At 35.8% G+C, this 104,799-nt stretch overlaps 3 protein-coding genes across 5 annotated transcripts; 2 read left to right on the top strand and 1 right to left on the bottom strand.

Moving 5' to 3' along the window:
* Positions 1-31,648: 31,648 nt before the first annotated feature.
* Positions 31,649-52,358, bottom strand: LOC128245563 (cilia- and flagella-associated protein 69-like). Its single transcript, XM_052964098.1, has 23 exons — positions 52,070-52,358; positions 51,471-51,533; positions 51,128-51,193; positions 50,480-50,666; positions 49,889-49,987; positions 49,090-49,242; positions 48,145-48,322; positions 47,634-47,809; positions 46,439-46,560; positions 45,196-45,415; positions 42,221-42,385; positions 41,047-41,162; positions 40,380-40,498; positions 39,700-39,781; positions 39,216-39,408; positions 37,792-37,929; positions 37,326-37,402; positions 36,622-36,819; positions 35,959-36,045; positions 35,642-35,706; positions 34,890-34,932; positions 33,452-33,573; positions 31,649-32,176 (listed from the first exon to the last, which is right to left on the bottom strand). Exons 1-23 carry the CDS (start codon positions 52,193-52,195, stop codon positions 32,164-32,166), a joined length of 2,808 nt encoding a protein of 935 aa, XP_052820058.1. The 5' UTR covers positions 52,196-52,358; the 3' UTR covers positions 31,649-32,163.
* A 61-nt stretch (positions 52,359-52,419) lies between these two features.
* Positions 52,420-82,382, top strand: LOC128233481 (ATP-dependent RNA helicase DHX8-like). 3 transcript variants are annotated; one of them, XM_052947187.1, is made up of 27 exons: positions 52,420-52,558; positions 55,325-55,426; positions 56,962-57,047; positions 57,607-57,774; positions 58,883-58,971; positions 60,186-60,251; positions 61,149-61,295; positions 61,909-62,011; positions 63,253-63,351; positions 64,138-64,206; positions 64,923-64,964; positions 65,679-65,967; positions 66,277-66,374; positions 67,783-67,930; positions 68,657-68,829; positions 69,749-69,943; positions 70,700-70,885; positions 71,210-71,296; positions 71,717-71,818; positions 72,584-72,787; positions 73,471-73,611; positions 75,117-75,273; positions 76,411-76,547; positions 77,587-77,715; positions 78,276-78,472; positions 79,318-79,497; positions 80,479-82,382. In XM_052947187.1, exons 2-27 carry the CDS (start codon positions 55,333-55,335, stop codon positions 80,714-80,716), a joined length of 3,624 nt encoding a protein of 1,207 aa, XP_052803147.1. In that variant the 5' UTR covers positions 52,420-52,558; positions 55,325-55,332; the 3' UTR covers positions 80,717-82,382. The 3 variants fall into 3 exon arrangements, with proteins under 3 accessions (XP_052803147.1, XP_052803139.1, XP_052803131.1); XM_052947179.1 differs by lacking the exon at positions 64,923-64,964 and adding an exon at positions 64,447-64,488; XM_052947171.1 differs by lacking the exon at positions 64,923-64,964 and having other exon boundaries at positions 64,138-64,248.
* A 9,179-nt stretch (positions 82,383-91,561) lies between these two features.
* Positions 91,562-98,692, top strand: LOC128232901 (uracil-DNA glycosylase-like). Its single transcript, XM_052946702.1, has 6 exons — positions 91,562-91,793; positions 92,052-92,255; positions 93,671-93,915; positions 94,560-94,607; positions 95,290-95,468; positions 97,160-98,692. Exons 2-6 carry the CDS (start codon positions 92,069-92,071, stop codon positions 97,437-97,439), a joined length of 939 nt encoding a protein of 312 aa, XP_052802662.1. The 5' UTR covers positions 91,562-91,793; positions 92,052-92,068; the 3' UTR covers positions 97,440-98,692.
* The last annotated feature ends 6,107 nt before the right edge of the window (positions 98,693-104,799 follow it).

Below are 104,799 nucleotides of genomic sequence, written 5' to 3'. Positions count from 1 at the left end.
TGAAAGTCAATGAATAAATCAAAGACATTTACTTGACTTTTTGATAAATTTTGCATTGTGAAATATATATTTTTTTTTTTTAATAACAGCATTTTGAATATCCAGTTGAAAGCTTCAGGAGCTTAAAAAGTTTAATCGTTGGTAATTGCCAACTATAGACCAAACAGTTAAATATTATGGAATGTATTTTGCAATGAGAACTAATAGATCATTTTTAAGTAATTGCTCCTAAAATGTTGAGGCTCATGCTATATATAATTCATGGGTCAAAATTTACCTTCATCATGATTTATCAAGAAAATGTTCCGATTCAAACACAAATTTGAGTATATAGCTCTTTAAATTGGGCCTACTTCTTGTTCGGGTTATTTGACACTACCTACAAAATGGGCGCCGAACCGACCGTTTTCAAAACAATTATGTGTGTGTTTGAATATGTACTTTAAAAACCTCTATACAAATAAATACTGATAAACTGATTACATTTACGACATTACCCAATGGAGACAACAACGTTTTTACATAAAGTCTAAAAAATAAATAAAAGAACTACCTACCCTATCTTTTTTGGACAAGTGTTACCCTAACAAGCGCACAGAAATTTTGGCCTAATGAGGCCAAAGCCTTCCTAGTCTTAATAAATTGTGTAAATGTGCCGTAGGAGTGAAGTTAAGTGCTTCAATCAGCCCTTATTAGTGGCATTTTGTATTATGTCATTAATTACAACCAATGTCTTCTCAAGAAAATAAGAAAAAAGGTAAGAAAAACATTCGCATTGACCATATTAATGGATTTTTTTATTTAGGTAGGGTCAATTACCCGACATGTCGTTATTTCGATAGTCTTTGGCCAGTCTGTCGGCAATGATTTGCATTGTTGTATGGAGCAAATGTATTTACTGAAGTGCATTGTTGTATGGAGCAAATATATTTACTGAAGTGCATTGTTGTATGGAGCAAATATATTAACTGAAGTGCATTGTTGTATGGAGCAAATATATTAACTGAAGTGCATTGTTGTATGGAGCAAATATATTTACTGAAGTGCGTTGTTTTGTGGAGCAAATATATTTACTGAAGTGCATTGTTGTATGGAGCAAATATATTTACTGAAGTGCATTGTTGTATGGAGCAAACATATTTACTGAAGTGCATTGTTGTATGGAGCAAATATATTTACTGAAGTGCATTGTTGTATGGAGCAAATATATTTACTGAAGTGCATTGTTGTATGGAGCAAATATATTTACTGAAGTGCATTGTTTTTTAAATCATGTGCCACATTTATTCTTGATTAACTTATCTTTTTCCTCAGAAACAGAAACAACAACAGCAACAATATAAATAACAACAACAAAAACAACAACAAGCGGATTTCTGAGAAACGCCAACACCATTTGTACACACGTGGTAATTTAAAAGACGCTTACGCTGCAAAAAAATATAAAGAATGTTCTTGTTTTTGTTTCGTCTGCACTTTTGCTTTATGTGCGTAATTAAGACGTAGGATGAAAAAACTTATGCAAATAAAACTCCTACTCGCTCAAATTTACATTTGATTATAAGCTATTGTCTTTCACACTCCGTAAACTTAAGGTTTTGGTAGTATTCATATCAATTAAACATTAATGGTTTAAATTGATCTGAAGTGGTTGGGCCTGCCCAAGTTTCATAGAAATACTATGATAACTCAGTAATTTATTCAACATATTTTACCACTTCAAAGTTTTGCGTGGTTGATAATTTTGTATATTTTTAATCTGTAAGAATCGCGTCCTCTCATTAAAATTATTGATACAAGTTTTTTTTTTGTAAATAACTTAAATAAAAACATATTTTATAGCAAGAATTGTACTTCAAAGTTTTGCGTGGTTGATAATTTTGTATATTTTTAATCTGTAAAAAATCACGTCTTCTCATTATTATTATAAGTTATTGTTACAAGTTTTTTTTTGTAAATAACTTCAATAAAACATATTTTATAGCAAAGATTGTACTTTAGGAATTACTAAAAAATACTGATACTCAAGTGTTTTATTATTAATTAATTAGCTTGATAAAGTTTTGCACATGCACGACCTCACGTTATAAGAAAGAAATCAGAATATGAGATAACCAGATATTTCCAATCCGTTTGTATTTTGAACATATTTAAACAGTGCACTCAGTTGAGTGAGAACTTGAGAATTTTCGAGAAACAGGGACATTCTAGAAAAAACATTAAACTTATATTGATTACTATTATTGATTACATAGATTAAAAGTTGGAATGTATACACAATACATTTAAGCGCACTTTATAAAGATATAAAGTTGGCTCTGGCTCAGGGCGTTTTTGTTGGTAATAAACTGGTTTCGGTTTTATACCGGTTTCACGAACTGTGTATTTTTTTATTACAGTTTCAAAAAAACATAACCAGCTTAATCGTTTTTAACGAAAACCGACATCGGTTTTTGAAACTATCGAAACCCCTACCGGAGGCGGTTTCATCGGTTTCGTTCAATCCGAAAACTATTTTTCTTTGAAAACAACATGGCGGAAAGTGATGAACCTCGTTTGTTCAAACTCAATCTTTTTGATAACAATGCCTTACAATGGGCAAATGAGCTAAATGAAAAAGGTAATATTTATAATTAGAAATAATGGCTACATGCAGTAGCTCCGCCATGATGTTGAAAGAGTACACAAAACACATTTGTTACTTAAAGCAAAACTATCAAAACCGGTTTCGAAACTGGTTTGGTATCAACAAAAACGTCCTTAGAAACAAACACCTTACTCATCATTGTGGTATCGTTAACTCGCCAGTCATTTATTAATTGTGCGTTTTATGTCGCCAAACGTTCACAGTCCCGTGCGATCGTTAAATGACAAAATGTAAAATATTAACGATTAAAGAAGCACTCTTACTCCCAAAGAAGATTTACCACAATTAATAATATTGTTTTAATATTCCCTTCAGGATGAATAAATGTCGAAAACAATGATGTATATGGACGGTTTACAATGTATTTTTTACATTTAACTACGCTGCAAGTAGATCGTGTTATAATTTCAATTTAGCAACTTAACATACGGATTGTACTTTTATAAGTGTTAATTATTTATGCAATACTATTCTTTACTGGCAATCAATTTGAGCTTAGTAATGCTAAATACACGTTTAAACACTGCAATTGATTAATACTAGTATTTAAAAAATGACGAACTTCTTTTACTGATGTATCGGCATTCAGCCGAGGTTGTTTTTGATGGAAAATGGCCGAGGTGTTCCGAATTGGAGTTAATATCGAGTTTGTATCGAATGAGTGACATTAGGCGGACATTTAAGCACCCGCTTAAGTTGAGATCCATAAAAGGACACTCGTATTAAAAGGGGCTGTCTCACGTATGATAAAATAGAGAAAAAAAATTTGGTCGAAAACTGACATAAACTTGGCATCGATGTGTACAATGCATTGAAACTTACTAACTGAAGTACCACATAGTTTACAATTTATTTAAGTTTAGCAGTTATTTCGTATTTTACCATTAAAAAAGATTACTGGGTATGTCTACCAGGTAGAATTCATTCCTTATACGTGATTGGCTAGTCGGTGTTATCAGGTGATATTACCGAGGTAGGTCTATAGCTTAATTATGTCACCCGATTAGTATAAGCCACAAAGGCTCAGTGAGTAAGACGCTGGACTTCAATTCTGGCGACGCGGGTTCGAACCCGGTCTCGGACACATTTTTTTTTGACATTTTGGTATATTTTTTTTACAATTATGATATCAAAGCGTTACACATTCTATTAGATAATTGTCCTGAGATTCGTTACAGAACAAAACTTTTTTGGTGCAAATCTGTGACACAGTCCCTTTAAAATCAAAGCATACACATGTCTAACAAGCATGCATTTTGAGTGATAAATCTTAAACTACTTATTAAATAATGAGCTAATGAAAAATATTTATTACTGATAACAAGATTTTAACCATGTATTTAATAGCTGAAAACGCACAAATAATAAATGACGAGAGCGAGAGCTAAAATATTTACAGTGATCAACTATCGTCTCATAAGGTAAAAATTCTTTCAAATTTAACACAGTGTATTTCATAAAAAAACACTGTTTTTGATATGTATTCAGCCTACTGGGTAAATTAAAACAATTGCATTAATTGTGGTATTTCGTATTTGGGAGTAAGAGTGCAAGAGTGATTAAGCCTAGTAAATACGTTTGGGTGAAACTGTTAAAGGTCGAAACAAAATTCTCTTGGAACATTTGAAAGTATTAACTCAAAATGTTCAGAATTTGCGATGTTGTAAACATGGCTGAAGCAAGAGTTGGTCTTATTACAAAATTCTGACAGGCCAATTATGTCGTTTTGAGTCAATCAATCAATCAATCGAATCTTTATTTCCTCCTATACAGAAGATAAGCAAATATATTTACAACGTGTAAGGTGCTCTAACATTGAGCAATATAGAACAAGTTAACACAATAAACAGGAAAAACGTATCTAACATAATTATATATAATATGTATACATTTAGTTACACATATGTACATTGGATGCTTTTGTTGTTAGGTTTTTATTCTTTTTTTCATCTTATAACGGGTCCACATTGTTATTTGAGCTAGCGATTTAATTAGTGATTATAAACATAGCTGTGATGAGTATAATAACAGGTATATATAAGAAAACGATGCATGCATTGTATGCAAGTATTGCTGTGTAATCACACTAACGAAACAGAACAAGAGGCTTTTACGGAACATGTTTCTATACTGATAAGTAACATATAGTAAAAACAAATCGGTCCTTTACATACCAGTGGCGTAGCTACATATAGACCTTGTAGGCCTACAACTTTTTTGAAAAATGACAAAATTTAAATCACCCAAAAAGACTAAAAAGTCTTATAGCTACCCAAACACTTTGAACTACTCAAAAGTTTGTTTTATTATAACCAAAGCAAGTTTTTGATTATTTAAACAAGGTGCAGGGTGTATTGCGCCGTTTGTTTTTCTCTATAAAGCTACTGGAATCCTCCCTAATTCGCACAAGTTTTTTAGGCCTAGCTACGTCCCTGCATACTGCATGAACGCGCGAAAAATAATAATTAATAATGTAATATTTCCTTTTATTTACAGTACTTCATATCTGTTGTTGTAATAATCATTTTTCGCGTTTATCGGTATTTTTAATTCGTGTTTTACATATGCATGACCCAGGTCTTTCTTGCGAAACTCCGCCTACAGAGGTCACACAAGTTCGACAGGTTCATGCAAAGCAAATATGGTACAGAAAATCAAGTCCTATAAATGTTAAACCAAATGACAGGTGATATTGTGTTAGCAACATTATAAAGGTTGCAAATATATATCATGTGAAGTTGAGCCTCTTTGAGTATTTCTTTATAAATATCCTCCAATTATGAAGAACAAAACGTTTAAATTTACAAATGACAAAAATATACTAGGATATTACATAATATATATAAACTGTATACTACGTTACTTGTTTGAGCTGTTAAATATGTATACATGCAGTTTAATGTGGTTGATAATTATGCAATTCAACACATTTGATTATACAAAATACAGTTATGCATCATTAATATGTGATATTGTACAACGCATACTAGCAGGGCGTAGCTTCCTGTAGGTCGTGTTGGCCGCGGCCTACACATTTTTCAGAAAAATCGAATAAATAAAAATGTCGAATCTGCAAAAAGTAAATCTATCGTTTTCCTTTGCTCTAAAATGCATTTTCACACGGCATGAATGTTCTGTATACAATTTAGCGAAAGTTGTATACCAGTAGTCAGCGATTTGACGCCTTACATTTAACATTTCCAATCGGCTTGCTAAAAGCGGGCGCTTTATTATTTAAAATTGTAAACAGTCTGGTGCCAAGGCCTACGTATCCTGATTTTGGATGTCTAACTTTGACTTCAATAGATGAAGATACCAAACAACAACTGCTAGAAGGAACTTGGCAATCATGCCCCAAGTACCAGTTTCCATCCCGGTTAGATAATGTGTTTATGAATAGATGAAGATACCAAACAACAACTGCTAGAAGGAAATTGGCAATCATGCCTCCAGTACCAGTTTCCATCCCGGTTAGTTAATGTGTTTATGAATAGATGAATAATTGTTTGATGTACTCGTATGTCATAGAAACACTTTGAAGACTTTATGCACCAGTCAATTGTAACCTAGGCCCCCAAGGTCCGGGGGTATACCGGGGATACCAGGGGAAATGGGCCGTGTTTTTACCATCCCGGTGGCCCCGCAGTGCCGGGTAAACGGTGGTTTTGTATTCGCGCCAATTTTACCACCGGTTCGTGTCCGCAGGGCGGGGGTTTTATCCGGGCTTTGCTAGAGCGAAAGTCCCGCTATTCCCTGGATCTGGAGGGGCCGTGGTTACAATTGACTGGTGCATTAATAACTGTTCTAACATGTTAGAGTTGTTTTATCTAGATATTAAGAAATTTATTAAAACTATGTAACATTTTGTTGAAAAACGATAGATAAAGCTTCATTGTAAAAGTAAATTTCAAAGCTCAGTAAAATTTACAGGGCTAAGGGTAATATCCGTTGCAACCGTTGCGCCAAGTGTAGGCAGCAGAAATTTTGTGCTCTTGATAATTTGATTATTGTGTAAAAACGGATGACTTTAGAACCAGGATTTTTTGCATAGTGTTTGATGAATATATGCAGACAACATTTGTGTGATTTTAAATTAGATTCATTTATTCGAAAGTGGGTTTTATTCGATAAAAAAATTGAATGTACAATTAAATAGGCTGCTTTTACCTGTAAAATAGTTTATGCTATTTTAGTGAACACAATCTCACAAACATAATGTGCTTTATAAAATACAATAGAGACCAATTATTGAAGATGGAAAACATACCCAGAAGGTTTTTACGACCGGACAAAGAAACATTGAAAATTTTAAAGGATTATGATATTTTGACATACAGATCTGCAAGAGGCGGTCATTATCAGCTTACACGAAATTGGGATGACAATCAAGGGATCAATATGGAAAATTTAAGAGCATTAGCTGAAGCTATTCCAACTGTAATTACTAGTTCTGTGCGTTACGTAGTATAGCGCAGAACTTTTGTCTTAACATTTTGGCGCGCAAATATTAGTGCGCGGTTTAATCGGGTGTAAAAGTCAGGTGACCAATAGCTATTGGTTGGCGGTTTAGGCGGGATAATGTTCGTGGCGATTAGTTCTATGCTCGACAGCGATATGAACGGTCAACTTTTGCTTGAAACATGGCGACGTCCGAAATGTCAGATGTTATGGACATAAGGATTGAACAAAAAATCATGGAAGTGATGAGGACAAACAACCAGGAGTTACTCGGAAGCATCAGCGGGATGATTTCTAAGATAAGTGATAAACCCTCGTCTTTACTTGACATTCCTAAATTTAAAAGGAAAAGTAACGAGGAGCACTACAAGATTAATTCTAGGGTATTAGAGAAAATTGAAACGGCAGGGTCGCACGTCCAGGCGCAAAATTTAACCGCCGCACACGAGGCTATTGTTCAAGGTAAACATAACATCGATATTTTCTTTTTCGATAACATTTTATCTGTGTACATAACACGGATTTAGTGACCATATGCATGGTCATTTATAAGATTGGAAGCATTGCGCATCTTAGTCAATATACACATGTATAAATAATAAGTACTTCATATAAAGCGCATTATTACGCCAATTATGTTGTGTTTTTCTAGCTACTGAATTGCTGAAACACCGCCAGAAACTGGTGCTTTTGGCAGACACGTCCGAGTTTGGTTGGCGTGTTGTTTCGGAGTACGAGGCCAATCCCATTGCAGACGACAGCGATGACGAGAAGCGCATATACAAGGCCGAAGCTCGAGCCAGTAGGAAGGCCAAGTCGGACAAGAAGCGGCCGCGTAAGAACTGGCCGTATCGCCGACCGGAACAGCAGCCGGGATTACAACAAGCGTTGCACATCGCACAAACGAGCAGGCAGCGTCCCGGATTGTGTTTCATGTGTGGGAAATCTGTCCATTGGAAAATGGAGTGCCCGCAGAACACAAGCCAGCAGAATAACAAGATAAGTAGTTTTATGAATTGCTTGGTTACTGACGTAAAAGATTCAGGTACGAATCATCCGGAACCTACTCAAGCGGAAGTGGAGAGGCAAGTAAGTCCTTCTATAGACATCAACCCTTTAAAAGAAGATGGGGTGGACTCTAGCATAAATGACGTAACTCCAGTCGGTAGTTTAAAGAAACACCTAAGTAAGTGGTCGGAAACGTCCGATAATCAATACATTTTAGACGTGGTTGCCAATGGTTATAAGTTACCATTTAAGGTTATTCCAGAGAGAATCGAGCTGAGAAATAATAAGTCTGCAAGGACTAATCCCAGTTTTGTAGAGGGAGAAATTGCTTCCCTGGTTAGAACGGGTGTCGTTTCAGAGGTTAAGGAGAGACCTCATATAGTGAATCCTCTTACAGTTGCGTATAATAGAAATGGTAAGCCTAGACTCGTCTTAGACTGTAGACACATTAATAAATGTTTGCATCTGTTTCGAATGAAATACGAGGACATTAAGGTTGCAGAAACATTATTTGAAAAAGGCACATACATATTCACATTTGATTTAAAAAGCGCCATCACCATATCGATATTTTGCCAGATCATTGTATATATCTCGGATTTTGTTGGAAGGATAAATGGTATGTATATAAATCTTTGCCATTCGGTATTTCCACCGCTGGGTTTATTTTTAGTAAAACTTTAAGGGTGTTGGTCAAATATTGGAGATCTCTAGGTCACAAGATTATTATGTTCCTTGATGACGGCATAGGCGGTCACATTCACCGAACAAAAGCAATGTTAGCAAGTTCATTTATTCGCCAGTCAGTAAGGGAATTTGTTTTTTTGTTGGCAGAAGACAAAAGCAGTTGGTACCCGAAACGCATTGGTAACTGGTTAGGTCACACGCTAGACTATTAATAGAATTTTCATTTCTTGTGAACGGATAGAAAGGCTAGAAATAGCGATAGACTCTATAAAGTTTCAGCTCGCAAGCGATAAGCTGGATCTGGTCAGAGTGCGTTTTTTAGCAGGTATCGTTGGCCAAATTGTTTCATTACAAAGCGTGCTCGGTAAGATCGTTTGTAGAATGACCAGATATTTGAATCGTTGTATTGATAGTAGAGCTAGTTGGAATGCTCCAGTCAAGGTAAACGAAAACGCCATAAATGAATTGACGTTTTGGCGGAAAATGTAAGACGATTAAACATAGAAGTCAAGTCTTTGGTATATGACAAAACCACTGAGTTTAGTCTTTGGTCAGACGCAAGCAGTTTGGGCTACGGCGGATTCGTGATTAGTGAAGTAGTTTCTGGTAAGGGTTCACGTGTAGATTTCATCATGATGGTAATCGTACCTCAGGTTTACTAGTTGATGTGGTAGTGACGTCATCAGATGACGAAACGGATTGCAGCTCACGCACAGAGTGGGTTTGCGATGGTTTGCTCTCGGAAAAGAGGTATTTTCAGAATAATTGCTTAGTTTATTCGAACATAGCCCCAGGAAATGGGCAGGTGCGCTCAGAAAGCGCGAGACCGGTTGAGTCTCAGAGGTATGCTCCCGGAAGTGGGCAGGTGCGCTCAGATAGCGCGAGATCGGTTGAGTCTCAGAGATATGCTCCCGGAAGTGGGCAGGTGCGCTCAGATAGCGCGAGGCCGGTCAAGTCTCAGAGGTATGCTCCCGGAAGCGAGTTTGTTCGCTATGTTAGCGAGAGACGGTTTCCGTCTCAAAGACATGTTCCCATATTCGAGGCTCCCGAATGTGAGTCTAAATGTTTAGATTTATCGCAAATGAATACACACATTAAAGTTCCTGATGTAGCAGAAAATTCAAAAGTACACGGGACTTGGTCTGATGCAGAGAAGGTAAAAGGTTCTACCTGGCGGGAATTGGAAGCTGTACGCCGAATCATGCTTAGTAATCTGCACAATTTTGTGGGTAAAAATGTTCTGGTTTACACAGATAACAAAAATGTAAAGTACATTCTGATTTCAGGAAGCAATAAAGACGATTTACACGAAATATGTCTTGATATTCATCGTATATGCGATGTTAATCACATCATTTTGTTTGTAGAATGGATTCCGAGAAAGGATAACGCAGAAGCAGATCGTTTAAGCAGATGCTTAGATTCAGATGATTGGTCAATAAGTGATAATAATTTTAAAATTTAAGACACAAAATGGGGGCCATTTACAGTTGATAGATTTGCGTCACATTATAACAATAAATGTGATCTTTTCAATTCAAGGTGGTGGGTATCAGGTACGGAAGCCATAGATTGCTTTACGCAAAGCTGGGTAGGAGAGATGAATTGGATTGTTCCACCGCCGAATCGTATCGTTGAATGTTTAAACAAGATGGTTGCTGAAAAATGCAGAGGAACAGTGGTTGTTCTTAGGTGGATATTGGCTCCATTTTGGCCGTTACTCACTATTGGAAAACATGGTTTTAAAAGTTTTGTAAAAGATGTTTATGAATTTCCCCTTACAGGCACAGTCTTACAGGGAAAAGGGAACAACGGGATATTTATACACGATCCCTTGAGTTTCAGATTATTGGCGCTAAATTGTGATATGCTTGACGTTTAGAAGAAACGTCATGATTACGGTTTTACAGGTACAGACTGACGTACGCGTATCTAAATCATAAGCGAATACGGAACACGTACATGTTGTATCATGATATATACGTATTGCAGGTATTGGCTTGAGACAAACGCTAAAACGAAAGTTCGAGGAAGCCGGGGCGATTATTGACAATTCTGAACATGTGGTCGACAGAATGGCAAGCCACCTTTTAGCTGCTAGGGCGGACAATACCGTTTTGAAATATCACCACAAAGCAAAGGGATTTATAGACTTTTGTATAGAGAAAGGATTCGAATATAACCAGCGCATTCCATTCATATTGCAATGTATTTATCATCATTGATAGACAATAACACATCTGCCAGTGTTATTTCGGCAGTGTTTAATGCCATCAAGTGGTACCACTCTGTAAATGATTTTACAGATCCAACCGAGAATAGTGTAGTAAAATCAATGCTTGAATGTGCAAAGCGTTTAAACTCAAAACCCATTAAGAAAAAAGACGTTGTAAATTCTGAGCATTTGATAAAGCTTTGTGACATGTTTATTGAATCAACGGATGTGATAGTTCTACGGGATCTCTCAATGATTCTTCTCTCTTATGCTGGATTTTTACGTTTTGATGAGCTTAGTGCACTGACATGTAATGACGTTAAATTTGAAAGTGAACACTTAGTTATTAGCATAAAGAGCAAAACAGACATTTATCGTGGGGGAAAAGAGGTTTTAATTGCAAAGGGTTCGACATCGGCTTGTCCAGTTTTTATGTTGGAGCGTTACATGAAATGCGCCGGGTTAGTAATCGGTTCAGATATGTTCCTATTCAGGCCAGCATGCAGATCAGGCAAAATGTTTTCTGTTAAAAAAGAACAAAAATATCAGTTATACCCGCGCTAGAGAATGCATAGTTTCAAAGTTACAATTAGTCGCTCCAACATTAAACTTGGGGACTCATTCTTTAAGAGCAAGTGGAGCTACTGTAGCAGCAAATGCTGACGGAGTTTCAGACCGGTGTTTAAAGAGACACGGTCGATGGAAGACAGATACGGCCAAAGACGGCTATGTGGATGATTGCCGACTTCACTAACATTTGTAAATTCTATCGCATGTCCTGCCCCGGCAAAGGTGTTTGTTATTTGTAAAAGAAGTGTTCAGACTTACTAGTTCTGTGCGTTACGTAGTATAACTTTTGTCTTAACATTTTGGCGCGCAAATATTAGTGCGCGGTTTAATCGGGTGTAAAAGTCAGGTGACCAATGGCTATTGGTTGGCGGTTTAGGCGGGATAATGTTCGTGGCGATTAGTTTTATGCTCGACAGCGATCTGAACGGTCAACTTTTCAGGCAATCAGGTTCAAGTTTATGTTGTTTTACAATATTAGATATGATTTTGTAAGAGAAATGTACAGATATATGGCAATGTTGTCTTAAAGCATGACACAATAATACTCGCATATTGTATGTGGTATGTTAAGTATATTATTTCGCAAGTCTTAAGATATAGTGGGAACAGTTTTCCAGAGCATTTTACACTCTATTGTTGGGGCGAAGTTTATCTCTGGTTTTTAATCTGACCCATGATATCTTTTCATATAGTTTGTTGTTTAACAGAACGCTATAATTGTAAGCAAATATTTCGTAGAAAACGATTTGATCAGATGTATATTATTGTAACGATGTTGTACGTACTATACCAGTGAACTGCTCACGCTGTTTCAAGCAATAAATCGCATGTCCTGCCCCGGCAAAGGTGTTTGTTATTTGTAAAAGAAGTGTTCAGACTATCAACATACGATACGATACGATACGATAAGTTCATTGCGTAAAACATTATACAATGTTCATAGCATATAACATACAATACAATGAATGGAGAAAGTACAGAAATACAATTTTCTGGAGCAATTTAACATGAATGATATAACATCCTATAGTTGTTCGAGTGTGGTTATAAAAATTAACATGAAGATCAAAGCCTAAACAAAAATTCCACAAAGAAATGCTGGACACGAAGAGAAAAATGAATTTATCTCACATTAAATATGAATCTCAAACAATAGGCCAGAAAAACATAAAAAATTGTTGCATAAACCCAAGATCCTTGAAAAACAAAACGATATCTTTTAGTGACTTCATACTCTCGAATGATCTAGATCTCATTGCTGTGACTGAGACATCGTTAGGCACCTCCATCGATAAAGCATGTCTAAGTGAACTGTTACCGGATGGGTATAAAATCAAGCATGTGCCACGCCCAGGTAGTGGGCGAGGTGGTGGTGTGGCCCTGATCTATAAATGGGTGATTGATGTTAAAATAGTCTCTTCAACCAGTGACAATATATTTTCAACATTTGAACATATTGAGTGTAATTTAAGTATCAACAACTATACATTGCTCATGGCCGTTATGTACTGACCTCCTTCATCAAAGAAGAATGGCTTGAATGCACGAGTTTTTCTGGATACCGAATGGCCAGATTTCTTATCAAAATTTGCCACAATTGACAACAATGTCATTATCACCGGCGATCTGAATTTTCATTTGGACAATCTTTGTGATCGCGACACCATCAAATTTAACAGTGTCCTTGAATCCTGTGGCATGTATCAACATGTGAAAGGGCCAACCCACGTCAACGGTCATACCTTAGACGTGGTCATCACCAGAGACATGGAAAACATAGTATCTGCAATTGTAGTTACCGATCCTGGATTATCAGATAGCTCTGGCAAAATAGCTAAGGATTATTTCGCGGTAATGTTCAATCCGCTTGCTGCGAAGCCCCCTCCGGTAAAGAAAACTGTAACATACAAGAAACTACGGTCGATTGACGTTGACTAATTAAAAGCTGACATTCTATCATCCAATCTTTTGAAATTATCTCAGAGCACGTCAGATGCAGACACTCTTGTCTCATCATACAATAGTGAACTTTCAGCTTTAATAGACAATCACGCGCCATTGTGTTTAAAAACCATCACGTTGAGACCATCTTGTCCCTGGTTCCAATGGAGCTTCACGGTGCCAAACATGTGAAGCGTAAGCTAGAACGTAAATGGCAGATTTCAAGACTCAACGTTGACCATTTAATGTATAGAAACCAATGCGCAATCGTTAACAAAATGTTGAAAAAGTCAAGAATTGATTATTACTCAGAGAAAGTAGAATCAAGTAAACGGTGCCAATCGGTAATTTTGGTCGTTCTACCAAAATCAGCTAACGATCGCCTTAACGATCGTCTCTGAAACGCACCCCAGTTTTGTTAATATACTATTTGAAATCACGTTGTATGTATACCATATGTTACAATATTACTAAAAATAAATTTCTTGACTTTGAATATTATTACGTGATTTGAAACTCAAGATATTAATGTAAAGGACTCTGAATGAATACACATTAGTAAAAAAGTATCTTGAATGTATCCATTTAGACGATCTATTATTAGGACATAATCTGATAGCCATAGTTATTTCGACCACATGCATGACAATTAAATGTGTTTGGTGAGAAATTAAAATTGCACTGTCTCTACACAATTACAATTTTTTAATAATATTTAAATGAGCCCATTTGATATAATTGTTGTTATTGGTTTACAGAAGCACATATGAACACCAATACGAGGGAATATTTGTTCTGTACAGAAATCAGCAATTCAACACACAGGTAGGTGTAATTTGTTTTCTTTGTACCTTTTCAGCAAGGCAGACAAATAAAGCATGCTACCTGGCGTCGTCGTCTGCTGTCTAATTAATTTAGTTTTGAAAGTTTGTTCAAACAAATACGGGCACAATATCAAGGCAAATTTGAATCCTTTATGTTTATTACAGATTCAGATTAAAACAGATAAATGCCCTAACTACAGTGCTAGTCGAAATGCGCCTTGGTGCAATAGGGCGGTAGCTATTCAAGCTGGCAGAGATGTCTTTATTGTTGACCTTTCTAAAAACGATATCAATATCAAAACATGCGGTGATAGAGTGCTTTCTAACAGTGTCAGGCGAAGCAATGGAAACACCTTTAATGTAAGTTTTAACTGTCATATATTCCTTTACAGTTACCTTTTGTTTTCGTGCCGATCACTGTTGCATGTGACTTCTCAAATGACTAGTGTAAAACACTGTGAAATTGTCAAGAAACCATATCGAGAAGTATGTATTCGCAGAAGCTATGCATGAATAGTCATGTTATGTTTAGCGCGGATTCCCGTCTATCTGGACCTCTGCTCGCTAGCTTGTCTGTCTGGTATAGACCTGTATGTGGATGTTATGTCACCGCATCGAGACAATGTGCAGAACCCGCGTTCTAGTTACGCCGATTTAAGATCAAAGGTCACGGTTCAAGGGTAAATGATTGACCAATATATTTCATGTCCACTCCGTAACTTTAAAACACATTGAAGGATCTGTATGATATTTTGGTCTAATGTTAACCACATCAAAACGACGAGCAGACCTCAAATTTCAGGCGATCTGGCTGAAGTTTAGGATCGAGTTTCGAAGGTCTATAGTTCGAGCCATATATTCATTGTGCAACGTGTCACATAAACCCGTATACTATTTTCATTTAACTCGGATCAAACGATAACTACGTCGAAACAAGGTGGATAGTCCACATTCCAGTCTAAGGTCAATTTGCTGAACACCAGAATGGATTTTCATTAAAGTTAGGTACAATATTTACCAGATTTACGTGAAATACATAACCCATCCTACATGCCGGTAGCAGGTGTTGGTCCACGTTCAAGGTCAAAGGTTCGAGCTTCATATTTCATGTCGCTCACATGCCTCCTTCATTCTTTGGCGGAGTTTTATGAAACTTTAGTGAAGTGTTCACATCTTCGGCAAATCACTTATAATCTGCTTCATGTTCCCGATTATATGCACTTAATTACTTTTGTTTAGAAACATAAAAACATTAGAAAAAAATGCATCAATGTATTATCATGTTTAAATATCTTTTCAAACTCCCTTAAATGACCAGGAAAAATCAATATAAATGGCCTAGCACATCAACATGGCGTTAAAATGGTCTCTCATTGTTAATATAATTTTGTAGCTTGAATCATGAAAAAGAAGATATTTTTCGTTCAATATTTACAAGACAATCTATAAAATTAAAACAACGTGCAATGAATGCTCATGGAGAAGTGTATCTCGTGTTCTACGTGTCTGGATGAATAGGTCTCCCGTGTGTGTGTTTTCTGTGTGCCAAATCTTTAATAGTAATTACATCAAAAGTGATTAATTTTACTGTAAATGATTGAGCACTCATAAAATGAAATAGAATATTTTAACTCAACAAGTATTCATTTCATACTTTTTAAACATATGTATTGACCTCCTATAAATCGTTAATTGAACATCTGCTGTGTTTGTCCGCAAATGAGCAACTCTGCAGTGTTTTAGAAACTATGTTCTGAGCCCACAAAAGCTATGTGTGGTATTGTATGATAACTAGTAGCGTTTAAGTTTTTATTTTTCTCGATTATATAAACAGCGTTATCTTGCATTATTTTTTAGCCATAACCTAAATCAAGTACTTTTTAGATTTATTTGCCAACTGGTACGGAGGTGAAATTACGCAATACATGGGAAACATTTTTGGAAGTCGATATCCATCCCTTCCTTGATGACAAGAAGGTTTCAGATGGTTTATGTGGGAGTTTTGATGGAGATGCATCTAACGACCTTGTTATTCCAAAAGGGTGTTCTTCAGCTCACTGGAATACGTGTTGGAAGTACCTCATTTTATTTATTTTATAAACAAATTTGTTTAAAATGAACTTAGTATTATTTTTTTTGTTCGGATATTTGTTTTAAAAATTCGCGGGTTATAAAATAGCTTATTCCGATAAACTCACGTAAGCCGTTTATTTCTAGGCTAATGTTTTGGGTTACTGTTTTAAAATCATAATATCAAATGTATTATTTGTGCAGGTGTATACCCCAAACCTATATCCATGGCCTTTATAGGATGCAATTCTTGTAGAAGTGAAATACTGCATTAAGTCCACCTAGTAAAATTACCTTAAACACGTAAAACAAAATTATGATTTTGATTGAAATTAAAAACATGAGAATGTGTACAGAGCAAGAAGTGTAAGTGCAGGTATCGGTCAAATGAGATAAACAGTAGTTATTGTCCTTTTTAAGTGTTTCAATTGTGTAATGGATCTTAAACCCAGGAAAGTTCCTTTGATCATATAAAGCTAAAAGTTAAATTGTGTTTCGGATAGTTGGGTTAAATGTTATGTAGTACAAAATCAATTTAAATTTAAACCTCCGATAAATTTACATTATAATTTCACTTGCATACAAATCGGTCCAATAACAAGGTGCCGTGTAAATTTTAGTTTATTATGATAGTAGATCACGTGATGTTTATCTACAGTCAATTGGTCATGTGACCGCGAAAACGGACTTCTTTTCAATTCTGATATGTCAGAGGAAAAACAAACATTATGTTTCAGTATCATATTGATATCAATAGTCCGCCAATAACCGACCTCAACAATCACTCGCCCATAAAGTCTAATCACACTGCATAGTATTGACAGCGGTAAAACAATCGATCAGAAATTCTACATGTGATGTGAAAATCTTACCTCAACCGCAAATTCTGAAAACTGTGCAGCATTCAACGATAGTAAATTCCATTTATGTGGTGAATGACAAAATCATTCTTTCAACATAAATGAATTATTTCATTGCCGGTGCAGTTGTGAACACCCAACACTATCAACACGAATAAAATCCAACATATGGCGATTGTTTGTAAACACTCGTGAACTCTCTTGTTTGCGGATGCTTTTTTTCTGCTCGGAGTCATTGACGTTGTCCTTTTGACTACAAGACTTTCTGTAGTCTGCATATACATATTGAAACTTATTAATCTTACTAGAACTTACCTTCCATTCTTATATCAATTGTGTGTTTCATAAATACTGAATTATAAAATTATTTACTTATTCGATACACCATTTCTTGAAAAGGGTCAATACAGAAAATGGAATGCAGCACGAAAGCCCGTTTGAAAAAGATACCTTAAAACGATTAATTCCTTGGAAAAGAGAAGTTCAACTTTGTTCTTGTGACTGTTATCCAAGAAATTGTTCTTTTTCGGAAACATTTGTTTGTAAAGCTGAAACAGCAAGCAAATGCAAATATGACGGAACATCTATGGACAATGCAATGTGCCATGTGGTCAGGACGAAGCGAGATATACAAAGCGATCACCAAACAAATCCAGACAAAGGACAACCGGAATCAGAGTCATACTTGGTATGTTGTATTACATTATTATGAAAAACAAGACTGCATATACTAAGTATCACCCACATCAGGTTTGTAGCATCGCCGGATAAACGTGCTACTTTAATGTTTGTGTTCTTAAGGTTTGCATACACAGCCGTGACAATGATGCCAAAATGAACTCAAAAAACAAAATAAAGTTCGCATTATAGGGTAAATTTTGCGCTTGCTTCGCTAAAAAATCAGGTGTGTTTCCTAAAATAAATAAAAATAAGTAATGCACAAACAATAATTTATGAACAAAGGAAACATTTAGGTCTAAGAAAAGTATCAACAGAGAAATGAAGACGGAAAGATGTGTCAATAAATGTCGACATTTACGATGAGGAACGGGCGATATTTTATCTTTGATATACATAATTCATGTATCCAATGCTTTGCACTCTGAAATATTTAAAATATCCTTAATAAAGGACAATCGTGGCCGATACCGGAGGGCAGCGACCGTTTACGATGAGGCAACTGCAAAAAAAGACTGCGCAAAGATAATGAATACAACAAGCGTTCAATTATGCACCAACTTACCCGGCATTGATATAGATCCTTACATCGACAACTGCGCATTTGATACGATGGTATATTAAATTGACCTTTCTTCAAAGCTAATACAATAAAACCATGTAGCCCCTGAAGAATCATTATGTATGCTTATGTTACCATCACAAATGTTTTGCGCATTTTTTGCAGGCATCGAATTCATTACAATGGGCACAAATTCATATCGAAGCCATTAAGAAAGCCTGCATACACCTAGTAGAATTCAATCAACCGATTCCTAAAGTAGTGCTGGATAGTATTTCTCATCCTACAGTTGATAATACAACGGATCCAAATGCAAATGAAACACTTACAACTGCATCGACTTTGGCACCAACAACAACAGTACCAATTGATTTTTCTATTTTTACCTCTGATCTTCTCGTAAACATCATAAGTGTTTCGTGTCCGAATGATTGTAGTGGAAACGGGAAATGTGACAATGGTGAGACATTTATTCGTTGTAGTAACTCTATTACTTATTCTCATTTTTCATTCTAAAGTACGATAACAATTGCGTTGAAAATAATTCTTTTAAATTAAAGTATTATTCGTCCATTATAAGAAAAACGTTTTAACTGGTCGCTTATTATAATACAATATTAACACCTCAACTTACATTCCTTATATGAACTTCCTTTGGGCAAATGCGGTTATCATGCATAAACGCAACTTATTCGTATATGATCGTATCGCGAATTACCGCATAACAATATTCATGGAGATTGTGTCGGAAGGTCCCGTGATATATATCAACATTTTAGAAAGTGTTAATTTATGATATGTTTAATGTGTCGTTGCCATTAGCTTTTCAATTTTACGATAAAAGTAGTTTCAAGTTGTTCTTTTCCCGCGTTATTGTGACGTCATTTGATAAATTTTGTCCGGTTGCGGTCGGATCGTTCTGTTTACAGAATGGGTGAGAAAGGATTACCGTAAGTTTAAAAAAATGGAGTTTTCGTTAACAATTTTTTAATGTAAAAATGAACTATTGGCGTACATAAGTAATGATTTGTGGGATTAATGTCATTATCGGAGATTTAAACGCAAATGGGCTGGTCAAAGTACGCGTGGAGTCTTTCGGACTCCACACCCTTTAATCAGCCCAACTGCGTTCATACTCCGATAATGACATCAACCCCGTTATTCATTCCTTAAATAATATCTCAGCAGTGTATGCGGTAGAGCTGATATCAAAAAATATATAATGAAAAGTTTTAATAAAGTAGCGTTTACTTGATGAAACTGCAATTCAAGAAGTCATGATTGTTTTCTAACAATATTGTGTATATGTTCTGAGGACTTGTAGAATATGCTTATACGAATGAGTTTATTTGAATAGGGATAACTTTCTGTTTATGATATAAAGCGCCTCTGCATCGAATTATGTTGTCGTTCGGGGTGATAGTTTGGTCTAGAAATTAAATAATTTCACTTATGATATGAAAAACGAAACATGCACGCAACACCGTATAGGCATATGAATCGAAAGTAAAGCGAAAATCAAACAAATTAAAACATGCGTTAGGTAGAATTAAAATTACCATTATAAATTGCTGTCGTTATATGCTTTTACGTGTGTGTTTATGTATATGTAAAATACTTATTTGTTTCTAAAGGCACACGTGTCTGTGAAAGGGGCTTTTTCAACGACGATTGTGCGGTTGATATAAAAAAAGCCCCACAAATGATTGGAATTCCTGACTTTGGACGGTGTGACCTAATGGAAAGAGAATGCGCCAGAACTGCAGTAATAGCTAAAACGTTTGTGGAGACTCCAACACTGTCATGCAGACTTAAACCATTTAAGGTTGTTGTTTTATAACAATAAGCACATTAAATGAATCTAATTTAAAATAAAATTTGCCCACTCCATTGTCATTTACTTTTGCCAAGTCCTTTACAGTAAAGTCATGAAATCTTAATATTTGCGTTTCATTTTAAATCAATGAAATCAATAGAACAGCGAATATATAACTATTGACAACAATACAATTAATATTCCGATTTGTTCGATAAAGAGTTGCAGATTTCTTTAAATGCTCAATAATTTCGTCTTTCAATATACATTGTAGAGTTACTAAAATATTAACATACATGGTATTAGAATGGTATACGTTTTATTATTTTCAGATTGACTTTAGTCATGTGCAGACAATTGACCAATCCGTTCAAATTCCAGCTATTATGGACTCCTTTCTTCAAGTATTTTGCATTTTTTCTATAACAAACCGGCAGAAACGATCTACTCCAAATCCTAATGACGGTCTTCTGTCCCGAGGATTTAAGGTTTCAGTTAGCAACAATGGCAAGGATTTCAGCGATGAAGATCTCTTATCATCTTTGACTCCACGTGTGTTAACTGCACGAAGGCAGAGGGAAAAGTTACTTGTGAAACCCAGGTATACACGTTATCCTGTGTTGTGTTCATGCTTGCTACTGTTTCCACAATTATATTGCATTTCAATACTCATAGTTTTGATTTACCAACTCATTTTATGCATACGCTAATGTAGTGAAATGTGTTACAGAGTGGTTTCTGTCTCAATAACGGTCGTTGTTATAGCGAAGGTAATTCTCTTGGTTGCTACAGCTGCCAACATGAAGATAACACAAGATACACGTGGCTTGAAAACGGTGGTAAGTTTGACAAATGATACCCTTACTTTAAGTGTACTAGATGTACATGAACAGAATTTAATTTAAAAAAAGCATTGATAACTGAGCTGTTATGAATTGTACAGCACCTGATAAATATCGTCCGATCCGGCTTAAGCCCTTTGGCAAGTAATATTTCCTCGCTAAAACGCCAGTCATCAGGGATAATGTAAATTATTAATGAAAAGAACAACAACTTGTGCACACTCTGTTGCAACTTCATGAGCAATACGCGTTTGTAAATGTTTATTTACAGCAAGTGTATGGGGAATTTTTCCCGAAGTATTAGAAAAACCATTAGTAACATTAATGAAAAGCATTTACCACATTTACAAGGTTCAAGCATTGCTTTTTATAAATCAATCGTTTTTACTTTAGAATGCAACCCAATACCAGAACCTCAGGAATCAAAGCTATGGATCATTGGCGCAACGCTTGAACCTATCGGGGCCGTTTTGGTAATTGTATTCATTGTTTTCTACCTCATGTACGCTTGGACCTATCGGGGCCGTTTTGGTTATCGTACTCATTGTTTTCTACCTCATGTACGCTTGGACCTATCGGGGCCGTTTTGGTTATTGTATTCATTGTTTTATACCTCATGTACGCTTGGACCTATCGGGGCCGTTTTGGTTATCGTATTCATTGTTTTCTACCTCATGTACGCTTGGACCTATCGGGGCCGTTTTGGTTATCGTACTCATTGTTTTCTACCTCATGTACGCTTGGACCTATCGGGGCCGTTTTGGTTATTGTATTCATTGTTTTCTACCTCATGTACGCTTGGACCTATCGGGGCCGTTTTGGTTATCGTACTCATTGTTTTCTACCTCATGTACGCTTGGACCTATCGGGGCCGTTTTGATAATTGTATTCATTGTTTTATACCTCATGTACGCTTGGACCTATCGGGGCCGTTTTGGTAATTGTATTCATTGTTTTATACCTCATGTACGCTTGGACCTATCGGGGCCGTTTTGGTTATCGTATTCATTGTTTTCTACCTCATGTACGCTTGGACCTATCGGGGCCGTTTTGGTTATCGTACTCATTGTTTTCTACCTCATGTACGCTTGGACCTATCGGGGCCGTTTTGGTTATCGTACTCATTGTTTTCTACCTCATGTACGCTTGGACCTATCGGGGCCGTTTTGGTTATCGTACTCATTGTTTTCTACCTCATGTACGCTTGGACCTATCGGGGCCGTTTTGGTTATCGTACTCATTGTTTTCTACCTCATGTACGCTTGGACCTATCGGGGCCGTTTTGGTTATTGTATTCATTGTTTTCTACCTCATGTACGCTTGGACCTATCGGGGCCGTTTTGGTTATTGTATTCATTGTTTTCTACCTCATGTACGCTTGGAACTATCGGGGCCGTTTTGGTTATTGTATTCATTGTTTTCTACCTCATGTACGCATAATTTTATTATCTCAATATATTGTGAATATATGTTTTAATAGAAACATAAATATAAACACAAGTAAAGAACCACATGCATTTAAGTATCACTTTCCCTATTAAAGGCATTAGCATCACACTATTTTACTGATGTTTGTTTGCTGTCTGCATATCAAAAATCTCTCGTTTTCACAAGCTGTACTCCAGTTTACTAATAATAATCAACACTTTTGTTTCAATAGGAAAGGAAAAGGACAAAAATCGAAAATGGGGTCCGCTAGTCCAATATACGGCGAGCACTAGAACTAACCATATTTCAACGAGGACGATTTAAATTTGTGTTCTGTAACCAGAACAAAATTGTTTGCATTTGACTGTACTTAAATCCATTTTACTTGGTAAAAAAACCTATGGACATGTTGTATCGCAAATTAAATGACTTTATGACTACTGGAAACATAACTAGTAGCTTATTTGTAGTAGGAAAACTTACATGTTAACAACGCAATGCATTATGGATTAATCGCTAGGAGCCTAAAGATCGACGAGTCAGTTTCCTTATTCTAAATATTGGATAGTTTAAAGCACGAATATGTTGGTATTTTTTTTGATATGCTATTGGTCAAACCTTTGAACTGACATAAAAAATAGAGTGTATATTCAAGTTGATAATATTAGAATTACTATAATAAATACGAAACAGAACATTGTTATGTTCAAAGCGATGATTACATGCACAATTTGTTTATAAGCTTAATAAACACTTATTGCATTTTCAAAGTTTGTCAATAATTATGTCCCCATTATAGCAGCACACGTTATAGAATTAATGGGTACGAACTCTGCCGATATCTTGATGCAACTGGTCACTTTTAACTCATGTTACTTATAACATTTAAATACAGAAGTCGTGGTGGCACAAGGCGGGTACAAGCCTCAATGCAGCCAAAACGTGTGCTGCCTAAAGAAAACAAAACATTATAAGTATCTTCCATGGCCGAGAGTGTAAGATAGGTTCATTCCGACCCGAGCGTAGGGTGTTTTGCGGAAACGAGGTTGTATGGTAACAATATTCTGTAAATATGTATATTTGTAATTTTTTTAAAGTCTTCTAGAGAAAAATAAATTGACCGCAAGTCTTATGCTTAAAGCAACAAAAGTGTTTGTGTATAGTTGTGTTAAGACATAACCATAACAATATAAGTATTATTACACATGCTCTTACCTTTTAGAAAGTATTTCTGAAATGGCTGCCTATACTTTTGTAATTTGAGTGTTTTTTAAATGCCATTACTTTTGTCTTTTGAGTAGATTTTAGTGGCTATACTTGAGAAATCTGAGTAGTTTTTAAAGCCTAGCTAGTCCCAATGTCCTAAAAGTTTCTAAAGCATAAAAGACTTAAGTAGCTTATTTCAGTTAGCCAAAATGCATACTTTAATTGGATTTTGATACATAAAAAATAATTTATTGTTATTGACAATTCCTATTTAAAGTATAACGATACTCAAAAGAAGTAAATATAATGCAAATTATTGAAAAACAAAAAATAGTGAGCTCAGCTTAGTCTTGTTGTAAGGGACTTAAGAAGTTTCGAGAAATTGGGGCGATCATGTCTGTAATTCAAGAATTTTTTTAATGCCTTTATTTTTGTTGAGTAGTTTTTTAAGACCTCTAGTTTGATCCCTAATGTGTTGCATATTGTATTGTATTTTATTGTCGTTGCCATGGTAACATTTTTAATTCCATTAAAGTATTGCAATGGTAACATTGTTTATATCAATGAAATTATTATCATGATATTTCTGGAAAATTGTCACCACTTTAGATTATGTTATTTTGTCTATGATATAATATATTTAACTACAAAATATATAAAGAAATGAAAAAAACACGTTTTCTTGGATTATTATCTCTAAAATTCGCCACATATTACAAACTTTGCATTATTTGTCATAAAGACTATGCCATTATCGTGCCTTCCATCAGCAAGGTTTCCATGTCCAAAACATTTGGCCAAATCTGGACTCTATCGTGTAAGGTGAAATGATACATGTTGTTGGCAGGGTTATCTTGGACTAGAGTAGTTTACAAAAACTCTTTTTCGTTCTTTTTAATCATGTTTCGGAAATCCCAGGTTATATGATTAGTGTATGATGATCTTGGCCTTTGTATGTTCGCATCTTCGTTCTCGCCTCCATCCATCCATAATTACCCAGCACATATGTTGTGTACTCAAGATAACATGCCATTTTAATATCAGAATACACAAAAAACGCAATACACTAATACAGAATACACTAAAAAAGAGGTGTTACACAAATTCAAACTGATATGAGAAGTGACAGCAACTGTTTTTGGGACAATTTTTTAGATGACAACTCTTAAAAAAACACAGCATTGTTTATGTTAGTTTATCAAGGTCAGTTTTGAGGTCTGTCTGCACCCGCTGGCTGCATTATGGCTTGACCCTACTTTGATGCTATAACGACTTAAATGGTTTTTAAATGCCATATGTTACATGAAATAGAAGTGACAACTATTTGTAGTCAAATACAGACATTGGAAGACGAGAAGAAACAGAGTGAGATACAAGAGATCAGGGTGCATTATCCTCATTCTTTGCAAAGAGACATCTTGGTTCTTTAACATGCTCGTTGTAAAGCACCAATACACATGATAAAACTTTCCTGGGTCGAACTAAAATGCAGAGCGCTAGGCAAGGTAGCTACTGGTACCATATTTTGACCTCTTGCGGTTCTACATGGCCAGGGTTTGAACCCCTGACCTTCCACACCCAAAGCGAACACTACCAATCAGCTATCTGGGCAGTAAAAATAACAGAGCTTAAGTGGTGTTTAAGTATTATAGTTATAAATACATGTACTCGCAAACCCCATTCAACAATAACTAAAATAGCATTGTTAGTCATTTCAGTTTCTTTGGACCATAGTGCACAGTCAATCGTAACAATCGGCCGTCTCCGCCAATCCTCAATTCTGTTTCATACTGGCTGAGGTGCTTTGATTGAGTGCAAAGACAAAATGTTATCCTGGTTAGAACTACCCTGATTCTTTAATGTGCACCAATGTATAGCACCGTCACAGGGGACCACCATTTAATGTCCCTCCTGGAGGATGACAAGTATGTATTATCATTGCGCAGGGAGTTGAACCTGCGACTACTGGATTGACAGTCAAGTGTGTTACCACTAGACCAACGATCCACCACCCCACAGGTGCTCTTCACATGGCCTGGATAAAGTAATATATATTTGTTCATTTCTTTTTTATTTTTAAAATCATTCCACTATTTTTCATGAAAGAAAATTAGTATATGTTACTAAATAAAAAAGAAATAGTTTTCTTTCATGAAAAATTGTATAATATTCTTTTAAATGACAAATATTCACCATCTCGACCAAAAAATAAAAATATACATAAAAAATATAAAAAAATATATATATTTTTAAATGTATAACTGTATCCGGTCAATGTGACGGCTGTCAGATTTTTCAACCCCAAGACTTTTCAACCCCTTTGTCATTTGTGAAAACAAAGACTTTTCAACCCCTTTGTCATTTCAACCCCTTAAAACAAAGACTTTTTAACCCCCCTTAAAACAAAGACTTTTCAACTCCTTAATATCTCATTTTTCTTTGATTATTAGTACAACAATAAGCAATAGATTCTGTAAATTACTTTAAAAATCAAGAATATATTAAGAAAAAAATATAACGAACACAAAATTTACATTCTTGAAACACATGATAATAAAATCATCCATAAAATATTAACATGGAAATAAATAAAAAAATGCATGACTGTTCATTTAGCTGTTCAATCTCTTGGAAATAAACCTCCCTTACCTCCCTGAGGAAATCCTCACACAATATATCATGTGCATTTTACTGCTCCCACAATTAATTGAAACAGAATATCTTTTCTTTATGTTTGTCCAAAATACATAGAACTAAAACATTTTTTTAAAACACAAAATGAGTTGAACTTCAATTAAAATTCTTCATAATATCTATATGTAGCAGAGAAAGTTTTAGAAATACAAAAGTATACATTGAGTTTAAAGTTGTTCAAAATGCATTATACATTGAGTTTTAAATGCTATCAAATTTCGAAAAGAATAACATACTAGAATAATAATTATGTCAAGCCAGGATGAAACATTTTTAAAGAGTGAATAAACAACATTATGCCAATTATCAAAAATCTCCGGAAGAGAATAAACGCTCTATATCATTAAGTGCTAACTGCTTTTCAACTGTGTTGATAAAATGAGAAACATCACTCGGTGTAACATAAGATTTTATAAATGTTTTTTTTCTAACATCATAATTATCTAGGCAATCATAACTATTTGCCGAGGAAAGACTTAAAGTGACACTCTCATTCCAAGTCAGTACATGTATACACATGTATAACAAACATTAATTTTGAGTGATAAACCTTTAACTACTTGTGCACCAGTCAATTGTAACCACGCCCTCACCAGGTCCGAAGGTATACCGGGGATAGCATGGGATAGCCGTGGAAATGGGCCATGTTTTTACCTTCCTGGTTGCCCTGCAGTGCCGGGTGAATGCTGTGGTTTTGTCTTCGTACCAAAAATAGGGGGGAATGGTCCTTACCTAGGGTCCCTGGGGTGCAGGGGCATTTGGCGGGGATTTTACTAGCAGTTCGTTCCCACAGGGCGGAGATTTTACCCGGGCTTGGCTGAACCAAAATTCCCCGCTTTTCTCCGGACCTGGGGGTCGTGGTCGTAAATGAATGGTGCATTACTAAATAATGCATTAATTTTATGGAAAATATTTATTACTGATAACATGATTGTAACCATGTATTTAATAGCTGAACACCTTAAAACATTAAATGATTGGTGAGTGCTAAAAGATTAACTGTGATCTACTGTTTTTTCCATAAGGTAGATATACCGTGTTTTCTGCACCTTTATTTCAAATTAAACTCGGTATTCTTCATAAAAACCATTGCCGGTTTTCGACATTTATTCATCCTTTTTGGTATATTGAAACATTTGTATTATTTGTGGTAAATCTTATTTGGGAGTAAGAGTGCATTTTTTTGCGTTTTCAGCTATTAAATACACGGTTACAATCTTGTTATCAGTAATTAATATTTTTCATAAATGCATTATTTGGTAAGAAGTTTAAGGTTTGTCACTCAAATCTTATGTTTTTTATACATGTGTGTGTATGATTTTGAATAAGAGTGTCACTTTAACACATAGGTACATGTTACATGATATTACTTTTAAACAATACCATAGTTGATTAGTGAAATTTAATCCAAACTGTTTAAATGACCTACATATCCATTGTGGCATTGTTTTAAATAATACAGAAATCGAATTCAATAAAATATATAATTAGTAAGGATTTGATCTAACTGTTTTAGAGAATGGGTGTTCTGTGCTCGAGAGAGGAAAACGTTGATGCGTCAGTTTACTACTGTAGAACATGCCAAGAAGAATTTTGCCGCGAGTGTGCAAAATCTCATGAAAAAATCCAGAGGCGTCACAAAGTCGTTGGCTTCAACTCTGAGATAATGGAACAAGGAAAAGAGCATGCTTGTAACGAATGTGGAAGGTCTTATATGACCAGAAAGGGTCGGCTCGTGTTTGGGAGAAGAGATTTGCATGATGGCGAAGAGGTGGCTAGGATATGTTCTAAACACCTAGGAAAGGCAATGGAGTGGCTCTGTGCTGACCATGAGGTTGTGGCTTGTCTGGATTGCATTCATACAGACCACGGGTAGGTAAAGATGGTTTCATAACATTTTTGCTATTCGCAAGTACAGTCAAACTTCGTTGGCTCGAACTTGTTTGGCTCGATTTCCTCGTTGGCTCGAACTGAATGTTAAAGTCCCATTTCTTTATACTGACGGTAAGAATTCCCACTTGGTTCGAATTTCCTGTGGCTCGTGGTATTTTCACCAGCCCCTTAGAGTTCGAGACAACGGGGTTCGACTGTATTGCAAATATTGAGGATGCTTCGAATTCAAACAGTTAAAAAACCTGAAAGGGCCATGTTAAATTATTGGTTATTGTAATGTATAAATTTTGTTTCGATGAGGTCATCGTTAACATTCAACATGTTATATTAAGAAAGTAATGGTTGGCGCATTTAATTACTTATCTTTAAAAATAGTTCTTTATTTCATAAATTATAATTGTATTTCAGAGCTTGCAGAAACATCAAATATTTTGCGACGAACGACCCCGTCAAAATTGCAATTGCCCGAATGAAAGCAAAAACAAACAAACCTGATCGACAACACCAGGGCCCGATTTATACCATCTACAACAAAGTATTTGATGGCTACGTAAATTTCAGCATCACCGGATTCAGTCCAGTGACCTTCATGCCAGACGAAACATTTGTCCTCATAGATACATTAAAGTCCTTGGCCTTGGTAGTTGGCAAGCCGGACCAATACCGTAGAGCCAAGCATTGCCTTAGTCTACCAAACTGGCCGAGGGATATTTGCACTATTAGTAAAATCGAGGTTGCGGTTGTTGTAAGCGATTCAAAGAAGAGGAACGAAGTCCATTTTCTGTATGTCAAAGATGATGAGCTTATTCCTGGCAAGGTGGTTGAGTTGCAAGACGTGTGCCATGCTATTTGCCATAAGGATGGATTTCTTTATATTTGCTCAAAGCGTTGCATATATCGATACGCCATTAGGGGGTCGATATTTGAAACGATCCGAAACGAGGCTGTAAGGAACATTACTAGTATCGGTGTAAGCGAAGATGGTAAAATACTCTACGTGTCCGATTACAAACGCTGCAAATTAATTACGATGGATTTAGAAGGCAATATGATATCTGTTTTAGAAAATATCAGAAAACCTAGTGGGATTTTTACGACCAAGTGCGGCCAGGTTTTTGTCTGCTCCTCCGCCACAGTTTTGCAAATTGACAAAGAGGGTCGTTACATAATATCTGACTTATTTAAGACCGGCGACGACCGACTACGAAACGATGAAGCGAAGTCAATAACATGCATTGAAAAGACAACATTCTTGTACGTCATTGTTTCAGAAGGATCTGGAAGTTTGAAATGTCTCTGGTTATCTGAATGAGTACATTGTTGTGGGACGGTATTTGATAAATGAAAACAACGTTATTAAGGAATTCAACCTATAAATAGGCTAGTCTCTGACAGTTCCATCAACCTTAATGTAAACATTTGATGCCGTGTGACCTGATATTATGTTGGAATTATTTCAATGGTATTTGCTTGCTGGTTACACATATGTAAAATAAATGACCGAAAGTACATCATACAATAAGTTATTACATTTTGTAAATATGCTCATTATTTCGACTGAAATCGTACGTAAATAAAGTATTTTGCAACATTTGAAGGCTATCTTTTTATTTCCTATATAAGATTTGGTTAACGAGGATGATAATGATGATGATGATGATGATGATGATGATGATGATGTTGATGATGATGATGATGATGATGATGATGATGATGATGATGATGAAAATGATAATGATGGTGAAAAAGATGATAATGTTGATGAAGAAGATGATACTTATGATAACGAAGATGATGATGAATATGACAAAGATGATGATGATAACGAAAATGATAATTATGATAATGACGAACGTAGTGATGATGATGATGATGATGATGATGATGATGATGATGATGATGATGAAAACGAAGATGATAATGAAGATGATAATGATGATAACGAAGATGAGAATGATGAAAACGAAGATGATAATGATGATTACGAAGATGACAATGATGATAACGAAGATCATTGATGATGATGATGATAATGTTGATGATGGTGGTGGTGGTTGTGGTTGTGGTGGTAGTGGTGGTGCTGCTGCTGATGATGATGATGCACATTTCAGTAAGGACTCATAACAATATATAATTTCGTTCCGTGACAGTTTATATTTCAAATTTTATTTTAATACACGGTTGAATAAATGGCACATTCTCTAGCCATGAAATATGTGTTTCATTCAGACATGGTAAATTCAACGTAAGCGGAGATGGTAATGAATATTTCAGTTGATAAAACACTGAAAACTACAGGGTCATGCCCAGTAGCCGTAAACTTAACCAAGTTTTGTTTAAAGGCACAAGGATCAATGCCAAACAAAGAAGATACAAAACCCATCAGGACAAAAACGACAAACAAACAAGATATCGTGATTGGAAAATGTTGAGGGAAACGTAACGCAAACGTTTATGTGGATAGTTGGCATCCAGCAGCCGATTATATAAAACTTGGATGTTTATGTTAAAATGTTGTCAACAGCATCAGTGATTGTACAAAACCATTTTATTTTTTGCTTTGGTTAAAGTTAGTTGAAATGTTCATTGATAGGTCAATATTCATCCAATAATGACTGTTGGCCAATCAAATTGATTGCATGTGCGAACCAAACAAAATATAACAAATAGCCCAAGTTAATTTTGCCAGTTAGCAAAATTACTTAGTTTGATTGGTTGTAACTATTATTGGACACATACTGGCCAATCAATGAAAGTTTTTGCTATCTTTAACCAAACCAAATAGTTAACCAGTTTAATTCAATTGGCTGCATTCCCTTATTGAATTAGCATTTAAATTTGGACACAAATCATAAATTAGAATATACATTAGGCCAAGCATGTATAAGTTTAATTGTTAAAATCTGAAAATAAAAATACAATATTTAAATTGTCAATATTTATCAAAGAATCTGGAAAATATAGAATTTCTCTTACTTATGATTATAAAAATTAGTATATGCTCATCCTCACATTATGTATGTATGTGCAATTATTTGCATTTGCTTATGACAACTTTTTTATTTCCATTTGTATTCAACCTACATCGGTTCTGTATTATGACTGTTACTTGTTGAATTCATATTAAATTTTTGGTAAATGTGTTTGATATTATTTGACTATATACTGTGATGGTATACGTCTAATAACATTCTGTTCTGTTCTGTTCTGATATAAAAACTGGGAATAAATGAAATTCAAAAACACATGTTAACATATTTGATTTATTTCATATCGAAAGTACATATCGCCTAACATACATTTCAGTTTTTTTATTACATGTAATTATTGTTAATGAGTATATTTACTTTAAGAAAATGTGCCTTGCTGTTGTCTCGAAGATAGTTATCAACTTAAATGCACCTCATATTGATTTCACTGCATATTCGATTAAAAAAAGTTTTAAAGATAATTCCATTTCATTTCAAACTATTTTTAAAAAGTACACTCATTAAAAAAGTGGCGATATTAATGAAAGAAAAAACAACACAATATCCAAAGAAAAAACAGAATAATTTATCACAGAATTAAAACTATACTACACAAATTGTTTTTTCACAATTTTACGGCCGACTAACACTCAATGAATGCCAAAAAATCATAAAAGTTTATTCGAAGAGTTAATGGAACGCAAATAAATTATTTACGTCGATGCAGTGTTCAGAGATATCTAATTTTAAATCCAGCTGAAATGACGTCATATATTAGTCGACTTCCTCATCCTCTCACATCGTCATTCTGGAAAGAGAAAATGACATATTTTACTATAATGTTTACAATATAAGTAAAAAAAAAATGTTCTCATATAATATTAATATAAAAAATATATAGAGGAAGGTTTATTTCATATCCAAAAAGCCATACGGCCAATGAGGACAAACACAATATTTACAAATATTTACAATGTAATATACACATACATGCTTAGGAAAAGGCACACAATTATTATTTAAATAATGCTCTAAAGAAAACAATGTTACTCTATAAAAGTAAGTTGTCTAACATCACCAATACAATCTTATTATTATTGTACTATATGCGTCAGACATGAGATTATAACAAAATCATTTAAAAGAGATTTCATTATGGCATGAGATTTTATGATGATTGCATGCTTAGAATTATAACAATTAAATGATTTATTGAATTGTACATGAGTTTTGATCTTATTTGAAAAAACCCACTATGTTATGTTAAACAATGTAAGTTTACTAATCCATCTGTGTTCATGTCATAAGAGTTATATTGACCTCCAAAAATAGACAAGAATAAATAAAATAATCTTTGTTTGTTCAAGAAACTTTGTGTTTAAAGGCCTGAATATTTTGAATGCTAAAAGTTAACGTTGTTTCTCTTCATACCCAGACTTACATGTTCATATTACTTATAACCAGCTACTATTATTTTATATTTTTGAATAACCTTCTCATTTACATAGAGTTGACTGTTTAAAACATTGTTAAAATTAAAGCGTTGTTAACGTCATTGTTGCAAACTTTTAAATCTTAAAATACTGCTCTGAAAGTTTCACAGCTAAACTTTTGATCAGCAGAATTCCTAACAAGATTTTAGACAACTGTTTCAGCTGAACTTGTGTTGTTTTCATATATGAGCATGTCGTCAACTTTTTCTTATTTAAAAGTGAACAAGGATGTCGTTAATTACATTGTTAACTTCAACTTAGTTCTGAACAATCGACCCATTGTTTGTGTTTATATATGTGGCTACAAAGACGCTTTCCTGGTACAAGCTTTAATAAACTATCTGTTACTTTTTTTCATATCTAATAGGTTTCATTTCCTAAAGTGAAAGATTGTTATTATTATTTACCTTTATTATACTTAATGTAAATTGTATTTTCATGCAATAATTATTTGTAAACATGTTTAACTGTCAGCATGCGTGTTACCAAAATACAAGACACACTTAACAGTGTTTAGAGGCTTGAAAGCAAAGCCCGTAAGAAATAATAAAATAGGATGAAACATACAATATGTATTATTTTTCACTAACGCTTTTTGCTGAAGGACTCTCCTCTCACGAGTGTGTCCTGTTTCCGGGTTGTATGTAGCCAGTGGCCCACCAGTCAGGTTGTGTGGCGTGCTGTCCACGACCACCTTCTTACTGGCAAATGTCTGAAAAAGGTGAACGTTGTTAGAATACTTTTAAGGAGCAATGGAAGTTTTATTACTCCCCCTTCAAAGTAGCAGTGGTTTATTGCTTTGCACATGGTCTGTCCGTCGGTCAGTATACTGATCCTAGAGAAGGCCTGGATTTAAGGTCCTCAAACATTGTCTGAAAGCTGGTCATGACATGCAAATGACCCCTACTGATTTTGAGGCTAGTAGGTCAAAGGTCATGGTCATGATGACCTTAAACACAAAAGCTTATCTGATTGATAACTAGAATGTGCTTTGTCCTATGGTTCTCAAACTTGGTTGGGAGATTGGTCATGACCAGAAGATGAGTGCTTTTGATTTTGAGGTCAAAGGTCACAGTCCCAAAGACCTTGAACAAAAAAAGCTTGTCCAACTGATAACAAGAGTAAGCTTGGACATACAGTCCTCAAACTTTGTAGGGAGGTCTGTTATGACCCCTATTGATCTTGAGGTCAGTTGTCGTGGTGATCTTTTACACATAAAGGTTGTATTATTAATAACTACATAATGCTTGGTCATAAAGTCCTCATACTTGGTAGGGAGGTTGATCATGATTAATAAATTACCATATTGATTTTAAGGTCAGCAGATCAAAATTTAAGGCAACAGTGACCTTGAACACAAAATCCATGTCTGATTAATTAAAAGAGTACGCTTGAACCTTCCATCCTCAAACTTGGTAAAGAAGTTGGTCATGACATTAAATTACCCCACTGACATAAAAAGTCTCAATCAAACCACAGCTGCTGTAGTCATACTTAGGATGTGTTTTGGTCTTCCAAGAATCTATCTAACAGACTATATTAAATCTTTATTCAGTACGCATGTATTAACATTTTTATCCAATAACTGACTGTGGACTCTATACATATTATTTTCGCAAAACTTCGTATAAATCGTACAAGCAGTACACAAGAACATGCATGTGAATTAAAACGACGTATATGATTTCAAAGTATTAAGAAGTTGTCTCGTCCACAGTATAATATTTGGCCCCAACCAAAAGCATTTTTTTTATTGAAAATATAACCCTCTCCATAATAGGAATACATTTCTTCAGATGCCTAGGTCAATAGAACTCATGATATAAAAAAGAAATATTATTTTGTATATAAACATTTGATTTGGCAACTAATATGTACATGTTTCTACAAAATAAAATTATTAAGACACTCATGACATAACTGAATATTTACTCTTATATTCAAATAAATTTCAACGTAACTTGGTTAATTGTCACATTATTACTCTTAATTAGCAATCACAATTATGGTGAATTAATAAACACTTACAGTTGTCTGCAGCTGTGGTAAATCGATTGGATGGAAAAACTCTCTGGAAAAAAAAAATGAATTTTGAATAACCCTTTCAAAATATAGGCATTACCACAGAAGTTATAAAGTTTAAATAACAGATGATTGAACAAAGGTTAGAGGTACTTGAGGAACAAGATTTTCAAACTCAGTTTTTTGTTGTTTTAATAAAAACAGCTACATGTAATAATTCTAAACTAAAAATTACGATGAAAAAAATGTGGAAAATTATTAAAAAACATTATGTTCATAAATATGCACTTTGTACTGTTTATATTCTCATATAGTATATATAGACAGTACAAAGTTCATATTTATGAAAAAAATATTTTTCATTTTTTTTTGGAATTATTAGATTTTTTTAATTTAAAAAAAAAAAAAAATGAGTTTGAAAATCCAGTGCCAGTGTTGTACTAAATAAAACATGAACCTTTTAAACATTTTAGTTTTTGACCTTACCCACCCACTTTTGGATTGTGGCTGGCCCTTAAACCACATACGGACTTAGTATATACTTATCAAAGCATCTTTGATAATATTCGATTAAAAATGTTCCTTGTTAAATGTCTTGGCTTTGATCCTTGTGGCAATACAACAAGGTCCTAGTAGATGACACAGGATTACATGTATAAATAAATCGAAATGATATTCTTTCTCTATTGCATTACGAAATGGACATACTTTTACAGCTCATTAAATACATACACAGACATGACAGAAAATTCACTTACGTTTTCTTGTACTCTTTTGGAATTCTCGATGCTTCAATTGAGTACTCCTGCCTTTCTTTGGCAGCCTGTAATTAAAATAAAGAAATTAAAATAATTGTATATTATTGCAAACATCTGTATACTGGTATACAATGCATGAGTTACCACTTGTCTTGTAAGACTTAAGATTCGGGTTTCCTTTGTCCCATATATGATAAAATGTCCCATATCGGCTCACCTACTAACAGCGTTACTGATTATATTCTTACTAGATGTAAATACAAACCCCGTTACTGATTATATTCTTACTAGGTGTAAATACAAAGCTCAGTACAAACCTTCAGAAGTTGATAGTTGGACGTCCTTGAAACATACTCTGAGAAGTCGTTAAGCTGTTTCTCCTTCTGTCTGTAATTCTCACGAATCTGAGGAAAAACAAATCAGTTAAGAAAATGAACAGCTAATACATAGTATATAGTTATTAACTTATTACATTATCTTCATTTATCATGTGCATTTATTAATGCCAGTCATGTTGCCAATTGCCAAAAACAACAACGCAAAAAAGTATCAGGATAATGAAGCTTATAATCACTGCTGCTGATTTTGAGTTTATGAAGGTCTGCCAATGTAATTCTGCCCACAGAGGACATGAAAGGTCGATGGGTATATGCAAAATGAATGCAAATTTTATCGTACAGAAAATCAAGTGCGAATGTAAATACAAAACAACAAGACTGCATATGGATGTCAAACTGTCCTCTGTTTAATAATAAAGGAGCAGAACTCAGCAATTATTAAAAGCAGAGTTAAGGGCCTTACTACACATATGTGTATATATTATGTGTTGTCACTGGTTCAATGATAGTGTACTAGGATTGACACACTTATCTTCAATTAAATTCTGTGTCAATGCTGTTTTTTTTTCTTTAAACCTTTATAATTCCAGCATTTTTGAAAAAAACAACCTGAAAAAACATGAAATGAAAAAAGTCATTGACCTCTGCATAAAACTCCTGTTCATTCAAAGTATCCTGGCTATTCTGTGCCTCCAGAAGCTCTTGCTGGGTACCAGCGACGATTTCTGCACGATTTTCAATCGCCCGGGATATCGCCTCGACTGCTTCAAGATCGGGCGTGGTCGGTCTAACTTGCTCTTGTTCGAGTTCGGAGATAATCTCTGTCCAAACTTCGCCCATCTGTAACCCATTGATATTATTTTAGGACTAATTTTTAGTCACATATGATTATGTATAAAATATCTACAGTCAAAACTTGTTGGTTTGATATCAATTGGCTCGATATCCTCATTGGCTCGAACTGGATTAAAAGGACCGATTTTGTTTTACTGTATGTTCATATAAAATTCAAGTGGATGGCTAGATTTCTTGAGGGCTGGATGTCATTTTTGCGGCCCCAGGTAACAATTTCACACCTAAATTTGTTTGCTTTGCTCAATTTTGCATAAGGTGCTAACCAATTAGATTTGCTTGATTGGTATAATAAATATCATTTCTTGCAATTTATGACAATTCCTGTAAAAATGTTTCCATTGCAACCAATAGCATAAACTAATAAATTCATACCATATCATGACTCAAAATTAGGTAACAACGGGTAATGATAACTGGTAGAAATGGCAAACAATTTGTATGCATTTATCATAAGCATTAAAAAAAATATTCCAGAATGTCAGTGCCATTACCTTGAAATCGAGGTACTTTTCAATGACTGTGAGGGTGATGTGGTCTTCTACAGTAAGTCCTGGCAGGTCTGTGAATCCTGTTAAAAAGCAAATCAAACAATTGTTAAAATAATGTCAAAATATAATATAATCGTTGGTCTACACTAATGTTCTAATGCACTATTATTCTATGCAATGTCTGCAGAGAAATGATAAAACTTATATAGTAATAAAAAAAAATTTTTGTAGGAATTTAGGCATTATGCAAATGTAACAGACTGCACAAATTGCTATGTGCTTGAGTTGGGGATTAAACCCACAACCACTCGCTCTGAAAGGCGGTCACTCTACTGCATTGCTAAAAAAAGTTACTGGAAAATAGTAAGCAACTTATGAAAGCCCTTTCATGAAATTTGCAACTGAGTCCAACAAGGCAGTCGTTGCAATAACTTAAAAGATTTTATAAGAGCTACATTTTCAACATTACCTATCTTGCAGAAGGTGGAGTATATTTTTGCCCTCATGTTTTCTGAGACGTCAACTATGGCTTGGGACAGACAGCTTGCAGGCAGCGGGATCACTCCCTTGATGTCTTGTAGGGATCCCATTAGGGGTTTGTGTACATCTGAAATCAGAAATATATTGTTAAGTCAAGTTGATTCAGCAACTTATAAAATTACTTATAAAATTTGTAAAGGAATCCCGTCATTTTATTGCCTTAAAAAGATGCAATCAGGTGCTTGTGCACATGAAATACATTCTCATACACCAGAGCAATGATGCTATGCGTGCAATTTAATTTCTATCAAACCTATGATGAATGAGAATGATGAAATGGAATATATCTTTCAAGTCAAGTCAATATCTGTTTATTGTCGGATTCCATGTAACATTTAAAACATAAGCTATATATAGCTTTTAACCGATCTGTTTGAGAAATTGGCAGAAATTGTAGTATCAAAATGATTAATACCAATAATAATTTCTGATAGGAAGGAGGGGGGGGGGGGGGGATTTTCATCATTATTGTGTATTTTGTGATTTTGGACAAATGAAAGAGTAGAATTAAAATGTAGAGGACCAGAAGTTATTTCTTGTAGTTTCGGCCATTAGAGGGGTCACAAGTCTTTAGTGGAAATCTCAGTAAGGTCTTGACATATACAGTGCATGAAAATCAATAAATTAAAAGAGTATATTTTTTTTTCAAAGGCAGGTTATTGAATTATGAATTATGATAGATCAATATTTTATCAAATCCCATGGCTTTGATACCAAATCTTTTAATTATCCGGGTTTTAAGAGCTTGAGCTATCCATCTCATTTTTTCACTAAATTTAGGTTCTTTACAAGGAGAAATCTTTCCCAACCACAGAACTATCGCAAAAATTTCTTTTGATACTAAATTAACAATATCTTGCGATATCTCCATTCTCTTTCCTTCACTTACATATCTCCATTCCCTTTCATTCACATAGAGATATCTCCATTCCTTTTCCTTTACATAGAGATATCTCAATTCCCTTTCCTTCACATAGAGATATCTTCATTTACTTTCCTTCACAAAGAGATATCTCCATATCCTTTTCTTTACAAAGAGATATCTCCAATCTCTTTCCTTCACATAGAGATATCTCCATTTCCTTTTCTTCACAAAGAGATATCTCCATTCCTTTTCCTTTACATAGAGATATCTCCATTCCCTATCCTTCACATACAGATATCTCCATATCCTTTCCTTCACATAGAGATATCTCCATTCCTTTTCCTTCACATAGAGATATCTCCATTCCTTTTCCTTCACATAGAGATATCTCAATTTCCTTTCCTCACAAAGAGATATCTCCATTCCCAGCAGTTCATAAAAAAGGCATTGCCACATTACGCCAAAAAGTGATTGAATACTACACTTACCTGCAATGGCTCCATTCCCGTCCCTCTTAACGCCAAGATCTCTTTCCTCACCGCGCCAAGTCTCACAGAAAAGGTGCGCTGCAGAAGAGTTCTCTTTTCCTCGCCACGTCAGCACATGATGAATGGTCTTTGGATTCTCACATAGATCCAGGAGGCAGCCAAGAATCAGGTTGTGCATGTTCTTTGGACAAGCCTGTAGAATGAAGCATTACAGTAGGTCAATTAGAAGGAAGGTATAATTGAGTTAAACATACCTCCAGTAGGTCAATCAGAAGGAAGGTATAATTGAGTTAAACATACCTCCAGTAGGTCAATCAGAAGGAAGGTATAATTGAGTTAAACATACCTCCAGTAGGTCAATCAGAAGGAAGGTATAAATGAGTTAAACATACCTCCAGTAGGTCAATCAGAAGGAAGGTATAATTGAGTTAAACATACCTCTAGTAGGTCAATTAGAAGGAAGGTATAAATGAGTTGAACATACCTCCAGTAGGTCAATCAGAAGGAAGATTCCCTCCTTCTCCAATAGATAATCTTCTGTAGAGTAACACCCAACTATAGAACACCTGCAATTATTGGAAATAAATGGTTGGTAAGCCAAGATTAATCGATATATATTTTTATGGAACAACGTCTCCCTCACTACAGAAAACTCCAAATTGTCAAAAAAGTGTCAATAAGCTGAGCTTCAGATAAGGACAACAATGGTTTAATATGACCCTTTTTTGTAGAATCATCTATTTATTGGACCATTCCAGAATTGAATTTTACCTTTAATTTATGTTTAACTTTTTGTTCCAATCTTAACGCAACAACTTTTTATGATTTATTACTTGATTAGACTCTAACTATCAGCTCAAATTTCAAAGACTTTTAGAAGATGAATCGAATGTAGCTCGCACGACTGAAGCACAATTTTAAATGTGTACATGCAGTTGAGTGAAGCTTGACAAGCCACAAACAAAATACAGTCGAAACTTGCTATGTCGATGTCTTTGGACCTTTGAAAATACTTCGAGATAACAAACATTCAATATAACCAAAATACAAAAAGTGTATAACGAAACCCAACGTATTTGAAAAAAGTTTGACATAACCAGAACATTGAGATAACAGGATTTGATGTAGCGAGGGCTGTACAAAGATTTAGCAATTACAACTTACCAGACACAGTCTACTGCGGCTAGTAGCAGCCTGTGGTGGCCTAGTCCACTGTTCAGCAGTTTGGGATTTGTTCTTAAATAGTGGACGCACACATTGACACCGGACTCCCCAAACAATTCCTGAATGGGAGGAAAAAGTGAGATAATACGGATAAGAATAATTTGTATGGACTACTTTTATTTCGTTTTATGGCAATGTATGCTGTTTGGTAGTTTGCATTCTCAGGTCATGGACACATACATGAACATTCAACCCACAGAACAACTCCTTAATGTAAATTACATGACTGTGTAAGCTGCTGTTACTTTGATAGCATAAAATCATTCAAGACAATTTTCAAATACTTTTATTCACAAGCTGGAATATTTTTAATAAATAAGTCTGTGCTTATTTATGCCATATTATGCAAAGACTCATACTGCATCAGCAAAAAAGGTACAATATTTGACAAAGATTTTCCATAATTTACTCTTAGAATTGTTCTTGAATAAGTCAATTATCCATTTCCCTACACCATTCAGACCGCACTGGGTGCAAGTCTGTCATTAAAAACTGATTTCTGAACTTTAAAGATGATATTTATCGATTATTCAAATGTCTTTCATATTCTTATTTACAGTTAACTCTTGCCTAAGTTTGATACTGTTGACTGTGTTAAAGCTAATACCTTTCTATGCATGTCCCCGTCACAAAGACATGAAAGGATAAGCATCATGTCCGCCTGCATTTCAACGTCAATGGCATCATCGTCTGTGTTGCTGGTGATAGCGTTAGTCAGGATTGCTGAAATTATCATGATTTCAGACTAATTATCAACTTACAAACTCTTCAGAGGTGGACACCATGCTATACTTCTAATCCACTTCAAACTTCAATAAAACATATACAAATTGTAAAGACTTAGTGACATCTGGTCTGTTTCTCTCAATCAACAAAATGCAAAACTGGTGTCCAGTTGGCGCAGTGGTTAGCACACTGGTTTCTCACCAAGGTGACTTGAGTCTCTGGCTGGGCTTACCCTGTGTCCAGTTAGTGCAAGGGTAAGCACACTTAATTCTCACCAAGGTGACCTGGATTTGATTCCCAACCTGGGCACATGAGAGTTTTGTTGGTGATCACCAATCCATCACCACAACACAAGACCACACTTTCATGCAATATCGTGCCAATCCATCACCACAACACAAGACCACACTTTCATGCAATATCGTGCCAATCCATCACCACAACACAAGACCACACTTTCATGCAATATCGTGCCAATCCATCACCACAACACAAGACCACACTTTCATGCAATATCGTGCCAATCCATCACCACAACACAAGACCACACTTTCATGCAATATCGTGCCAATCCATCACCTCAACACAAGACCACACTTTCATGCAATATCGTGCCAATCCATCACCACAACACAAGACCACACTTTCATGCAATATCGTGCCAATCCATCACCACAACACAAGACCACACTTTCATGCAATATCGTGCCAATCCATCACCACAACACAAGACCACACTTTCATGCAATATCGTGCCAATCCATCACCACAACACAAGACCACACTTTCATGCAATATCGTGCCAATCCATCACCACAACACAAGACCACACTTTCATGCAATATCATGCCAATAAGCATGACTTAGCAAAGGTCAATATAACTTTTTTCACAATCATAGAATAATTAAAAATATTTAAACTAACAGCAAAACTATCTGAAAGTCTTCCTTTATTATCAGTATGTAAAAGATTAATTTAAGATATATGATAAATTTGCATGCACTACCATATATAAGATAAATGAAAAAAACTAAACCCACAGGTCTTGACTTACTTATAAGCTGGTTAATGGCACCTTGGTCGGCCAAGTCCTGAAGTGCCAGTTCGTCTCCCGTGGCAACAACGCTCCGCAGCACACGTAGGCAGTAACGCATCTGGGCACGCTTGTTCCCTCGCCCGCCAATGCCATGCAAGCTGTTGCCATGGCCACCAAAGTCCTCTGGAATGGTTTAATTCATTATATTACATAAGATCTGATCAAACACATCCTCGTGAAGGCCACAATGGCCAAAACCATGCTATATCGCATTATGAGATTATTAAAAGTTTCACATTGAAATTTGACTTTTTCGTCAACTATGTTTTATTAAATTCATTTTGTCTTGTTAAAAGCATTCGCTAAATTCTCAGATACATTTTAAGAGACCATGCTTAAAATGATCTAATATAAAATTATATTCAAAACTTTTGATAATTCCTATATAACATATACCTACAGAAAGAAATATTATACCCAATTAGAATGACTAAAAAAAAGAAAAGAAATGAACAATGTTTTGGAATGGTAATAAAAATATACTCATATTACATAAATAAAAACAAATTGTGAAAATAATCAAGAGAAAATGTATACCAGTTATTCATTAAAACAGAAAGAAAAAGTGTTAATTTTGTAAAAAAAACAACATTTATATATGAAGTTAAAAATATATATAATCATATGTTGCAATATTTATCTTTATATTTTATTTTTAATAACATGCAAAAAACACAATCTATGATAAATTTAATAGTTTAACCATAACAAAGATATTGAAAAACCCTCAATCACTCATTTATATATGATGAACCATAAAACCACACTTAATAAATAGTTGGTTTTGTCTTCTCCGACCTATGTCATAAAAATACCCACAACCCAAAAGTTTTCTCAGCCTCTCTAGTGGTCAAATATTTTTTTCATGTCTATTATTACAGAACTAAGGCATTGGGAACGTTAGGAAGTAAAAAAAAAACACAATAAAAACACTAACCCAACCCTCAAACTGTGGGTCGGGTAAGACCAAATTGAGGCTTTAGTATACAAATCCATAAGGAAAGTTCTACAGTAAAAAAATGCCTGACCCCAGGTCCCCTATTGAAACCATTTTTTGTTCAGTTTTTCAATAATTAGACACCATATCAACTACCAGGGTTATAGTGCAGTGGTAAGCGCAATCGTTTCTCACCAAGGCAACTCTAGTTAGAGTCCCGGCCTGGGCACATATGTGAGTTTGTTTTGTGGTCACCAAGCTGAACGGGTGGGTTTTCCTCTGGGTTCTCCAGGTTTTACAGTTTCTCCCACAACCTTAGACCACTATTTCTCGCAACATCGTGGCAACGAGAGTGACTTAATGTAAGTTTCTTCACAATCGTTTTAAAGATAAAATAAAGTTTAAACTAACACAACTTGTATTAAACTATGTGAAAATCCTTCAGAAACCCTCAAGTCACCAGAAATAAATGTCATAATAAAATGGAACAGCCATGCTTAAAAGTAATAGAATAAAACAAGAGCACCGCGGAGTGGGTGCCAACGCTCGTCTGATGAAATTCCAAGTCGAAAAGGGGGGATAACTCAATATTAATTAAAGGCAAAATTATATGACCTGCTAAAAACATGCATAGTGTTAATAGGAACACGTGTAGCAAGTTTAATGTGAAAATGTTGAACGGTTTTTGAGTTATGAGGTAAGGTTAAAGTTTTTGGACGACGACGACGACGCAGACGCAGACGCAGACGCAGACGACGCCGACGACGCCAAGGCTATCACAATAACTCGACTTTTTTTCTTCGAAAAACAGACGAGCTAAAAATAACGTATTTTGAGAAACATTACGTGTGTTGTCATGATCGTTCGCTATATCGTAGCTGAACATTGAACTAAGACTTCTGTGAGTGTATTGAACTGAAATAAGATGATAGGTATCAGGGGCCATGATAACGAAGGGTCTCAGAAAACCCTTTTATTAAATTACAAAAAAAAATCTTTATTGCATTCGTTTTACAAAAAAATAATTGTGTAATATTGTACAGTTTTGAAAAGAAATAAAATCATTTATTAAGCTGCAAAAATATGAAACAAAATCAATTCAAGATTAAAGACATCTTTAAATGTTCATTAAATTTTTTTTTCTGTTCATGAGAGTCAAATATGTAAAAATTAAATAATAATTGTGATAAAATGATGTTTTGTGTTTCTGTAAAACCATCATCTTTTATTTAAATCTTACTTTAAGATGTTCCTTGAACAAAGTATTAAGATTTTTACCAGATGTGTCTTAAAATTTTCCCTGCATTCCATCCGAGCGTATTTTCTATATCTCTATGTATATGCACAAATACAGTAAATTTCAGTACAATAATGATAATTTTCTCCTTTAAAAACGCACAATATTTGGTTGATGCAAAAAACAATAGCGATATTTTGGCGCTTTTTAAACTTAAATATTTGTGGCCAGGTAGCTTTTAATAAAAAAAGACATTTATAAGGGCTAATATTATTTTAACTGTACACAAATTATATGCTTTTTTTGTTTTTGCTAGATTGAACGTTTTGACAATTTTTTTTATTTTTTGTCTTGGAACGAGCAGTTTTTTGCGTAAATATCTGAAAACCAGTGATAAAAGACTGATGACAAAAGATCAGATTGCAGATTTTCGTATTTCCTCTGCAAAATTAATGTTTTATGCATTTTTCTTAAACCGTTAGTAACGGTTTAAGCCATAACACATTACATTTGGAATGGAAATATGAAAATCTACGATCTCATCTTTTGTCAACAGTCTTTCTTCACTTGTTTGCAGATATTTACGCAAACATTTGCTAATTCCAACACAAAAAAAAAAGTTGGAAAAACAGTAAATCTGTGAGAGTGCAGCTTTAAAACATATTTAAAGCATTTAAATAAAATCAATTTTTTTGTCATCAACCTATATTGTGCCCCTTTTAAAGACTTCTTTTTAAACCCTATATATGAGAAATGTACCTGGTCCGACACACCACTCAAGTAATAGCAGAATGCGGGTGCTTCCCTGCACTGTCATGTAGTCATCAAGCATTTTTGGACATAACGAGCACAAGCTTGACATCGCGTGAAGTTGGAGCTCTTCAAATTGGGCGGGTGTCCATTCCCGCGGGCCCGACTGACTCTCGTTGGCTCGTACGAACGAGAATAGGGCTAACATAAGGTGGCCTTCCGACAGGATCTGAAATTTTGGACAACATGAGCATAAGCATAACAATGCATTAAATTGAACTTGTATACACTATAAGTATAAGAAAGAATATAGGGATTATAACAAACCAAACAGAGGGTGACACTTTATGAGTTTCAAATCACTTTTTGTTTTTATATTGACAATTGTTGGTTCCACAGTCAGTGAGTGGGAGATTAAAAACAAGAGGTACACAGAGTGTACCCCAACCTACATTAGTGTTTGCCCTACATTGTCAGCCAAACAGGGGCGCTAGATTTTTAAAGTGTTTTGATTCATATTTGTGAAGAATCGTTACTTATTTCTTCGCTGTTACTTAATAAACTCTTAGAAGAAATTACTTAATAAACTCTAACCCATACATGGTCGTTTTCTATTAAAAAAAACCCAGCATTACTCTAGTATCACAACCCGAGTTATGAGCTTTACTGTACAAGTGCATTTTCTCACTGGAAACATGTGAACCAACAGATAAGCAAATCAATAATATTAGCTTTACTTTCAGTTTAAAGGGACTAGACACCCGATGATACAATTACAAGAAAAAAAGGAAATTGTCAAAAATTTACATAAAACTTACATCGTTGTGTTCAACGCATTAAATCTTCTTTACTGATGTATAACTTTGCACACGACAAATGCATCTTTTGCATTTTTTGCGCATTTTTCCATTACAAAATTACTGAGATTATCTACCACATACCGTATGCCGACAGCATTCACTCATTAACAGATATGATTTAAATGGGGAAACACAGATGAAACAGCAATTGATTGTTGTGTTTATTACTATAATAATGTAAAATGATGTAAAATCGGCCTCCTACTAGCTCGCATTGACAATAATAGGCTTGTTTTGAGGAAGTACTGTATTTTACGATTGGGACTATCTGGTGTCTAGCCCCTTTAAGGGGTAATCGTAAACTTCCTACAGATTTTTTTTTTTAGAATTATCAATACACATCAGGTTTTAATAGTTGTTGGCAAGAGAAAGAGTTAAAAATTCCTCCGTACCGGCAGTGCTGTAGAATCATTGCCCAGGGTCACCATGACATTGAACAAGAGTTTCTTGAGCTCAAAGTCCTCGTGGTTTGTCATCAGCTTAAGATGTTTTACTAGGGCATTGTGGCTTTTTACTGTAATATAAAGCAAAGTGTTACGAGAATGGAATACATGAAGCTGAACTTAAAGTAAAGCCATACCTAAGGTCATGTTCATCTATGTAAAGAGTGAGCGTGGTCTACTAGTGGTTACAGTGGCTATCTCACACCCAAGATATCATGGGTTCGACACCATGTGAATATTCTTTCAGCCTCTCAAATAGGAGACCTTGGTACTGTTATCACCAAGGAAACAGACAGGAGAATGATACATATTATCTTTGCCTATAGTTGTCTATAGCCCAATTAAGCTAAAATAAATAACATGCTTTCCAGCAGCCACTTAAACAAAAAAGTAGGAAAAAAGAAGGAGGTTTTCTGACCGAAAAGAAGGAAATAGTAGGAATGTTTTTTACAAAAAAGTAGGAAAAGTAGGAATATTTTTGGTTAAATATGTAATTATTAATAGCTATTAACTTACCTAGAGGAGTTTTTTTTTAATACAAAATCATACCATTTTATATGCCACATTGAATATTTAAGTGAATGATGCTTGGTTGGTTTCTGTTGCTGAACTGTGTGGGTGAAAAGATGATGCACGTCAAAGTGGAACATGTTGCCACACCTTTCAACAACAGAAACCAGCCAGTTTTACATCTTTTGTTCATTTTCTGCAAAAAAAGCTAGCACAAAGATCAAACTTTAATATTTTTGCGGACTTTATTTTCAAAAAAGTAGGAAACCAGCCAGTTTTACATCTTTTGTTCATTTTCTGCAAAAAAAGCTAGCACAAAGATCAAACTTTAATATTTTTGCGGACTTTATTTTCAAAAAAGTAGGTATAGTAGGAGTTTTGTAGAAAAAAAGTAGGAAAAAGTAGGATGCTGTTAAAAAAGTAGGAAAAAGTAGGAATGCTGGAAGGCCTGAAATAAGCATAAACTAAAAACAAAATTCATAATAAAATGTTTTTTATTCACAAAGATTCAGTCATCTTGTTGACAACACTCATTTCATCAGTGAAAACTTGTCTCGTTGAGAAGAGTTAAATTTTACTTTGATTTTTTTGTTTTTGTTTCTCATTTGTACGAAATTGTATCTAATTTAAATACCTTCTTGGAACGTAGAGAAGAGCACAAGCTGTTTAGCGAAACCAGTCTCCACAAACGGAGCATTTGGGCAGTAAGACGCAACAAGGGAGGCAATTACAAGCAAGTCATTACGGAGTTGTCTGTCATAATGACTATATCCCTGGGTCAGCTGGTAGATAAATGCATCACGCAGTTGGCTGTAAATAAATTATAAAATATTATATAATTTATTTGCAATTGGGCAGTTATAGTCAACATTGGTAGCAATTATGAGCAAGTTGTTGCCGAGTTAGACTGTAATCCTGGTTCAGCTTGAAGATAAATGTATCGCACAGTTGGCTTGGATAACTTTAAATATGACTTATTTACTGAATAAAATATGTTAAATAACTAAATATGACTTAAAATATACTTTGACTTGGCTTTGTTGATGTTTGCAAATGATAAATTAACAATATTGCATATTCAAAACCTAGCAAAATCAACCAAAACCCAAAGAGCTTGAAAAAATTAAATAATGTAAATCATATACCTGATACAGGTAAGATTGTTAAGCTGTGCAGCAAGTGTTGCTTTGTCGCCCCTCTCCAGCAGATTCCACAAGATTTCTGTGGACCGGAACAGCAGCTGACCAGAGGGGTCAGGGTCCATCAACCGTGAGCAAACTCGGTGGGCAGCATCAGCACGTAGCATCGCATCACAGATCTTCGCTGTAAGAACAGTATGGATATATTGTGGTGTTATAGTTTTATGATACATATTGGACTGATGTAAAATAAGAAATTTTAAACAAAAGCTGTGGACAGTATCTAGAAGGCATGACCTTAAGTAAGAAACAGTGACACCCCAGGTGTCCATTTCAAAAAAGATTTTAGTCGATTTGAGTCATAAATTTAAATTATCTTTGTGTAATTTTTCATTGCTTAGCTAAATAATTTAGTGAATTGAACATTATTAAGTATTAAAACTGTACACAAGGTTGAGGAAATAAAATGGGTTGCCATTCGTTATGTTTATTCAGATTTAAGATTATTGAAGTAGCGACTACAATCCTTTATTTAAATGGCCCCGAGATATTTACTTGCAGAACATAAAATGTACATCATTTGAGACTTCATTTGTTCATAATTTGGGATTTAGAGTATTTCTACTATTTTAAGATTCAACGTTTAAATGAAAATTGTTTATCTTCAGGAGACTAACCTTTTAAAAATCATTTTGTATCATTTCACAAAAAAAACAGTCCCAAAAACCATTGTATGGAAGAAATTGTGTAGTCATAATAAAATGATCTTGATCACACTCTGTTTGTCTATATTTAAAAGCATACATAATAAAATTATATATGATATTTGTCTATTTTTTCTTCTTCATTTTCAGGTAAATTTGAATCCCTTTGCCGAAATGGTGTGAAAAAAACACTGTAGTGAATTATTTCCCTTGAAACATTAACTTTATGATTTCAACACACACATACCTGAGTGTTTTGAGAACTTCTGCAGCACATTCAGTACGGCCAGTTTGACCGGGAGTTCATGCTCCAGCAGGGCCAGCGACTTCACGAGGGTCTCTGAAATGTCACTATTCTCCACCACACGCTGATTATACTGGAGATTTGTTGGCTTGTGGCCTGTGGAATAAAAAATGAAAGTTTTATATAATTGGTTAAATAACTGAACAAGGGCTTCTAAAAGTTTTAAACCTAAATCGGTCCAAGTGTACGTCGAAGGGGCATCCCCCCCCCAAAAAAAAAAACAACACTAAAAGTTTGGACACTGATAATTTCGGACACACATCATTATTTTTAAAAATAATTTATTTTGCGTATCTGATTCGTACACCTAGAGATTCATTTATATTTGTAGTGAAAACAAACATTTCAGCCATGGTTTGAAGGTTCTCAAACAATGATTATTGATTATTATTATTCGGATCATATGGTATTTTCTAACCAGCATAGATGAAGTGCACAATGTTCCTATTCAAGACATTTCACACTGATTATACATGAGATTTGGTCTTGTGTGTAAAACAAAATGATAAAAACTTTTGTATACTCAAAACAGCATTGTTCTACAGTAACATTACAATTTTCCCAAATGGAGAAAAATCCGGAAAAAGGCACTGAAGCATTGTAAATCTTGTCTTTATTTTTTGAAAATTTGCAAGCACAGTGCCTTTGAAATATTTTTTTTGTAACTTGAGTCACTTGACTGGTTGAAGTTTTGGAATTGACTGAACGCAAAATGGAGTATCAACATTATAATATCACTTACACTGGACTTCCTGGCTAACTGGCATTTCGGAGAAGAAGCTAAGCAGGGTCTCACAGATCTGTTTGCGGACGTCCACACTCGGTACACGCATCAGGTAGCCTGCAAGTCACAAAGTCAGTTTCATAGAATTATAATTACATGTATGCAGTCTCTAATACTTGCAGTTTACTAGCATACTAAATATACCTCATTGCAAAATTACATTATGAACACATTTTTAGCAAAAGAAGTTAGAGTTTATGCATTTTGTATAGTATTAAAATATCATATAAAACCAAATGACAGAATAAAAGTCACATAATAGTGATAGGTCCATGTATGAAAGCATTTGTATTAGTAATTTAGTACTATGTAAAGTCACATAATAGTGATAGGTCCATGTATGAAAGCATTTGTATTAGTACTATGTAAGTAACCTGGCATTACAGTGGGTTGAAATTTGAAGGATAACTTAAAATTTTCATTAACAATTTTTTATTTTTTTTCAATATCTGTTGTCATTTAAATACTCTTATTTGGCTGACAAAGGCAGGCAAACATGAGAATCTTAAAGAAAGAAAAAACTGGCCATACAATATATATAAGACTTACCCAACTGGGAAACAGATTCAATAACGATCTGCTCAAACACCAGTTCATCCGAAGACTTCTCTTTTAAGAAAGGAAGGCTACATATCTTCAGTATGTCGATAATGAACTGTTCATATCTGGGCTGCTCATTGACTCTATCCGAACAAGTGTTGAGAATCTTGAAGACTTGAACCAAATCTTTCATGGGCTAACACAAGGTTAAGGATCATAAGACATGCATGTAGTATAAAGTTTGCGGGTCTCCGCCAACGTATTTAAAACCATAGATGTTTAGTTTCATATTATTTAGAGAAAAGAAATACCATTTATATATGTAGATATAAATGTTTTGAAATGTCCTGAAGCTTTATTTAAAAAAAATAGAGAATAAAAAATTGAAGGATTAAACTACCTTTTAAGATCTTAAAATTATCTGGGCCTGTTGTTCAGAACTTTATTAAATCTTACAAGATACTCACACCTGAAAATATTTCACGTTTTAAACTTTACAACGATCCTGTAAACAACGTTAAACATTAACTTAACAAAGTCCTGAACAATCGGCCTATTATGACATATAGTGTTTGTATGTATGAATTCTCAGTTTGAACAACATGAACATATATATCATAGAGTAACATGATAAAGTAGCTAGTTAGTAAAGGATACAAATCCCTTTGTGTAGTGCCTCAACATTCTTTGAAGAGCATTGATGTGTCGGTCATACAGCATGGACTGTAAAATGAAGAAGAATTTTTTTTTATTCATTACATAAACAAAATATTTTTATATTTTTTATATATTATTATAATTCTATTTGAAATATTACACAGCAGAAAATTAGTTTGAAAAAGATTCGCTGCTGTTTCAAACCCGAATCTATTCAGAGCTGATTCCGTATTATACTAAAGTGCCATTACATAAAAAAATGGTTCTCAAATGTTCTTGTCTTTCACGTTTCAGAGTCCAAGTACACAATTACATCACTGAATGATAACATTAATATACTTACAGAATGTGGATCCGTCAGCAACTTTACAACTCTGTTAAGGTTCATTGCAACCAGCTTTGACCCCTGAAAAAAAGAAACCAATAGCATATAATGTTTCAAACAAAGTCATGACATTTATCAAACTTGATGTCATTTCTATACATGCAGGAGGACAATAGATACCAAAGCCACAATTCCAACAGTTGTTTTTTTCCATTTTCAAGGGGAATTTGGCTGGCCCTTTGATAGACGATAAATTTCTTCATTATAGAAAAAGGGGAAAAATACTTATATAATTCATATAATGTTAAAGTGATTTTCAAACCTTTTATTTATAACAATCCTATCAACATATTCATGAATGGCACTGCATGTATATTGCTACATTTGCCCTATAAGATTCTGTTCTTTTCTACAGGTATTATTGGCAGAATGAAATTCAAAATAGAAGCAGCAACATTACCAATTTTGGCTAACCCTAGCTCTAGATCGAACCCACGACCTCCCGCTTCATAGGCGGATCCCTTAACCACTAGGCCACGGAGACATGTACTTAGAGCAGTAAATAAAACATTACCTAAATACTACATAAATTTATGTATTTGAGTTAAATTGTTAACCTGTAGTGCTCCAATGTCCTCATCTGTGATAACATGGGCCACAACAGGGATGGTGGACTTGTTTTCATTCATGACACCTCCAGATGACTGAAATGTCTCTGGTTGTCGACTTTGTAGTGCAGCCATTTTGATAATATTCAATTGTTTCTGTCAACTATACAGTTTGTTAATGCGAAACTAATTTCTTTGCAAATCGGTGATCAATTCTACAATTTTGTGCAAGTTTTATCCAAATCCAAAAATGAAAACATGGTCAGCCATATTGTTTATGTTGCTAGGGCCATGTCTATTTGGGAACGAACTTTTTAAAAACCCACACCGTAATGTCCGTTCAGCAGGTGCGCGTTTTATGCAAGCGTCTGCTTACGTTGATCATAAAAAATGTCGACAAAAACGTAAACAACGACGTATTTGTAAAATACACTATAATAAGACTTTTTATATGAATTATATGAATAATTTTGAATATCGGCATAATATTTGAACGAGGTGAGCTCAATTCAAATAGTCTTGTATAATTACGTTTGTTTCTGTGTTTGTTTTCGTGTGTCACGAAATTGTATGACTTTATCATTATGTACTAATGTCAGTCCTGACTATTTTAATGTTTTCCCTTCCTATCCTAATCTGAATATCTGCTAAAATTTACTCATGTGACAGTGTGTGACATTTCTGTGTTCTTTAGAAGTTGATTTCAAACAGCAATCTTGTTGATGTTTACAAAATAGGAATTCCCAATTCACATGTCAGTCTTCGAAAAACAAAGCCCAGGACAAGTAACAAAACTTTGTCAGCCATGTCTGTATTATAACCTTTTTGCCGGAATGGGCATGTTAAAAGTGGTCGAAAAATAAATAAAATTGAAACTTTATCAATATACATCCTAGTCTAAAATCATAGACGTGTTATACGGGATTCTTCCAATCCCTAATGTCTGAACGGGTTTGTGCAAAAACTGGGGGATGTTTTGAAAAATATTGAAATTGTATTAAGTGAAGTATTTTATGGTTTAAATTGATCATAAAGGTTTATATTCATATTTTACCAACGTAAGTGAAAAGTTATTTTGCACAAAAGAAGCATTTAGTGCATAAAAACACATTATTTACCTTTCCAATAAAACAAAAGTTGACTGACACACACAACAATTATGCCAAGTGGAACAACTCGACCCAATCGTAATAACTCGGCCACCTCCGACAAGCTTCGAGATGGACCTCGTAAATACAAACGTAACAACTCGGCCATGGCCGAAATGTTCCGATTGTTTAAAAATTGTGCCCTGAAGCCTTGCAGGTGCCCTTCATGTATATATCACTATGTTTTGACAGCAAGAAATGAAAAAAACACGTCAAACTCATAATTATTCGTAGGATATGACATTTTAATGTATGGAACTAAATAACATGATCTGGTAATATTTCTTGTTTTTGTGATATTTTTTAGATGTTAAATGCTTTAACCGGGAATCCCGACCGGAATAACTACCCACTTTTGATACTAACAATTTGTACGTGAAGGATTTGCCATATCAAAAAACGTAAAAAAATCCGTTAATGTTCAATTATTTGGACTATATACATCCCTGATCGTTTGCATTTGGCTTGCTTTTTTCTTGACAGGCAATTACTCATGTAAACAACTTGTTTTGTTTCTACTTATGTTAACAGTTGATTAATTTCTTAAATTTCTTTTTACCTTACTTAAGCAAAGTATGCAAAGTTATAAAGTGAAGTAGTTTGTTTTATTTTCTCTATGTAGAAGTTGCAATGTCTGGAAAGAAAAGTTCACTGTCTGAATAAATAAAGAAAACATTAATCTGGTCAAGACGAAAATGATTAGGGCAAGTACATGGTGAAAGCACCATGCCAAAAAATATGTTGAGGACTGACACGTTGCTAGCGACAATAATCACATGTATGTAGCATGGCCCATTACTCATGCTTCAATAACTGTTGAGTTATGTCCCATTAATATTCAACTTTAAAATAACAACAACAGATAAGCATCATGATCACCTCAGATCAATGCTCTTGTTCCCAATCCGAAAGGCCCTGGCCTGTGTTCTATAACAGGGATGGAAACTAACGGTTGCCCGTTCGCCCGAGGCGAGTTATTTTCAGATCGGGCGAGTGTATTGTCTCAGATGGTAGTCAGGCCGGGCGATAAGTTTTTTTTGGGAACACGTTTTCTTTTTCATTTTGCAATTATTCCTGTTGTAAAAATGACAGATCAAAACAAACGGCAGACGCTTGTTTTCGACTCGAGCAAATGATCAATGAAAGCGGTCGTTTTAGTTTTATTCTTTATCGTAATGGCGGCGCCCTAGTCGACCGTTGTTGTGACATTTTATAAACAATGTGGCGTTTCCTAGTTGGCGTGAGTCCTCCTAATAAACGTCAACGGCAAACAAAAAATGATAAAAAAATCTACAATCGATAATGAATACGATTAATCAAAACGTAAACGTGAATTCCAAAACAAGTTATATGGTTTTAAGAAGGAAATAAAATTTAACATTGTTTGTTTCTAGCTAAAAAATATGGGCTCATAGATTTTAAGACGGGCAACCAAAACCCAAAAGTTGGTTGCCAAGACGGGCAACCATGCTGGCAAAGTTACTTTCCATCCCTGTATAATGGTTAGAGAATATAAACACACACTGTCATGGTTTGACACTGTCACTTCATTGGAATCATTTAAAGACACCTTAATCTCTACGTAAAATGTGTAGCCTGAGGTCAGGTGTCTCTTCGATGTTTTTGTCAATTTTGCAATAAGGAACTTCATTTAAAAATGTCCTGAATTTTTTGCAGCATAGCCTGAAAGTGAAATATAATGTAACAGTCTGCACAAATTCTACGTGGTTGCTCTGTGCATCTGGTGGGAATCTTCCTTATGACCTCAGAAGTTTTTTATCGGTCCTTTTTGGGGCTGAAATTCCGCCCTAATCCCCTCCTGAAAAAGTTTTTATATATTTCTCCTTACGGTAACCAAGTTAAAAATGCCCTTTATTAGTGTTTTTTTTTTTTAGCATTGGCTTCTTAACATTTAGCAAATGTAGCAATAAAGTGCTTTTCATTAAAAATGGATAAAAAACACTGACCTGACTACAGGCAGACGAGGTACTGATTAACTATAAAACCTTTGGAGACAGCACAATTGCTGCTGTACACTTATCGGCTATCAGGTTACACTTTCCTTTTTGGTAATTTTACAAAGATTGTTATCGGTACAGTTATATTAATTTTTCAGGAAGAAACATGGATGAACTACAGAAATTGGAGCACCTCTCGTTGGTGTCCAAAGTCTGCACTGAGCTCGATAACCATCTCGGCATGAACGACAAAGATCTTGGTATGCATCCAGTCTTGAAACTAAATTATGTTTTATATTTTATTTTATTTGCATTTCACTGATTTTTAGCTCGACTATTCGAAGAATAAGGAGAGCTATCCTAGTCACCCAAGTGTCGGCATCGACGTAACCACTTATGTTAAAGTTTTTGTAAGAGTTTGTGTACCACCTCAAATATTGACATATGGCTTTGAAACTTTGCACACTTGTTCACCTTCATGCCACCAGCCTGTACACAGGAGGAGGTAACTCTATCAAGCATTTTGACAAAATTATGCCCCTTTTTTTACTTAGAATTTATGTTAAAGTTTGCGTACCACCTCAAATATTTTCAAAGTGCATTGACATCAGGCTTTGAAACTTTGCACACTTGTTCACCATCATGCCCCCAACATGTAAATAGGAGGAGGTAACTCTATCAAGCATTTTGACAAAATTATGCCCCTTTTTCAACTTAGAATTTATGTTAAAGTTTGCGTACCACCTCAAAAATTTTCAAAGTCAATTGACATCTGGCATGGAATCTTTGCACGCTTGTTCACCATCATGCCCCCAACCTGTAAACAGGAGGAGGTAACTCTATCAAGCATTTTGACAAAATTATGCCCCTTTTTTGACTTATAATTTACGTTAAAGTTTGCGTACCACCTCAGATATTTTCCATTCAATTTATGTAAATATCTCAGCACATCATGTATTGCATTGAAATCTAATCTAACAGTGATCCATGCATGTTTTGCCAAAACTTTTCAATCCATACACCGAAAAGCGGCGGAATAGTCGAGCGCCCTGTCTCTGTGACAGCTCTTGTTTGTATTGCTACATCACAGCTACAGATAACATTTTTACTAAAAAGTGTGTTGTACGCCCTTAATATATAAATGTTAACACACACGATAGGCTTTTTCCTGAACGCTGAACTATTTGATTTTAATATCATAATTGGCGTATAAATAGCAATTTTGACCTTTATCTGAACCTCTGGTACATGTATAATGTAATTACAATTAATGCAATTTTAGACTGTTCAGATAATTCCTTCCACATGGTACACACATTTATTCTCTATCCAAAATACTATGACAATAAACCAGGGAAGAATTGGTTGGTTCCAAAATTGTGTGACATAGTATAAGTCAACAGTATGATTGTAATGTAATCATTCTTAGACTCTTCATTCTAGCATGACCCTACCTTGAAAAACAGAGTTTTTTTTTAGCCTAGAAAAAAATCTGATTTTCATTTGTAGGGCAACTTGACCCTGGAGGGTCTAGTTAAAAAAAATCTGATTTTCAGATTTCAAGTTGTTGTTGTTGACCCTGAAATCGTTTGGGTGATTACAATGAACAGTATTAATTATCTGATATACATAGCATTCATAGCTTGCTTTGCTGTTTTGACTAGACTTTGTCCCTACGCTACCTAGCATTTTCGAGACCATTGGCCTAAAATGAGATGAATTTTTTTAGGCCTTAGTATACTAAGTTACTATATACATAATTTTATAATCTACATCAGTACATGTATCTTTTCAGCTGAATTCATCATTGATCTAGCAGAAAAGAACAACACTTTTGAAGCCTTCAAGAAAGCACTGCTTGAAAATGGTGCAGAATTTGGGGTATGTTTCTCTATATTATAGTATAAATAAGAAAAAATAAGAAATGTAAAAAACACAAATCCCATCTTGAGTTTCTCTGTTGAGATGTTGATGGTTGATTTTACCTTGCAACAATGAGATTGTAGTTATATTTAGCTGTAATAACGGAGTTAAAGGGGGACAATATACTTGCAAAAGCTTGTTTTTCTATCAATGCCGCTTACCTTTTTGGCACTTTAGCGGAACGTTTAACCTAGCTTTAGTGTAGCCTTTAGCAAAGATAAATGCTTTAGGCCAATTTAGATTAATTGCTAGGTTTTCATCCAATATTCTCTTTAAATTGGGGTGGGGGGTCCAATGTTTTGTTTTCTTAGATGACTGTTTATTTTCGTTGAATATGTGTATATGTGAAATTTTTCGTCAATTAAATTTAAGGGGCAGCAGGAAAAAAACGGGATGGGCGGTGATGAAAATCTTGCAATGTAATTGGTCAGGGTACAGGTGACACATCTGATATTATAGCAGAATTTTAGTTTTCTTATTGCGCGAGTATGTCTAATACTATTTTTCATCCCCATAGGAATCTCTGATAGCCAATCTTTTAAGATTGATACAGAAGATGAAGCCCAAGCCTCAGAAGAAGGTCACGGCTGAGGTGAAGTCTGCTCAGCAGCTCTCGGAACTCGAGATGAAGAAAAAACTCTTCCCGGGTCTTGCGCTGCCGAATGAAGTTAGAGAGAAATCACCAGTATGTGCAAAAGATTTTTATTGTGAATTATTTATATATATATTTCCAGGTAGATAGTATAAATAAATAATTAACAAAACTACTCACTGATTTGACACTTGAGTTAAGTACAGGGCCTACTAACTTCTTAAGTCTGAATTTGAGAATACAGACCAAAAATTGAAAACCTCAATTTCATTGTAAAATATATATTTTAAGGACAATTCTAGTAAAAATTGATCACATTTTTCTTGGGTTTATGCTGTATAAAAGCAGTAGTGCACGGGCGCTGCTTGGTAATTTGCTCTTTTTTTCTTTACTGCGTTCATGTAGCATAAATGCAAGAAAAAATGTGATCAATACCTATATTTACATTTTAAATTATTTCAATTAAAAAATAGCAGTTTCTCCTGCAATTGAGTATTTGTTTTAAAGAAATGTAACCGACAACATAAGTTTGTATTAAAGAAGAGCTGATATTAGTAATGTTGATACCATTCAGTCTTCCCGAAATTGTAAAAATTCTGCCTGTCTGCCGGACAGGCACTTCGTAAGTTTTTGCTTGTCCGAAAAAAAAATTGCCTGTCCGAATAAATATATCATTTCATAGTATGCATATCGGAAATGGCCGAATTTCGGCGATGTTATGTGACGTCAATATCAGTATGGGATCAACTAACTACCGCAAAGGCAAATACTCAGCGAATGTTTTTATAGAAATTTCGCCTTCATGTACCTTTTCGCTATTTAGTCGTTTCAAAATATGTCAGTCATATTTCAGGAAGACTGACCATTGGTTAAATGACTTCGGGCTTATCCAATCAGAGCACAATGTTGAAGTAAACAATGACATCATAACTGCTTGTGTGTTACACTATATGAACGCTAAGTTTTGTGTATACAAAGGAATAGGCAAATGTAAATATTGCTCATTGATCTATCATCATTTACAATATTTTAAACACTTTCAAAGTTCGCCTTTATGAATCTGGGTCCCATCAAGAGTCTTATATGCCACTCGACCATCAACACTTCATTGTTTTGTGATGTGATGAAACAATCATTCTGTCTCTATATTGTTCACAAATTAAGTAATTTTATTATTAACTATTACACCATAACCATTCAGGAGTTACCTGAGGACAAAGAAAAAGATAAGAACATCGCGGACAGCATGATGGGGGAGTTAGAAGCTCTGATGAGCACAGCCAAATCAATGTGAGTGTTTAGAATAACTTTTTTTATTGTGTCCTCTTTGGAAAAAAGAGGTGTATAGGTTTAAAAATGTTGGTTGATAAGTTGGTATGTAGATTGGTAGAACAAGTGTTGTCTGATCAATGTCTTGAGAATAGTTTGACCGACGGCCACAAAATTTCATTGGTAGGTTGCCCTTGAACTGTAGATTTCCCCTATTGTTTTTGAGGTCAGTCAACTGTCTTTTGAAAACTTTGTCTTCACAAAAACCATTTCGACCTAGAACCATGAAGCTTCAATTGTAGGTTGCTCTTGAACAGTACATGTAATTGACCCCTTATGATATTAAGGTCAGAAGTCACGACCAACGGTCTTAGAAAAAAGTTATGCCTCAACGATTCCATTCAGTATATTGGCCAATCAATATAATAATTACATTTTGATGAAAAACATTCAGATTGTACTCCCTAGATTAAGGTCATCTATGATGTTCTTTCAATATTACTTCCAATATTACCCCTGGTGTCTATTTTTGAGAGTCCATGAGAACATGGTTTAAGTCGCATGCATAGCATAACAGACATATAGGGATTGTGTTGTCCATTATCATTGTCTTCCAGTATTATTTTGTCAATGTTGTCTTCCGCATCTGCATTGTCACACTTACATTTTCACTCTTACTTTTGTAATTGTTATTCCATCTTTACCAAACTTGGTCACAATCTTTATTCGCATAATATCTTAACTGAAGTTGATCAACAGTCATGATCGCAGTATTGACTTGGGTGCCCTGACTGCTCTCTTAGGCCTAAAAAAGTTTCCACAAATGTTTGTCAAAAACATAGCTACTTTGTTAATTTCACAACTAGATTTATTTCACCACCAAACGCTTCATTAGTTATTTGTTCCATATGACTACAAAACCCCAAAAGCCATTCACATTTAACATGCCTTATTTAACATGCCTTATTAAAAAAACTACCTACAGACCCAAATCTTCTTGAGCATGTAACCAGAAACAAACCTTAATACACATACACACTCAACATATCTGGCAGTTGAAACCTAATATTACTTCAATTAAACACAATTTCTAATATTTTTCTGCCAAATTCAGAATGTTCAAGTTTTTATAGCCTGATTCCATGTTCACTTTTTACCCTGAGCATCCTGTCTCTTTTCTGCAGCATCCTGCCCTTTTTAAAAATTGGCTCAAACCCTGCTTATATATTTTACAGTGGATCAGAGAAAGAGAAAACATCCCGCGACAACAGAAGTAGAAGCAGGTCCCCACGCAAAAAGAAGTAAGTCACAGGGGTGTTAAGGATTTGTATCAAAACCATAGGTGACAGTGTCAGTCAGATATCAGTGATTTTGATCTTGATGCAATTTGCTCCCTACTGAAGGCTGTTTCCCTTTGCAAAAAAGTGTTCTTTTTCCCCCTAATTTCATATTTTCCCTTAAATAAAAAAATAAAAATTCCCTGTGATAAATACAGATTCTGTTAATGAATATAAAAGCAATGTTACTCTTAAACAATAAATACAACCTTGACAAGGCTAGCTTTTTTTCACAGCATACTGTATGCATAAAAAAGTAAAAACATGTAAATTTTCTACTATATTAGCTGTTTTGACATGATTTTGTATTTTTCTGAAATTGAAAGGCACAAGCATTGAAAATAATTCCAAAACAAATCACTTGATATCATTTATATAATTATTTTCCCAAAATCAATTTTGCACCATATCTGACTGACTCTGCCAGCTATGATTGAAACCACATATAAACATGTGTGTATACATATTTCTGTTATAAGAGATTTATGTGGTTATATAATAGCATTGGTGTTGTTGACATGGCGTTGTTGGCATTCAAAAAACATGTCCCAAAATAAATTCCCAATTAAATCTGAGTGAAACTGCCAGCTATGATTGAAACAACAAATAAACATGTGTGTGTACCTAGTTCTGTAACTAAAAACTTATATTAATGTGGTTCTATGATAGTCTTGGTGTTGTTGTAATTGGTGTTGTTTGATTTAACCTAATTCATAAATCAAATTGTGTTATAACTTGGTAACAATGATAGCGTTGTTGACATCATCTGAACAATCTGCCCAATGTTCACAACTTCTACATGTACATGTGTCATTTGGTCTTTAACTTTTCCAAATAAGGAAATATTTGCCTCAATTTCAGAAAGAGGCGGTCCCGCAGTAGAAGCAGAAGTAGATCTCGAGATCGGCGAAGGTCGAGGTCACGTGATCGCAAAAAGAAAAAGCGCCGTGATCGGTCGTATAGTCGTAGCCGGAGTAGAAGTCGTAGTAGAGACAGAGACAGAAACAGGTAAACATCTGAGAGTATATGAGATTATTGACAGGGGCGGTCCCAGGTTTTGATGTGAGAGGGGGCGTTACATTCGGAACTCCTCGGCCATTTTATCGAAAACAACCTCAGATGTATGCCGGTACATCTGTTGAAGTAGTTCGTAAAATTTTGAATTATATCATTAGTTAAATGTAGTGTTTTGGAGTTGTATTTATTGATCTAAGTTTAAATTTATTGTCATTGAATTGTATTATAGCAAACATAATGAAGAACCCCAAGAGTTAAGTCACAAAGTTTAACTGCTAAATAAAATTACTACGCGATCTACTTGCAGCGGACTTAAACGTACCACTTTTTGAGTGTGTAAACCATCCAAATACATCCGAGGTTGTTTTCGATAAAATGGCCGAGGAGTTCCGAATGGGGGCGTTATTTAGGGGCATAATCTATTGACTTATGCCCCTTCCTTATAGCCAAAATTAATTTGGTTTTAAGTGTTGACAGGGGGATTTACGGGTACTCCCCTGAATAAATTTTTTAGCAATTTCTTGTCCGAAATGGTGCAATTAGGGCGTATTTCTTTACCCTGTTTCACCTCTATTGAAATATTATTCATTTGCTATATTTCCAGAGAAGAGAAATATCGTGACAGGGATGGGAAGCGGGATAGAAGAGGCGGTGATCGTGGTCACGACCGAGGTCACGAGATGCCGGTGGAGGTCGAAGTGGGAAAGGTACATTTGTGTTTCATAAATTTGCTGGTGTAATGAAGATTGTTTCAAGGGCATTTCTTGCTTTAAAATATATGACGGAAAAAAAGTTTAGTTACAGTTTATTTCTTGCAGTTTGAATTTCTGTTCTTTATTTCAACTGAAATCATAGTAAAATTTCCAATTTTTTAATTTCTCAGTGCACAAAAAATATTTGTAAAAATTCTTTTTGGTATATTTTGTACATTGTATTGTTATACATATTAAACTCTTTTAATAATCACAAACCAATATGGGGTCACCAGCCAACAAAATTTCACATTATCTTGCCATCGAATACGTTCAAAGGGCTAGACACCAGATGGTCCAAAAATCGGAATACAGTACAGTATTTCCTCATAATAACCGTAGAGTTGTCAACGCCAGCTAGTAGGAGGCCGATAATACATCACTTTACATGGTTTAAATAATAAATGCAACAATCATGTTGCTGTCTCATCTGTGTATACCCGTTTAAAATAGCGCATAATGGTTTCCGAGTTTAAATCGTATCTGTTTATGACTAGAGATAAATATACCAATGCTATTTTTAAACTTACTTAGATTTACGTGGTAGACAACCCTAGTAAATTTTAAATTGGAAAAATGCGAAAGTTGCATGTGTAGTTAGCGATTTTATACATCAGTAAGTAATATTCAACGATTTTAATATTATGTGAGTTGTTGATAAAAAAAATTTGTTAATGCAATTGTATCATCCAGTGTCTAGCCCCTTTAATATATTATAATGAAATTAATTTCAATACATAAGGGTGAGTGTAGTCTAGTGGGTTCGATCCCGACCAGGTTAGGGGGGTCTAGTTGTATGCGGTTTTAATAGGCCCTCCTTCGGGGCATAATACCTCAACTTTTCTTAAGAAACCAATTGAACTAAAACGCTAAACCTAATGTGATGCACACTAAGGTCTAGTTAGTCAATTTTGTTAAACCAAGGGTCATGAGTGTGGTCTAGTGGCATAAATGTCTGCCCCTCACCCAAGAGCTTGTGGGTTCGATCCCCACCAGTGGTGACCTGTCAATGAGGACATCAGTGCTGGTTTCTGCCCAGGAAACAGAATCAAGTGTGATTCTATAAGCTGTCAACTTTTGTCACAATCAAGCTAAAAGAAAATAGAATAAACTAAGACTTAAGACTAGGAACCTTATTCCTCCTGAATTGTTTTTTCATTTAAAAAAATAAACTTATGAATGTGTTGTGTCTCCAGATATATGCTGGCCGCGTGATGACCATCATGCAGTTTGGGTGTTTTGTGGCCGTCGAGGGCGTGAGAAAGAAGAGTGAGGGACTAGTTCATGTCTCTCAGGTAAGAAACATGCTACATTTTACTTTTTTGAGCTCAACAGGGATTTCTTTAGGCTTTTGTGCTAGATTTCCTTGGTTTCACTCCATTAAAATACATTACCAAGCTATTTTAGTTCAAGAGGGATTTCTTAGGACTTTTCAGCTGTATGGTCCTATAGCTTTCCTGATAAACATACATACCAATTTATTTGAACTCTATCAGGGATTTCTCCAGGATTTTTATTATATTTCCTTTATTTTTCTCCATTAAAATAAATTACTTAAGTTATTTTTAGCTCAACAGAGATTTTCTGAGGACTTTTTAGCTGTGCGGCTATTCCTATAAACATGAAAACCAGTTTATTTAAGCTCCACAGGAATTTCCCGAGAATTGTTAAGCTGGGGGTCCTAAGGACCCCGACGATTGACATTATTGGAGTCTATGGTGGTTATATGGCATCCCAATAAAATGGTCGACACCTTCTGGCTGATTGTTTATTTTGGGGGGATCCAGGAGTGTACAGAATGGGAGTCACTAGTTTGAAAATTGAATGAGGGACTGTATTTTTTTTCTTTAGAAGAAAACCAACTCTGTCAATTAAAAATAGCATTAAACTCAACTTGATTCGTAGATATCTAAATTCACATTTGAGTTCAGTGCATACAATTGAACTTCTTTTTCTTATTTCGAATGATTTGCATGTTTACAAGTTTTGTTTTCCCTATTATCTTCTAAAAATTCTTAAAAAAACAACCTTATGCATTTTATTAACTGATCAGTGTTTTTATTTAAAACTTTTATCTTCAGCTTCGCAGTGAAGGAAGGGTATCTAACGTCTCTGATGTCGTACAGAAAGGTCAAAAGGTCAAGGTCAAGGTGCTGTCCTACACAGGCAACAAAATGAGCCTCTCTATAAAGGTAAGGTTTACAATGTAGGTCAGAATGTTAAGCTCAAGGTGCTGTCCTACACTGGCAACAAAATGAGCCTCTCTATAAAGGTAAGGTTTACAATGTAGGTCAGAATGTTAAGCTCAAGGTGCTGTCCTACACTGGCAACAAAATGAGCCTCTCTATAAAGGTAAGGTTTACAATGTAGGTCAGAATGTTAAGCTCAAGGTGCTGTCCTACACTGGCAACAAAATGAGCCTCTCTATAAAGGTAAGGTTTACAATGTAGGTCAGAATGTTAAGGTCAAGGTGCTGTCCTACACGGGCAACAAAATGATTCTCTAGAGCTATAAAGGTAAGATCTGCAATGTAGGTCAGAAGGTCAAGGTGCTGTCCTACACAGGCAACAAAATGAGCCTCTCTATAAAGGTAAGGTTTACAATGTAGGTCAGAATGTTAAGCTCAAGGTGCTGTCCTACACTGGCAACAAAATGAGCCTCTCTATAAAGGTAAGGTTTACAATGTAGGTCAGAATGTTAAGGTCAAGGTGCTGTCCTACACGGGCAACAAAATGATTCTCTAGAGCTATAAAGGTAAGATCTGCAATGTAGGTCAGAAGGTCAAGGTGCTGTCCTACACAGGCAACAAAATGAGCCTCTCTATAAAGGTAAGGTCTACAATGTAGGTCAGAAGGTTAAGCTCAAGGTGCTGTCCTACACTGGCAACAAAATGAGCCTCTCTATAAAGGTAAGGTCTACAATGTAGGTCAGAAGGTCAAGGCCAAGGTGCTGTCCTACACTGGCAACAAAATGATTCTCTCTATAAAGGTGAGATCTGCAATTTAGGTCAGAAGGTCAAGGTGCTGTCCTACACAGGCAACAAAGTGCCCCTCTCTATAAAGGTAACGTCTCCAATGGACACATATATCTATTTAGCCTGTCTGTTTGTCGCAGCATCTGTGCCGTTGTTGTCGATGTGCAAAAACTATTAATTGGTCTCAAAAACGGCCCTAACTCAAAAACCGATCAAGATATTCAATAAATTTGTGTACCAATGTTACCACAGACAATTAGCACATATATATATCAATGTCGATAACTCTGGCTAAAATAATTGTCAAGTAATGCCCCATGTTTGACCTGGAAAAAAAATCTGAGATGTGCATAAACCTTCCCTTATATGTCTGGTGTTGTTGGTGTAAAATAAATTCACTAGTTTGTTTAAACCAAAAATGTATCCATAATGTATGACCAAATAATAATTAATTGATCTACGTTTTCAATGTTTTCAATATCTAATGTTAATAGTTCTGATCATTATATACTTGGAATATGAAAAGTACATGTATCATTACACATAAAATATTCGGTAATATATTTGAAGTTTTTAAAAGTAAGAAAACTTAAAAAATACTGAAAAGAAATTGACAGATGATTTAAGCAACTCTGTTATTATTCTCAGGATGTTGACCAAAACACGGGCAGGGATCTCAACCCCAAACAGACTGCAGCAATCACGGGCGGAGAAAAGGACATCGTGAACGAAGCCCGTAATCCTGACCGCCCATCTGCCGTACCGCTTGTCACGGTGCCCGAACAAAATGAGGGAACAGAAAGGAAACGGGTGCAGCGAATGTCATCGCCCGAAAAATGGGAGTGGCAACAGATGGCAGCTGCGAATGTGATCGACATTACAGAGTTACCGGACTTTGATGAAGAGACAGGAGTTTTGCCGAGGGATGATGATTCAGGTGAAAATTAATTTAACTTTATTGATTTATTTGAGCAAGGTTTTCATCCTTTTTCTGATGGTTCTCTTAACTATACTAAATAGTTATAATCATCACCCCAGTGCAAGAACTAAATATCTTCATAAAGAAACAAAAGCAGTAAAGGAGTTTGGGCATTAAGATGGCAACTTGTTGGATGAAAACCCTGCTATATCGTCATGGTTACAAAACATTAATTTCCGTTAAAATGTTTAAAACCCTAAAATAAGAAATTACAATGTAGGGACTCACAAATTTAAATTAACCTATATAATTTCTACTACATTACAGATGAAGATATTGAAATAGAAATAGTGGAAGAGCAGGCACCCTTCCTGGCTGGACATGGGAAGGAGTCGCTAGATCTTAGTCCCATCAAGATTGTTAAGGTATGTGTGTATGCTATGATTAAATCATGGTATTTGCTGTAAGATCAGGGTTGGTATTCAATATTCCATTAAGTCAATCTTATGGACATACATCAGAACTCATTTCCTGTTCATTACCAGTCATATCATTCTGTTTATCTGCTTAAGACAGATACTGGTTACCACCACATGCCCCAATTTCCAAAACTTCTTAAGAATAACAGGCTTAAGTTGCCTATTTCAATTAGCTTAAACACATATTTAGATTGGATTTTGATAAATAAAAAAATGTTTATTGTGATTTTCATAATTCCATTCTAGTGTATGAAAACTCTTAAAGAAGCAAATCTTAAACAAATTATAGCTAAACAAAAATATTGAGCTTAGCTTAATCCTGTTATAAGGGACTTCAGAAGTGTCGAGAAATTGGAGTCCAGTACTTAAATTGGGGAATAATGTCCATAAAAAGGAAAAGTGTGTCTAGATTTAAAGGTAGGAAGTCTAATAAGATGCACAAAAAAGCGTATTAATTTTGATGCATTATTTGTTTATCTCATTTTACTTCAATGATAAAAAACAACCAAAAAATAATTTGTTTACAGATAAACGAATATTAGCCTTTCTAAATTGCAGCGCCCATTCTTAATAACGTGTTGTATGTGTTTTTAACCTTTAAGGGACATACTTAAGGTGACACTCTTATTCAAAATCAATACATACACATGTATAACAATCATTAATTTTGAGTGATAACTACTTATTTAATAATGCATTTATGGAAAATATTAATTACTGATAACAAGATTGTTACCGTTTATTTAATAGCTGAATTCACAAAATTATTAAATGATTGGTGAATCCTCAAAGATTAACTGTGTTCTAATTTTGTCTCATAAGGTAGAAATACCATGTTGTCTGCCGAGAGTAAGAGTGAATTTTAATGTTTAATGTGTGACATTATACGGGTTCAAATAGTTCATTTTTTCAAGTTTCTCCAAACATAATAAAGAGATAAAATCAAAATAATACATTTATTAAAGTTTATTGTTTACATTATCAAATGGGTCTCGATAGTATAATGAGGATTGAGTTAATCACCAGCAGCATCATTTTAGTTTTTGTATAACTTTAAGCCTATTTACCAGGTCTACCCTGAAGCTGGCCGGAGATGGCCAAGTTGTTTTGATTGATTTTTATTTTGTCTGTTTTTTGACAATCAAGTTGAGGATTTAAACCTGGCAATGTAATATATTTCACAATTTCTAAAAATAGTTAAATAGTCACATAAAGAATTTAATACTTCACAAAATTGGCCCAAAAAGCAAAGAAAGGGAATTTATGCATTTTTTCTAAAGTAATAGAAGAGTCATCCGACGTCGATTACGTCTTTGAAATTAGCCCTAAACCAATCATCTTGTTACTGTTCTAGAATCCTGATGGATCACTGTCTCAAGCAGCTATGATGCAGTCTGCCCTGTCGAAAGAAAGGAGGGAGATTAAACAACAACAGAGGGAAGCTGAGATGAACTCTGTGCCCAACACTTCCAATAATGAATGGCAGGACCCTATGGCGGACGGTGGGTGCAGATTTGTTTTTCGATTTAAGCTTGTCTGATTGCCATAGTCTTGATGCTGTTGTCATCGTCATTCAAAAACTTTGTTATAACTTGAAAACCATTAAAGATATTGATATGAATGTTTACAGTGACAATGTGTACTTACTCATTGTAAGTTCCATGACTTTGGCTGAAATTCTGGTAGAGTTATGCCCCTTACTTCACAGTGACAATGTGTACTTACTTATGGTAAGTTCCATGACTGTGGCTGAAATTCTGGTAGAGTTATGCCCCTTTCTTCACATTGACAATGTGTACTTACTTGTAAGTTCCATCAGTGCTACTAGAATTCTTATTACAGAACTATGCAACATCATTCACCATTGGCTAACTTGAAAATACTTAATAGAACTTGGTACGCTGATTGTTGGTATTCATCTTGGTTCGTTTTATTTACAATCATTTTAGTGAAACTTGTGGTTATAACTCCGAATATGTTCAAAATATTTGCTTGAAACTTATAACACAAGGCTGATAGTGGATGGACCTTTTGAAGTGGAAGCAGAGCATTATCGGGAAAAAATCTTAAGTCATTCTTTTCATCATATCCTGCAGGCAGTACAAGGTTCAGCTGCCGTGAAATTGGGCATCTTAGTACATGGATCTACTTGATTAGAAGAAGAGCATTTTTGGAGGACATATGTCATTGTACGGAAAAAATTCTTATGTCATTCTTATTTCTCACAGGTGATAAGAGGTATGGATCCCGTGGAGTTGGATCCCAGCCTGCAGATCTACCAGAGTGGAAGAAAAGCATTATGGGAGGACAGAAGGCATCATACGGAAAGAAGGAGAAAAAGTCGATCCTTGAACAGAGGCAGAGTCTACCTATATTTAAGCTCAAAGATGAACTGACCAAGGTGAGTCAAAATAATTTTTTCATTTTCAGATTTGCAAAATGAAATGTTATGCTTTAGGTTCATTGGTTTACAGGCATATAGTGTTACTTCTGATATTGAGTACTTACGCCTGTATGTGAGTACATATGTATATTTAGGATTTTTTGTCTGGACTGAAACTATAATAATGCCTTTTAACTTGTAATTGAAAAAAAAAGGTTAGTTTATCTGATTTAAAACTTGGAGCTAGTCTTAAAGGGACAGGACACCAGATGGTCTCAAAATATCAAATACAATATTTCTTCAAAACAAGCCTAGAATGATCAACACAAGCTTTTATGAGGCCGATAATACATCATTTTACATGATTAAAATAATATTTTGTTGCTGTTTCAGCTGAGTTAACCTGTTAATAAAAGCGAAAAACAGTTTCCAAGTTTATAGTGTGTATGTTAAGCTTGTGAAAATCAACATATTTAGTACAGATACAAATACTGACACTATTATTAAATTAACTGGGATTTACCTGAAAAAAAACTGTGAAAGATACATGTGTCGTAAGCGATGTGATACATCTGTAAGTAAGAATCAATGCTTTGTACACAATGATATAAATTTTATGTAAGTTTTTGACAATTTTCTTTTTTTCTTGCAATGGTATCATCTGGTGTCTAGTCCCTTTAAGATCCAACAGTCCTGGCTGTATTTTAAAATAGCAAATTTTCATTTGAATATACTGTTTTCCAGGGTTGAACCTTACATTTTATCAATTTTTTAGAAGATCCATGTTTAAAAAAGTTATGTTGAATCTGGATTTTTTTTTTATATAAGAAAATAATTATAAGTATGTTTTAGCCTTAGGCATGGTGCCCTATGTCGGTTACCAATTTGAATGAAAAATTAACAACCTCTATTCAATTTACATTACTTTCTTCCACAGGCTGTCCATGACAACCAAGTGTTAGTTGTAATTGGAGAAACTGGTTCAGGGAAGACAACTCAAATCACGCAATATCTCGCAGAGGCTGGTTACACAACACGTGGGAAAATTGGTTGTACGCAACCTCGTCGTGTGGCGGCCATGTCGGTGGCAAAACGTGTGTCAGAAGAATATGGTTGTAGACTTGGTCAGGAGGTTGGTACTAATATTGTCTTATGCTGTTTTTTTCGGCTGTTTTTCAATGTATGTGTGGGTGAGAGTGATCTAGTGTTAAAGCCTAAAAGGCAGTGTTTTTTTCCACTTTTAAGTGAATTGTGGCGCCCTATTGATAGGGGAAAAATAGCATCATTTTGGCAGAAAAGGGGAATATTATTATTACTAACATGATTCATATAATGCTCAATTTGTTCTTAAACCATTTATTCAATAAAACTATGGTAATATTCATGAATGGCACACCATTATTACAATAACTAAATATTAAGAGGTCAATGCTACTAAAAAAATAATAATTACATGTTTTTTAAAGGGGATTTTTTTACCTGGGCAGGGGAAAAATATATTTTTTTTCAGGAGGGGAATTGGGCAAACTTTTGGCCCCAAATTTGGCCGAAAACCCCCAATTATAGGTGTCCCCTTTCACCCAAGAGGTTGTGGGTTTGAGTTTCACCAGAGGCACTTTCACATGGCCTCTCACAAAGGAAACCAGTGCTGGTATCTATCCAAGAAATGGACTATTGTGGGATTCAAATAAGCTAACAGGTGTTTTCACCAGCAAACTAAAATGAATAATCAGAAAGGAAGTGAATTTAGATGAGCTTTTAGTGTAGATTGGCGTAGATGACCTATTGGTGTAGATGACCTATTGGCGTAGATGTCGATGACCTGTTGACGTAGATGACCTATTGGCGTAGAAAAAATACTATTTTCAATTTTAATTTCTCCCTGCAGGTTGGTTACACAATGCGTTTCGAGGATTGTACAAGCCCAGAGACAAAGATTAAGTACATGACGGAGGGTATGTTACTGCGTGAGTGTCTCGTGGACCGGGATATGATGCAGTATTCCATTATCATGTTGGACGAGGCTCACGAACGGACGGTGCATACGGACGTTCTGTTTGGGCTGCTTAAAGATGTAAGTCCTGGTTTTACAAGTTGTTGGAGTATCTCCATTCTTTACTATAGAATATACACACTACCATATTATGTTTTAAACAAATTTAAATCTTCTTTTGATTTGCTGTACCCCGATCTTTTCTTTTCCTACTTTTTTATTATTTTTAATTTTACAAGCATTTATAATTTATAGCATTGGCTAATTTTGCAAAGCCAGAAGGCAACAATAAGTTAAATATTCCACTGGGTTTTAAATTCGTAACCTGAACAATTAGAAAAAAAATACGAAATTAAACCCTCGTAAATTTAAAACAATCTAAAGTTAACTTTTTCATCCCTACAGGCAGTGAAGAAGAGAAAGGATCTAAAGCTTATCGTCACCTCTGCGACGCTGGATGCCGTCAAATTCTCACAGTACTTCTTCGAATCGGTAAGTTCTGCAAGGAAATACATTAGTAAAGATGTGATTTGTTCGACACTCCAGTTTGCTTCAAATGTGAAGTCAGGAGAACCCAGACCTCAAAGGGGCTTCTAAAAAGCCAGCTTCTGCTGCAGGGTGCTTCACCCCCTTTGACCCCTTGATCTTACAGGTTCTGGACCGGTTGAGGTTCCAAACTTTTAGAAGCCCTGCTGATGGGACAAAAACACACCTTAATACCCGTCATATTATTGCCTTTAGCATTTGTTTTTTGGTATCTATAATATTTGAAAATTTCCGACATTACTTTTACATTACAAACCATCTTCACAACCCCAGGTCTAAACTACCCGCTGGAAATTCAGTATACTGATGGTGCAAAAACAGGCCTTGATGTCTCCTACATTATTCCCTTTCTATTTTACATTGCAGCCAATCTTCACAATTCCTGGCCGGACATATCCAGTGGAAATTCTCTACACCAAGGAAGCAGAGACAGACTACTTGGATGCATCGCTTATCACTGTTATGCAGGTACATGAAAGTTTCCAGCACATCTGTTGTTGTTTTTTTATGATTTTTTTTAGTTAAGGTTAATTGTAATGAAGATGTTGCAGTTGTCGCTGTTAGTGTGATCTTGTAGTGACATATGGGGTAACACGCTTGACTCTATTGTTGTGGGTAGCATAAAAACTGATTAAAAGAAGTTAACTGGTTGCTTTTGTTTGTTACTTTATTTTTTGTAAGTATCCACACACCAGTTTGCTTCAAATTTCAAAGGTAGGAGAGCCCCCCCAAAAAAATAAATAAAAATAGAAACGGTTTCAGCCATTCACCTGCCAGGTCAATTACATTCCTACATGTAGTATTTTCACATGCGCTAGTCTTGTATAGCCATGTCTTTGATCCTCGCTGAGGGATTTTTTGCATGGTTTATCGCAATGGACACCTTTAATGGTTTCTGCTCAGCAAAAAGACTCGATGGAAGTTTATATCTATGGTATTGTCAAAGCCCTTTGTGTCGATGTCGGCATTTTTGAGCAAAAACTTTAACCTAGGCCATTATATATTCAAATGAAACGTAATACAAATACTGTCAGAGACAAACTGCATATATGTGCAAGGCCGTTTAATCTGGATAATAATTGTTAAGTTGTGCCCCTATTTGAAAATACAAGGAAACAAGCAATTGTTTGCTTCTTGGTGCTCTTGTTTTTGAAAACTTGCTGGAAAAGTGAAGCTAAAGTAAACTGATATAAACTGACATTTCACAGATTATCATAAATGTTTGCACCACAGATTCACCTGATGGAACCGCCAGGGGACATCCTACTGTTTTTAACTGGTCAAGAAGAGATCGATACAGCCTGCGAGATTCTTTATGAGAGGATGAAGGCGCTCGGTCCAGAGGTTCCTGAGCTTATAATTCTGCCAGTGTACAGTGCCCTGCCTAGTGAAATGCAGACAAGGATTTTTGATCCAGCCCCACCTGGCTCTAGAAAGGTATGAGGATGTATAATCCTGCCCCACAATTCTCTTGAAAGGTATAAAGATTTTCGATCTTGCCTCACCTGGCTCTAGTAAGGTATGAGGGGAAAAAATCTAATTTTTTGCGTAACAAAGTTCAGTATTTATCCAGTTTAAGGTGTTTCACATGGTTTAATAGAGAAGATGATTTTTAATTCCGCCCCACTTGGCCCTAAAATGGTATGGACGGAAAACATTAATTTTCTAGTTGAATATTCAGCCAGTTTTAAGCATTACAAATATATATATAGTAAAATGGAAACTAGGATTTTTTATTAATTGATTTGAAATAGTATGTTTAGCTCTACTTGCCAAAGTCTTATGCGATAACCCAATGTTTAATATTTATATCCATCAGTGCTTGGTTCCTTTAAAAAAACAGCCAGATCTGCCCATGCATGACTTGATAATGCTGCAGTATTCTCTAAGGGAGACAAGTTTGAACAGAGAGTTGTGTTTAATTGTAGTACTTGCCCTTTGTAAAACAAACGGTTCACTGATTGCTTAACTTTGAATGGGGGATCAGAAAATTACCAACAACATTCATGTCAATAGAGCATGGGCCCTCATGGGCCTCTTGTTGATGTTCAGTCTTCATACAACAGAAAGCATGTATGTTCTGTGATGAGTATTAAAAACATGCTTGCATGTCTTTATAGGTGGTGATAGCCACCAACATAGCTGAGACGTCCCTCACGATAGATGGTATCTACTACGTGGTGGATCCAGGCTTTGTGAAACAGAAGGTTTACAACTCTAAAACGGGGATGGATCAGCTGATTGTGACTCCAATCTCACAGGTAAATACCAGCTCCAGACTCCCCCAGACTGTGAGCCATAGATATGAAATCAGGTTTATTCCCAATTTTGAACCAGTCAATTAAGTTGATCTCATTTTGTCTGATAAGCTTGTTTCCATGTAAGAATATATAAAAGTGTTTGAATTTTGTTAAGTATCAATCTTGAGTGTTTGATAAGAAAGGGAAAATCATCACTTACTATAAGTTATTTATAGCTTGTCTGTTTTTCAAAGTGATTGCTTGGTGTTGTTATAAGTGGCTCTTGTTTTGTGATTTAAATATGGAAAAGCATATACATGTTTTACAATGGGGTGAAATCTTAAAGTGACACTCGTATTCAAAAATCAATACATACACATGTATAAGAAACATAGATTTTGATTGATACATCTTGAATAAATATTGCATTATTTGGAAACTATTGATACCATAAATGACTTGTTATAAGAGGATAGGGGTTATAAGACGCAGGCAGAAAATTTGTGAAAAACTCAACAAAAATAATTATAATCTATGTTTTGGGTTTAAGGACACATAGAAAAATGTTAAAGTCGTCTGCTAGCATCGGCCACCATGTTTGTTGACAGTTATGAAATTTTTGTTTTTCATGAAAATGGCGATGGTTATTTTAAACCATGCAATATTTATACATAGCAAAATATTCTTTCTGACGATAACCTGTCAAGAATAAAAAAATTTGTAAAGCAAAAACCTTATATTCTTGTATACGTGTTTGTTCTGAAAATGTCAACATCTACAGGAAAGTATAAAGAACGTGGCAAAGTGTAAAATAAAAAGACTATTATCACAACAGTTTGTTCTATTGGTACCGGTATGTTAAACTTAAAACTAATTAAAGGCAGTGCGAGTTTTTCGCACCTTTTCATACCACTGACAAAAAATATTTTGACAGTGCACAGCTATGCTTCTTTATATGCAGGTTTAATTATTGTTTTATACAAAACTGCTGTTTTACCCCGTATAAACTTGATCGAGATGAAGCGAGTGACATCCCTTTCCACATAAATCTAAACAAACTAGTTTTTCCACCATTTATTTCTCTGAAGAGCCAATTTCGGTCTGAAATCGACCTCAGAAAAAATGTCAAGAGCTTGTTACTGGTTGTAAGATGCAGGCATTTTTTTACATCAAAATCTGAGGGAAAAAAGTGTGTCTAATAACCAGTCATTTATGGTAACTGATAACAAGATTGTAACCATGTATTTAATAGCTGAAAACTCAAAAATATTAAATGATTGGTGAGTGCTAAAAGATAAACTGTGATCAACTATCGTCTCATAAGGTAGAAATACCGTGTTTTCTGCACCTTTCTTTCAAATTAAACTCTGACAATTTTATTTATAGTGGTTAAACTTATTTGGGAGTAAGAGTGCAACTTTAGAAGAACTGTTCTAGATAAACATTATATTTTGAATATCAAAGTGAAAAGATCCCCCTTAAATGCTAAGCTGTTTATTGGATGATATTAATCCACACCAATTCAGGCTCAAGCTAAGCAGCGTGCAGGCCGCGCCGGTAGAACTGGGCCAGGAAAATGTTACCGCCTCTATACAGAGAGGGCGTACAGAGATGAAATGTTGCCCACTGCAGTTCCAGAAATACAGAGAACCAACTTGGCCAGTACTGTGCTCTCACTCAAAGGTACCAGAGATACTTATATTTAAAGTCAATACATACACATGTATAACAAGCATACATTTTGAGTGATAAACCTTCAACTACTTATACTTAATAATGTATTTATGGAAAATATTAATTACTGATTATGATAACAAATTTGTTACTGTGTATTTAATAGCTTAAATGTACAAATATTAAATGACTGGTTGGTCCTAAAAGATTTACACTGATCTACTAAAGTCTCATAAGGTAGAAATTTTCTGCACCCTTCTTTCAAATTAAACATGGTATCCTTCATAAGAACCATTCATTTTTATATTTATTCATCCCTTTCAGTAAATTAAAATAATTGTATTGATTGTGGTACATCTTATTTGGGAGTAATAATGCATCTTTTAGAGTTTATAGTGTTAACATATCTATATGTGAATAAATGGTTACAAACAACAGCTATTTGGCCAATGCCAATGTCCAGGCCTAAGTTTCACAAAAATATATATACTATATATATTTCTCTTTGTATTTAACTGAATGACAGTATGGCATGATTAGAAAACCTTAGTTGCCATGACTCTATTTAGTGAAATTTTCCCATAAATTATGTTGACAATTTTTTGGATAATCTTTTCCAAAATTTTTTTTAATAAGCAAGAAATGTACTCCAGTTATTCTCACAGTTAATTAATTGTCAAAAATTAATGTGAACGCTTACAGTGCTTGGAAGAAAAGTCAATGATTTCATTTCCAGGATGATGTCATTTAGCTAAATTTTAAAGCAATTTTACTAACGAAATGTTGATTTAACATTATTTTTAATGATTTACAAGCATGGGAATTTTTTTTTTGTTATAGCTTAATAAAGCAATATATTTCACCTTTTGCACACCAAAATTAAGTAAATATAACTTGGAATTCACCAGGTGAAATTTATGATAACACTAAATCCTCAATGTAATATTATTTTGAAATACACCTGCACTTTTCCTCTCCACAGCTATGGGCATGAATGACTTTATCGACGCCCCTCCTAATTAGAAAAACTATTTTGAAATACACCTGCATTTTTCCTCTCCACAGCTATGGGCATCAATGACTTTATGGATGCCCATCCTAATTAAAAATTATGTTTAAATAAACCTGTTTTTTTCCTCTCCACAGCTATGGGCATCAATGACCTGCTGACGTTTGACTTTATGGACGCCCCTCCCATGCAAACGCTTGTGTCGGCCATGGAACAACTGCACGCTCTCAGTGCACTAGATGACGAAGGGCTTCTTACAAGACTGGGCAGAAGGGTATGTAGGTTATATGGCGGCTACAGTAAACCAATGGGTCTTAGATCAAGTAGAAGCTCAAGAACTGCTGGGTAGACAATAGCCCTAGAAAAACAAGGACTTGAATCATGGCTGAAATCAAAATTCTAAGTTACTTCACCATATAGTTGAAGCTATCATTTCAGTGTCCTCAATAAGAATTGGAAAAATAAGTGAAATTTAAGTAGTAACTGGTTGGTTACATTACTATTCAAACTGTTCAGCCAAAACTTTTTGAGAACCCTGTCACTTCAGTCCCAAAACGCTTCAAATTATCGCCAATTTACTGAAAATTATAAAGTTATAAATAGTTTGCTCATTATAAGCATCAGATTATTAGTAATTAATTTAACAATGGTAAATTTTGAAGATATTTTGCCTTATCATTAATATTTAACAGTTCAGTCCGTTTATAGATGTCAGCATTTACATTGGACCAAGAAATTGATCATATCTTTTCACCCGGGCTGTTGGGACAAAATTCTCACCATTGTCTAATGTTAAAACTTTTTTTTTCCTTATTTAGATGGCAGAATCGCCACCAGAGCCAGCGTTGTCTGAATTATTGATTAGGTCTGTTCTTCTAGGCTGTTCACCTTGGCTGTTCAGATGAGATTCTCATCATTTGTACCTAGGCTATTCAGACGAGATTCTCACCATTGGTACCTGAGCTGTTCAGACGAGATTATCACCATTTGTATCTGGGCTGGTCAGAGAAGATTCTCACCATTGGTATCTTGGCTGCTCAGACGAGATTATCACCATTTGTACCTGTCAGAGCTGCTCAGACGAGATTATCACCATTTGTACCTGTCAGAGCTACTCAGACGAGATTATCACCATTTGTACCTGTCAGAGCTGCTCAGAAGAGATTATCACCATTTGTACCTGGGCTGCTCAGACGAGATTATCACCATTTGTACCTGGGCTGTTTAGAAGAGATTATCACCATTTGTACCTGGGCTGTTTAGAAGAGTTTTTTGCCATTGTATTATGTTAAAGCTATTTTTTCACATTCCAGATGGCAGAATTCCCCCTAGAGCCGATGTTGTCCAAGATGTTGATTATGTCTGTGCATGTGGGCTGTTCAGACGACATTCTTACCATCGTTTCCATGTTGTCAGTACAAAATGTCTTCTACAGACCAAAGGTATGTTGTCTTAAAAAAATATCAATAAAAAATTAGACTGTTTTTCGAAGGAAAATAGTATTTTGTGATGGGTGTTGAAAAAGGCCAATTTGTTTCATGCTCTTATTTGCTTCAAATACTACAAATGTATGTGTGCTTAATGAATGGATTGATTCAATAGAGATTGAAAAATATTTGATTCCATTTAATTCTGTTCACTTTAGGTGAAAGCAGAAGTATTTTGAAAAAGTATTTTTGTAATGAAGAGTCAAAATATCATTGATAATATGAGATTAATGCATTTCAATGAAATATGGAGTTTTTTCAGTGAAATAACAGCAGTAAAATCACTCCTCATTGCTTACTAATGAGTGAAAATATCAACATTTTAGAACTACTTTTAAAATCAATTGTTACTTGCCTTGGATCAAATCTGACTACCTCACTTTAGAACCAGTGAATTATGTCAAAATATTTTTTATTAAAGATTTAAATTTTCTAGAACTTTCTTGAAGTAAAATATGATCTTGCATTAAAATCAACATATATCCTGTATTTTAATGTACTTTTATACCCTCCAGGACAAACAAGATTTGGCAGACCAGCGTAAGGCCAAGTTTCACCAGATTGAGGGTGACCATGTCACTCTGTTGGCCGTGTACAACGCCTGGAAAAACAATAAGTTCTCTAGTCCATGGTGCTTCGAAAACTTTGTGCAAGTACGTACGCTGAAACGAGCGCAGGACGTGAGGAAACAGATGCTCGGAATTATGGACCGGTGAGATTTCAGTTTTTAAAATTGGGGGAATTTACAGAAGCATCTTGTCAATGAGTTCAAATTGTACCTTTTACTTAAATTCAACAATTTTCTTCACTGATTTATTCCATAAGTAGGTGTTATGCTTAATATATATATTATATACTATGCTTAAAATATAATTCTTAGTTCTTAAAAGTGAAAACACAATACAGATGCTTCTGTAATACCCAAGATTAAAGATTGGTAGACAATTGCATCAGACATTGGCGATTGATAACTTGAGTTTGTATAGATTGATTGAAATATACAAGAACATTTTGGAAATTCTCAGAAAAAGTGTTCAAGAACTCCTCAGTATAACGAGGTGTCTGTGAATATATTGATATTTATGATTTGGAATATAAAACAGTATATTATCACAGTTTTAAAAGGTTATTTTGCATAACTCAAACAATTGAAATGTATTTAATATAAATTTTGCTCTCTGCACACATTTATAAGCAACTCCATTCAAATCAGATAAATTTATGCTGTCCTGTTGGCGCAGTGGTTAGCGCACTGACTCCTCACTAAGGCGACCCAGGTTTGATTACCAGCCTGGGCGCATGTGAGTTTGGTTGGTGGTCACCAAGCCGGAAAAGTGGGTTTTCTCTGGGTACTCCGGTTCCCCCGCAACACATGACCATTTTCTGGTGCAACATTGTGCCAATGAGAGTGAATTAGTATAAGTTAATGTAACTTACTTAACAATCAAAAATAAAATTAAATATAAATAAAATATAAAATTTTTATCAGTTTTGATGATTTATGGAAGACATAAACATGAATGAATGTCATAACATCCCAAAACCTCTATCTTGTAGACACAAGTTAGATGTCGTGTCAGCAGGGAAGGCCACCTCCAAGGTACAAAAGGCAATCTGCAGTGGGTTTTTCCGAAATGCGGCCAAGAAAGATCCCCAGGAAGGCTATAGGACTTTGGTCGATGGACAAGTGGTGTACATTCATCCATCAAGTGCATTGTTTAATAGGCAACCAGAGTGGTAAGTTCATTTGAAGGTCTTTTGTGGTATAGTATCCTTAGGAAGTCTTTAGTACACTGGATGATGGTAATTTGGTGTACATACAGATGTCTAATACATTGTTTATAAGGCAGCTTGAGTGGTAAGTTCATTTGAAGGTCTTTTGTGGTAAAGTATTTCCAGGAAGTCTTAAGGACACTGGATGGTCATCATTTGGTGTAAATTCAACTGTCTAATGCATTGTTTATTAAGCAGTGTGATACATACATTTGAAGCTCTTTTATGGTTTCATTCATTGTAGTATTTACAATGTAAGTTTTGTGTTACCAACCATAGTATGAAGGGGTATTGAGTTATATAAAATATGTGAGGTGTTTGCTGGAAATAAATTAGTGACCAGAACAATGATTTACAGAGGAATAAGCCACACTTTTACCTCATCTGTTTATTCGAAGGGTATTGTGATAGCCTTTGTTTTTTTGGGGTAGTCATCGGCAGTGTCATAGTGCAAAATCTTCAACCTTGTCCATGACACAAAAACTGTATTTAAATAAACTTAGTACACAAGTTGCTAGAGACAATATTCCCATGTACAACAATGCCAATGCCTTGCAGTTAAATTATTGAGTTGTGCCCCTCTTTTGACTGAAAAAGTAAAACTGACGAGCATTGGGGTTCTCTCCCCTAATTTTGTATTACCCGGTAGTAGGAATAGTAGGATTTGTTATTGGTCCCAGTTATTATCTACCATAGTACATTAGGAAAGTTGGGTTATATAAAAAAATGTCTGTAGTTTGCAGGAAATAAAGTTGTGGTCAGTTCAATGTCTACAGCGGAATAAATGACATGTTTACACACACAAAACGCCAGCATGTATATTAGGACACATATTGCAATTTTGAGATTTGTCATATTGTACTACAGTCTGTAGGGCACATCTTCACAATTTTGTACCATCATGATTGACATATTTGACATGTTTTTTGTTTGTTCACTTTACAGGGTGATTTACCATGAACTTGTGCTAACCACAAAAGAGTACATGCGAGAAGTGACCGCCATGGATCCCAAGTGGCTGGTGGAATTTGCGCCCAAATTCTTCCGATTCTCCGACCCAACAAGGCTCAGCAAACAGAAGAAACAACAGAAGATTGAACCTCTTTATAACAAATATGATGATCCGAACTCTTGGAGAATTTCTCGTGCTTTCAGGAAGTTCCATACGAAAGTTACTTTTTGATGTGTGTTACTGTGTGTTTTCTGTGATTAGATTTGGAAGGCTGATTATATTATATGAGATTGTGATCAGTTTATCATAATACTGTCAAAATGTGGATAAAGATAGATGGTCAAAGTGTGGAAAATGTTAAATGGTCATGATGAAGTAAATGGTAGATGGTCATCGTGCAGAAAATGTTAATTGGTCAGGATGTAGTAAATGATAAATGGTCAAAGTGTGGAAAATGTTAAATGTCAGGATGAAGTAAATGATAGATGGACAAAGTGTAGAAAATATAAAAATTGTCAGGATGTACTCTATGCAGATGGTCAGAATGTGGACAATTGTATATAAATATATATTGTATAATTGGTATTGCACAGGACATTCCATTCGTGCAAGAAACTGTTACATATGAGAGAAAATAGCTATATGCTATACATTTGTATTTTGAAACAAGCACCAGTATATCAATTTTAAAATGAACATTCTTATTAAAGATATGAACCTAAGTAAAAAAAAGTCATTGAAATGATAGCTCAATGTAACACTTGATAAGCTATTATTGTACTTGGCTGTCCATCGTGATTAGATCATTGTTTCAATACATGTAAGTTACGGTATCTCATGTGCAATTAAGTTTGTGATTTTATCAACCAGTTGGCAACAATGCTCAATTTGGATGCTTGGGTTCTGTTTCATTAAAGTATAATAGTTGTAACTTTAAAAATCTTAAATTCGTAAAAACATCACAAATGGCAGCACATTGCCTTTTTTATTTCCTCAAATTTGTAATCATTTTTTTCTGCCTAAAGTTTTAATCACACAAATAAATAGCATCTTAATGCTATGACACTAAGATGTTTTCAATTTACGACTTAAATCGACTATAGTTTTAATTGAAACGTTGCACTGGAGATGATGGTATCATTTGAATAAGTATTGTTTGCCAATTACATATATGTAACATAAATGAGATGATTATGCTATAGCTAAAAGGAATTGCAATTTGTGTTTGTGTTCTACATTTCAATTGAATGAAAAATGACATATTTTTAAAGACGAAAATGCTTGTTATGTGTTTTGAAATATCTGTATGACCTTTTCTTCCATTACTCATCAAACCATTTCAAATGATACCAAAATAATACGGGGTCACTAGTTGTAAAAAAATCACATTAACCTTAAAGCTGCACTCTCACAGATTGAATGTTTTGACAACTTTTTTATTTTTTGTCTTGGAACAAGCAATATTTTGTGAAAATCCATAGGAACCAGTTATATAAGACTGCCGACAAAAAATCAGATCACAGTTTTTTATATTTAAGTACAAAAAATGATGTTTTATGTATTTTGTTGAACTGTTAGTTACGGTTTAAGCCATAACTCATTAATTTTCGAATGGAAATATGAAAATCTACAATCAGATTTTTTGTCAGCAATTTTTTATTATTGGTTTGCAGATATTTACACAAAAATTTGCCCTTTCTAAGACAAAAAATAAAAAGTTGTAAAAATGGTTTATCTGTGAGAGTGCAGCTTTAAGCTTATAGCTTCCTGTTGGATGATTATAATTATTTTGTTAAATTTATTGACAGATTGTATGTTTTTATGATCTTGACCAATCATTGACCTTCAAAATTGACATGTGAGGACACTTATGCTAAAAAATAAAGAAACTCAATCAACCAAAGTTTTGTTCTGAATTGTTTCATTTTAGCATGATTAACATGAATAATGCAACTATTAATAGAGCATGTACAATCTGATCAAGCAATCATCGACTGAAATCGGTGAAACATATCATTTTCTTTATCTGGTTTCACAAAAAATCTAGGACAAAAAATTACTTTCTTGTCTGAAACCCCATAAGTAAAATATAAGCAATCGAAACGGGTGGCTTAGATTGTAATGTGAAAAACGCAGGAAGGAAAACTAGGCCAGATCTTTATTCTAACCTTCAAAAAGACACAGTATTGTTTATGTTTACACTGTATGTTGTTAAGATTGAAAGACAGGGTTTTTAAATGTAGACAGGCAGAGGCAATGTAGACAGGCAGAGGCAATGTAGACAGACAGAGGCAATGTAGACAGGCAGAGGCAATGTAGACAGACAGAGACAATGTAGACAGACAGAGACAATGTAGACAGGCAGAGACAATGTAGACAGGCAGAGGCAATGTAGACAGACAGAGACAATGTAGACAGGCAGAGACAATGTAAACAGGCAGAGGCAATGTAGACAGACAGAGGCAATGTAGACAGACAGAGACAATGTAGACAGACAGAGACAATGTAGACAGACAGAGACAATGTAGACAGGCAGAGGCAATGTAGACAGACAGAGGCAATGTAGACAGACAGAGACAATGTAGACAGACAGAGGCAATGTAGACAGGCAGAGACAATGCAGACAGACAGAGACAATGCAGACAGACAGAGACAATGTAGACAGGCGGAGACAATGCAGACAAACAGAGGCAATGTAGACAGGCAGAGACAATGTAGACAGACAGAGGCAATGTAGACAGACAGAGGCAATGTAGACAGGCAGAGACAATGTAGACAGACAGAGGCAATGTAGACAGACAGAGGCAATGTAGACAGGCAGAGACAATGTAGACAGACAGAGGCAATGTAGACAGACAGAGGCAATGTAGACAGGCAGAGGCAATGTAGACAGACAGAGGCAATGTAGACAGGCAGAGGCAATGTAGACAGGCAGAGGCAATGTAGACAGGCAGAGGCAATGTAGACAGACAGAGGCAATGTAGACAGACAGAGGCAATGTAGACAGGCAGAGGCAATGTAGACAGGCAGAGGCAATGTAGACAGGCAGAGACAATGTAGACAGACAGAGGCAATGTAGACAGACAGAGGCAATGTAGACAGGCGGAGGCAATGTAGACAGGCGGAGGCAATGTAGACAGACAGAGGCAATGTAGACAGACAGAGGCAATGTAGACAGGCAGAGGCAATGTAGACAGACAGAGGCAATGTAGACAGGCAGAGACAATGTAGACAGACAGAGGCAATGTAGACAGACAGAGGCAATGTAGACAGACAGAGGCAATGTAGACAGACAGAGGCAATGTAGACAGACAGAGGCAATGTAGACAGACAGAGGCAATGTAGACAGGCAGAGGCAATGTAGACAGACAGAGGCAATGTAGACAGGCAGAGGCAATGTAGACAGGCAGAGGCAATGTAGACAGGCAGAGGCAATGTAGACAGGCAGAGGCAATGTAGACAGACAGAGGCAATGTAGACAGGCAGAGGCAATGTAGACAGGCAGAGGCAATGTAGTCAGGTAGAGGCAATGTAGTCAGGTAGAGGCAATGTAGACAGACAGAGGCAATGTAGACAGGCAGAGGCAATGTAGACAGGCAGAGGCAATGTAGACAGGCAGAGGCAATGTAGTCAGGTAGAGGCAATGTAGACAGGCAGAGGCAATGTAGACAGACAGAGGCAATGTAGACAGGCAGAGGCAATGTAGACAGGCAGAGGCAATGTAGACAGACAGAGACAATGTAGACAGACAGAGACAATGTAGACAGACAGAGACAATGTAGACAGGCAGAGACAATGTAGACAGACAGAGGCAATGTAGACAGGCAGAGGCAATGTAGACAGACAGAGGCAATGTAGACAGACAGAGGCAATGTAGACAGGCAGAGGCAATGTAGACAGACAGAGACAATGTAGACAGGCAGAGGCAATGTAGACAGACAGAGACAATGTAGACAGACAGAGGCAATGTAGACAGGCAGAGGCAATGTAGACAGGCAGAGGCAATGTAGACAGGCAGAGGCAATGTAGACAGGCAGAGGCAATGTAGACAGACAGAGACAATGTAGACAGGCAGAGGCAATGTAGACAGGCAGAGGCAATGTAGACAGGCAGAGGCAATGTAGACAGACAGAGACAATGTAGACAGGCAGAGGCAATGTAGACAGACAGAGGCAATGTAGACAGACAGAGGCAATGTAGACAGGCAGAGGCAATGTAGACAGGCAGAGGCAATGTAGACAGACAGAGGCAATGTAGACAGGCAGAGGCAATGTAGACAGACAGAGGCAATGTAGACAGGCAGAGGCAATGTAGACAGGCAGAGGCAATGTAGACAGACAGAGGCAATGTAGACAGGCAGAGGCAATGTAGACAGACAGAGACAATGTAGACAGACAGAGACAATGTAGACAGACAGAGGCAATGTAGACAGGCAGAGGCAATGTAGACAGACAGAGGCAATGTAGACAGACAGAGGCAATGTAGACAGGCAGAGGCAATGTAGACAGGCAGAGGCAATGTAGACAGACAGAGACAATGTAGACAGGCAGAGGCAATGTAGACAGACAGAGACAATGTAGACAGACAGAGGCAATGTAGACAGACAGAGGCAATGTAGACAGGCAGAGGCAATGTAGACAGACAGAGGCAATGTAGACAGGCAGAGGCAATGTAGACAGACAGAGGCAATGTAGACAGACAGAGGCAATGTAGACAGGCAGAGGCAATGTAGACAGGCAGAGGCAATGTAGACAGACAGAGGCAATGTAGACAGACAGAGGCAATGTAGACAGGCAGAGGCAATGTAGACAGACAGAGGCAATGTAGACAGGCAGAGGCAATGTAGACAGACAGAGGCAATGTAGACAGGCAGAGGCAATGTAGACAGGCAGAGGCAATGTAGTCAGGTAGAGGCAATGTAGACAGGCAGAGGCAATGTAGACAGACAGAGGCAATGTAGACAGACAGAGGCAATGTAGACAGGCAGAGGCAATGTAGACAGACAGAGACAATGTAGACAGGCAGAGGCAATGTAGACAGACAGAGGCAATGTAGACAGGCAGAGACAATGCAGACAGACAGAGACAATGCAGACAGACAGAGAAAATGTAGACAGGCGGAGACAATGTAGACAGACAGAGGCAATGTAGACAGGCAGAGGCAATGTAGACAGGCAGAGGCAATGTAGACAGGCAGAGGCAATGTAGACAGGCAGAGACAATGTAGACAGATAGCGGCAATGAAAGAGACAATATATACAAACAGAGACAATGTAGACAAACATAATGAAATAACATGTAAACGCTTTAGATGAACTTATTTATAAATGGTTAACTTCTCAGATATTCAATTGGAGTACATAATTATCTCCCTTATACCGTTTAGCATATTATGAAGAAAACACTTGTTGCTTCCCCAGTTTGGTATTTTGCCATGCCTGTTTACTAAAGTTGTTACAGTTATTAAAAAGGTTAATCTTCTACTATTTGCCTCGTGTGGTTCCTTACTGGCGTGGTGGCAGCGGTTGGTTGTATACGAACGTCCTCCGTTCCTTGCAAACTCAGGATACGTAAGAATTCTCACACATTCCAAGAAAGGAAGGGCAAGACAGTTTAAAGGCAACTGTACATTAGTTGAAGGTCAACTGAGACTTAACAATAGCACATAACATACGTGCACCTAAACAATGGCAATTGACCAAACATGAAACGATAACTTCATTCGAAGCTTGGAAACAAAATTTACAATATACTTTGACTCTTGACCCAAATTTTGCTCAGTACCTAGTCGATGGAACAACTTGGGAGCGAAAGACAACTGCTAACCCATTACGTGGGTTCAATAATGACGATGAGGGAGTTCAAGGTGGGCGTACGGCTGCTCAAAAGGTTGCTCAGCTAGAGTTAATGTTTGGCCAGATTGCCAACTACTGCCCGGTGATATCAAGAAACACAATAGTAAAGAGCTCTACTAGTATTAATTCCATCTGGCAAGCTATAAGACTGCATTTTGGTTTTCAGTCAACTGGTGGCCACTTTCTTGATTCTGATGCTATTAAGTTGGAACCAGGAGAAAGGCCAGAGGATCTGTATCAACGTCTAGCAAGCTTTGTTGACGACAGTCTTCTCAAAGGTGGGGGGTCTATCAGTCACAATGGCCAAGTACCTGCGGATGACGAGGAACTGACTCCCACTGTTGAAAATTTCATAGTCCTCACTTGGCTCAGACTCATTCATCCTCAACTCCCAGCTCTTGTGAAACAGAAATTTGCTACTGAGCTCCGTTCTAGGACACTGGCATCTCTTAAGCCGGAAATATCTCTAGCAATTACTAGCTTGTTCGATTAGGAACACTCCCTTGCAGATGCGAAGGTTTTGCGCCCTACGTTTAGAAATGCACAGACCCAAAGGCGCGGCCAATTAGGCCCAGTATGTCCAATTTGCAAACAAGCAGGACGGTCACGGTTCCAACACTTTTTGAGTAAGTGTAAGTTTCTTCCTGAAGAAGACAGAAAATATATTAGTTCTACTGGCAAGATCCGTCACACAACAAATTGTTCAGATTCTGAAGAAGAAGATACACGTACGGCAGATGTCCAAGAAGCGGACATGGAGTATGCGGTACACAATCAACGAGTTGTACATTCTTCCAGACGTGTGGTCACTAAACAGTCACCTTATATGAAAGCTTTTTATAAACATTTCCCATTGCAATTAACATTGGACAGTGGTGCAGAAATCAGTGTGATAAAACAATCGGTAGCAAAGTACATAGGCGCACCAGTCAAGATCACAAATCAGAGCGCACTACAGGCAGACGGCGTTACTCCATTAAATATTGTTGGTGAAACTCATATAACATTAACTAGGGGTGATTGTGACTTAGAGTTGGAAGCTCTTGTTGTAAATGACCTAGATGTCGACGTACTTGCTGGTATTCCTTTTATGATATGCAACGATATAGCTATCCGCCCGGCTAAATGTGAAATCTCTATTGGCAAAAATAACAAGGCTCATTATGGACCAGATAGAGACATTACTCGGACCAATGTTGTACGGCGCACACAGGCTTTTGTGTTAAGAACCGAGCGTCCCACTTCTGTCATTTGGCCTGGCTCGTTCATGGAAATTAATTTACCGGCTGACATAGATCCTGAAGCAATTATCGCTGTTGAGCCCAGATCTTCAGATGACGCAGTCCAGTGGCCCAAGGCTCAGCTTGTTGATGCAATCGAGGGCCGTATACGGTTAAACAATGACACACCTGAACCACAACGCGTGCAGAAGCATCAGCATATCGCCTTCGCCAGGTACACAGTTCCGTACAACTCCCAGCAGGAGGAAACAGCCTTTGATTCGCTCACTCAGACAGAGCGTAAAACCACTGCAAAGCATTCAAACTGTGTTTCAATTGATCCTGACAATGTGTTACCAGAGTTATCTAAAGGTAATTTCCGAGATCTGATTGAAAGGCACGATGATGTTTTTTCTCCAGATATACCTGGTTACAACGGTGCGGCTGGGAAGTTTGAGGCCGTGGTAAATATGGGTCCTGTACAACCTCCACAACGAAAGGGCAGGGTTCCACAATACTCCAGGAACAGACTTATTGAATTACAACAGAAGTTTGATGAGTTAGAGAGCCAAGGTGTGTTTAGTACACCTGAAGATGTCAACGTTACAGCAGAGTATCTTAACCCCTCATTCTTAGTAAAAAAGTCAAAGGGAGGTTATCGTCTTGTCACCGCCTTCTCAGATGTAGGAAGATACTCTAAGCCGCAACCGAGCTTACTTCCAGATGTAGACTCCACACTTCGAACCATTGGCCAATGGAAATATATTATCAAAAGTGACTTGACTAGTGCTTTTTACCAAATTCCTTTGTCCACACAATCCATGAAGTATTGTGGCGTTGCTACCCCGTTCAGAGGTGTGCGTGTCTATACACGTTGTGCTATGGGCATGCCAGGGTCTGAGACAGCGTTGGAAGAGCTTATGTGTCGAGTACTTGGTGATCTTGTACAGGATGGTGTGGTAGCCAAGCTTGCCGATGATTTATACTGTGGAGCAAACTCTGTAGATGATCTTTTATGCAACTGGCAACGAGTGTTAGAGGCACTTTCAAGATGCCGCTTACGTTTGTCACCATCTAAAACAGTGATTTGTCCAAAGACAACAGACATACTCGGATGGATATGGTCGGCAGGTCGGATTTCGGCAAGCTCCCATCGCATTGCCACATTATCTTCGTGTGCCCCTCCAGAGACTGTTCGTGGCTTGCGATCTTTTATCGGTGCGTACAAAGTTTTAGGAAGAGTTCTACCACATTGCTCCACTTACCTGTCTCCTTTAGATGATATGATTGCCGGCAAACAATCGCAAGAGAAGGTGTATTGGACTGACTCATCTTTAAAGATCTTTAGTGATGCACAGGCGGCTCTAAACAATCACAAGTTTATTGCACTTCCTAGATCATCAGATCAGCTTTGGATAGTCACTGACGGCTCCACTTCTAGGCATGGTATTGGAGCCACACTATACGTTACAAGAGACCGGACCCTTCTATTGGCAGGTTTCTTTAGTGCAAAGCTACGGAAACATCAAGTTTCGTGGCTACCATGTGAGATAGAGGCTTTGGGTATTGCTACAGCCATCAAGCACTTCAGTCCTTACATCATTCAATCTGATAAGCAAACATGTGTCCTTACAGACAGTTTACCATGTGTTCAGGCTGTAGAAAAATTGTGTAGAGGTGAATTTTCAGCAAGTTCAAGGGCGACCTCTTTCCTATCCATAGTCAGTCGCTATCAGGTCGAAGTGAGACATCTTGCGGGTTCAGCAAACATACCTTCAGACTTTGCTAGCCGAAATGCATCAGATTGCATAGAGCCCAACTGTCAACTGTGTACCTTCATTTGCCAGACTGAAGATTCTGTAGTTCGTTCGGTAAAGGTAGATGACATACTGAATCGGTCTGTTCGTCTTCCATTTGCCACTAACTCATCTTGGTTACAAATTCAGTCTGAGTGTCCTGATCTTCGTCGTACACATGCTCACCTGAAGCAGGGGACTCGTCCTTCTAAGAAACCCACCAATCTTAAAGATGTAAAACGTTATTTACGGGTCGCGTCTATTGCAAAGGGCAATCTGTTAGTGGTAAAACGTACTGATCCATTACTTCCACCTGCTGAGTTGATTGTTGTACCAAGGTCAGTACTGGATGGTCTCGTTAATGCTCTGCACGTCAAGTTAGACCATCCGACAAAAAACATCAACTTGAACTAGTAATGAAAAGACATTTATATGCCCTTGATTTAACTAGTGCAATAGAGAGAACCACATCCCAATGTCACTTGTGTGCTTCACTACTGAAAGTTCCAGTGCCCGTTCAAGAGCAGACGAGTGAGGATCCCCCAGAGTGTATTGGTACAACGTTTGCAGCAGATATCTTAAAACGTAATTGTCAGACAATACTTGTTTTGCGTGAAACTGTGACTTCTTACACTAAAGCTTGCATCGTAGATGACGAAAAGAGAGACACTATCAGGGAAGCCCTTGCTTGTTTATGTACAGAACTACATCCGTTAGATGGACCACCTGCAGTTATCCGTGTTGACCCTGCTCCTGGCTTTGTGGCTTTACGTTCGGATGAAACGTTTCAAAGACTTAACATTGTGCTTGAAATAGGACGCGTAAAAATGTCAACAAAAATCCAGTTGCTGAGAAAGCTATACAAGAACTTGAAAGTGAACTTGTTCGGTATGAACCAGGTGGGGGACATATCTCAAATTTGGGTTTATCTATTTTTGTTGCTAGGCTCAACTCGCGTTTACGTAAATCAGGTCTCTCCTCGCGGGAGCTGTGGACACATAGATCTCAGTTCACGCACGACCAAATTCCAGTTTCAGATAAGGACATCATTCTCCAACAGCATGACTCTCGAAACAAAAATCATTCATATAGTGAAAAATCAAAGCGTAATGGAGAATCTACAAACCAGTCAGATGGCGTTCGTGTCGGTGACTTAGTGTATCTGTATTCCGACAAAAGCTAACTTAAGACTAGAAAGAGATATCTCGTTGTATCGTGTGATAAGGACTGGTGTTTTATTAAGAAATTCGTCGGAAATCAGCTTCGCGCTACTTCTTATAAAGTGAAGAAAAGTGAGTGTTACCGTGTACCGTGTGATATCAACTCTACGGATCGACCACAAATTTATGCAGATTCTGATAATAAGTCAGACTTTGAATGTGAACCGCAGTGTTGTGACACCCAACCACCAGCACCGGCTAAAATTCCGCCTACGTTGACTTATCCAGAACGTCTGCCTGATCCTGAAGATCTAGTTCCAATCGTCATTAGTCAGCCTATTATGACACAATCATCTGAAGTTGACGAGCCTCAGTCGACTTCACAGGACTTATACACACCCCTATTAGGTTCTGATAACAGTTTTAGACCTAAACGCCAAAGAAAACTTCCTAATTATCTTTCTGATTTTGTACTGTGACTTTAGCTTGACATACACTTGTTTCCATTTGGGCTGAGAAATTTGGTCAAGATTTGCACTAAGTAGTGTCTTTTTGTTACTTTTGTAAAGAGAAAATTATCCGCAACATATTTTTGTTCCATCATGTTATCATACGTATAAATAATGCGTTTTTTTTTCTACTTATTGTTTACAAGTTGATGTCACTTGTTAATAGTGATTGTATTTTGTTTTTTGGTTTTGCTTGCATATATGTCGAATAACCATACATATTTTGGATTTTGCTTTGAAACAGATGAAGGCTTAAGTATTTACCAAAACATGATTTTTGCCTAAAACTAAAAGAGCTGTTGATTCCATACATATATTGCCGTGGTGTTCACGTATAGTACCTATACATGTATATATTCATAGGTTTTTGGACTTTAGTTTGTTTTCTTCAATATCTGTCTTGTATTATATACATTTATGTGTAAGGACCAAGGCATTATGTACTAGGTTAATTAGCTATTATGTTTTTTAGTGTGGTATTCATTTGTTTTGTTGTTTTCAAATCATTATTTTCCTTAAAAAGGAAGATATAGCGCCAGTACATAATTATCTCCCTTATACCGTTTAGCATATTATGAAAAAAAACTTGTTGCTTCCCCTGTTTTGTATTTTGCCATGCCTGTTTACTAAAGTTGTTACAGTTATTAAAAAGGTTAATCTTCTACTATTTGCCTCGTGTGGTTCCTTACTGGCGCTTAATACAAAAAACGCCATAAATAGATCGATTTAGAGGCAGGTAGCTTTTACAGGTCAATCCAATTAAATCAACGTGAGTAAATGTATTTCTTAATTCTTAATGATATTCATGTCTGAATGAATTGTTTCAGATACTTTTAAAGTTGTGTTATAGATTAATATCACGAAGACAGTAAAATATCGTAACATTTACTCTTTAAAAATAAAACCATTTTGAATTTAATTTCTTCTTTTATGAAATAGTATTAACAATAAGGGACCGTTTTTACAGATTAAATAAAACTGTTTCCAGATTAAATAAAACTGTTTCCTTGCATGTTTTGAATTTTAGATTATAATTGCTACAACATGCCTCCAAAAAGAAAAGCAGCAGAAGTCAGTAAAAGTCAACCGGCTAGTAAAAAGTCAAAAGTAACCACAAAGAAAAAGCAGGTAAAAGTTTCGAAGGCAAAAACCAAGGATACAAAGAGTATTAAAGGCAAGAAGATAGGAAAGAATAATGCTAAGGGAGCAAATATTGGGAAAGGAAAGAAAGGTATTTCACTATTTATATCATGTCACGGTATGGGTGTGCATATGATATGATATAGTCCACCTAAATGGCCGTCAACCAGTCTTTTGACGATTTTTAGACTATGGCAGACTGGATACAGGGATACACATGAAATGTCAAAATAATAAAAAAAGTATCCCTGATCGCTCATTATTGTAGCTAGATATGATAATAATCAATATAATATTATCTGTACGTCAACATGTACAAGTTGTAGTGTCACTATTGATTGTTATTAATTCGTGATCAGATGTTAAAAGCTCAGAGCAAGACTACCATTTATAATGTTATTCTTCAGTGGTTTATGGAAATTTATAAGTGAAATGTATGAAAATCATAATGATTTGAAATTTTAGCCTATTCTTTCTTCCAAAATAAACACCAGCGCACACAGTGAACTATATTACAATAGTCCACTTAAACAAACGATTTGTAATATCCTAAACTTCATTGTACATGTTAAGTGCAATTATTGAAATAGCATTAGTTTCACTGCTGTTGAAATCAGTGCTATGAATCTGTAAAATTTTGCTACTGTAGTGCTTTGTAAGATTTGCGTTCCTGTGTTGCTTTAATAATACTAATGGAAAACAAGCATTCGCTTTATGCAACAGTCAGTTGTAACCACGGCCCTCAGGTCCGGGGAATAGCTGGGACTTTTGACTTTCGGTCCAGCCAATCCCAGGTAAAATCCCCGCCCTGTTGGGACAAAATGCTGGTAAAATTCCCGCCAAATGCCCCCGCACCCTGGGGACATCCTGTTATTTGAAACTGACTTCTAAAACTAAATTTGGAGAGAATCAGGAGGAGGCGCCATCTTTTTAAAATATCTTGCGAGATCTCGTAAAACTCCGGGAAATGTTTGGCTAAAACGTGGACAAATCACGTTACAAGAAAGGACATTTCCCGGCACAAAGCCACTGCCCATTTCCCGCTATTTTCGTCGCGAAAACCAAACCAACGCATTCACTCCGCACTGCGGGGCCATTTGGAAGGTAAAAAAAGGCCAATTTCCCCCGCTATACCCCCGGACCTTGGGGAGGGCATGGTTTCAATTGATTGGTGCATTGCGTTGTTGATACTGATCACTTCCTGAAATCATGTCTTGCTTATAATTTAAAATAATGTAACATATATTCGTATTTTTTGTAATGTAAGTTTTTCGTTATATTGAAGTTCTTGGAAATTCTATTGGATAAAAAGTGAAATGGTTTGTACTAAACTTCAATTTAACTGCATAGGGACTGCTTTTAAATGCTTTTTGTTCACATTGCATGTAAATGGAACATAATTATAAACATTTCGTTTTGGTAATTACAATCTAAATTGAGGAAGATTGAATCGCTCAAAATCGTTCTAATGTCTTATTGCACAGTGGTATTATTTTTTACTTTCAGAAGTCAAACAAGTTAAAGCAGAACCACAAAAACTTTCTCAAGCCAAGCATGTGAAGACTTCTACACTCTGTCTTAAGGATCTTTTAAAAAATGACGAATGGAAAGCTGCGTTGTTTGAAGAATTCAGTAAAGACTATTTCAAAGAGATTGAAAAAAAGTTAGCTGCAGAGTATGCCGATAAAAAACAGGTCTTTCCACCGCAAGATCTCATATTCAATGCATTCCATCTTACTCCCCTTGATAAGGTATTGATCTCAGTATATTATAGTATTAATATATTTTAGCTTGAAAGTGAACTATGCTATGATTTTTTGGTGCAGTTTACTGCCTTTTAAAGGCTGTTTCCCCGTGCGAAAAACTGTCCATTTTTCCCAAATTTTTATATTTTTTTCCCAATTTGAAAAATGCAGATTACATAAATGAATAAAAAAGCAATGAATTTGTTGAAATATATAAACAAAATCTTGACAGTCAAGAATTACTCTTTCACAACATAATGTATGCATAAAAATGCTAAAACATGTCTATTTGCCATTATATTAGCTCTTTGGCCTGATTTTGTATTTTTCCCAAAGTCGATTTTTTTCCCAAATTGCAAGGCACAAGCGTTAAAAATAATTCCAAAAAAAAATCACTGTTTGATAGTGAAGACTTTAATATGTGTTCTATGCTGACGTAAATCATGCTCGCGTTGGTTTTCATTTGCAAATTCGAAACCCATGTTAATTGCAATCAAATTAAATGTCTTCAAACTGGAGCAAAATCCTTAAATCACTCTCATTTCTCCATAACAAAACCTTGTTCTAGTCAATGAAATGCCCAAAGGAGTCTGAGAACTTACATTTCATGATACGTATTAATGTTCAAAATTAATTGCCTTTACTTTCAGGTGAAAGTTGTCATTCTAGGTCAGGACCCTTACCATGATGACGGTCAGGTTAGTGATTCATTTGAAGTATAGTACAAACTTGATAGCTAGTTGATCTGCTTAGTCAAGAAAAATGTCAAGGTATTAAAATTTGATGGTCATGGTGTCTTTGGCGGCAGCAGTCATGCAAAACGTGACACTTTAGGCTATGACTTTAAAAAGCATGAAATGTTACGAACATGGAACTTGGTACATTCGTATGTGACAATATGCACATATAAGCAAGTCCAATAACTCTGGCTAAATACCTGTTCTGCGTTGTACCATGACACCTTTAGGTTCACTATTTCACAAGCTGTTCACATACTGTTATTCATGTAGGTTTATTTATGCTTTCTATTTTATTTATTTTTCCAATAAGAATACTAATATACTTTTTAGCTTCAAGCAATAATTACAATGGTATGTGCATATATATATATATATATATATATATATATATATATATGAGATCAAAGTTTGAGTCCAAAGTCTTGAGTCTAGTCTCAAACGTTGAGTCTATAATTTAGAAGCTTTGCAACCTTCCAAGACGTCGGCTGGCAAAGAACCATCGTTAGATATCGTATTTATCAGAGGCAAGTGCCACATCCTCGTGTTTTTCGAGATAGGAGCAACCTCTTGGAGGTTCTTTATATATTCTGTACTGATTGCAAAAGAATGAAACAAGTAACTTTTAATTCATTACATTCAGGCAATGGGTATGTCGTTCTCTGTCCCCCTTGGGGTGGCCCCACCCCCTTCACTGAAGAATATCTACACCGAACTTGAGCGGGACCCCGGCATCTCAGGATTCAAGCGCCCCAATCATGGGTGTCTGGAGGCCTGGGCTAAGGAGGGAATTCTCATGATCAATGCGACGCTCACTGTGGAGTAAGTAAATTTTGGTTTTCTTGTATTTGTCACAGTCTTTGTTTTAAATGGGTTGCCCGAAGCTCAGGTCAATTAAATACTGTTTCGGACAAGTCAAAATTCCCATGTGGTTGCCCGAATGGGCAAATGCATTTTTTTTCGAAATTTAGAACCCTCTGTTTTCATAATTTCTTAAGCAACAATTCACAAATCCTGATTGAACCTTTTTATTATATTGAAATATTGGCTTTCGTATATTTACGCTTGAATTGGTTATTTTTGGCAAGTAAAACTGTTTTTGGGCAAGTGGTTTTTGTGTCGCCTGAAAAGACGACATATAGGGGTTACTTTTGTCGGCGGCGGCGGCGTCCGCGTCCCATTTTCGCTTGTCCGGGTATATCTCCTAAACTATTAGTGGTATCAACTTGAAACTTCATATGTAGATAGATCTAATTGAGGGCAAGTGCAGTGCACAAGAACTGTTACTCTTGCTTCCATATTTTTAGAGTTATTGCCCTTTGTTATTTTTCATGCTTAAAGTTTTGTCCGGGGCATATCTTGTAGAATAAAAGAGTTATCAACTTGAAACTTCATATGTAGATAGATCTCATGGAGGGCAAGTGCAGTGCATAATAACAGTAACTCTTGCTTTCTTAGTTTTAAAATTATTGCCCTTTGTTAATTTTCATGCTTAAAGTTTTGTCCGGGGCATATCTTGAAGAATATAAGAGGTTTCAACTTGAAACTTCATAGCTAGATAGATCTCATTGAGGGCAAGTGCAGTGCACAATAACAATAACTCTTGCTTTCTTAGTGTTAAAGTTATTGCCCTTTGTTAATTTTTATGCTTTAAGTTTTGTCCGGGGCATATCTTGAAGAATATAAGAGGTATCAACTTGAAACTTCATAGCTAGATATATCTCATTGAGGGCAAGTGCAGTGCACAATAACAGTAACTCTTGCTTTCTTAGTTTTAAAGTAATTGCCCTTTGTTAATTGTCTTGCTTAGGTTTTGTCCGTGGCATATCTCGTAAACTATAGGAGGTTTCAACCTGAAACATATTCCGTAGGTATATCTGATTGAGGGTTCAAATGCCACCTACAGTTGAAAGTTAAATGGCAACATCATTGTCTATAAATGAATAAAATGCCAATCTAACAGCTATAATGTCGACAGTAAATAATTCGTCAGGCGACACATCCGTTCTAGTCTTCAATTACTTGCACAAAAGGACAAGTACTGAAACAAATTAAGGCAAAGACTGTTGTCAAATTAAGTATATCAACCTGTGAGTGAATTATGTAGGATGATAAAGGGTTATGTCCCTAAATATTGCATTCGGAGCTCCTCGGCCATTTTCATCGAATACAACCTCGGATGTGCATGCATAGTATATATCGGTGGAAATAGTTCGTATAAATTTGAATTATATTATTTATTAAATGTAGTGTTTTAACTTGTATTTTTAGATCTAAGTTTAAATTGATTGCCAGTGAAATGTATTATTGCAAACATAATTAAGATTTCAAATAGTTAATTAAAAAATATTAAGTTTAACTGCTAAATTGAAATTACTACGCGATCTACTTGGCAGCGTGGTTAAAGTGAACCGATGTCTGACATTATAAACCGTCGCTATACATCTGAGGTTGTTTTCGATAAAAATGGCCCGGAGATCCGAATGTAAATATTCACTATTTTTTTCTTTCAGAGCCCACAAGCCAAACTCCCACGCCAAGTTTGGATGGCAGACTTTCACAGACCATGTCATCAAAACTGTGAGCGAGAAATGCCCACACGTGGTCTTTATTTTCTGGGGAAACTTCGCTCATAAGAAAGCGAGTCTCGTTGATTCAAAGAAACATGAGGTGATTAAAACAGCGCATCCCTCACCTCTATCCATTAAGTACTTTAAGGAATGTAATTGTTTCTCAGATTGCGATAAGGCGCTGAAAAAGTTTGGTATGAAACCTATTAACTGGAGTCTGTAGTTCGCTGTTTTAATGATTCCATGTACATAGTCACACATTATGTTGAAGACCTTTTGAAAAAATAATAAAAAGAAAATGTTGAAGACCTTGAACAAAATATCACATCGAACTTTTCTTAGATATACAAAAAGAGGGTAGGTAGGTGTTTTTTCGAGATGAGACTTAATTATAAGTCTAAGGTTATAGGTCTGTTGTTTACTTTTAGAAGTCCGTAAATTTAACATATGACCAATCAAAAACCAACGCAATGGGCAAAGCTAGACACTCCAGATTTTCGCTAATGTTGATGTTTACACTTTTAACTGCGTAATTCAATATAAATAAACACTTATTTATCAAAGTGATTGTATCTTTTAGAAATTGCACCATTTGTAGAATTTGTAATCGGGGTATAAACTTCGACTTAGTTGTTTATACTAGGTCGTGTTATATATGAGAAATGACAGTGTGTTTGTCATGGCTCTGATTTTATTTTTTTAGTCTCGTCTGTTTACAAAGAATTTTTTAGACATGCATATCCTTGGTACATATGTGGTCCAAGACAAAACACGCATGTACAGAAAGGCCCATAACCATGGTTTTAATATGTGTAGAGTTTCTCCCCTTTTCACTGGACAAAAAAACAGGCAAACGTTCGTGTTCACTGAGTCTCTGAGTTGCTCTTGTTTCACATACTCGTGAAGATATTTGCAATACATATGGAATAATGAACACTCGCGTAGGTTTTTCACAGAGGAAAGGTTCATGTACATAAAAGGACATGTCAGTGGGAACGAAGTGTCATTTCTCAAAAAATATGTATGGTGATTTGCATTTCATTAGTTTTTGTATGGAAATACATGCTTGCATTTGTTTAAAATGGCTAAGAGGAATACATTGTATTTTTTTCGGATTTTGAGCCATGGACTCATTGTCCGAATCCAAAAGTTACTCTACAGAATACTCGATGGAGTCATTAACATGTTATGAAAAGCCTGGGTACGTAAATTAAAAGAAATAAAGCATGCTGTCTTTTAGAATTCAATATTTACTTTGTTAGGATTTCATTGCTTAACTCATGAGTCAAAATATCATTCATTTATGTTTTATATTTAATTAATAATCTGTTTTACGTATTTTACTTACCTTTTATTTTTGACACGTGTTTTATTAGGTATTTACACATTGTTTTCACACTTCCATATTTTTTTATACAACATTCATATATCTTAACCTATATATTATGAACACATGATATATCAAAACCAAATCACCATTATTCTTGTAATAATTTATGGTAATAAAATGTAGCATAATGCAATAACAAATGAATTTTATTTTATTTACTCCCATACACTTGTATTATTCTTTTCTTTTTTTTTAAAAAAAGAGTATAGTCAGGGTATTGTAATTGCCTTTGTATCGTTTTTTCGTGGTTGGTGCTGAAAAAAAGAGTTTTATTTTTATTTTATTAAATATGTTTTGGCAGAAACTTTAAAATTATTCACATGGAAAGTGGTTCAAACATATATTTATAATGCACTTATCGATGTTTTGCCCTACCGGGAGTGGGCCACATGCACACAAAGGGTATAAAAAGAAACTGCAAATAACCTTTGTCTAAATCTCATCCCTGGGCAAGGGAAATTGGTATAAATCCCTTGGGCCGTTATACCCCCTCCCCCGAATTCCTGTCGGGCAGAAATATCTACTCAAGTTGTCCTGTCAGCGCAGTGGTGAGCGCTCTCTTTTCACACCAAGGCGACCCAGGTTCGATACCCGGTCTGGGCGCAGGCGAGTTTGGTTGCTGGACACCAAGCCATACAACTGGGTTTTCCCCGGTTTCCCCAAGACCACATGACCACATTTTCGCGCATCATCATGCCAAAGAGAATGACTTAGCGTGAAGTTTAGAATAAATAAAGTTTAACCTAAAAGGCACATTCATATGTAGCAGGTCCGACACAGGGTTTACTTGTTAAAGAAAAAGAACAGGCAAGCTTTGGAATACCCCTTTCAACATCTGACCAATCTATATTAAAAAGAGTGGCAAACTGTCACAAGAAACGGGAGTTGAAACATGATTGTTTTCAAAGTTTGAGTAATTTAAGTAATGCAAGGGCCATAACTCTCTGAAAGTGACTGGGGCAACATAGCTGTTTATAGAACCTTCACTAGATATTCTGCCCATATACATATCGTCCAATTTTGGTGATAGCTGGACAAAAAGAGCGGCCAAAATAAAGTTGGTGCTGTAGACGCAATTCAAGGACAGTAACTCTGGTGTGACTGGGCAGAAATGACTGAATTACAAACTCAGCCGAGATATTTCTGCCCAAATACGCGCACAGTCGTTTAATGGGTATAAACTCCTGTTTTGGTGTCATATGACGTATACAAAATGTAGTGACATTTAACATAAGTTTTGTGGGTTTTTTTATCAAATGGGTCACTCCTACCAACGATCTTACATAAAATTGCTGCAGTTTAAAAATTTCAGTTAATCTCAAAAGGCCTAAATACAGTGCTCCGTCAGACGGCCGTATAGTGAAAAGGTTTGACGAAGTGTTTAAAGAAACTAAAATCCCAATCAAACTCTTGTAAAAGATCGAAGGCGGGGCTCTGTAAGTGGCGTAGACTGCGCTATCTTTCATTTAAAATGGTGAAGAAATAGTGAAGTTATTTTTGTTTAAAGTCTTTTTTCAAATCAAAATATTGCCTTCCGACGTATCATTTATGACGCAATTTATCACGTGGTATAGACACACTGTAAAATTAGGCGAAAATTGATAGGTACGAAACACATGATTGGAGTGAAGATAAAATAAATACTTTTAGGTCAAATGTATATAAACTTTGAACAGGTTATAATTTAGTGTAGTGCCAATGATAGATTATAATCGACAATTGATCGGAAAGGCATACATGTGCATCGGGGACAATCGATAGTGAAATTTGAACAATCGATTATAGAAACAAGGGACGTAACCGCTACTATTAATTTTCTTTTTTCTTGTAAATGCTAGTTAATGTTGACATGTTAAGGTGTTACTATGTTAAGTTATCTAGTCATATTCTTATCAAGTCAGTATGTCACTACAGTACCTTTATTACAAATTTAATTTAACTGCTAAAGGATTGGTTCTTAACTTCTCATGTGTAAGGTTTAAAAGTGATTTTTAAAACATGTTACCGTTTATTTCAAGAATTTAGTTTTTGTAAAACATAAAGAATATTCAACTGCTTTTTGCACTTGTTACTGACTGAGTATTAAAAAGAAATTGATATCTTTGTGTTTATTTTAGACACAATACTAATTGTACAAAACATAGAGCCTATGGTCTCATGTTCTGTAATAGTAACTTGTAAAAACTAAAAGATAGTTGCGTTCTGAATAAATAATGTAATTAATTCAAAGGAATCTTCATACAATATTGTAAGGGAACACTGGTGTTTAAAACTGGCACATGTACTGTATCTGTATGCCTTTAATATGATTGCCAATGATAATTAAGTAATGATTAAATCGATTAATAATCGATCTGATCATTGATCGGTTTCATAAACCGATTATCGTTAGTATTTTCCTGTCCGATTCCCAACACAAGGTGATATGACACTAAAGAAGAAGTTAATTCCCATCAAACAACTGTGTATGGATTCATGTTATCCTAGTTTGCGCAGCGCCTGCCGGATATGGATACGAAATATGTGGCCACAATGGACATGTCTTATGCTGATGTTACAGGCTCAAAGCAGCCACTAATCAGTTAGTTAACCCCGTTTTTGGACACAGTGTACAATAACCTTTCAGATGTGTTCTGCTGAAATTCAGATTGCTGCAATTTCAGACAGTATTTCAGATTCGATCATCGTCACTCTGTCCAGTAAATTGTGATTTATGTCAGAATAAACACTCATAAATTAGTACATTATCTGTAAGTAAGTGCATGTCCTTATTCGCGATTTATTATGAAACCATTTGTAAAATACATTACTTAAACGTCATTGTTTTCATTATTACATGCAACATTGGTCTATGTTCTTAACGGAGCAGTCAACTGGCATCAGTCAACATTTCCACTGTTTACTTTACGATAATAACGTTGGTATGTCCGGGTATGTGCGACATTCGGAACTCCTCGGCCATTTTTTCAAAAACAACCTCGGATGTATATGGACGGTTTACATACTTAAAAAGTGGTACGTTTAAGTCCGCTGCAAATAGATCGCGTAGTAATCTTATTTAGTAGTTAAAATGTATGACTTAACTCTTGGGAATCGTAATTATGTTTGCAATAATACACTTCACTGGCAATCAATTTAAACTGAGAGCAATGAATACAACTCTTAAACACTACATTTAATAAATGCTTTTATTCAAAAAAATACGGACTACTTCAACAGATGTACCGGCATACATCCGAGGTTGTTTTTTGAAAAAATGGCCGAGGAGCTCCGAATGGTGTTACGACTGATTCTTGAATAGAGAAGAACGTCAACAAGGAAGCAGAAAATCTGCTATCGGTTTCAATATGCCTAACCGCACAGTCCATATTTAGATATACTGTCTCACTCGCAAATGGTTACCGGACGTAATACAAACTGTTTTAATGCCACACTCCTCTCCCTATCCTTAGCCTCCACCTATGTCCTGCCACGGAATGGCATGCCACCAACTCGACAATGACTGCAGTCGATCCAGGTATGCCTCGATATTCCAAATGTTCAGGTGCATATCTAGCTCTGCAAACATGTATAATTTCTCCCACCTCAGATAAGTAAATCCAAAAATTTGCCCATGCTGGAAATTCTTATCTTGTCCACTGGCAAAAATAAAAGAAGTACCCGTATGGAACTACTTTTTTATCGTCTTCACACAATTTCCTCCCTTCTTAAAGACCGTCGTCTGTAGCATCATGCAAACCTTGTCTTGTGGCAGTGTTTAAAATCTAAATTAATTATTTCTTGCGGCGATTGGCAACATAAAAATGTTGTCAAGCTGGATTCAAAAAGAATGCTGCAGTCTCCTAAAAACTATTTAAGGAACGATTTCTAAAAGAAAGACTTTAATCAAAGATAACTTTTCTTTAACAACACCAATTTAAATAAAACAATGGGCAGTCTATGCCGTTTACAGAGCCCCGCCTTCGTGGTATTATAGCAGTTTGATAAGGTGATTTGTTTCATCAAACACTTCGACAAACCTTTGTCCAAAATAATGCTAGACAGTGCTCTGTCAGACGGCCGTATCGTGAAAAGGTTTGTCGAAGTGTTTTAAATAAACTAAACTCCCAATCAAACTCTGGTAAAAAACCGAAGACGGGGCTCCGTTAGCGGCATAGACTGTGCTATATTTCATTTAAATGGGGAAGAAATGATGAAGTTACCTTTGGTTTAAAGACTTTATCCGAAGCAATTATCGCCTTCCGACGTAGCATTTATGACGCAATTTATCACGTGGTATAGACACACTGATAGGCGCTCGTGTCAGATAGGGTCATCCCAACCCTAGCGCAAGGTGTTCTGCGGAAACTCGTCAAACCTCGTTCCCACAAAATACCCTACGCTTGGGTTGGGATGTACCTATTTTATACACTCGACCATGGAAGATACCTATAATCTCCACTTTTGGTGGTTTTAAAGCCACATTTAAATTTTGGTAGGCTTAGATATTTTCTGGTTACTCTAGCTTATTCTTAAAACCGGCACAAGTGATTGCCTGGCCAAAAGGTCACGGTCTCCAGGCATTGATTGTGCTCAGATATGTGCCTGGCTACAACTTCTTACACAATTATCATGATTGTATCTGATTTTTCAATGTCTTCCATACTTCATCATTCAGTGTTAGCATGCGTGTATCTGTCAATGTCAAACTCTTAGTTCATTTATTCATGCCAATATTCATCTACTTCCAGTTCCTAGTATCAGAGTTTCTCGATGCGCACCTCCTGTCTGGATCACAATGCTCATAGTCACGTACAGCCTCTTTCGTTTCTGCCTCAGAGTTTAAAATAACCAACAATTTCGTACTTTCTTAGACAGTCGATTCAGTGTTCTGGTAACTCCGAAAATTCTATCACTTGAGGTGAACAGGCCGGACCTGGTGACAAATCTGGTACAAGTCAATCAGAGGTTATGTCGTTTACTGCTTTTCTTCCCCGGCCATGCATTCGTTCGAAAAAAAGCCGGGTGAAAGATTATCCGGGTGGCCTATTGCATGACTAACTGAGGTGCTTTCTTCCGCTGATCCCATCAACAAACTTCTGTGGCAGCGTGTCCTGTTCCAGATTATCATCGTAAACATGAACAACCCAATCATGATGAAGTGGAGAAGCCATGAAGGGGTACGGTGTAAACAAATTATTTTGACCCTCATGGAATCGACAACCGTCATATTTATTATTAGAAAAGTGACTCTGTTTCTGTAAAATATTTGACCCCAATGACTCGCCACAATCGTGTCTTTAAAAACGTGAAACCAAACCACCACCTAACAGATTCGAGAATCACGACCCCACCTCTTCCACTTATCCGCTCCCTCGGTATCATTTTACTTCGTGTAGAGGAGTCGTCATATTATGATAAAATAAAGAAACAATGACTGGGGGTCAAAATACTATTTACACCTGTGCTTGTTGACTGAACTGTGGTGGTTCTCTTAGACTCTTCAATTGTACACCGGACCATTGTTGCAGGAATGGGGGTGATTATTTACTGTATTGCCTTCCACAAGGTTCCACACTTTTATGTCTGGGGGCGTACTGGTATGCTGTAAGGACGTCAGACTTGGTAGTTCATCTTAAAAATACAGTTTAGAAGTTCACCCCTTCTCATATCAGATACTTATCTTTATCTTGTGTCTGACAAATGATGTTGTTTGATCCCACAGCTGCAGACGTTTACTTTTCATCTGGCCTCTCTGAATGAATCAGAAGTTATTGTCTCTCATATATTGTGACGCTGATATTGACAAGCTCTTTGAACTTCCCGATTTTAGTGGCAGGCAAGACATTTGTCTTTTCCAACGTTTCAAACCCTAACTGACGACTGTGTTTCCCCTGCACTCCATTTATAGCGCTACTTTGTGGCTACTATAACCTTGTCTATTGCCTCCTAAATTGTGTTCGGTCATTTGTTATTTCTTTACCGCATCCCCTTTCTCACGAGCACCAATACAGAATCTCAGTATTGCTTGCTTTGGCATTAATTCTTCTAGTAAGTCTCTTTAAGTTTAATTAGCAATTAACACTCGATCTGCCCATTCATACAACTACTCAGTATCAATGCCTTGTCGTGATTTCGAAAATGGTACACTCGCTGTTTCCGTCTTCTCTTAGCAGCTCAACTTTTTTTCTAATTTCACAACTGGTTCTTTATC

The sequence above is a fragment of the Mya arenaria genome, chromosome 1 (genome assembly GCF_026914265.1).
Source record: "Mya arenaria isolate MELC-2E11 chromosome 1, ASM2691426v1".
In the NCBI taxonomy this organism is placed as follows: domain Eukaryota; kingdom Metazoa; phylum Mollusca; class Bivalvia; order Myida; family Myidae; genus Mya; species Mya arenaria.
This window is presented reverse-complemented; position numbering and strand designations above follow the sequence as displayed.

Coding starts and splice junctions, on each gene's coding strand:
- LOC128245563 (XM_052964098.1), bottom strand. CDS start 52,195: ATGGCTGCACTACAAAGTCGACAACCAGAGACATTTCAGTCATCTGGA. Junction 41,163..42,220: donor TGCCATTAACCAGCTTATAA/GTAAGTCAAGAC, acceptor TGATAATTTCAG/CAATCCTGACTAACGCTATC. Junction 35,707..35,958: donor CCAACTATCAACTTCTGAAG/GTTTGTACTGAG, acceptor TTTTAATTACAG/GCTGCCAAAGAAAGGCAGGA.
- LOC128233481 (XM_052947187.1), top strand. CDS start 55,333: ATGGATGAACTACAGAAATTGGAGCACCTCTCGTTGGTGTCCAAAGTC. Junction 76,548..77,586: donor TTACAAGACTGGGCAGAAGG/GTATGTAGGTTA, acceptor TTCACATTCCAG/ATGGCAGAATTCCCCCTAGA. Junction 77,716..78,275: donor ATGTCTTCTACAGACCAAAG/GTATGTTGTCTT, acceptor TATACCCTCCAG/GACAAACAAGATTTGGCAGA.
- LOC128232901 (XM_052946702.1), top strand. CDS start 92,069: ATGCCTCCAAAAAGAAAAGCAGCAGAAGTCAGTAAAAGTCAACCGGCT. Junction 93,916..94,559: donor ATCTTACTCCCCTTGATAAG/GTATTGATCTCA, acceptor CTTTACTTTCAG/GTGAAAGTTGTCATTCTAGG. Junction 94,608..95,289: donor CTTACCATGATGACGGTCAG/GTTAGTGATTCA, acceptor CATTACATTCAG/GCAATGGGTATGTCGTTCTC.